This window comes from Macrosteles quadrilineatus, unplaced genomic scaffold, assembly GCF_028750875.1.
Source record: "Macrosteles quadrilineatus isolate MER2022 unplaced genomic scaffold, UCM_ALF_1.0 Scaffold_8__2_contigs__length_117827958, whole genome shotgun sequence".
Taxonomy (NCBI): Eukaryota; Metazoa; Arthropoda; class Insecta; order Hemiptera; family Cicadellidae; genus Macrosteles; species Macrosteles quadrilineatus.
The window spans coordinates 1896411-2015018 of record NW_026542601.1 but is presented as its reverse complement, the minus strand read 5'-3'; the positions used below and the strand labels follow the sequence as shown (position 1 = coordinate 2015018).

General features: G+C 35.2%; 6 protein-coding genes across 6 annotated transcripts in view; 4 read left to right on the top strand and 2 right to left on the bottom strand.

Annotated features, from left to right (window-relative positions):
* The window catches only part of LOC129000032 (zinc finger protein 271-like), a 9042-nt gene extending 863 nt beyond the window's left edge, over positions 1 to 8179 (bottom strand). The window contains exons 1-3 of the mRNA XM_054426879.1: positions 8078 to 8179; positions 7175 to 7267; positions 1438 to 1540 (exon numbers count right to left, since the gene is read on the bottom strand). Coding sequence (XP_054282854.1) covers positions 1438 to 1540; positions 7175 to 7267; positions 8078 to 8179 — 298 coding nt within the window. The remainder of the gene's footprint in view (positions 1 to 1437; positions 1541 to 7174; positions 7268 to 8077) is intronic.
* An 11040-nt stretch (positions 8180 to 19219) lies between these two features.
* On the top strand, positions 19220 to 22907 carry LOC129001238 (zinc finger protein 93-like). Its single transcript, XM_054428468.1, has 2 exons — positions 19220 to 19348; positions 21399 to 22907. Exon 2 carries the CDS (start codon positions 21555 to 21557, stop codon positions 22431 to 22433), a length of 879 nt encoding a protein of 292 aa, XP_054284443.1. The 5' UTR covers positions 19220 to 19348; positions 21399 to 21554; the 3' UTR covers positions 22434 to 22907.
* Positions 22908 to 32086: 9179 nt separating this feature from the next.
* LOC129000811 (poly [ADP-ribose] polymerase-like) lies at positions 32087 to 66740 on the top strand. The gene is made up of 22 exons (XM_054427832.1): positions 32087 to 32319; positions 36675 to 36813; positions 37657 to 37829; positions 38636 to 38685; positions 39305 to 39460; positions 40780 to 40890; positions 44504 to 44591; positions 45462 to 45679; positions 46177 to 46266; positions 47021 to 47184; positions 47920 to 48065; positions 49215 to 49269; positions 50001 to 50211; positions 58000 to 58198; positions 58779 to 58907; positions 59696 to 59902; positions 60463 to 60540; positions 61350 to 61508; positions 61879 to 61998; positions 63042 to 63202; positions 64272 to 64451; positions 66000 to 66740. The coding sequence occupies exons 1-22, from the start codon at positions 32206 to 32208 to the stop codon at positions 66070 to 66072; spliced, it is 3021 nt and encodes a 1006-aa protein (XP_054283807.1). The 5' UTR covers positions 32087 to 32205; the 3' UTR covers positions 66073 to 66740.
* Positions 66741 to 67152: 412 nt separating this feature from the next.
* Positions 67153 to 82162, bottom strand: LOC128999511 (CDP-diacylglycerol--inositol 3-phosphatidyltransferase-like). Its single transcript, XM_054426074.1, has 4 exons — positions 82003 to 82162; positions 78076 to 78152; positions 69877 to 70160; positions 67153 to 69620 (listed from the first exon to the last, which is right to left on the bottom strand). Exons 3-4 carry the CDS (start codon positions 70137 to 70139, stop codon positions 69242 to 69244), a joined length of 642 nt encoding a protein of 213 aa, XP_054282049.1. The 5' UTR covers positions 70140 to 70160; positions 78076 to 78152; positions 82003 to 82162; the 3' UTR covers positions 67153 to 69241.
* A 5398-nt stretch (positions 82163 to 87560) lies between these two features.
* LOC128999510 (protein 60A-like) lies at positions 87561 to 99554 on the top strand. Its single transcript, XM_054426073.1, has 6 exons — positions 87561 to 88178; positions 89145 to 89325; positions 94667 to 94818; positions 95474 to 95659; positions 97239 to 97315; positions 98439 to 99554. The coding sequence occupies exons 1-6, from the start codon at positions 87791 to 87793 to the stop codon at positions 98697 to 98699; spliced, it is 1245 nt and encodes a 414-aa protein (XP_054282048.1). The 5' UTR covers positions 87561 to 87790; the 3' UTR covers positions 98700 to 99554.
* Positions 99555 to 104652: 5098 nt separating this feature from the next.
* Positions 104653 to 111578, top strand: LOC129001230 (probable 28S ribosomal protein S25, mitochondrial). The gene is made up of 4 exons (XM_054428456.1): positions 104653 to 104864; positions 109792 to 109898; positions 110102 to 110189; positions 111331 to 111578. The coding sequence occupies exons 1-4, from the start codon at positions 104728 to 104730 to the stop codon at positions 111515 to 111517; spliced, it is 519 nt and encodes a 172-aa protein (XP_054284431.1). The 5' UTR covers positions 104653 to 104727; the 3' UTR covers positions 111518 to 111578.
* The last annotated feature ends 7030 nt before the right edge of the window (positions 111579 to 118608 follow it).

Here is a 118608-nt window from a genome sequence, read left to right as displayed (position 1 = left end):
CATACAATGACTGCTCTCAAATAACAAGGGATACATTAGATATATCGAGTCAAATTACAACATACTGGACAGACATTTAAATTAATCTGCAAATGAGTTAAAAACTATTTTATATCTTTAAACAGTGGCTTTCTACTACAATATTCTAATATAAATAAAAAGTAATTTTTTTACTTCTTTTTTATTTAAATAGGATAAATGATTGATCTTTCACCCTGATTTCTAAAAGTTAATTGAATTATACTAGCATAAAATCCGTCATCTCCATAATAATAGTAAGTACGATTATTTATTTTGCAGTTGATCACTTTTTGTGTCACTTGAGTGTTAGCAATCAAGTTGCTTGAAAAGCGAACCCCTTCAAATGCAACATTCAATTCCTGCTCTTGTGTAACTTTTACACATATGAAAATAAATGTTCAAATATATGGAATTGGAGAAACATCCGTGATTATTCCATTTCACAACTACTTCAATAGTTACTGACTTATTTCTAAATTACTATTTGGCAGTTTATTTGGTCCTAAAGGCAAAAATTATACAAGCAAAGTTGCAGGATAAAAGCTAGTAACAGTAGAAGTCTAATTATCCAAATCAATTAGGACCATACCATTTAAAAAAAAATCTGATACTTAATTGAATTTTTACGGAAATTTACAGTGTTATATTGAAAATAGAACAAGTTGAGCCAAGCTTGAATTGTTATTGCGATTACAGAACGTGAATACAAAAATTTTGCAAAAAATTCACGCTTTCCCCATGATTGCGGAGGACAATTATGATTTTACGTAACCGCCAAGGATGATAATGATGACTACAATCGTTATTTGTAACGTTATTTGACTATAACGTTATTTATTTGTACGTTATTTATTGCTATTTATTCGGTTTGTCATCTATTGTATTGTTGTGAGTGATATATTACACTAATAGTTATAATTTCTTCAGCAAGAGAAACTTTTACAATATTTATTATTTATCATGCATGTCAAGATTTTGTTGTTAGAATATTAATGCTACAATGTATCTGGGTTTATCCTGTTTTGCAGCATTGTAATAAAACAAATAAATAAACTACAAGACAGCGGAAGATGCGCCTGATTTTGCCACGATCATGAAAAACTATGATTATGGTTCTGTGACTACAGGTGACGATACTAATGTCTAAATGACCGTGGAATGTATTTAACGTTTTTGCTGTGATCATGGAAAATGATGATAATGTTTCCGTGACCGCAGGAGACGATGATTATGTCCACAAAACTGCAGGAGAGGTTTTTTTTTAATTTTCCGTCATCACGGCTTCTGGCTTCTCTAATAACAATTCTCATTAATTGTGGTGTTAGGTTTTTGTAATTCTTTCTGTAAGGGATACGGATATTCGGATAGTTGGATTTCTATTTTCTACTGTACATAATAAACATGAATTATTATTACTTGTTGCATTTGGGTCAGTGTGTTGTGAAACCTCTTCAGTAGACAATGCTTCGTCTACTACTTCAGAACCAAACGTAGATGAATTCTCATCAATCTCTATAAGCTGTAATAAATGAAAGAAATTAGTCATCTGATTTAATAAAATACCCTGTGTACCGCAATGTGATTATAGCTGTTTATTAGTTTATTCTTATTCTTTGTTTAAAGAGGTTAGCAGTTTTTTTTAATCTTGCATGTGCCAATCCTGCAAGACTCAGGCCTGGGCGAGAGATGAGCCGATACAGTACAAGAGTGGCGGATACCAGAACTGTGGCGGATACCAGGACAGTAGCGGATACTAGGACAGTGGCGGATACCAGGACAGTAGCGAATACCAGGACAGTGGCGGATACCAGGACAGTAGCGGATACTAGGACAGTGGCGGATACCAGGACAGTAGCGAATACCAGGACAGTGGCGGATACCAGGACAGTAGCGAATACCAGGACAGTAGCGGATACCAGGACAGTAGCGAATACCAGGACAGTGGCGGATACCAGGACAGTGGCGAATACCAGGACAGTGGCAGATACCAGGACAGTAGCGGATACTAGGACAGTGGCGGATACCAGGACAGTGGCGAATACCAGGACAGTGGCGGATACCAGGACAGTAGCGGATACTAGGACAGTGGCGGATACCAGGACAGTAGCGAATACCAGGACAGTAGCGAATACCAGGACAGTGGCGGCAGGACACAAACCACATTTTGTAGTCCGTCACTCTACTGACTCCCAATAAATACTCCGTCACATTATGGATTTGATTTTAATATGAAACTAAACATTGACTAACATAAACTAAGTAATTCTACATTTTCTGAGATGTTATCGAAGCAATAAACGTGTATAATAATCTAACGTTCAACACATTCAAGTACCATTGAGATTTTTGTCCTTGCCATTGATTCTTAAACATTTTCTATGAAAGTCTGAGGATACTAAAACATTTGTGGCAATACCACAACAAATGTGGCTCTAGAAGCCATTATCAGTTATATCGGGTATAACTGCACTATCTTTCAAGATCTTTCTCATGTTTGTTGAAGTGCAAGGATGTAGAATCTGTTAAAGGAGGATCTGTTTGACACTCCTTGGCTATGCTGAAGCCTTGACATTCAAATGCAATGCACAAAACAAACAATAATGTTTAGATTTTCTTCCTTCAAAGAAGGCCATTTGTATTTGGTTGTAGGCCTAGTATCTGACTATCTGAGGTTAGTAGCTAGGAGGCCAACTGAGTTGTCTTTCCAACCAAAGGATAGACGCCCTTTTTATTTCTTTAATAAAACATGGTTTGGTAATAAGAAAATTCATTAACTTTAAGGAAAAAGGTAAAATAATAAAAAAAGTCCATTTGTAACAATTTTATTTAAAAAATGTGTATCTATTCAAACAAATATTAAACTAAAACCATGTCAATAACATTGCTATATTCACTTAACTCTAAAAAAATGTACATGTTAAAATGCAAAGCTATTTACAGGTTAAAATTGACAAAATTATAGTAATTTAATGTCTGTATACTGTATATTTTGAAATAAAACAAGTATAATTTCTCTGTACATGTACATAGTAACAATAAGCATTATTGATCTCGAACCACAAATTGTACTATTAAATAAAATTTGAAACAGTAGAACTTCATTCCAAACACCAATCCACACCATTATACAGGTTACCGGATAAGCAGAAAAAATAACAAATTTGGCCACAAAATTTGAGTTTACAACAGTTTTTTTTTTCAGTTTGGTGTATTTCAAATTATTGAATCCATCATGCAGCAAGTCTATAGTGTTAAGTATATATTGCCATTATCTTGAAAAATCCAACTTATTGCATCTTTACTATTCTGGTACTCGTTGATCTCAATAATTAGACTTCTACTGTACATTGAAGATTGACAAGTTGATTGTTTTCAAAAATACAACTCTATGCAATAAAACAGCAGACAATACACAACAAACGTAAGACACCTTTTAGACGTACATTAGATACATTTTCTCATCACAGAAAACAAATTAAACTTTAGAGCTTCTTAAAATTACAATCATAAGATGAAAATGTATAATGTCCATTTAGCTAATAAACAAAATTAGATACTTTAAACTTTTACACGATTTTGGCCAACCGCATTAACACATTTACCAGGTAGAAATATAGCTTGCATCAATACATGTATGATAAAGATTGTACAATAGTGATTGATAATTATGTTAAAGCTTAAAAATAGGTAACTAATGCATATTAGCCTGTTCAACTCCATGATAATCCCTGTAGTTTTTTTATGCCTAATTTATTTGTAAATCGATTGAACGATTGATTTGTAAATGTTTTCCCTTGTTTCATGAAAACAAAATTCAATTTTTCTCAATCTTTTAGTGGACAAACTTGCAGTAAAGATAAATACAAAATAGCAAAACTTTTGAGGTGCAACTCAAAAATAATCCACAAATTCTGTCAACTTCCTCCCAAACCCATATTTTATTCTAAGTGGACTCCTCACATTAAGATTAATTTTGAGCAACAGGTATACTGTGCTAATTAAAAAACATTGCCGTTGACTTTGTGCACAGGTATTCCAGGTAAAGGAATTTGTAAACTTCGTAGAGAAGATCCATATGCTTCCGCATTTAAGTTCATTTTACTCCAAAACCTCATTTCCTCATTCAGTACCTCCATTCTTTTCAAATGTTCAGCTTTCATGAAAGCCATTTTGGCATTGTGCAATTCTTGTTCAAGGGAAACGGCCTTTTTAGGTAGTTTCCCCTCTAAATAATCAATGTCCTTCACTACTCTCTTTTCCAACACAGGACCAGCCTCCCTCGGTGCAGTCAACACTTTGGTAAGTGAAGAAGTTGGAACAGGATTGATGATTACATTAGGAATAACTGGAGCGGAGTTTGTTTCAACTACAACAAAACCACAGATTCAATATTCCTAAATTGATGAATAACTTTTGAAACTAGACTCATGCATCAACTGTTCTACAAAAAACTTAAGATAACCATCATAGTTAGATGTTAGGAACATTTTAAGTAAAATTTTAAAGCTACAACTTTGGGTTTAAAGAAAATATAATTTAAAGCATGTGGAAAAACTTAACATCCAAAAGTTGTCGTCAGAGCCGGCCTTGGGTGCAAACATTCAGAGCGGGCCCCTTACTACCAAAAAAGTAGTATCCTAACAATACTAACTAAAAAAATCTCAATGTATAATATTAGTATTCAAACATATAAACTTAACCCCCCTCACCCAATCCATCATGCCTTTCAATCTTGGTATTTTGCACTAGGAGCGCCCCCCCCCCCCCCCAAAAGGTTTGGGGCTATGTGCAGACACACCTTTCACACGAGCCTAAGGCCAGCTCTGGTTATTGTCACAGTTCCTACAATCCCCACATAAAATTGTCTTTGCAATTACTTAAATAAATATGAGGGCTATTCAGAAAGTAATGAGTGTTCCGTCTGACGCCTCGTACTTTTAAGTACAGACGTGTTTGCCTGTGTATGTTCCTCTGTGTTACAGTGGAAATGTTATTACACTGCCAATTGCTGCAATATTCAAGTTAAAAAACATGCTGGGATTCAAGATCCTCTTAGCTGTAAAGTTCTAAAATTTGACATCCAAAATTCTTTTTGCATGACGATTGCAAACCTCACAAGGAAAATGCACACAAGATCTCCTTAATTTATTCTAATGGAAGATTTCCCCTCGACCACCTTTCAGTCCAGACTTTGCTCCAAGTAGCTTTTACTTGTTTCCCAAAATGAAGACTTAGTGATACACGGCTTAATGTCAATGAGCTTCAATCTCCGATTGGATGTCAATGAGCAGTTGAGATCACAGATGGCAAAATTCTTCAAGGGAATTTAAAAGCTCGCCCACCACTATTATAAGTGCCTCCAATTGTTTGGTAACTAAATAGACAAGTATTTTAGTTGCTCATTCTAATGTACATCGTAAAATTGTGCTTTTGATTCCGAAATCTTGCTTACTGTCTGAATAGCCCCTGTATATTAAAGATGCCTCAGTGAAGACTGGAATTTGAGTAAATGAATGTAATAGAAAGGGTTGGGCAATTTTGTTTTACAATTTTACTGAAATTACAACAAAAATCATTGAATTAAAATAATTAAAAATTGCATTACTATAGTCTGCAAGTCAGGATTAAAACCCCTGATTTTTATATTATTGAAGTAAATAGAGAGTAGTTTTAATCACTTAGCCAATATTATGTAGGTATTAAAGAAATGTACACAAAATATGATGTATCACAACATAATAAAAATTAGTTAGATTATCCTGCAAACTCCTCAGTAGAGGCTTATAAATCTTTTCCCTGGGAGCAGTGTTTCAATTTAATTTTGCTTATGCATTGCATAGCTTTGGTTCACTTTTTTTATTTACCAAGCTATTTAGAGTAATTAATTGTTAAGCTTTTTTATTATGTTTGAATTATTTAGCATATTAAAAATACTTAATATAATGCAAAAACTCGTACCTTTTCTAACAGGATTGTATATTGTTTCACTGTTGTCTTTAGGAATGCTCTTTAACGGCATCTGGTCTTTCAAAAGTTCCAACATTTTATTTTCATGTTCAAGTGTAAATGGTTCACTTTTGAATTTACAACGCCTTTGTGCGGCTCTTTTATTTTTCCACATGCTTTTGATTCTCTTCCATGCACCTTTTAATTGATCTACGTTCCTTTTGATGATATCTTCATCGGAATTGAATTCCATCACAATCTTTCTCCAACACTCCTTCTTCATAGTTTCACTTTTTTTATCATGCTGTTTCCTCTCAATAACTGGGAACTTTAAAACAAGTCTTTTCAATCTGTCGAGCTCCATTTTAGAAAAATTCACTCTCCTCTTCGTTCTGTTGTTAGTTTCTTGTGGTTTATAATAAAAATTGTCTTCAGGGAATTCTGTTATCGGAAATTCTATTGATTGTCCTGGCAACTTGGAAACACAAAATTATGATTCACTTACACACACCAACAAATCACACACACAAAAAGACAATAGTAACAACAAATCACCCATTAATTTGATATTTTTTTAACCATAAAAATACAGGCAGTTTATAAAGATGCTTGCAAGTTTAAAAAAAAACCTTAACCATCAACATAGCTGTTCAATATACCGTAGTGTGTTTCAGAATACTGTAGTCCCAATTTAGATACAGGATAAATTTGATGAATGTAATTTTCTTATAAAGAGCTTTTGGTGATTGGTTTGTTATTGGGACAGTGCCGTAACTTGTGGACGACTTCGGAAAGGTCACTGGAGAAACTGTAAGAGAACTGTAAATAGTAGAAAATTGAGTTAAGTCACTTTGTAGCTAGTATTTGTAGGCCTACATAATTGTGGTGTAAAGAAACCATCATGTTTTTAATAGAAATTTATTTAAATTGTAACATTTGTAAGGAATATTTTTATTCAGTCTTTAATTGTAATAAGTAGTGTAAATAGGTTAAATAAATTTAGTTAACTGTTTTAGTATCGTGATGCTTATTTGCAGAACCAATAATAAACTAGACTAAAACGTCACAATACACACATTTTTAGCCATGCAAAATACCACTTACAATTAAGCATTATTAAATTCAGTACATAATTAATTGTCTTTAAATATAGGCAATTCTAATCACCAATAAGACATCCAGAACAGCTATTCTAAAATTTACTTACAGGATTTATTAAACTATCCTGCGAAGATTCACAGATAACATCCTGTTTTTCTTCTTCATTATAAACATCTTCTATATGCTCTTCAACAGTTTCCTACAAAATTAAATCTTTGAAAATAGTACGATAAGTATTAATTTGTCAAGAGTTACACTAGGCCTACACAAAAAATAGATAATTTCCGTACAGCTGTAATTTATAAAAATCCAATCCATCAAAAAAAATATTTTTCCTACCTTAAACATCATCTTAAAAACATTTTTCTCTCACAAAGGCGACCACAATATATAAGGACAATCATTTTTTCATCACAAAAAAATGTTTAACACATTCACTACCAGGTGATACAAGAAAGAGGAGTGTACTGCAACGTGTTAACCAAGAAAGTTTGACAAATGTTGACGACGCCATACAGGATTTGCTGCCGCTGACGCCCTCCTCTGGCAGCGCCCCATCGGACGTGGTCCTTGCGTCGGCCCTGACGATAACCTAAATTCTTATCTTAAAGAAGAACTGGTAATATTGGAATAAATATAAATTTGAAATAAAATCTTCACCAATATTTTCAAAACTTGTAATTTCATATAAATAAATTAAATTAATATTTTGAAAATATTGGTGAAGTTTTTATTTCAAATTTATAAGCTAAATTCTATTAAACTTTTACTATCTTTTGTTAATGAAACATAGCCATCTCAAATATCACACAAATTTCCATAATAAATTATAAGACAAAATAAAAGCGTACTAATTTGTTAATCTGTTTCCTACTTGTATGAAATGAAACCCCTAAGGAAATAGAAAGTTAGGGCTTATGTACAGGGGTTCTGTTAAGATAAAATGTGAGCAAATGTTTAAAAAATATGTGGTCTTACCAAAATATAGTACATTTTATAATATTATTACCTTTTTGATACTCTCTTCCACATTTATAAAGGCAAATTTACTAGACACTGCCTCACCACTGGCAACTTTATCATCATTTGAAGGATCTTCAAGTTGTGACATTCCTAAAAATAACACATTTTAATTCTATCTTTCCACTCATAAACCATACAAAAAATGTTAAGCGTTATTCTAGAGGATATTACTAACATTAGTTTTTTGTGTCAAGGAGTGAAAATGTAGATTTGGTTAGGTACCGATGAAAACCGTAATCTTACCAATGAATACATTACCATCGTAACTCCTGTAAAACTCTGTTTTAACATGGACTGGTCAGTGTGATATAGCCTATACTGTATTTATTTTAGAATAAACTTTTGACTAATGTGTACAGAACTACAGACCACACCTGTTGTTCAATTGTGACGAAATTTTGTGGGCCTATGTTTTTTTGTCATAATCTATATATGGTATCTTCAGGAGTTTTTTATTTATTTTTTTTTTTAATTTAGATTTTAAATGGTGGTTTTCCAATAATCATCTATAAAATAACCGAAAAATCGGATTAAAAACCGCTTGAACGATTTTGTTTACAATTTAGTATTTTAGGTCATTTTCACTCAACAAAATGGTACCAACCCCATTAGGCCTACCTACAGCTCTATTAATAGCGAATTTTGTGATTTTCACAAAAACACCTTTCAAAATCTTTTGGAACAGAATAGTCAGGCTAAATATAGTCCAAGTGTGATATGATGATGATTGCTGGTTTTGATCCAAGCAAGATCTTTTCCAGATCCAGATACCATTTCTCATTGGGCTACATGAATTAACTTATTGATGCTATCTAACAAAAAGATCAACGTTTGATAGTAAGACCTCAGGGTTTGGACCGTTCTGTTTCCAAAAACGTAAAAAATGCCATTGGGGAGAAAATACATAAAATGATAATTAGACCCTACGTAGGTAATAAACTCATTGTTGTTACTTGCCCCTGAACTGGGGCCCTATTTTTGAAATGGTTGACAGTTGAGTCAATCATCAGCACTCAACTCAACCAACAACAGGATTTGGTATTTTTGAAACCCAACAGTTGGGAAGCGAGTTGGGAATCACTAGTTGAGTGACTCGTTTTGGAAATGTAGGGCATACGACCGCACGAAATTCAGATGACGTCATTTTGAACCAATCACAATGCAGAGTTCTTGCGATCTTCGATTTAACCTCTTCTTACTCTAAAATCTGACAGCTAATCTCAATCTACCATATTTCGAGACACTGAGGTAAACTGTCAACTCCGTTCTTGAGAGATTGAGGTTATGTCTTGCTTAATCTTAGAGATTGCAAAAGTACCTTAACTTATATAAACTTAAGTATTAAAAATAAAATTTATTATGGATGTTTGTTTCAGGGTGTAGCTAATTATAAGTTTAGGCATATCCTAAATACATTATTATTTGCTTTCTTCGTCTCTATTTCGGAACACATCACCTTATTTTAGTTTCCTTCAACGGTTTGTTTTATTTTTTGCTTTTTTAGGTTTTGTTATTTTTAATTGTGTTTTTATTTAGGTTAAAGCGGCTATTTGCCATTGAACTGAAAGCATATCGTAACTTAAATTAATTTGATCCCTTTATTAGGTGAATGGTATTGAAACAAACTATGATATTGTTTCTCTCTACCACAATCTTTATTACCTTAAATCATAGGTCTAATAACAATAATAGATGAGTGAACGAAGTGAACGAATCTATGTATCGTGTATAGCGGAGTCGGAGAAAAGTTGTCCGCTGGAGTATGTGTGTGTGTGTGTGTGTGTGTTCGCACCTAAAACTCAAGAACCGTTGCACTTATAGCGTTCAAATTTTGCACAAATAGTTATGACACCAGTGTAAAGACACCATTAAAATTCTAGACGATTCCACTCAGTAGTAATAATAAAATACTTAAAAAACATTTTTAAATTTGTCCCATAAGAATAACATTAGGAGCTACCTTCTTCTTCTTTTTATTTGTTTACGTTTTGCGACCAACAATTTTGTTGTCTACTTAAGACAGAGAGAACGACTTTTACTCTAAGCTCTTTCATTCATGGAGTAAACAGTTTGGCGTCTATGAATATATATCATTATAATTTCACAGCTTTCAGAATAATGTTATTTAAGCTAATTAAATTTCACAACTTTCAGAATAATAAATTGAACTTAACAATATTATTCGGCAGTTATATACCGTTTATTTTCAGTATTAAAATTCACCTTCAAATTAAAAGTATATAGGTATGTATGTATTTAGAACAAAGCAGCTTTTTACATTTTAATGTTGGCATTGAATATTAAATATTCAAAGATGTTGGTATATTTTTATACTAAAATGCTATGCGAAGGGGGGGAAAGGTCCCCGACGTAGAGAGTGGTAAAGGAAGCGGAAAGGTGAGCAGTGAAAAGAAAGGAGTACGGAAACCCTTTATGACTGTTAAATTAACGTATCTGTAATACTTAAATGCTATGGAAAAATAGAGAAACAGGTCTACGATGTACGAAGTAGTGAAGGTAATAGTGAAGGAAGTAGTCAATGCGAGCGCTGCGGAGTGTGGGGGGCCTTTATGACAGTTGGAATAATGTATCTGCAATTCTAAAAATGCTATGGGAAGGGAGAGAAACAGGTCCACGATGTAGGAAGTGGTGAAGGAAGTAGTCAATGTGAGCAGTCCGGAGTGTGGGAAGCCTTTGTGACAATTAGAATAATGTATCTGCAATTCTAAAAATGCTATGAGAAGGGAGGGAAACAGGTCCACGACACTTAGGAAGAAGTCCGGAGTGTAGAAACCCTTTGTGGCAGCTAGATTAATATACCTGCAATTAGGGATGGACGGGATTGAATTTTTAGTTCGGGACGGGACGGGACGGGATTTTTATTTCCTTCCCGATTTTCGGGACGGGACGGGACGGGATTTTTTTCTGTGCATAAAAAGAAAGTACTGTATTGCAGTTACCAAAAAAGACATACGAAATCAATTTTTACCATTTGTGGCACTGATCTATAAAAACCAAAAAATGGGTAACAATTTACAGGTACCTATAGAAACTTGTGACTCGCGGGTCACGGGGTGATCGTCTGTATGACTCACGGTCACGGCGCGATCGTCGGTATGACTCAGCGGGCACCGGGTTATCGTCGGTATGACTCCACGGTCACGGCGCGATCGTCAGTATGACTCAGCGGGCACCGGGTTATCGTCGGTATGACTCCACGGTCACAGCGTGATCGTCGTCATGACTCGCGGTCACGGCGCGATCGTCGGTATGACTCGCGGTCACGGCGCGATCGTCAGCATGACTCGCGGTCACGGCGCAATCGTCAGCATGACTCGCGGTCACGGCGCGATCGTCGTCATGACTCGTGGTCACGGCGCGATCGTCGTCATGACTCGCGGTCACGGGGTTATCGTCGGTATGACTCCACGGTCACGGCGCGATCGTCGTCATGACTCGCGGTTACGGCGCGATCGTCGTCATGACTCGCGGTCACGGGGTTATCGTCGGTATGACTCCACGGTCACGGCGCGATCGTCGTCATGACTCGCGGTCACGGCGCAATCGTCGGTATGACTCGCGGTCACGGCACGATCGTCGGTATGACTTGCGGTCACGGCGCGTACGTCGGTATGACTCCGCGGACACGGCATGATCGTCGATATGACTCGCGATCGCGGCTCGATCGTCAGCATGACTCTACCATCACGGCATGATCGTCAGTATGACTCCGCGGTCACGGCGCGATCGTCGGTATGACTTGCGGTCACGGCGCGATCGTTGGTATGACTCCGCGGTCACGGCATGATTGTCGGTATGACTCGCGATCACGGCTCGATCGTGAGCCGATCGCATGATCGTCGGTAGGACTCCGCGGTTAAGGCGCGATCGTCTGTATGACTCGCGGTCATGGCGCGATCGTCGGTAGGACGCCGCGGTCACGTCGTGATCGTCTGTATGACTCGCCATCACGGCATGATCGTCGGTATAACTCGCCATCACGGCATGATCGTCAGTATGACTCCGCGGTAACGGCGCGATCGTTGGTAGGACTCCGCGGTCACGGCGCGATCGTCGGTATGACTCGTGGTCACAGCGCGATTGTCGGTAGGACTTCGCGGTCACGGCGCGATCGTCGGTATGACTCGTGGTCACGGCGTCATCGTCGGTATGACTCGCGGTCACAGCGCGATTGTCGGTAGGACTTCGCGGTCACGGCGCGATCGTCGTTATGACTCCGCGGTCACGGCGTGACTGTCGGTATGTTTCCGCGGTCACAGCCCGATCGTCGTTATGACTCGCGGTCACGGTGCGATCGTCGGTCCAATAATCGCGGCCACGGCGCGATCGTCGTTATGACTCCGCGGTCACGGCGTAATCGTCAAAATGACTTCGTCTCCTGCGTTCGCGGACCGGACCTATCGTTCGCAATAACGGCGTTATCGGCACTCGCGAAGCGGAAAAATCGCCGACGATCGGACCAAATCCCGTCCCGAAAAATTCCCGAGTCAAATGTAATCCCGTCCCGATAATCGGGAATATTTTTTTCCCGAAAAATTCCCGAAATTTCGGGACCCGTCCATCCCTACCTGCAATACTAAAATGCTATAGGAAGGGAAGGAAACAGGTCCACGACGTAGGAAGTGGTAATGGAAGTAGTCGAGGCGAGCATTCTGGAGTGTAGAAATCCTTTGTGACAGTTAGATTAGTGTAACTGCAATTCTTAAATGCTATGGGAAGGGAGGGAAACAGGTCCACGACGTAGGAAGTGGTAATGGAAGCAGTCGAGGCGAGCATTCTGGAGTGTAGAAACCCTTTGTGACAGTTAGCTTAATGTAACTGCAATATTAAAATGCTGTAGGAAGGGAGGGAAACAGGTCCACGACGTAGGAAGCGGTGATGGAAGTAGTTGAGGCGAGCAGTCCGGAGTGTAGAAACCCTTTGTGACAGTTAGATTAGTGTAACTGCAATTCTAAAATGCTTTGGGAAGGGAGGGAAACAGGTCCATGACGTAGGAAGTGGTAATGGAAGTAGTCCAGGCGAGCAGTCCGGGGTGTAGAAACCCTTTGTGACAGATAGATTAATATACCTGCAATACTAAAATGCTATAGGAAGGGAGGGAAACAGGTCCACGATGTAGGAAGTGGTGAAGGAAGTAGTCAATGTGAGCAGTCCGGAGTGTGGGAAGCCTTTGTGACAATTAGAATAATGTATCTGCAATTCTAAAAATGCTATGAGAAGGGAGGGAAACAGGTCCACGACACTTAGGAAGAAGTCCGGAGCGTAGAAACCCTTTGTGGCAGCTAGATTAATATACCTGCAATACTAAAATGCTATAGGAAGGGAAGGAAACAGGTCCACGACGTAGGAAGTGGTAATGGAAGTAGTCGAGGCGAGCATTCTGGAGTGTAGAAATCCTTTGTGACAGTTAGATTAGTGTAACTGCAATTCTTAAATGCTATGGGAAGGGAGGGAAACAGGTCCACGACGTAGGAAGTGGTAATGGAAGCAGTCGAGGCGAGCATTCTGGAGTGTAGAAACCCTTTGTGACAGTTAGCTTAATGTAACTGCAATATTAAAATGCTGTAGGAAGGGAGGGAAACAGGTCCACGACGTAGGAAGCGGTGATGGAAGTAGTTGAGGCGAGCAGTCCGGAGTGTAGAAACCCTTTGTGACAGTTAGATTAGTGTAACTGCAATTCTAAAATGCTTTGGGAAGGGAGGGAAACAGGTCCATGACGTAGGAAGTGGTAATGGAAGTAGTCCAGGCGAGCAGTCCGGGGTGTAGAAACCCTTTGTGACAGATAGATTAATATACCTGCAATACTAAAATGCTATAGGAAGGGAGGGAAACAGGTCCACGACGTAGGAAGTGGTAATGGAAGTAGTCGAGGCGAGCATTCTGGAGTGTAGAAACCCTTTGTGACAGTTAGATTAGTGTAACTGCAATTCTAAAATGCTATGGGAAGGGAGGGAAACAGGTCCACGACGTAGGAAGCGGTGATGGAAGTAGTTGAGGCGAGCAGTCCGGAGTGTAGAAACCCTTTGTGACAGTTAGATTAGTGTAACTGCAATTCTAAAATGCTATGGGAAGGGAGGGAAACAGGTCCACGACGTAGGAATTGGTGATGGAAGTAGTCTAGGCGAGCAGTCCGGAGTGTAGAAACCCTTTGTGACAGTTAGATTAATATACCTTCAATACTAAAATGCTATAGGAAGGGAGGGAAACAGGTCCACGACGTAGGAAGCGGTGAAGGATGTAGTCAAGGTGAGTAGTCCGGAGTGTGGGAACACTTTGTGAAAGTTAAATTAATCTATTTGAAATTCTAAAATGCTATAGGAAGGGAGGGAAACAGGCCCACGACGTAGGAAGCGGTGAAGGATGTAGTCAAGGTGAACAGTCCGGAGTGTGGGAACCCTTTGTGAAAGTTAAATTAATATATTTGAAATTCTAAAATGCTATAGGAAGGGAGGGAAACAGGTCTACGACGTAGGAAGTGGTGAAGGAAGTAGTCGAGGCGAGCATTCCGGAGTGTAGAAACCCTTTGTGATAATTAGAATAATTTACAGTATCGAGCATGAGGCGAGCAGTGCGGAGTGTGGGAACCGTTGGTGGCAGTTAGATAAATGCATCTGCAATTCTAAGAATGCTATGGGAAGGGAGGGAAACAGGTCCACGACGTAGGAAGTGGTAAGGGAGTAGTCGAGGCGAGGAGTCCGGAGTGTGGGAACCCTTTGTGACAGTTAGATTAATGTATCTGCAATAATAAAATGCTATGAGAAGAGAGGGAAACAGGTCCACGACGTAGGAAGTGGTGAAGGAAGTAGTCAAGGTGAACAGTCTAGAGTGTGGGAACTCTTTGTGACAGTTAGATTAATGTATCTGCAATAATAAAATGCTATGAGAAGAGAGGGAAACAGGAAATACATTACGTATATTACCAATGACTTTGGTTAATTAATTGACTAGAAGTTAGGATTGTTGTTGACTGAGATTTGGTTTTTTTTAACAGGTTGGCAGCCTCTTTTAACCTTGCATTTGCCCGTCCACATAGACTAAGCGCCCGTGCGTGGATCGTTTACAGCAAAGCAAGGGGTGAGCCGGTACGGTACAAAGGTGAACTGTACTGATAAAATTTAGTGGCAGTGACCAGGATCCGAACCCACGACATTGCTGCCTTGGGCCCGAAGTTCGCGTGACGCTACCGACTGAGCCACCGACTCACCATTATTTGCCCCGACTCATGGGTTGATTTGCCCATACAAATAACATTATTGTGTTCACCAGTGACACCGGTAAGTATGCTAGGTGTGGGTGGACTCTTTCATTATTGCGCTCATGTTCACTCATCCCGTTACGCGCAGAATAAGCGTACTACTAGTTATCTTATAATAAGTTCAATTAGTATGCCTAGTCTATTTCAAACATACCAACAAGGATAAAACCCTTGATTAAATAGTCTAGTATTGACACAATAAATAAAATTAAAATGCAATTATTCTACAGAAAACAATCGCATAAAGTATTGGGTGCCAATACATTGACAACAAATAGCCTACATAACCTCTAAATCGCAATTAAAAAATTAAAGCAATAACAATATGGTGTCGACTTAAAAAGAGCAATTTTTTAGCAAAAGAGGAAGAAGAAAGTGCAGTCAACCGTCCACTCAACAGCTCAGTAGGAGGTGAGTAGTTTTGGTTGGATAAGTCGACTGTCAATCGTTTCAAAAATATGAAACGGTTGGAAGTAGAATGACTCGACACTCAACTCAACAGTCAACCATTTCAAAAATAGGGCCCCAGGTGAGACAAATATAAAATAATAGGTAGTGGTTTATTTATTCCTAGTGGAGGATTACTTCAAAGCCCAGTTAGTTTTTTAATATTTTTTTTTATGCCGCCTGACACTCAAGTTAATTATTAATAATTATATGTTGAAGTATTTTTTATTTGTGAGTTTTATGATATTTGTATCATTAATGACGCGACCTATCCAGAAATGGTCAACGGTCAAGAGGATGGTAATTATGGTAATTATTTACCTTTACTTTGTCCCAGTTCCAAAATAAGTTAGGCCTAGTCGTAGGCTATAATCTACAACCATGGTTTCAACGCTAGTTGCGCTATGGTCGCGTACGTTAGCAAGTCCAGAAATATCTTGTCGTTGTCGGTCGCCTGGACGTTGTCATATTCACACAAACACGGACATAAACACACACAAGTACATTGTTACAATAGATTAAAATAAAAGGTTCTCGTGGACGGAACACAGGCATAACATAGGTGTTCTTCAGCCTGCTCACGTGACGGTACTAATAAATAATTTACTGTTTGTCACAGGCCTGTGTTCAGTCCACGAGAACCTATTATTTAAATCTATTGTAACAATGTACATGTGTTTATATGAATATGATGATGTCCGGAAGCGACTGACGACAACAAGATATTTCTCGACTCGCTAACTACATGACCATGACACAACTAACTTAGTGCCGAAACCATGGTTGTAGATAATACAACTATTTTGGAACTGGGACGAAAGTAAATAAACCACTATTATTTTATATACTTAAGTAAGGTTGAACTGAAATAGGCAACATAAGTAAGTTAAGAATAAAATTACTAAAAGAGCTCAAATTAAGTTTTGGAAATGTATTAAGGCCTAAGTTAAATTATTACCAAATTAGAGATTTCATATTAGATCATTTTACTTTGAACTTCGCTAACGTTGAAGTTTGGCTAAGGATTAGTGAATTGGTTATAGACTATTGACCTGAAACTAAATTAAAATAAGAGCATATTGGGTTGTTTACCTGGGCTCGATGAAAGAATAACTTACCAACAAAAACAGTACCTATTATTTTAATAGGGGATAAACAAGTTTTGTAAGTAGGCCTAACACAAACACAGTACTGTATTGTTGTTTAATTTCATGTTTACCACCAGCAGAAGAACGACACTGATGACAGACAGGCTCAACCTCAACTCAACAACTCAACCAACAAAACAAAACAACCAACAAGTTCTCTGCCACTGCCAGTGCCATCTGTAAACGTCGACGACCGACGTAGACATTAGAATAGAAAATAATTTCAAAACAATAACATGACAGAGCCATTGACTATAGAAAACAGCCCATCGATTTTGTCCATGTGTGCTGAATAACGACTTTGGATGTTAAAAGGTTGGGTAGATTTTTCATCCAATTCTCATTGACTTTGAATCGTGTAAGTATAGACAACTCACATGGTGGAAGGAAATCCTTGCACCATGGACATCTCATACTATTAAAAAATAATTTTAAATCCGTACGGTATCTTCGTTTGGTACAATTTTACGCCGTGTCTCACGGCCACCTTTAACTACAGGTTGCGGCCTGGGAGAATTGGCAACGTCGCAAGTGGTGTTGTTAAGTGACAGACGTCCCATAAGATAACATGGCAGACAGGTGACATCAGCTCATTAATTAGCACTTTATTGATTTAAATTTAAATTTTTGAACATAAAATTATGAAAATATTGAAAAAATTAAACATACAGAATTTAAAACAGAAACAATATGAATTAAAAATATATATCTGTACATTTTAAGCGGTGTCAATATAGTCATAGTCCAGTAACCAATTTCTCGTAAATACAAAGAAGAGTGTCTAGAGTCTATAGGTTGCTTTCACATTATCAACACTAATGCAGGTTTTCTGACTGTGCAGCTAGATGAATGTGTCTCAACGTCACAATAGACATGAACCAAGGCAATAGTGTGTTAGTCGTACAGGAGTGCTGCCCCACAGTTATTCAATAACTCAATTATAAATCATTTATTAAACAAAAATAACAATTACAAAAATTGCATGTCATGTCAATCTTAACAACTAAAATTAAAAATAGACAATGCTGCCTCAATAAAACCATACCAATGATAACTTACTCCTTTAAAACTAAACAAACTAAATAATGAATTTTATGAATTATAAGCTCAGTGACCAACCTCTTTTTACACTAATCAGTTTTTGTCATCCGATAAAACCTGCACCTTTTACGTCTAAACACAAATTATCTGTACGGGTATGGCAAAAATTGTATTGTGTGAAAGGAGCGTTAATCATCGGGGTTTTTAATGGCTCAAGTAAAATGATCACAAACATGAAATTATAATGTGTTTTAAATAATAAAATATTAAAACACGTGCAATGAGTTTTACGCCACACTACACTATTTTGACGAACTTTCCACGCAAGGATTTAGTCCAGAAAACAGCTGTTTGCCGCCAGCTTATTCAAATGGGGTTTCATTGCGTACTACTGTTCTGCAATGAGTTTTACCGGACACCAATCAGCTGATTATACTTGTATTTGCGTGGCAATGAGTGGTTATAAACAAAAACATAACCTCTCTTGGAGGTTATGACTAGTGATTTTTAGTCCTTTAGTTGGTGGAAATATATAAGGATTTGTACGGATTAAGTAGTATGGCGTAATAGTATATTACGTTACTAGTCCTGAAAATAAGTGTTTACCGGACGAGTGTGGTCGTTCCCGTGCGAGACGAAGTCGAGTACGGGATTACCATACGAGTCCGGTACACACATTTTGGACGAGTTACGTACGATAGTTTACGCCATACTACTAAATCCGTACAAATCCTTATATATTTCCACCAACTAAAGGACTAAAAATCACTAGTCATAACCTCTAAGAGAGGTTATGTTTTTGTTTATAACCACTCACTGCCACCTAAATACAGTATAATCAGCTGATTGGTGTCCGGCAAAACTCATTGCAGCACAGTAGTACGCAATGAAACCCCATTTGAATAAGCTGGCGGCAAACAGCTGTTTTCTGGACTAAATCCTTGCGTGGGAAGTTCGTCAAAATAATGTAGTGTGGCGTAAACTATCGTACGTAACTCGTCCAAAATGTGTGTACCGGACTCGTATGGTAATCCCGTACTCGACTTCGTCTCGCACGGGAACGACCACACTCGTCCGGTAAACACTTATTTTCAGGACTAGTAACGTAATATACTATTTATATACATCGCTGATACATTTCCGATGTCAATGTTAGCATTTTTGTTTTCAGACGTTGTTAACTTGGACTTTTACCGATGAGTTGATTAGTGCCTGCCTGATAGCGCTCTGCTCTATGGCTGTCTGGCAAACAACAAAACAGCTGAAATTGTTATCATTTTAGACTAGGTGTTTGGTGTTTGTATTTACTTAATACTTAATGTTCGATGGTAAAGTAAACATCAAGGTAGGAAATTTTACCTTAATATTGCTGAATGTGTGTAAAGTAAGCTTTCTTTTTTTGAATTCATTGGTACGGACATATTTTGTTATTTCCTAAACATTAATTGTGCCCTTTTTAAAAAAAGGTTTAGGTTGAATTGCCAAGGTTTAATGCACAGGTTATTTTGAGAAACGATTTTGGGTACTTTTTAAAAGATCTCCAACTTCAAACTCCCTTTAGTGCAAAGTAAGTTAGTAGTGTGTGTTAAACGAGGACCGTTCAGGGTATAAACCAGTAAGCTAGTCTAAAGCTGATTCAGTCCAAGAAATAATCTTAATCATCCATCTATATATCCCAAAATCATTTCAATAGCCTAGGCCTATTTAAAACTAGATCCCTGTTAGTCATTATAGCCAGTAGCAATAAATAAAATACATAGGCTTAGCCTTATCCAACTAAATTAATTGTACCTTTAACTTAACTCGATAATCCAACTAAATTAATTGTACCTTAAACTTAACTCGATAATCCAACTAAATTAATTGTACCTTAAACTTAACTCGATAATCCAACTAAATTAATTGTACCTTTAACTTAACTCGATGTAGACCAACCCTATGGGCCTCAACAGAAGCTTAGGATCTACAAACATATTCAACCACAACGAACAAATCTAAATTTTGCTTTACCTTTGACTTTCCAATGTAAAATATTCTAGGATAACTTTAGGATAACGTATTCAAATTCAAGAATTAAGATATAAAATGGGTGTCCTGAGAATCTAAAATGTCTATTTTGCACATTTAAGTTAACTTAGTCAGGAAATAACTTAGGTAAGTTAGTCAATATACCTACACACATTTATTTTTCCCGAATGAAAACATTTTCAAACGAATTATTTAATTTCAAATCCTTTCTCGAAATTTGTTATTTTTACCAATAACTTGACCTGCTGTATGCCATGTAGGCCATTTTCGTTTGGATAAAACCTTTAGTTTTGGATTCATCTAGGTAACTTAAAACCTTAATTTATTGATGTTTCTAGACCGTTCTATCAAAAAATGGAGCTGACTTGGAGTAAGACAAATAGAACTAACACAGTAGGTCTAAATTGGAACCAAACCTAACCTGCCAGCTATAATTTCAAATTAAAAATCGAAATATTCTTTATTTGTAGTTTCATTAAGAAAATAAATTTCCCTAAACCGGTTGTGTCACTTCAACGGTAATTGTAACTAGGCCCTAACCTAATCCGGACAGTAGACTACCTATTACATAGGCATCCAGCTAAATACTGCTACGACTAGCCTACCGGTCCTATTTGTCCGGCGACGCTGTGGCAAGTCTTTAAAAAGCAGAGAAGAGTACCGGTACTAAAGAAGTGTGTAGGACTATTAAAAAAGCCGGCAATAGTGAAACAAAATGAAAAAAACTAATTTAGCTATGTAATCACAAAAAGATTCTTTTCATTAGAACGTAAACATATAGGTACAATTATTACCAGCTGTTAACAGAAATAGCTTGAACCTATGTAAATAAAAAGGTAAACATTGGAACTTTAATGGGGCAGAGCCGAGGGGACTTTTTAACATGTTAGATCTTAATGACATATACTCAATGAGATCTTTCCAATGAGCGCTAAACTAATAAAATCAGTTGAGAAACCACAGAGGGTTTCTGCCGATATATCATGCTTGCCAATTTTAAATATAGATTGGGCCTCATTAGACATTTGCGTTACCATTGATTTTAGTCAGTAGCTGTTGACAAAAAGCTAAGCGTAACTCACCATCTTTTGATTTTAGAGCTTGAACAATCTGAAGCTTTTAAGGATGAAATTGCAGGCTATATTAAGACATTCACTACCGAGGTATTAAAAGACCCATTTAATTCATTCTTCAGATTACAATTTTGCCTCATATTAATTTTTGCCTCATATTGTTTTATTGTGCCATATAATAGTTTCTATTTTATTGATTACAGTAGGCCTACTAAATCGCTTATTAATATTATTGATCCAATATACTCATTGTCTTTTGCGTTACCTGTCTAATACAATGTACTTTGCTTTCAGATCATACCAAAAGCAACATAATGTCAAACAAAGAGAAGAAAATCAAAGAATGAAAACTGCTGAAAAATCAAATGTTAACCGACCTAGGAAAATAAACTAAAAATTGTTGCCAAATAGTATATACTGAAAAGTTAGACCTACTGACGAACGTCTCAAATGGAATCTAGTCAACAGAGTGAGATAACGAAGAGGCCATTTCAATGTACTGTGTGCGAAAAGCAGTTCACCCAAAGCAAAGAATTGACTTCTCACTTTCTAATCCATACAGGAGAAAAAAACTACCAATGTAACGTTTGCAACAAGTCATTCACATCTGGGTTGAAACTGCAAAAGCATTCGGTGGTTCATTCGGGCAGACGGTTGTTTGAATGCGTTCTTTGTAAAAAATCATTTTGCTTCAGCGCAGTTTTGAAAACACACCTTTTGACTCATTTACCTCCGGACAAGAGGCCTTTCCGTTGCGACGTCTGCGGCAAGCAGCTGTCAACTCAGGCGAGCTTGAAGACTCACTCTTTCATTCACACCGGGGAGCGCCCATACAAGTGTGACCATTGCGACCAAGGCTTCACAACCAAGCAAGGATTGATCAGTCACATTGTTACTCACAGCCAGCGGCTGCCATTTGAATGCTCAGTGTGCAATAAAGGCTACAGTACAAGCGATGGGTTGAAGATTCACTCAGTGCTGCACACAAAGAAGAAACCGTACAAATGTGCGACCTGCGCAAAACTGTTTAGTACGGCCGCTAGCCTAAAGAGACACATCTTGGTGATTCACGCTGGCGAACGCCCGTTCAAGTGTACGCTGTGTGAGAAAACGTTTATGCAGAGCGGGGATTTGAAAAATCACCTATTGGGCCACCGAGGGGAAAAACCTCACGCTTGTGGTGTTTGCGGTAAAGCCTTCATTAAAGTCGGTAACCTCAACGCCCACATGATGATTCACAGTAGCAAACGACCGTACCCATGTACTGCATGTCCCAAGTCCTTCTGTCGAAAAGAGTATCTGGAAAGGCATATGTTGAAGAAACATTGAAACTGACTCTGAAACTGACTGGAGTGCCATAACGGTAAGTACAGTAAGCCTACTATACAATGGTAGTAGTCTGTGAGCTGAATAGTTTGTGTTTAAGCCGCGTTTACACTAAGCAACTTGTTTTATAAACTTGACCTTGTGTTTATACAACTTTAATTGTACTACAAGTTGTATGTGCCAAAAAGAATTATCAAACATGTTTAACAATAGCTTGCTCGAAAACCTTCAGTCACCTTGATGCTTCAAGTGACGAGGATCTGTTCTTGGCAGCTGCTGCTTGTGTTGGGATTGCCTGTGGTAGAAGGAAAAGAGCAAAGCATTTGTGTACGTCCTTCATTGCAGGCTAGGATTAAGTACAGTGGCAGTGAAATGTCAAAGATTTTGAATGAGATGATAAATATTTTTGTTGGCTGGGGAATTGCAAAACATTATCATTGTAATCTCATCATCATGTCAGCTTCTTACGCATCCATATATGTTTTTATCCTGTATCTTGTTGCATGTACGTAATTTCTCATGTATTTTTTGTAAACTGGTAATTCCGTTGAAATAAATAAATTGAGGACTAGTTTTACATTTTTTTAAGAATGACAAGTGCAGAGTAGGCCTACTTGATTTTGCTGGTAGGAGAAAGAATCAAGAAGAAAAACACATCGTTGAGGGACGCAATTCCAGTATTTCTTCCGCTCCTCTGCCCGACTTGCACTTCCGATTGAATTGGCTTATCAACTTTCTCATTTACTTTTCACACTTGCAGGCTGAAATTTCAAACATATTATCCTATTCAGCCCAAGCGTCATGTTGTTTGTTTCTACATTTATAATCATCCAACGGTGCATCCCACAGAATGTTTCTGTCTCTATACTGTCCTATGAGCTGAAACATGTCAGCCAGGCACCACTCCATTGCTGACCTGCTATCAACCATCGTCACGTGTTGCCTAGGCTACTGCAGGAAGCGAACTAACTGATCTAGACTACTAGTATAGACTAGAGCCCATAAACCTTGAATGGGACAACAAAAGTTTATAAAACACAAATTTCCTTTGATCTTTTCGACACGGGTCAGGAACGCTACAACTTGTTGTAAAACACAGTTTTTTGTTGTAGCCTACAACACGTTTGTTGTACAACTTGTTTAATATTTTTCATTGCATTTTTAAACATGGTCAAACCAATTACTATAATTTGGTTGTACAACAGAAGTTTATTAAACAAGTTGCACAGTGTAAACGCGGCTTTACTATCAGCCTAAGATGCTGTGGACTTCCTAAACTCGGCATGAAGGTTTTATGAAATTCTTATTTATTAGCAATTATTTTAAGTCAAGCTACGGCAGACTAAAAATATTATCTGTTTCAGTGCTGAAACGAATGGTTGCTCATTAGTTTATCTTCGGGCGTTCACAAACTTTTTTTGTGTTCCTAAGGCGTTGAATAGAAAGTGAAGCCTTTGTATCACTTATGTAGTCACTTGAGTGTGGACTCAAAAGTCTTTTGATGTTAAATTAATGACTAATATCATGGAAGGTGACACATATAATGTGTAGTGGATCAGCAATCAACAGATATTAGTTTCCGACTAACTATTGTGACTGGTGAAAAAATCACATGTTTTAGGAAGGTTACTTTGGTATATAAGATTCTTACTTGTAATAATTATGATGTCACTTACTGTAACATCGTTCTAGATAGCTGTGACTGTGAGTTAAAAATGTGTTTTTTCTGTCTTGGGATTTTATTGATGTTCATAAATCAGTTTTCATTTTGTAGTCTACTCGAGAAATTTAGGAATCCTTTGGTTGAGTAGTTTCATTAACAAAATACAGTTCCCCTTAATAGTAGTGTTTAAAAACAATACATTAGTGAATTTCAATTTCTTTGTTATGTTTATCAACAATGATTAAGGTTAGGCTATATACAGCTCGTGACACCTAAGCTGGTACTTGACCAATCGCTACTAGTATCTAGTTCAAAAACATCATATGCAGGTTGCGTCAACTCTGTCCTGGCGACCCTCCTGAAGGCGCTCAGTACGTGAAACACGGGGAGTCAACCCCATGAGTGGGCAGAAAGTTTGCAGACCGGTCTTTTCCTTACTTCTACCCACACCCCTCCTACACTACCCACGCTAGGCCAAGTGCCAGCTTATTTGTCATGAGCTTTACAAAAATGGAGATGAGTTAGTAGACTACTAGATGCTTGGGTTTACTAAAGAAGGTCGGGTTACTGTAAATTGTGGTGTAAATGGTTAGCTATTAACTGCAAATTGTTAATTTGGATGCCCTAAAAAAACCAGTCATTGATTTTAGTACAAAAAAATATCATGAAGTGTTAGTTATCATAGCATTAATTAATTAGGTACTTTAACAGGCATCTTAGTTGCATATCACTAAGGAAAATGTGGTACAACAAGTTGCAATGAAATACTGTTACTGACAAACTTTGTAAAACACTTAGTAATAAACGTGTGCCATCTGATCGACCAGTTTCAATTTTATTTTCTGCACCATTGTAAGATTTAACTTGTTAAGTCTTGAATTTGGGATTGCTCAAAAAATTATTTTGTGGTAAAATATGGCGACTTATCACTAGCTTTTTTAATTGGTCGCATCTTTCGGTCCATGTGTAAAATGATAGATTGTTTAAAAGTATGCTATCTCTGTCAAATATTACATTGGCTTTTAATATTACTAAATGTGAATCAAGATTAGGATGGTTGTACCATGGTGGAACGTTAGTATGTCCCACGTAATGGCCTGAGGCACTGGTAAATGAAAAGTAGAGAAGACCGTACTCAAACTAGCCATATATTTAGTATATGGGGTTAGTATGGCGTATATATATGAGGATAGTGTTTGGGGTTTATAGCCTATATATTAAGCAACAAAAAAAATCTTTAGCACCTTTGTTGAATTTTGTGGTTATTAAAAAATCCAAAAGTTACCGGTTTAGGTTTGTTAGTCCAGAGACTATATAGTCTAGTGAAATTTGTGTTTTATATGCTATTGCTGTGATTTAAGGTGTATTGTCTTAGCTGTTGTCATAATCTTGACATCCTTTGCCTAAGGAGTTTCCTGAAAAATATGAAGTGTATCCTATATTTTAGTTTTATAAACAAAAAATTCATCACGTTTGCATAATTATGTGATAACTGTATGGAATTATTCCATGCTTAGGTTTAATTTTTTCTAAACAACGCATAATGCTGACTTTATCTAACTGCTTATACATCACTCAATTTAATTACTTAAGTTACCAGTTAGTTTTTGCTAGAGTTCAAACACGAAACACATGTGAGTTGATCATCACATGAACTGATATTGCCAACTAAAGAAGTTACCCTATAAAGAATGTGACATTATCAAGCCTAGACTTATAATTTTGCTCAACTTAAGTACCGGTATATAACTTTTAAAATAAATAATTAATAAATCATTTTAAGTACTTATTTCTTTCAAAAGGCAATGTTTGTAAGTTTATGTACTTTTGTATGCATCCAACAAATTGTTTTAAACTTAATATGGAAATGGGAAAAAACTTTTTTTGTCAAATTGAGTAACAAAAATGTTTAAATGAGTAAAACCATTAAAACACTAAACATATTGGCTATTTTACGTTTTAACCTCTTTCGTTACCCTTTTGTGTATTTATGTGGTCTAATAGAGTTATTGTTTGTCCAGTTGATGGATTGGAATAGTTATATTCCCATTAATAATTATGTCACTTGGTTTTAGAAACACTTTTAGGAATAGGTGACATTTAATAGACAAATAATTTTATGATTTTTATTTAGTTAGTATTATTTCTTGTTTGTTTTAGGGTTTTCACAATTTTGTAAAGGCAAGTCATAGATTTTAAAAGTGTATCTGCTGGCTAAAGAATTTGAAATGTGTAACCATAAAAAAATTAATTCATAAAACAGAAGTTTTTTAGATCAAAGCTTTCCCAGTAAATTTTACATATTTATTTAAATCCTATGAAGACTTTTTTATATTTAATTTTGTTTTCAAATAACAACGTTTATTTCAGCCTAATGACGTTGTTCATTGACAGTGGCGTAACTATGGTGGGGATGAGGGGAATAGAACCCGGGAGGCCCCCCAAGAACCCTAAAATGATTTGTATGGGTAAACTAATTTTAACTGCAGGCATGCACGGCAAGCACTAAGCAGATGTCTGACTTCTGTTAGGTTAAGACTTCTAAAATATTAAATGAGCCGAGCCATGTCATTCTGAAATGCATTTTGATGTTATTTCGTAAAATGTTGCGTATGTGTATTAATATCCAGTATGGTGTCAGGGCTGTCGGGAGGGGAGTCTAAAACTTGGAAAAACTGTAGTAAGTTGCGAATACGCAGTCGGTCAGTACAAGACAAACACGTGTGTTTACCGATAGTGGTACTTCTTAATCAAGAAACACTATCTTCTGTCTTTCTGAATCCGACCGGCCAGAGACAGCCTCAATTGGGTTGATTTTTTTAAGTTTTTTTAAATGTGATTACACATTTGAAATGCCTGAAAACGCGAGTTTGGATTTTTAATTTTTTCAAATTTTCCGGAACCCCCTCTTTACTGAGGGGTATTGGTCTTGCATACCCACAAACCCCCCGCATGAGTTCAGACTTTGAGCTCATCCATCCCCCCCCAAAAGCCATGTTCTAGTTACGCCACTGTTCATTGATGTACTGTATACAGTGGTATACCTCATTCACAAAATATATCCCCTCCACTTGATCCTACCTTCAAAACAATAGCTCAACAGCTGAGGTTTGCCAAAAGTCAGTGGTGGGGAACTTCCCCCCCAAACCGCCTTAATATTGTGAACGGACTTTAACATTAATGAATTAACCTGTTATAAGAATTGATGTACTGTACACACAACTAGAATCGAGCTATGCTAATATGTGTGTGAGAGATTGGCAAAATTGTTTGGTATGATTTTGACTTGCCTACATTTTATGGTGTGACTTGCCATGCACTAATTTTATGAAAATATATTTTTTTGTACGGCTGATGATAATTATTTGATGCTGTATAACATGTTGACATTTTAATAATTTTGTTTTTGATTTGTAGCATTAATGGAAATTACTTGTAGGAATCTGTCATGTAAAGTTTTAATTATAGCCAGTCCAAGACTCAAATCAAGTTAAACTTTTGATGTTTTTTACATTTGATGTAACTATGGTTGTGATTTTGGGGGAATTTTGAAGAAATGTTTAGTGTTAAATGTTATGTGTTTGGTAAACTTTGATTAATTTTGTCTTTTGGCCTTCTCATTAAAATGTAATGGAAAAATGTGTTTTTTTTTAATTTCACTATGAATTTCCTACGTTTCCATAGTTTGAAAATCGGCTCTTTCAATGATTGCTCAAGAAATACAGAACAGTGTTAATTCAGTTTTCTTATTAGTATATCAAATTAGATTGTCCAGGCTTTCTTGCTTTTTGCCATTGTAATATTTACGCCAACCCAAATTCAAATAGTAGCCTAAATTTTAAATTTCAACCACCTAGTAATTGTGATTTCAACCACCTAGTAATTGTGATTTCAACCAAGTAAGTAAATGTTTGTAGCACATGTTTCCTTAATTTTTTTTTTTTTTTTTTAACAAGTATTTATTTACAATCTATTCAACACGAGAATAATAAGTAAATTCAATAACCATTTTAACATGGGTAAGTTACACTCCATCAAGTGCACTAACATACAAAAACTTTTAAAAAGTTTAACTAAAGACGATTTGGAAGGTCTATTGGATTAACTCTTTTGAGCCTATATGTAGCTTCACTATTGTCGAGGAGGTTAACAGCCAGGAAATTTGGATGGGTTTCTAATTTTCTTTGGTATTTTTCACTTCGTTTCTTTATTTCTTCTTTAACATAGGGTAATTTCGTATCTTGATGAATTACTTTATTTGTGACAAACCTAGGTGCTTGTAAAATTGTTCTCAGTGTTTTCGATTGAAACCTTTGAACTATTTCTATGTTTGAGTTGGAAGTGGTTCCCCAGAGTTGGATACCGTAGGTCCAAATAGGTTTCAATATAATTTTGTATAAAAGTAATTTATTTTCAACAGATAATTTTGAATTTCGACCAATGAGCCAATTTAGTTTGTTTGTTTTTAAATTTAAATGAAGTCGTTTGTTCCAAATGTGTGAATGCCATGTAAGCCGTCTGTCGAGATGCATACCAAGGTACTTAACTTCGTTGGATTGTGGAAGCATGACATTATTCAATGTTACTGGGGGACAAGTTCTTGTAGACATAGTAAATGTAACTTGAACGGATTTTGTTTCATTTACTTTAATTTTCCAATTCTGTAGCCACTGAGACAAATCGTCTAATGCAGCCTGAAGGTTTGATGATGCCAGAATAGGATCCTGATTTGATGATAAAAAAGTGTTCATGTTCATGAGGTATCCAGATAAAATCCCTCCGGTGACATAAACTTTTTATCAAAGATTTTGCTTGGAATGCGATTACTTCTTAACAACATCTTTTGTTAGAACTTGAGGCATTTATAATTTTATTTTAAGAACAGGCCTATTTTTTATTAATTAGTAAACCTTCGTTAGATTTTTATCTTATATCTTTTTTATATTATCAGCAAGTTTGGTTAGGTTATGACAGTTTAATTTTATAATTAAAAAATTATAAAATTCCTTCATTCGATTTGTATTTTATCTTTTTTATATTATCAGCAAGTTTGGTTGGTTAGTTTAGGTTTTGACAGTTTATTGTTATAATTTAAAATTAATTTTATAATTTTTCTTAAGTCGGTGAGGGGCTCTCCCACAATCCCCCACTCCTTCGCAGAAGAGGTTCTCATCGGTTTCTGACTAGGACCCTGAGACGCTAGTCCTTGCGGGGGAGGGGGGGGGTGGTTTGGTTCTCCAGAGAAATTCTTGTCAAATATGTTATTCATAAAGGATGACATGGAAACTTTAAAAGCCACTGGGGCAGAGCCCAAGGGACTATTTCAAAGATGTAAGGTCAGTTTGCAAATCTGCAAATCTACACCTAGACTAACATTTTGGTATATAATATGTGGGGGTTTATCTTAAAACAAAAAAGCCTTATTGTTTACAAAGTTTCATGTAGCTATTAATAATATTGAAGATGTGTTTATGGAAATGGAATAATAAAATGAAAAAAAAACATACTGTTTGGTAATTAATTGGATATGATCAAGAACAATTTATGCAGTTTTAAGGGCAGCCAGTATGTGTCTGAGATGAACTAGAAAGAAATGGTGGTCAGCGAGGGAATTTTAAGATGGAGCTGGAATTCCAAATTTTTTTAGTGTAAACATTATTTCTTGAATCCTGATTGTACTTTACTCTTTTTTTTGTAAAATTCCCATTGTAAATAGAAGATAGGTACCTTTAAGCGGCACAGTAAAAGATAATAATCATGATAGCAAAGCCAGGGAAACCACCCCAACAAGCAAGTTCATAATAACCAATTAGTTGTAGGGTTCCTCTCTTCTCTTTAAAAAAAAAATATTCGAATTTTCTGGTTTAAAGTTAGAATATAACAATATAACTACAGTAGTGGGCGTTTACTGAAGTAAGATTAACCATTACAATAATAATATAACTAATGCAATGGCAATGAGAAATAATATATCCTCTTGGGCTATAATACTTCTCTGTCTGGTGCCCGTTGGGCCAACATAGCCAACTTCATCACTCGTGATGACGTCCATCAGCAAAACTCCGTCAGCTTGATTTACCCAGGGTGCGCCTATATAGGACCCACGCCAGTTACAGTGTGTCGTAAATATATGTTTTGTTTAGAGTTTAGTTAACCATTTGAAGTGACAATGTCAATCCCACTTTGTGGGTGAAAGACGAAGATGGAAGAATTTAGGTAAACCTTGGTTGAAATAATCTGATATTATTTAATCCCTTTCATCCATTGAAACCTATGCTTACTAGTTTTTATAGTTACTAAATCCTAGAGGAGAAACATAGAAATGGGTTGCTTTCAAGGCACTACCACAAAAAACCAAGGTGGTGGGTTGACGTGAAGGTACTTACCTACCCATCTATGAGCCACCACACATCTATCTGCGGTGGCGGGTTGTCAAGCCACGGTCACCTTTAACTCCAGGCCGCGGCCTTCGATGTGGCAACATCGCAAGTAGGGTTGTAACAGCTGTTTTGTTTAGAGGCGGCTAATGGTAATTTGTGTATTTTTTAAGAATACAAAAGCTTATTTACTGAGCTATGAAAAGTATTGACTAATTTAATGTACAAAAATAGATTTTCAATTCAAACATTGTTTTGGTTTTCAATTCTATATATTTTATTTCCAATCTTTAAAAAATTTAGGTTCATAAATGTAAATGAATAATACACGAGTTGAGTGTCACCTGTCTATGTAATCCTATGGGACGGCTAGCGCTAGACAACACCACTTGCAACGTTGCCAAATCTACCAGGCCGCAACCTGGAGTTAAAGGTGGCCGTGATACGCCACGGCCGCCTTTAACTACAGGCTGCGGCCTTCGAACTGGCAACGTTGCAAGTGGTGTTGTAATAGCTGTTTTTGTTTGGAAGTAGCTAATGGTATTTGTGTATTTACGAAAGCTGAAAGCTTGTTTACTGGACGATGAAAGAGACTGTACAGATATAGATTTTTCCATTCATATTGTGTCGGTTTTCAATTCTGTATGTTTTATTTTCAATATTTTAATAAATTTATGTTAAAAATTTAAATTTAAATCAATAAAGTGCAAATTAATGAACTGATGTCACCCGTCTGCCATGTTATCTTATGGGACGTATGTCACTGAACAACACCACTTGCAACGTTGCCAATTCTACCAGGCCGCGGCCTGTAGTTAAAGGCGGCCGTGGGTACGCTCCATGTACGATGCCGTCCACCCACCACCACATACACTGGCCGTCAACCCGTTTGATTATTTTCTGTACAATTACATGTTGTTGTAACGGGAGGTCGTGCACGATCACGTCTAGGTGCCTCCCCGACCAGAAGCCACCACGTCAACCTGCCTCCACAAATTTCTTCTTTTTGGTGGCGGGTAGACGTGGTGGCACCTTGATGCGCTCCCATAGAAAAGCAAACTGGGGCCCATTTCATAATAAAGTACAAACTAATATTATTAGTAAATCAGCTGATTGCCCAATGCAAATCTAATGGAAATAACAAGTTACAAGTTAACTTGTAAGGCAGCGACCTTCAGATTTGAAGGCGAGCACTATAACCACTCGGCTGAATCTAACTTCATAATTAACTGTTGAATTAGGGTGACACACAATATATTGAGCTAGGCTGATTTGTTTCTCTAACTTGTAGTTTATTATGAAATGGGCCCCTGGTCTTCTCTCAGAAAAGCAAACTGGCCTTCTCTCAGAGAGGAACGCCCACAAGTTCAATTCTCAAATATTATTCTAAGCTTTTTCTCAGAGACGTAGAAAAATATTTTTTACAGTTGGTCAGTTGGTGTCCCTTTTTCGGCGCCGAGCTTGCAAGTCGCTCGCGCCAACAAACAAATCTAACCTGCATTGCATACATAGGCTACATAGTTAGAGCAGTGTTTTCATTCCATCCATCCTACACTACAAATACAAAAATACAATAATAGTTAAGGTTAGAGTACAGCAGTTGAGTTACTGAGTTAGAGAGGTTATTTGGCAGACCGGTTCAGTATTAACTAATCTTAAATTTAGACTTAATTGTAGCATTGTGGTGGCTGCGAAGTTTTAGAGGCCCATAGATTTGTTTTAGTCTTAACAAGAAATGAGTGGTCATCTACCCTACAGAGCTGAATATGCCAAAAGCGATCGCAGCTCTTGTCAAGGATGCAAACAAAAAATTGCCAAAGAGACGCTGAGATTAGCTGTTGTTGTTCAGGTAGGATAACTGGCTCAAGCCCATCACTAGTCTTGTTCTTCCGTCTTAAACTGTAGACAAAAACTTAATCATTAAGATAAACGTAGAATTCTTTTGTGTCTTAATTTTCAGGTGTAGGCTAGCCTGAGGCATTAGTTTAGGTGTATTGTATGGTCTCGTAACTATCTAATGTCGATCTTTTTGTTGGATAGACCTAGCATCTATTAGGCTAGCTAAGCTAATTTACTTTATTGCCCAATGACAAATGGCATCTGATTAAGTTTGTGGAAACTCGCTTGGAATCTAAAGCAGGAAACCCACTGGTCCGACACGACACTTTCCGACACCTTCCGACAAAATTACTTTGTATGACTTTAACTTAAATGGACTATGACCCACACTAGTCTGACACGACACCTCCCGATCCGACACGTTCCGACAACATTGCTCTCTGGGGCATTGTTGTCGGATGTCGGATCTGATATTTCTCCACTCTGCGTGCACCATACCTAGATTAGTTACTGTCTAGCTTTGTGTGTGACATGAGTATTAATGGAACGTTTGATCGAAGCGGTTTGGGAACATCCCTTTCTTTAGACAGTAGCCTATGTTATAAAAGCTGCCAGAACATATTCTGATGTTTTCAGTGATAGGTATGTTGCAAGTTCTGTGAATTTGAGTGTTGATTAGTCCAACTATTATTAAAAAATATTATGTGAATAAAGAACCATCGGATGGACAGATTACAACGTACAACGGATGGACGTCTTTTTCTACTCTAGCAGCCAGAAAAATTACCAAAAAGCCTGAAATATCTAATTTCTCGTCGGTTCGTCGCACCAATGGGTTATTGCCTTAAAAAGTGCGGAAGGCATCGGAAAGTGGCGGAGACTTGTTGGAAGGTGTCTTGACGGAGAGTGTCGGACTAGTGGGTTTACTGCTTAAGCAGCGACCTTCAGATTTGAAGGCGAGCACTATAACCACTCGGCTGAATAACTAACTTCATAATTAACTGTTGAATTAGGGTGACACACAATATATTGAGCTAGGCTGATTTGTTTCTCTAATACATGGTAGGCATAGGCCTAACTTTCATATTTGTATTCTGACTGAATCTCTCTTATCAGTGTTTGTGTGAGCCTATTAGAAACAGTTAAATTTTAAGTTAAAACATTGAGAATTATGAACATTAAATATAGAATTTCAAACAGGCTTGAAATAAGTTAAGTTAAGACTATTTCTTACTGTGTAATAAAGACATGCCTGTGGCGAAATTGAAACCCTTGCACATGCCCTTGGCTTCTGTCCTTTTGGTGAACTAAGAAACACAAGGCACCACAAAATAAGTATTAAGTTATAGCAAACACCTTCCGAAAAAGATATAATACATGGGAAGTGCATGAAGAAGTTGAAGTACATTGTCTTTCTTCTGACGGAAGCACTAGAAGAGTAGATTTTTTATTGATTGAAAGACCAACAAACCATGGGATGACTCTCGATCCAACAATTAGATATGAAATCAACCTAATGAAGTGAATGAGGAAAAGAAAAAAGAAATATGAATCAACCTTTGTTTTCTGTGTCATTGGCAACCTTATTTTATAAGGCAGACGGGTTTATTTTTATAAATAAATCCTTTCTCTCTGAGATCTTTAAAATTTGTAGTCAAATTTAATAGGCCTAGATTAACATTTAATTTACTCAGGCAATTTTTTGGGGAGAGGTGGGAAAATGCATTTACCCACACAGATTGCTAAGTTAGGCTACTGTAGTCTGTAAGCGTGGGTCTCCAACAGGTTTAACCTTCCAACTGGCAGCACGACTATAACTTAATAGTTGCGGTAGGTAGTTTTTGTAGTGGCAGTGGCTATTATAGTTGTATTTTTTAAGGCTTTGGTTAACTCTAAATAGCCCTATTAAGCTTAAATTGTCAAAAACAATTGTAAAATTGAACAATTTGTATACCGTTTGAAAGATTGATTCTAAACTTGCATTTTGTTACATAAGTTATATCCACTTCAAGTTATCTCTCAAATGTATCACTGTAATTGAGCACTAAAGTGAAAGAAGATTTAGAGCAATGTCGGTTGTACCATGTACGGGTCACAAAACTGCCAAACACGGCATGTTTAAAAAAATCATATCAAGGGATTTTTTTTTTTCTTCATAGAAAAAGGGGGTACCGCTGCAATAAGGAAGAAATTTCCAATATTATAGTGCAAAAATCATTTCAATATAATTACATACGAGCTGTTGGCCCGTCCTACGTACGGGATTGAGTAGTCAACAAAAACTGAAATTATATTAATATTTCCATTTCTATTCCAAGCAAAGTTCAAGCAGTTAACCATTTCCTGAAAACAAAAAGCTGCCAAGATGAACTAAAACATGTACACATTTTCCTATTCTTTCCTCAAAAAGTCGAACAGAAAAATAGTTTGCATAATTTTTCCTTTGAATACTCGGGGACAGAGCCTTGATTTGTATACATCAGTGGTTATAGAATCTTGAATCTTACTTATTTTCTATATTCAATGCCAACATCACAGAATAATAAACTAACCTTTTAGTTTGAAAGACAACTTTTATATTCAACCAGCTGTTAGTTAAAACAAATTATATTGCACTAAAACAAACTAAAAATTTTAAAGATTGTTCTAAAAAATTAATTAGAACATCTATCATTAAACCATGAATATTTAAATAGTCTGTCACCCTCTTACCCATAAAATGGACGTACAATGAGCATAGCATTACACATAGTATTAATAAGTCAACATGTAATTATTATCCAAATGCTGAATTTGTGACACAAAAGCTGAATGTTTACAGCTGTTATGTTAAGCAAATTATTTTATGCCAAAATCTAGTTTAGAATCTTAGCGTCGGCTGCTAGACTTTAAAAAAATTAAAACTTAATTTTTAAAAAACTGGGACCCTAAACTAAAATTATGGCTTCGACATTCCCTAGTTCACAAAATTATCTGTCTTTCAACACAAAAATCATGAAAATCCGTCGAGTGGTTGATTCAGAATCTTGAAATAAAAAAACAATGTTTCGTTTTAATATTATAGATGATCTCACAACAACAAAAACAAATCAATCAATTTTTACATTTTCGTGAAGTAGCGGGGTGACTATAATAGTCACAGTCGTAAAGCACATTCACTAAAATAACAGGTGCCTCTAAAGGAAATTTTTTATTTTGATATCTTACTTTATTGTTTTTTTTTTTTTTTTTTTTTTTTTTTTTTTTTTTTTTACCTCCTGAATCCAAATAACGTATACCATTACTTTTCATAGCAAATGAATAGGCCTATTACTGAAGGTATTACTGTTTAAATATACAACTTTTGAATAAACAAGGTAGCAAGGATGACATTTACAAGAGAAATGATCTGAGACTAATTGCATGTAGCCTAACTTAGATCTTATTTAGGCATGTCAGGGTGGTGGGTTGAGCTTCATGCGGATATTAAGAGGGTTCCCTACCCCCATTGAAAAACGTCAGAAAACCGCTTCGCGCGGTATCATATAGCGATTCTAGTTTTAACATTTAAATTGTGAACCAAACACCATTTTGTACATAAAGAGTGGTTCTACTAAGTTTGCTTTTTAAAAAATGTCTATGCTTACGCAATCAAGGGCAACGACTTGTCAAAGTTAGTGAACTTTAACTGTAAACTTTGAAACGAGATGTTGGTTTGTACCTAAAGACTGTTTTTGTACAATTAAAACCCTGGAAAAACACTTTAAAATACTATTTAAAAAATGCTTGCACTTTTGAAATACTGTAGTGTTTATTATTTTACGGATCTGCAGTGTCTCCCTTGCTACCTGTGCTTTCGGTCACTTTGGTTGGAACAGGCCTGTTTTTAAATGTTTCAATGTCTCTTTTTGTAATATTGTTCGTGCCATATTGTGTTTAGCCTACCCTTCAACGATGTCTACAACTGATCAACACTACAAGTATCTACCAGAAGCTGACGATGGTGTTTTAACACCGAAACATGTCCTAATTTGAGAAAGATTTTTTGAGCTGTGACGGGATTACATAAGTAATTTAGTCTTTACTTTATGTCAAACAGCTCAGGGGCTACAAACATAAATTTTAATTGAATATTACGTGACACGAGAAGTGACATCCATCATCCGCAATCTATCTTTCGTTTTGTAATGAACAGTTCTGCAGTACAGATAGTCCTCAATAAGCCTAGAAAAATACGCTGGTACGGAAGCTGTTCCTCAACGTGTCATCATATAGAACCATCTCGCCGAGCTAAAGGCAAATTCTTGACATTTAGCCTACTACGGGCATTGATAATAAGTAAAGTATAAACATTATTATTTTTATTATCTGTGTTTGATTGTCTAGTCACCATCATTTGACGGAGTGATCCCTAAGTGGTACCACCAGATATGCTTCTTCGCCAAGCAACGACCCAAAGCGGTTGGCGACATAGAACATTTCGAGGCGCTGAAATGGGATGATCAAGAAAAAATTCGTGAGAAAGGTAATCATTTTTTGAAATAACATTTTTGGACGTAGGCCCTACTTTTAAAGTAGGACTCATGTTGTTAAACTTAAAAAAAAATATTATGGAAATAAAATGGATGATGAGTTAGATTTGCTCTTGACAGTTTAAATGTTTGAACCATCGAAGGTTTCAATGCATAGAAAATTCTGAAGTAAAGACATTCTTAGCAAGTAAAAGGGATGGCAGATGTATTAATAATTTCCCTATTCTGGTGCATTTGCATTTATTGGTCCCGTAAAGTTCTCTTAACCTATTAGGAAGCGGCATGACTCACTCTCAAAAATCTTATAGAGGTGCTACAGTGTAAAATATTTAAAATTTCAAATACTCCATGGTTTTAGCTTTCTAGCCTTTAACTTAGTGTTCAAAATATAGTTAAAAATATTGTCTTCATTAAATGTGCAACATGCATCAAAACACTACCTGTAAATTGTTTGTTTTTAAGCTCTACAAATTGGTTTGGAAAAAACATATTATGTTTAGTGAGGGGTCTCCCATAAAACTCCTTTCCCACGGTTCTATCATGCTTGTTCGCAAACTATTTTGGTTGAAAGTGTTCATTTGATGGAGGTTCTACTGTAGTTGATAACCTAAAATATTATGGTGATCTCGATATTTTCTAAACAATTCCAAATGAAAATATTTTGGCGTATTGTTGCCGGCAATAAGAGACAGCAAATCCTCATGTCTACAGCATTACCCAAACATTTATTAAAAATCGTCCAAGAGATGTTATAGTAATGAGGATTTGTTTAAATACTGAGATAACTTCAGTTAACTTACTTAACTTTTAACAATCTAATATTTGGTTCTATTTAGTTACTGCCATTGCAAATGGAGCGGGAGCAGCTGAAAATGGACAAACAAAAGGGAAGAAGGGGAAGAAACGTGCAGGCGGGGCAGAAGGTGGAGCTGCTAAAAAGATGTTCCTATGTGATATCTCAAAAAGCAGCAGAGCCACTTGCCGCGGATGTCACGAGATCATTATGAAGGTATTTATAACAACAAACAGATTGTTTATGTAGCACAACTGTATGCTTCTGAAAATTTCTTAGTTTTTAATATGCTTAACGAATACCACCATCCACCATTCCTTGATGCTTGAAGTTCACTATTTCCCACTATTACACAAGATTTTCTTACTGAATGGTTAAGTTGATTACTGATGTTCCAAAAAGTTACCCTTCTCTCTCAATATCACATTCTACCTCAAATGGTTAACACTAGGGTTATTTATGAACTTTCTTCAAATACTTTTGTTGTGTTTAGATCTTGATTTTAAACTTGTAAAAATTACCTTGTGAGCTCAAGAAAAAGAAGATACCCTAGTTGAGACAAATTTTAAACAATTCACATGGATGCCCTTCCAAACACATTAAACCTATATCATAGGAAAAAAAAATCTTGCTAACAATTATCAAAATAAAATTGTATTATAACAAGAGGTGAGCCAACCTGAGATTTTTGATCATGCCAAGCTCTAGGTCATTTTGTGACCTCCTACAATGTCAATCCTCTTCCACGGTCGCTACGAAATCCGAAATATAGCTCAGCGGTAACGGAATTCATCATTGCCACCTAATTTTTCAATCGCGTGACCTTTGCGGACGTTTCAGGTATCGGTATTGCCTTTCACAATTGATTTTCGATGCCAATTCCAATGTCAAAGAATTGGTGGTATCGAGAATCGACACATCCTTACTAACTCTTATGTTGTACTGCTATATCAATTATATTTCTCACTTGTCAGTCTCCTAGAATATTGTGCTTGTAACTAAAAATCTTAAATGTTTAATAGGGCGAATTGAGAGCAGCTAAGATGGACTATGATAGTGACGATGGCAGAAGGTAAAATGCACCACCTAACTAAATATTAGGACTGATGTAAGTTACTTTGACTGAAATAATAGGACTAGGCCTACACATTCAGAGACTTATCTAACCTCACCAAACTTTCATACATTCTCTTAAGAAATTATCCATGTATCTTTAATGAAGTTCATACAAAACTTGCATTGATGAATTGCCGCAACAAAAAATTAATTAAAACTCAAATATGAGTGAAGGACGAATGTAGAATCATGTGCCATGATCCGTGTAGCTATGTTACTGACTAGGATCAGCTGTTTCATTAGCCAGGGTCATTTATTTAAAGCCGATAATGAGGAACAGCTGGGTCCAGTTTTGAACAGCCTTTAAAAAAGCTAATGACTTTTCTCAGGATTCTACTAAAGGGATGGGTAAACCTCTATCAACTATGCCGACTCGAAGTAAAAAGCTTATGAAAAATTAGAAACATTGACAATATTGGATGTAGGATATTGACTAGCTACAAAAAATAAGTATTTTAATCTTATAGTGTACACAAATAGGTTGGTTGTTAAAAATATAATCTAAAAAAAAAACGGTTATTATAAAACATTTTTCCTTAAACGTAGATTGTTGTAATGGTTTTAATTTATCTCAGGTACGGAGGAGTCCCGTTGTGGCATCATCTGGATTGTTTTGTGAAGCTGCGTCAGGACTTGGGCTTTTTCATGTCGGCCGATCAGCTCGATGGATTTACATCTTTGAAGGATGAAGACAAAGCCAAGTTTAAGGAGGTGTTGCCAGCAATCAAGGCGTGAGTGGTGCAAAAGAAGATTTATTTACAATTACTGTAGTGTGTTGCTTCAAAATTAGTAGTATTGTAAGGTGTAAGGTGTTAAAATATGTGGTTCCTTTCTCTGTCCATGTCTAAAAGATTTATTTCCAACTAAAAAAATTATTTGTAGTTACTTCATTCATATATATATTTTGTCGTTGGACGCTAGGCACGAGAGCAAGATTGTTTTTCACATTACTTCCGGCTTGACCTAGGGGTGTCGGCATTATCACTTGGATAAAATCCATTTTGGTAATTTGGCGGGATTTAAACCCTGGGACATGTGGGACCGAAGTCCCGCTCTCCACCACTAGACCAGCTTGCTCCCCTTTTCATGTATATGAGAACTCATGCTATTAAAATACTCCCTAAATAATTTTGTGGTCTAAATGCTTACACATGTATCATTTTACATATATGGAAGCTGCATACATGGTACATACATATATGGTACATATTTGGTAGATGGAAGCTGCTTGGTAAGATATTGAATATTAAATTTGTACTGTTCATTCCATTGCACTTTACACTGTAAGTTGGTTTATTTTAGGGATGGACGAGATTGAATTTTTAGTTTGAGACGAGACGAGACGAGATTTTTTATTTCTCATAAAATTTCGAGACGGGATTTCCCTTCTCATACACAACGGGAAATGCACGTTCAAAATTGTTACCTGATTTTGTAACATTGTTAGATGACTGTTTAAATACAACAATAATGATAATAGGCAAGAATATTTACAATCTTTTATTAAAAAACATCAGCATAACATTTTTTTATTAATCACGCCTAACTTATTAAAAATGCCTACGATTAAGAAACATAGTGATATCAGTTAGGATAGAGTTCAACTTATCCTAAAATAAAATAAATCATAAAATAAAAGCAATATTAATTTTTATAAAATAGTTACTTGTTTTGACTTTTTATAGTAATAAAACATTCCTCACACTGCTTACACTTAACAAAACTTCTCAAATGTTATTAAAGTAATATTATTAAAATAATTAAAGTAATATTTACATTTATAGAATTAATTAAATAAGAACGCCTTCGCAAAGGAAACGCAACTACAACACGCTCCTGTATTGCGGGTATTGCATTGACTTTCTGCAGGCGTTTTTATTTTTTTATTTATTTATTTTTTTTTTAATTCTCGTCTCGATAAAAATCTCGGTCAAAAAGAAATCTCGTCTCATGTAACGAGATTTAAAATTTCCCGAAAATTTCCCGAAATTTTGAGACTTGACCATCCCTAGTTTATTTACCGATATAACTTTTTTCTCTGTTTATCTAGGAAGCCGAGTGATTCTGTTGATGGACCTCCTGCCCCAAAAAAAACCAAGGCAGAACCTGTAAATGAAGAAGAGAAGAAGGAACTGAAGAAACAAACAGACATACTTTATAAGTAAGAAAATGTGTTTGCCTTGTCTTTGTCTTTTTTTTAATTGCCATGTTGTCATTAGTACCTTGCAGAAATTATTGTCTGGATAAATTATTGAAGTGTTGAGTTATACTGGCTCTATAGACTTGCACAAAATCGCCAGCGTATTTCTTTTCTTTAGTCGTTTTCCGACAAGTGCCTCGTTAAAACATAGGGTTCGCAGAACCGTTGTGAAAATCTCTCACATTTGTGGTGACATATTTCATCGTCACTCGCGACAAGGTGAAATCAGGAAAATTACATTTAGACCCGATTCAAATATAACACTTTCCAGATGATCAGGTTTTTCGATCATTCCACCTGAAGGTAAAATGTAGAATGTTCTCAGTAAAATGGATCCAATGTAAATAGTAATACAACTCACTGTTTTCAGACATCTATTGTAAATAATATTTTTTGTAGTAGGGTAGAAAGTACTTTTAACAATGAGAATTCTTTATTGAAACTTCAGAGATCAGTTCATGATATGTTTATGCATATGAACATTCAAGGCTTAAATCCAGGTAAAGTGGCTGATTTAAATATGTTTCTATCACAGTTTGGACGTAAAATTAAGATTTTTGCACTAAATGAGCATTGGATCAATGAGGACTCATTTAATATTTTTAACACCTTTGATAATTTTAATTTGGGAAATGTGTTTATAAGAAAAAATAATAAAAAAAGAGGAGGTTCTTGTATATTAGTGCATAAAGAATTTAACTTTAAAACAAGAGCAGACCTGGAAGTATTAAATGAGGATTTCATTTTTGAAGGTTCATTTGTTGAAATTGTGGAAATGAATTTACTAGTGGTATCAATTTATACAGTTCCAGAATATAACATAAGAAAGCTTTTCCTCACTAAACTAGAACTTTTAATGAATCAATTAAAAAATGAAAACAAAACTAAATCTATCATACTGGCCTCTGATTTCAATATAGATATTCTCAAAAGTAACAACTTAATTTCAAAATTCTATGATATTATTGAATGTAATGGATTTAATCTAAACTTCAATGAACCAACAAGAATATCAGGTAACTCTCGCACTTGCATTGATAACATTGCGACTCAAACAAAACTCAAGGTTATCTGTAAATATAATATTGGTCTTTGTGTATCTGACCATAATGCACTGTTTATAAATCTACCTAACAAATTGATAAATGACAACAACAAAAAGGTTTTTTATAAAAGAACTTTTAGTGAAAATGCTATGAACGAATATGTAAAAACTTTTGAAATTGACAAAAGTCAATTATGTTTGGATAATTGTAATGTTAATGATAGTTACAACCATTTTTTGAGTTATTTTATAGGGCAGTTGAATCATTATTTCCCACTAAAGGCTGTAAAAAAGAAATCTAAGATAAAAACTGTTATATTGGATTGGGTAACAACAGGTATCAAGGTTTCTAGCAAAAGAAAGCGTGAGTTGCATTGGCAAGCCAAAACCAGTACAGACCCAATTTTTCTTAACTATGTAAAGTCTTATAAAAAGATATTTCGTAAAGTTGTAAACAGTTCTAAAAAAAGGTCTAACAGCAAATATATAAATAATGCATTAAATAAACCAAAAGCTATGTGGAAAGTTGTAAATAACGAATTAGGCATTAGAAAAGAGGATAGTTGTGGCAATCATATTTCATTAAAAGTCTCTAATAATGAATTAATTGAAGACCAAAATGTTGTTGCCAAAACTTTTAATTCTTTTTTTTTAAATGTTGTTAATAGCTTAAACTTGCCAAATCCTATTGTAAAGGGTGTCCATCCAAATATGAAAATATCTGTGGATATAAAGGGGTGTTCACTGTACAACTTTGAACCAACCAACAAAAATGAAATTTTAAAAATAATATTTTCTTTGAAAAATAAGACATCGGTGGGTTGGGATGAAGTTCCCATTTCACTCATCAAAGCAGTAGCAAATAAAATTGCTGAACCCCTCTCAGATATAATTAATAAATGTTTTGAATGTGGTATTTTCCCGGAAAAATTGAAATACTCTCATATTACTCCGATATACAAAAAAGGGGCTAGAACCGATATAAATAACTACCGCCCAATATCTGTTTTAAGTAATTTTTCAAAGATATTTGAAAAAGTTATCAATTTCCGGCTAGTAAACTATTTTAACAGCAATGATTTGTTTTATGAAAAACAGTTTGGGTTTAGAAAGACATTCAGCACCAACAGTGCACTGATTGAATTTATCAATGATGTTACAGGGGCTTTGGACAGGTCTGAAACTACTGCTGGTGTTTTCTGTGACCTGTCTAAGGCCTTTGACTGTGTGGATCATTCAATTTTGCTTTCTAAATTAAAAGACTACGGTATAAAGGGTAAAAGTTTTTCTTTATTAGACTCTTATTTACAGAACAGAAAGTATAGAACAATAGTGACCAAAAACGGTGTGAAACATATGTCAAACTGGAATTTATCTAATTATGGTGTACCTCAAGGGTCAATATTGGGCCCTCTGTTTTTCCTGATCTTTATTAATGACCTTCCAAAAGCTATTGGCAGAGATTTAATCTTATTTGCTGATGATACAACAGCAATCATAAGAGAGGATTCAGTAAATAACTTAATTGTATCAATAGAAAACACTTTGGATTGTATGAAAAATTGGTTTACAGATAATGGTTTAAAGCTGAATATTGACAAAACTCATATAATTAAATTTTCTTTAAAAAACAATGTAATTCTTGATAAAATTCCAAATTTAGTAGAATCTCATAGATTTTTGGGTGTATTGCTTGATACTCATATTAATTGGAAGATTCACATAGATAAGATGAAAGGCAAACTAAGATCTATTTCTTTTGCTTTCTTTCACCTGATAAACTGTGTACCTCAGGATACATGTATCACAGTTTACTATGGATACGTTGAATCCATCTTGAGGTATGGAATCATACTGTGGGGAGTGTCAACAGAAGTCAAATCCCTACTAATTTTACAGAAAAAAATTATTAGAATCTTAACCAAATCAAGAAGGAGAAAATCATGTAAAAACCTGTTTAAAAATCTTAGAATTCACACCATTTTTGGATTATACATAAATGAAATTCTAAATTGGATACATAACACTAAGGAAAATTTGTCAGATGCAGTCAAATTTACACATAATTATAATACAAGGAATAAATATAATTTCAGATTACCACATCACAAATTGACCACTTTTAGGAACAGCCCTCAATATATGGGACTTAGATTGTACAATGAATTACCCCTGTATCTTAAAAATTTAAATGCCTTTCAATTCAAAGATAAAATAAAAGATAAAATAATTGAGAAAGCGTACTATTCACTTGACGAATTTTTGGAGAACCCTATAATGTAGATAAAAATTCTCTGATATCCTACATGAGTTTATTTTAATTATTTTAACTATTAATTTTACTATATAATACATCACTATGACGAAACACCTGTTCTTATGTATGAAATGTACTTTATAAAGAACGTATTGTGTAAATAAAAAAAAAAAAATAAAAAAAAAAAATAAAAAAAATAAAATGTTGAATTCTGTATTAAACACAAATAACCGCACCAGTTTGTCTCCAATTAATGATTCTTTGGTATCTAGATACACCAAGTTCTTGAAGTCCTTAACGAGATCAGAACTTGTTGCGATAATGAACCATAATGATGAGGAACCAGAGGATCAGCATACGGTGAGTTTTTTTATTTATTTATTTTTTCAATAAGAGGTTGGCAGCCTCTTTTAACCTTGCATTTGCCCGTCGACATAGTCTAAAGATTTGTGCATGGAACGTATCCAGCAAAGCAAGGGGTGAGCCGGTACAGTACGAAGGCGAACTGTACTAATAAAATGTTTGCGGCAGAGACCAGGATAGGAAATACTTACATATCTAAGTCTGAAAAAAAATTTTTACATAAAAACAGCTAAGTAAATAAAAGATGTTTTGTTTAGCATAGGTTATGTATAAAATAAAAACTACATTAAGTACCTGGAGGTATACAGATATGGAAATTGCACTCTGCTAAGTTAGGTTTATCTTTTGCCTTGGTGAAGCCTTATCATCTTCTCTTGTACTTCCACAGTTTTCCTTCCTCTATTATCTTCCATACCCTATCACCCCTTTCTGATTAACATCCCTCATCACCTCATCTTTCCACCCTCTACTAGGATTTATTGAAAGTAAATACATATTGTGAGAATTTAAGGCCAATATTAACAATTGATATCCTTCTTAACAACAGATTAGCACTTGGATAGCATTGTTACCTAGTTGGCTTTTCAAGTTTGAAATTCTTTTTTATCACAAAAATGTCAAATAATTGCCACTACCAGGATATAGGCTAGGATGAAATTTGTTTTTAGCAAATCGCTACAAATTCTCACATCTAAGCAAAAATATTATTCTTTAAGCATTAAAAAAAAAATTTCAGTAATATTACATGTTTGAAATATTATAGCCTGCAAAACAAAGGAAGCATTTTTTTAGTTGTGAATAGCTGAATGCTAACAATGCTACCGCAGCTTAAACCCTGGTCTCTACTATGTTACTTTGCCTATTTAGAACATTGAGAGAATAGCAGACGCGATGGCGTTTGGCTGGCCAGTTGAGTGTGAAAAGTGCAAGAACGGCCCTCAGATTTACCGCATGGCTGACGGAGGCTATAGATGCAAGGGTAATCTCACAGCGTGGGTGGCTTGTGACAACGTTACTACTGAGCCAAAGAGAAAACCCTTCGAGATCCCTTCCAACAATCAGCTGGCGGAAAAATTTGCTGAATTGTAAGTATGATGAGCGGACATGGATTTTACAAAAATGTTTGACATCAGAATGTAGTAAGGGTTAAGCGACCAAACAAAGCGCTAACATGAAAAGATTATTATGGGGCTGCAAAAACCTCCTATAGTTTCTTTCATGTTGAAACACTTTTAATTTTGAATAAAAATTGCTTGCTCATTGTTTTATTTTGCCTTTCCCAAATATCTGTTGTTTAGGGGTATACATATGGTAAAAATGCCTTTTTTTTCTCCTTGTTTATGTGAACTTGTATATCTTTATTATTTTTTCTCTATAGCTTTTCGTGATAGATTTCGTCATAATCTGTCAGAGAATATTTAGGTGTTTATTTACTTTATTTGGCAGTAATAAGATCATGGAATTGTCGTCCCTCAAATATTTGAATGGGTTGATATTAATTGTAATGTTAAAATAAAATAACTTACAAGATGTGATATTGTTAAGTGATTACTCTTTAGATTGAAAGTATTAATCTTTTTAGGAGATACAAGCCAAAATTAAGAAAACGAATCATCAGAGTTGAGGAACGTACTGTGAATGTGAATTTTGGTCCGTCTACTTCTGAGCAAGGGTAAGTTGATAATATATATTACTGAAAATATTGCAGTGTTCAAAATCATAATGGTGTTGTTAACTTTATTTGTGTGTATCTGACACAGTTACATGTTTATGCAGATTTACTTTCTTTAAATCAAGTCAAATCTTTATTGATCATGAAATAAAATATTTTCCAGAATTATGATTATCTCCATAAATCAACTCAAAACTATGACTAGGCCTACAGAAAATATTACATAAACATTCTATATAATACATGTAACAAGGGTAATTAAATTTTAAATAGGTACCTAATCAGTTTTAAGCAATCACACTTAGCAAGGAACTTATTTTGTTACTAAGTTAACTTACTTACTGGAGTGGCCGCTGGTACCTTGTCCGCTCTGACGTGGCCACTGGTGGCGCACAAATAAAATTTCAGTCAAAAGTAAATTTGTGTACAAATTACCATAGACTTTCAAAAAACACAAAAGTGTGTTCATAGGTATAATTAGATAGAATTAATTATTTATAATCTTGTACACTACTTGCACAGATTCAGTAACACAATAAGATAATAATTATGCTAATTAAACCACGTACCACCCATGGTACACGTCAACCTGTCATACCGTTGAAAACAAGTACATTCCATGAACTTAAAAAAGACTGAAAGCAGTAACAAATTACTTTAGTTCAATTTTTAATATTTAAAAAAGATTTTAAATTCAGGTAATTGTTTGTAAATTATTCATGTCTACCTATAAACAAATTCTATTTTTCTCCAGACCCAAAATCAAAAGTGACCGCATCTTGCCGCTGAAAAACATGGAGTTTGTCATAATTGGAAAGTCACTCAAAAGAGACGAGTTGAAGAAGGAAATCACTAAACTTGGAGGAAAAGTGGTGACCAAAGTACATAGCAAGTTGGCTGCAGTCATATCGACTCAAGGTGTGTAGCTTTTAGTCTGTTCCTATTGATACTAAGTATAAATGGTTGTAAGTAAACTGTTTTACTAGACATTTTTCTGTGTGTTGATTTAACCATTATTTTCAAAGTTCTGTATGGTATTTTTCCAATATTTGCTCATTGTTATGAACGTCTCCTATAATCTTGATGGTGTTGTTTAACATCTCTCACAATCACACCAAAATTGTATATCTATGATCGGATAATCTTCATTGGTGCTTTTTGTGATTACGTTAATATGAAGCCACTCCCATACCTCCACGATCTGACCCGACTTGAGCCGATCTAAAAATCTTGACCTAGTAGCTTTTGTTTGTTAACACATTAGTGTTTTTGTAACACATTTCTGTATTCCTTGATTATTGCTGTTATTCAAAAATGCTAGTTTCAACTCAACTGAGTTAGATTTTTTCTAACCAGAATTTAGTATGAGAATTGAACTTCCTCCTGTCTAAAGCTAGTCTAAACCCTCTTCCAAGACCTAGGAAATAGTGCCTGTTGACAAAATTTACCGACATATAGTTCCAAGTTCTGGGTTCATACAGATCATTAAAAGAAAAAAAACTCTAAAGCCACTGTGTAAAATGAATAAATACAATGTATGGTTGAGAGAATTAGACCTATAGGGATTCATTGTTTTGTCAAACTGTTTATTTTGTGTAGGTAGTGTGATTGTTTTGTTCCAAACTCCAATTTACAACTGTTGCAAATTTACAGAGGAAGTAGAAAAGAAGAACAAACGAATGGAGGAAGTGGAAGAAGCCAATATTCAGGTGGTTCCGGAATCATTCATCCAAGAGTCTTTAAAAGGTGGAGCAATCGAGAATATATCCAGATTGAACATGGCCAGTTGGGGGTCTGACGTGAGTATAAATTCAATTTGTAACGTTTTTGTACATTTAATAGATGTTTGTTCTACAAAGGTGTGATTGCATTCGACCAATCCGAAGTAAATTATCATTACAGTAGAACTCCAATCCGAACTCCAATCCGAACTCCAACTACTCAAATGGCTGATTATCCGAATTGTTTACAGAAATAATTTTAAAATTTATAACCACAAAAATTAGAGTTGTTATTAAAAAAGGCAGAAGCTATGATCGCGTTCCAAATCCTGTCTCACGATCATGTTGTCACCATTATTGTCTTCCGCGGTTACGGAAATATCGTCATCGTGTTTTGCGATGGCAGCAAACTGATAAACATATCCCATGGTCGTGTTTGTGGATCATCCTCTCCCGCGGTCACGGAAACATCATCATCGTTTTTCGCCCTCGCGGTAAAATTATATATATATCCCATGGTCATGTGGACACCATCATTGTTTCCCCGCAGTCACGAAAAATAATAATCATTCAAATTCGAATATATTTATTTATTTATCTTGGCCTCGCCTTGTTTACAAAACTTGTCGGCGGGGTCCAAATTGATACACAAAAATTAACAAACAAAGTTTATATTTTTTCTTTTTCTTTTTAACAAAAAAATGTTTATAGCCCTACTAATTCCATGGCAGTTTGTGGCAGGTACCTGTCTATACAGAATATTGGCAGCACGTTTTGCGATCGCAATAGTAAAAGCTCGGCAGGATTGGCCTATTTTCTTTAAAAGACTCTAAATTTCAGTAATAATCCAATCATGCGAATTTTTGACCATCCAAATGGGGACCGGTCCCAAATAATTTGGATAATTGGGGTTCTTCTTTTTTTCTCATAAAAAATACATTATTTTACCGTTCAATTTATTCATCAATTAAATTCCTTTGCAATTATTTTATTTTTTTAATATACAAAAAGTAAAAATGTTACAATTTTTTCATGAACTAAAATTTATTTTTGTTATTTTATGTTTTTTCCCTTCTGTATTATCATAATTCAAATAAAACTTGTTCCATTTGCAAAGTAATAATAGTGTAGTGTAACTATATCACATTATTTGTAGTAAGTAGCCTATACAGGAGTAACAGAAAGTATATTTTCAACACATGTTTAAATTAACAATATTTTTTTTAGGCCAAAAAGCGCTTGGAGGGAATTGAAAGTCTTAAATCAAAAAGTATTTCCAAAAGTAAGTACTTCATTCTTATGTTTACTGGTAGAGAACGATTTATTTTTAAATATTGTAGGTCTGGATTTTTCTCTTTAATTTATGCATCTCGTTTGAGTGTTTTCAGCTTCGTTTGAATTTTTGTTTTGTTTTTGTTTTGGACCAATTGATAAAAAAGGGCAGTTTAGCCAGATTCCAATAAATCAGACACAATCCAAATGAAAAAAGAGTGACGTATACCCAAACTTCCACTTAATATCCTTGCATGTTTAACTTAACAAAGGCAGACTAAGGCTATATCTGACATGTACTGCAAATTAGGAGCCAAGTTTGGAATCACAAAAACATCTAAAACTAGACGAGTCCTTCATATATGGAATTAAGACCCTTAATCCTTAACTAGTCTAGTAGCATGCCCAAAGCTGTGCACCTTCACCAAAAAGTATAATAACAACATTGTAATTTAGCTTAAGGAAGAAGGAAGAAACTATGAGTAAATAAAGTAAGGAAGAAAGTATCCGCCCTTACTTTCCTTACTGAACATGGTGGTAGCTCAGTGGCAACATCTGAGGACGTAACTGATTCAATGAGCTAATGAGCGTAATTGTTGGCTAAAGTTTCAAGAGATTCAAGATTTTGTTTTGGGATCAGATATTTCTTTATTCGATTATCACTAGTGGTCATGCAGCAAGAGTCTGGACCTATTTACCGTACATTTTTTATATTTATGAAGGGTTTTGTTTGCTACGTAGGTGCGTTCTCCAAAAGCAACAAGTCATCGAAGGTGACTCTGAAGGTAAAAGGAGGATCCGCTGTTGACCCAGAGTCTGGTATGGAGGATGTGGCCCACGTATACAACAATGGCAAAGACATCTACTCGGCTGTACTCAGTCTGACTGACATGCAAAGTGGTGTCAACAAATATTACAGAATTCAAGTGCTCGAGTCTGACAAAAAGACCAAGTGAGTGGTAACCTGTAGATATTTATAGGGATACACTGTGGATGTGATGCTCCCTGGTGTGGATTAACGTCCGCACTAGTGAGTACTACGACTCTCCGCAGTACTACCCCGATAACTAGACCAATTCTTAAATTACAAGGAAAAAATGTGGTTCGGATTCCACTATAAACTGTAGGTCCCTTAGTTGCCATTAGCTGTATGGGCTATTAATTAACAGCTGTGTCTAAGGAACATGTCGGCCTTAGTCACTAACTCTACAAGATCGCGCCACTCATCCTACACTCATCTTTCACTCATATTTGTGTTAAAATACGCACATAGTGGCGTCCCCATCTTAAATAATTGATAAATTGAAATTGACCTTTGTCTATCGGTCTTACCTAACCAAACCTAACCTAACCTGTAGACCCTTGTCTATCGGTCTAACCTAACCAAACCTAACCTAACCTGTAGACCTTTGCCTATCGGTCTAACCTAACCTGTAGACCCTTGTCTATCGGTCTAACCTAACCAAACCTAACCTAACCTGTAGACCTTTGTCTATCGGTCTAACCTAACCAAACCTGTAGACCTTTGTCTATCGGTCTAACCTAACCAAACCTAACCTAACCTGTTGACCTTTGTCTATCGGTCTAACCTAACCTAACCCGTAGACCCTTGTCTATCGGTGACTCAATAAACAGGATACAACTTTAACATGCGAATGGAATGATTAGATCTATCCATAGTACAACAGTGAAGCATCGATATTCACAACTGATTGCTAGCCATATAACCATATAATTTGATTTTAGCCCTAAAGTATTACAATTGAGACTGGGTAAGTGCACATAAGTACTGTACTGTAATAAAAATAAACTCTTGTTGAATAAATGTACTGTTAAAGGATTTAAATTTTATAAATAAAATAAAAAGAATTCTAAACGATTTGATCCATACACATACTAAACCACCACTTAAAATTCTTTAACTGTAGCTGAATGTGGGTGACAAAAGAAATTAAATCAAAATGGCAGGAGAGTAACTCGTAGGAAAAAAAATTAAAACATCAACACCACTGTGCTGTGTGCTTATTATTTATACTGAGTAATGATATGGTATGTTTCAGTACATGTCAGAAATGTGATCTTTTGTGTAAATGATATGTTTCACCACGGTTCAAATATCCACACTAAGCCTAATGGGAGTGTTGCACGACGTCCAAGTGCCACGACGTCCAATAATATTTTTCCAGTGCCACGACGTCCAAAACATAATTTTTGAGTTGTTGCACGACGTCCAAGTGCCACGACGTCCAAAAGTACAGTAACTGCCAAAAATATAGTCTTTCTACAAGCTTTGGACATCGTGGCACTTGGACGTTGTGAAACAGCGCACTGTAGAATTGTAAAGAAGTATCATTTGCACCACGTCCAAAGCCTCTGCCAGTTGCACGACGTCCAAGTGCCACGACGTCCAATCAATATTTCACTGTTGCACGACGTCCAAGTGCCACGACGTCCAAAGTGCCTGCACACTGTGAACACTGTTTGCCGACCTCAGTGCATACAGTTCGCATTGCAATTATTGAAGGCAACTAGTCCTAGTCAACTGTTTGAAAGTTGTCAACCGCTTCGTCTTCGATTAATGTTTAAATTATTCAATATTCAATGGTTCTAATTGAACTAATTATTGCGTTAGCTTAAATTTTTTTTATGTAAAATAAATACTATGTCACTGTAAAATGTAATGATGCAGTATTTCTGTTGTTATGATTGCATAATTGATTTCTACAAAATAGAGCTATGTCATAGAAACGAAATAAATAAATGACTACACTATTCACTATATTGTATGATTAATACAATAAATTAATCACTAGCCCAAAAGTAAATATGGTTGGTTTAATGTGAGTAGTGGTAGAATTCTAAGTACTGTAGTAGAATAGAATTGTCATACTATATCAATTGGTAGCAAATTTACTCGTAAGATAAAATGTATGCACAGTTTTATAACAGCTGTAAGACTTCCCATTTAAGTACCGGTATCATTGAAATTGTATAACTTCCATTGAACAGAAATGAGATAAGTAGATATTGATACACAGATATATGAATTTTCATACACTTATAATATGATGAATTCAAAAAAGTTTTATCCGTAAAATGTGCTAAATATTATGTAAACTATCAACTTTTTAAGCTTTAATGATGTTACTACAATGGTTAAAAATGTTTCCTGTGAAACAGTGGGAATAATTCGTTTTAAAAGAAATCATTCATCATGGATATAGGAAATAATTAAGATTCTATAATCATTGCCCTATCAACCTAGGCCCTTTTCCTGAGTGTTATGAGGTTTATGTTTTGATTTATTTTTGTGTAAACCGTAATATAATCCCCCTACCACAGCAAATCTGTAGACTGAATTTCCATTTGCCTGATTATATAATTTCACTAAAATATGTTAGAAAATTACCCTATTTTCCATATTTATTTATATTTTCCTATTTTTCCTATTTGTCGGTTTGAAACTATTGTGATAGCTTTTTGTTTACAGTGCAAACCATGGATGTATGGATGGACGGATGGATGTTTGTGACAAGCAAACGCGAAAAATACTAAACCGACAAGGTTGAAATTTGGTATGATGATAGATGACATCCCCGATTAAAATATTCTTACATCAAAAATTCTTTCAGTCTCCGCCCCGGTGGCTCTGGCTCTGGACTTTCTCTAGTTAACCTTATGAGAATTCATTTTAAAGAAATTAAAGAATATTGTCAGCCGTTTCAACTGTACAAGTTGGTTCTATGATATTAAAACAGCATTAAAAGTTATAAGGCTTGCCAAACAGGGTGCAGCACTATTATGTTGTTCGTTTGCATTAACGACCACAGCTAATTTGAACCAACTAGCAAAAAAAAGTTGTGGTACACAATGAGAACTTTTTTTTTTCCATGGTCTAGGTGCAGTGGTAGAACATCAGGACTTTGGTAGATGTGTGCTACTCAATAGGATCCCGTAAAATTAAAAGACCAGTTTTTTTTTTTTTTTATCGTGTCCTCTCCCATAACTGCAATAAGCATTTATACTTATATGTCAACCCCGTACGAAGGACGGGTACTCTGCTAGTAACACAATAATACAAATACAGTATACTAATACAATAATACTGTAGGTTTCCGTAGTCTGTGGCCATAGGTTCATCTGAACTGTCAATCAATTCTGAGAAATTCACAGTTGTAAATTCTTACTAGTCTTTTTCTAAGTTCACGTCGCACTCGCAATTGGTTCGCATGTTTTATCTAGGAAAGCAGGTATGCCCTAAGTCATAGCATTTGTAGGTTAAGTATAATAATAACAAACATGCTTATCGTAGGTTTGTAGGCATACTTGTTCAAGAATATGTCGTGGTAGGTTTTGTTTATAAATTTTATTTTTTAATTCTTGTCTAATGACGATATTGATTTGTATTAGTGCGAAAATGTTAATTTATTTGTCAAGGGCATGAGCGGCCCTCTGGTCTATGTACGTTACATGAAGCACAACATGAAAAAGAATAAATTAAAGGAAGGTAAAAAACGGATTAGTTGCTGAAGGTCTAAATCTCGGAAGGTCTAATCAGACCTTCGACACACATTTTGCAGTTTGTACTTGATGCTGAGGATCACATGAATCCTGTACAAAATTTAAAAAATGTTTCATTCAAACTACAAGTTTATTACTTTTCCGAGAACCAGCCTTTATCAGGACTTCCGCTCCCACGCTAGTTGGCAACATCAACTGTGCAATATGAAAACAATAAATCTTGAGTAAATATATTGTAATGTTAAATGTTGAGGTTGTGGTGTTCCTTCGTAAACACATTCAATTATAATCTTGGAATATGTAAATTTATTGTTATACGTTAACTTTATTGATATTCGATTCACTACAGTACTATTAAACCTATAACATTTTCAATTCATGTGCGTTGTATTTTAGAGTTGGGGAAACAAAAGAACCCTGTGTACAACTTATTTATATGATACTAGCTGTGTGCCCGTTCTACGCACGGGGATCTTAAAGTAGTCAGTTGAAACTTTCTTATATTAAGAAAAGCAGTTGGTTTGCATATTTTCAGATATGCTGGCAAAACTATTATATATAAACCTTTGCAAATACAGTATCTATTCTGACAGTTTCAAGCCAAAACAAATGCTTCGCAATTAAATGTCACCCGGATCGTGTTGGTCCATATGTTAAATCCAATGATTAAACTAAAAAAAGCTTTATAGGCCTAGATCTATGAGGCATAGCCCTATAGGCCTATAGTTGAAAGTTACTTCCCACAATGGTTAAAGGTATTTATTTAAAGTACTACCTCAACCTCACCATTTAACACTTTATTCGGGTTGACATTTTCATTATCAAGGTGCTCTTGTCCTTTTCGTGACACTGAGAAATAAGTACATAAATGCGTTACCAACAGACATACACACAAAAATACAGAACTTAATTAGGGAATTTGCTACGTTTTAAGCATAACAAAGTACATATAAAATTAGAATTTGAAATCTTTGTCAATGTCATCAAATTTTATCATAACAATTTATATTTGCTTGGACCGAAGATGACGCGAAATGCTGACGAAATGACGGATTACTTTATAAAATGAAGTACTATAGACAATTTAGATTGGTAATTTAACCTATAATAAAAATTACCAAAATAGGCCATGAACTATTGATACATAAACAACGTAAATCGTAAACAATTCATAATGGTTTGCTAAAAAAACGTTTTACTTAGATGAGTTATCATTTTCTTAGCATAAACTAACATTTTGGAATCCAGACAGAAAAAGCAAAACTTATACAGTTAAGACATCAATTAAATTGAATAAGGCTGTAATACCACTGTATAAATAAGGTGCAACACCAACGATAACTAATTTGTAAATTACAGTGATGTGTTGGTACGTAAAAATGATTCTTGCTGCTACCAACGGTTCTAAGGGAAAAAACCAGTACCAAAAACCAACGTTTACAGTTAAGAATTACGTCCGACAAATAAAATGCGTTAATCAAGTCCCAAGGTTATTGATTTCTTGGTTTTGGATTTTTTTCGTGAAAAGTTATCGGCAATCAAAATTATTTCCCATTAATTGCTTTATTCGTAAACAACTTTTAATGTAAACTTATTGGTGTCAGTTTGAAAAAAAAACAACTGTTTGTTATTTATTAGATTACGCAGGCCTATTCTCTAAACAATGATTGGTATATCTTTTAACATTAGAATGAAATGTGACCAATGCTGTGACCAATCGCGCAATGCTGGGTTTTTGGACGTTTGTAATTTTATTTCTTAAGTAGGGAGGCCGTGTATTCTAGGGAAAAGTACCGGTATCAAGGATCGTCGTCGAAAAGGTTGTTATGAATAATTGGGTAGGCGTAAGTACCCAAGAGATGGGCTATGGGCCTATTGGCTGTATCGTCCAGCGATTGCATCATACGGTGAATAGGAACAGAAAGTAAAACATTGGAAAAGCGAGTTTAGCATCATCCATAAACCGTAAACCTCTGTTACAATCACCCACTGTAGTTGTGATTTTTTGCTTTACACTTTACACAACCACCATTGAAGCGCCGTCAATGAGTTAGTAAGCTATTGGCGACGATCATTAATAAATTCAAGTTTCCCAGCCCTATACAACACTGATTCAAGGTTATCAAAACTCAAGAACAATTTTATACACAAAGAATCTCTGGTTCCTAACCTGGATGATGTTATTAAATTTCATTTACGGTTACACTATATTATTCCACTTGCGATTAATTAAATCCGTTATGTAAGACAACGATTTTAATCTCACTTGGATGGGCTTTGCCTTGAAAACGTGATCGAAAATGGTTGTGGTATTTGTAAACATATCAGTGACAGCGAGAAAAAATATCTTGATCCGAACAGCTGTTCGTTATTTCATAGATCATTATGTGATAAAAATTGGAAGAAAACTTGACAAAAATCGCACAAAACTGCATTTTTGAACGTCCGTAATGTTATTTACTAATTATTGAGGCCATATTTTAATGGCTAAAGACACTCTCGCCAATCCAGTGAATACATTAAAATGACTTGGATCTTGATAGGTACTCTCGTTTTCCTGGAGAAGATTGTGTAAAATGCCATCTTGAGTGTTACAGAAAGACAGAAAGACAGACAGACGGACAGAAATTTAGATGAGACTTGTTTCGGCTTCTTTGAGTATAAAACGTAAAAATAACCTACAAATGAATGATTATGAGCAATGTACAGACAAAACTCTAATTTTATTTATATAGATTCTCATTGGTTGCAATTTAATAAGTGGTGTAGCAAAACACAAACACAAAATTTATTGAAATGAAATTAAGTCAATGTTAAGTGAATACTATTAATAAACATATTTACGACATAAAGACATTTAATTGAAGCCTAAAAAACCGTTCGAAAAGGCATTCTATTCTTTATACTAGTAAAAATTAAAATGAGGGGATAAAAAATAGTTTTCAAAGATCATGTTGATCAATGTACCTATCAATGTATCTAGTCTTGAAAAAATAAGTAGGCTATTTAAAAGCAGACTCCAAACATAATGAAGTTGATCGGTTGTTAACAAAATGTCATCATTTTTCAAACCATGTAAACCTTATAGTTTTCCAACTGTTGCCTTGTTTATTTTTTTATTTTTATGTTTTTTTTTTACTTTATCATGTTTTAATTAATGGTTCAAATATTCATAGTATATATATTTCTGAACAAGAACATATACCCATGTATATATAACTAATAAACGTTCCATAAGCATTTTACACGAGAGAACACTATTCGGCAAGTAGCCGGTCATCATGAAGGAGCTTGGACGTCGTGCAACAGCGCTGAGCTATATTGGACGTCGTGCAACATTCAAATATTTATTGGACGTCGTGGCACTTGGACGTCGTGCAACTGGCAGCGACTTTGGACGTCGTGCAACACTCCCGCAAATGTTACTTTTTTACAATTATATAGTGCACTGTTTCACGACGTCCAAGTGCCACGACGTCCAAAGCTTGTAGAAAGACTATATTTTTGGCAGTTACTGTACTTTTGGACGTCGTGGCACTTGGACGTCGTGCAACAACTCAAAAATTATGTTTTGGACGTCGTGGCACTGAATAAATATTATTGGACGTCGTGGCACTTGGACGTCGTGCAATGCATCCAGCCTAATTTATTACACAATCTGATATTTCTTAATCTAATAGTTTTACTGTGAAAAAAATTAAAATTTTAATGTCAGCAATTGGAAAAAAATATACTTGTCAATTGTCAAAACAAATAATGAAACCATGTTGGGGTGTTTATGGGTTCAAACGTGTCTAACATTTATTTATTTATTTCCTCTCAACGGTTACACCATTTTACAGCAAATACATGATATGTTAACATGTTGTTTCTAATAGGCCACAAAATATTAAAGCAACAGTAACTACTCTAACAATAAATAACAAATAATATAACAATAACAAAAGCATAAAGAAATTTGTACGTAGTAACAATAATAAATATCAACAATTTTGACTAGATACAAGTTAGTTTAAGTGCTTGACGTTACAATCACAGGTGATATTGACAAACAATGAAGAAATAAAAAAAATAAATTGTAGGACACTTGATTATATATTAAGCCTGACTACATTGAGAAACAAGAAATAGTTAATGACATATAGCAGGGATACAAAATTGTAGTATACTGCAAAAAGTCAACTTAAAGTAAGCTCATCTTGTTTCTGTTTCTGCCCAGGTATTGGGTATTCCGAGCATGGGGTCGTATCGGTACAAGTATCGGAGGAACAAAACTCGATACGATGGGCTCACTTCAGGAAGCAATCAATATGTTTAAGGAAAAATTTGAAGACAGTACTGGCAATCGGTGGGAGAACCGGCACAACTTCGTCAAAGTGCCCCATAAAATGGTGCCGATGGATATCGACTTGGGCACAGTAAGTAGATATAATAATTTTGATCTGATGGAGAAGCCCAAGATATTATGAACTTTGTTATAAGTCATTAGTAGGTAAATGTTGTATTTTTAACACTCTTCAATGTATTGTACTTTTAAACTCTTTCTATTAATAAAGAGTATTTTATTTTATTTCTGCGGTACAGAAACATATCAGTATATCAGTATGGGACATTATTTTGTGCCTCTGTTTGTGGTAATCGGTAAAATTGGTATGCTATGCACATGCGATTGATTTTCTCGTTTTCTTCTCAGGGTTGTATTTTAAACATTATTTGTAAATGTTTATAAACTGAACTAACTGTAAAGATGGATAGCCAAATGGTTTATGTTACCTGGCTTCGTCAAGTGATCATTTTTCAGTAGTGTACTACTATAGTTTCAGACTTCAAAGTCCATCTTCAGGTAAAACAAAAACATCGATGGAATCATCTAAGCAACTAGATAGTAGTTTCACTGTTTTACTTGTGAAAAATGATCTATCTTAAAAATATGTAAGTGTTTTTAACAATGGTCACTAATCACTTGAATGTTTTGGAATACAATCAATATATTTTCAGGATGAAAGTGACAGTGTTAGACTGAACACAGAGAGTTCCATTGAATCCAAACTTCCAAAACCAGTTCAAGACTTGATTTCGATGATTTTCAACGTTGATACAATGAAGAAAGTTATGCTGGAGTTTGAGGTATGTTTGTGTGTAATGTAATAACAGTTTTATAATGGAATTGCCTCTGAATCGTCTGAATTAACTAATAACTAAGTTTAGATTACCTTGTTCCTGTCCTTGGTAGTTTTCAACTACAACTTTTTCGTGCTGCCAAAAATGGAGCTCATATTCAGGTCCGAATGTCTTGTTAATGATGTGGAATTCATCAGGAAATTAAAATAAAACAGAAAATACATTAATTGATTCACACACAAGACAATACATTTAAGGTGGAAGTTTGGTCAGGTAAGTCAAAATTACATTCCAGTGGCACCGCGTCTCATGCTCAATCAGCGTTTGGTCGTCCGGTTTTTTAAATGTATTGTCTCGTTTAGAATGCTGTACATTGGTCATTTATTTTCTAAACTGATAGTTGGTATTTGAAGACAAGGTATAGAGCGAAAATCAAGAGAAAATGTGTTCAATAACATGCCAAACTGGGTTTTGTTTTGAACATTAATTTTGATTTACAATTTGTTTGGATTTTAATAGTCAAATACATTCTTAAATACATAGTTTAATCTTGATTGGTGCTTTTATTTTTTTCCTGTAGGAGCAAACCTTAGTACATGTCAAACACTTTGTTATTTAAATAGGAAATACATCTGACTGGATGAAGGAAATATTTGATTAAAAATGTTATTTTATAAAAGAAACTCTCTTAGTCGGCAAGTTTGCTGGGATCGGAGTATTCATTTTAAATGTGGGTTGGTTTTTACTTTTTGTGAGGATAAACTTTTGTACTACTCGTCCTGTTTATCCCGCAGTTGGATCTGGAAAAGATGCCGCTAGGTAAGATCAGCAAACGGCAGATACAGCAAGCGTACACGGTGTTGTCTGAGCTACAGCGCGCTCTACAGAATGAAGACAACAAGTTGATCATCACAGATGGCACCAACAGGTTCTATACACTGGTGCCACACGACTTCGGCATCAAACAACCCCCGCCACTGGACAATCTGGAGATCATCAAGGTGAGGGAATCATCACGTAACAGGTGACATTGTCATTTCTTAGATAACAAGCTTATAAATTTAAACAGTCACTTTAAAATAATGTATACAACTACTCTTCTATTGTATAGTATTTTGTTTTACTAAGAATATTTTGAATTATTTCTTAGACTTTGCAATACAATTCAGCTTATAACGTAAATAACCACAACTATAAACCATCTTGACCATTAATTTAGACCAACTGGTTCCCAATAGAAGTACAAAAATAAATATGTAAACCCAAAACCTTTGTGTTTACCTTATGGAGAATGGGTTTGCAGGTAAACTGCCTTTCACCATGGACTTGCATGTCTAAAGCCTGTTAAGTAGGTACCATTATGGTATAAGTCATTAAATCAAACCCGACCACAGTGGTTATATAATACAGTTTCAAACCAGCAATATCAGGCTTACCACTGAGTTACCGTGTGATGGCAGTAATATGTATGTGTGTATAAAACAAAAAAAAATGTTACCTTGTTTCATAGTTGCAGCAAACCTCACTACTATTTAATTTCATTTAATGTTTTGTATTTCAGAATAAAATGGAAATGCTTGAAAGTTTGCTGGAAATGGAGGTTGCCTATAGCATGCTCAAGAGCGATCCTGATAAAAAGGTGAGTTTTTGTGTATCAACACAATACTAAGCTTTGCTTGACATATATTGTTGAATTAGGATGTTTGAAGTTATTTGTGAGGATATCATGTATTAATTGTGAAAACCCCCAATTCGTCATTTAGTTTGAGCCTTAAAATTTTTCAACGGTAAATTAAAGGACTTTGCAAACATGAGGGCAAAGTTTGAGCTGTATAAGTTACAAAGCATTATGGTGTATCTTGATCTCAGGTAGTTATTTCAAATCTTTTATACAGGTTAATCTTTATTTAATCTTGTTGGTTAAACTACAAAGATCATGAATATTAATTTTAATTTTTCTTGATAAAGAAAGAGAAATGTCCAAAATATAACTGATTTGTCGATTTGTATTTTAGTAGTTGTGTTTGGACTGTTTTTTATCACACAATATGCAAGTTTATGTTTACCCAGTTGCCAACCAGATTTCATATTGACACAGCTCTGTATTATTAGCTGTGTAGCTGAGTTGGTACTGAGCTCACCTAACAATCAAGAAGTTTGGCAAAACTGCCTTTTGAAATACACACCATACTGCACCGAGTATAATGCATTCACTTTTTCCCTATCCTGGTGTTACACTCGTTCGATCATTGTTTCAGTTTGAGAACAAACTGATCTACTTTGGTCCGCAAGGTTCCCGGTTCAAATCCTCTCAATCATCAATGGACTTTACCTAAATAATAATGCTGTGACCCTTAATGCCCGTGACCTTTCAGGCCTAGCTTGAAGTAATAAGAAATTGGTTCTGGGATAGAGTCTAGGATGTAAAGTTGCACTGTTTGGTTGTAGGAGGAGGGAGAACATCACCCGATAGACCTGCACTACCACAAGCTGAAGGCAGATATAGAGCCGCTGCCGAGAGACTCGGAAGAGTTTGTCATCCTGGAGAAATATGTAAAGAACACGCACGCAGCGACCCACACTCAGTATAGCCTAGTGATTGAGGAGGTGAGGATACATTGGTAGATGGCTTACTTAGTATGAGAATATTAGTTTTGAATGTATACCTGTTTGGCTGTATATTGGCAGTAATAGAAAATGTTTTCCCCAAGATAGGAAAAAGGTGGAAACACGTTACAATGGAGGAAAGACTGCAATTATAGATCGTTTATAAGGACAAATTGGTTCAAATCAGCGGTTGGTAAATGTAGGTAAAAGTACTGTTTGCCAATGTCGGGCAACAAAATTGTTTGTATCGTAGAACCTGAGGACCCAATCAGGAGACAGGTCTCATCATACCGACTATAACTTTACAACCTAATTGTCTGTTTGTTTTTTGAGTATTTCACAAGTTTTAAGTTTTTATGATTTGTTTCAGATTTTCAAAGTAAAAAGGCATGTTGAGGAAAGACGGTTTAAACCGTTCAAAAAGTTGCCGAACAGAAAACTATTGTGGCATGGATCCAGACTGACCAACTTTGCTGGGATACTTTCACAGGTAAGATGTGACATTTTCCTCTCTGCCATTACAGTACAGTATCTATATTGTATATGGTTCAGTACATTTCGTAATAACAAGATGGAAATCCAATATGCTTTCCCCAAACTTTCTACCTACCTTTTAAAGTATCATTCCAAAATCAAAGTCACACTAAAATATTGTTTTTAAATGTTACCCTTACAGCCACAAATTTGTTTTTCCACACTATTTTTATTTTAAACTAATTTTTCTAGTAAATTTTAATTTGTTATTTAGATTAGTAACGGCCAAGCCCTACTTTGAGGGCATATATAATATTTTTGTAATGTTTTTTGTTTCATAATGGCGGCCATTCATAATTTGTTAACTTACATGAAACAACATTGATTGATACTTAGTAACTTAAAATTAGTTTTCTACCTTGTTTATGATCCGATTTTTTACATTTGATATCATTAGAATTGTTATTAATCGGCTAAATGAAACATTGCCACGGTAGTTTATTACCTGTTTTTATGTTAATTTTTTTTACATTTTAAATTGCCGCTATTTTCAAAATAAAAATATTTTTAAAAACATATCTTTATCTCTAAATAGGTCTTTGCATTATTAGTCTATTAATCTATGTACCAAATATCAATTTCCTACACAAAGCCAATACAAATTTTGTTTTGCGAGAAAGACAAAATGGCGGCTGTTCGGGTGATTTGAGTTTTGGAAAATTTTCATTTATTTTTTTATTTAGCCTTTGGTCCAGGAGTGTACTTTAACAGTTTGGGTACACCCTGTTTATTTATTCATTTTAACTTACTCTCTATTTTCTTCGATATTTTTCAGAGTTAAAAATTATGAATATCTCCCATTGGCCACAGAAACATCATCTTATGCTATCGCAGGAACTCCTTGATTATCTAATTAGATCTTAGCAGAAGTTAGCAACGTGTCTTTAAATGTCTCTTACTCTTCCAGACTATGTATTTTGTCAAAGTATGGTGTGTGTTTTTTCTTTAGGTGACACTTCAGTAATGGTGTCATTTATGCCTTGCTGTATCATGTTGTAGGGTCTGCGCATTGCCCCGCCGGAGGCTCCGAGCACTGGATACATGTTCGGCAAAGGTATCTACTTCGCTGATATGGTGTCCAAGAGTGCCAACTACTGTATGACCAGTCCCGTCAACAACACAGGGTTGATGCTGCTGTGTGAGGTGGCGCTGGGAAATATGTAAGTGTTCAGTGTATCCTTCCCAAACCATTCACAAGCTTCACAGCGGTCCAGTTAGAAGCTTGTTGGGCTATGCCTGTGTGAACTTAAGCTATTGAAACAAATTTATAGGTACATATTTTCTACACCTGCATAAGACTGTATAGGAACATAAGTATAAGTAACAAACCTAGAACTTTTAAACTTTTTTAAAGCTTTTATCACAGTCTTTAGCTACAAGTATATATAATGGAAAAACTGTTATTAAGACGGTGTAAAATCTCTAATTCGTGTGGAATGACAATTAAGTAAATGAAATATGGTACCTATTATCCTGTGTGAGCCAGGTTCGATCTGGGATTTACCTATGAAATTCGAAATTGCGTCTAAAATGGCTTTAACAACATACAAACTTTGGAAGCCTGTAACTGAAAAACTACTGGAGCTAGAACAACGGTTAGAATTGTTTTTTAGTCGGGTTTTAGAGTATTAAGCGATGCTGTCACTGCCTCCTTTATTTATTGTATCCAAGTTGCTCAATTTATTTGTAACTGTAGTGTATTAATTTAAATATAAAATGAATTGTATATTTATAACTCAGATTCAGATAGTTACAAGTATTAAATTTGCTAGCTCGATCCATGTACCGTTAGGATATCGTACGATGTGACGTCATATGGCCTGATCGAATAAACTAACCCCATTGGTTGTTTCCATCACACCACCTTCCGTTCCCACTGCTACCTCGTACACCTGACACTCCCTGTACCTACAGTCATCGTCCTACCCCACCGACTGCCGCACGCCAATGCGGTTTTTTCTTAAATGTAAAAGTGTTTATTATTTTGAGCACCTGATCCTTCGTTCGCATCCAGGTTCGGATGCGACAGTAACCTCTATGTCTCTATCATAATTTATAGGTACAATAAGTTGCTGTAGCTATTCCTTTGGTTAAGTATAAGGTCATAGAAGATCTAGACTTTCAATTTATCGAAATATTGCCTTGTAAAGTTAAATGTTTTGTCATAAAAATGGGTTTTACTGTTACGTGATAAAGGCATACAAGTTATCAAACTCAATGCGTTTGCAGGTACGAGAGAACCCACGCTGAATACATAGAGAACTTACCGTCCGGCAAACACAGCTGTAAGGGAGTGGGTGCGACATGTCCAGACCCGTCGGAAAAAACCGAACTGGACGGAGCAGAGGTCCCCCATGGAAAACCTACTCAGCAAGCAACACACAAGGAAACATCACTGTTGTACAACGAGTATCCTTCCATCACACTTGTTGCTTTTTATTTCACTTTCTGTGGTTGGTTAGTTAAGATTTTTTAAGGAATATAGTTAAACTACCTGAGAAAATTAAGAATCTAGTGGATGGATACACAATAATAGAAAACATGAACAAAAGCATAGAAATGATATTTCATCCTGAAGTAGGGTTTCTTTAGACAGGTTGAAGAGACAGTTTTGAAAGAGTCAATTTTTCATCAACCTACTATCTGAAGAAACCCTACATTAGGATAAAATACCAGTGCAATTCTTTGTGCTCTATTAGTGTGAATCTACAAATAGATCAACAATTTAACAGCAGGTTTACCTCACAGTACCTATAGCTTTGACAATATCCATTGCACTTCCATGTCTAATGACAATAAAGTATTCTTATTCAGAAAGATAACACAACTCTATGGACAAAGAGGGGAAGTTTATTGACTTACTTCCTCGTGTTTAAGCGCTAGAGGTTGACGGCGTCATCTTCTTGCTTGTAGTAGGAGTATAACAGCAAATTTTTATGCCTTTGAGTTTGTATTTTCACAGGACTAAGATTTAAATGTAATCTAGGTTTAGAAGTATGCCTTTTATTAGCAAATTTCCCAAATAGGGAAAAAGCTATTATCGTAGGTCTTATGGTAAGCCTGATCGGACCATTTACGGGTTTTATTTACCCCCCGGGGATTCATGGAGTAAAAATGGGTTTTTCTTGTTTTTGACCTTCAAAAAAAAATTCCCAATTTCTCACTAGACCATTTTGAAGGGCTTAAAAAAATTAGTGTATTGAAGTGTTTTTGTTTGGTTATTGGTTACGGAGAAAATTTTAAAAAGTTTAAAATTTTAAATTTTCATATTATTCTTATGGGGAATAATTAAACTGTTGTAGTTTGCTTGTTTATGGATATATTTTGATCAAACTTGGCAAATCTATTTATTTTATACTAAGCTATTCATGTTTTGTTAAAAAAACACATTTTGTTACCCTCCTTGTAATAGTGTAATGACTGTTAAACCTAATGATTATTGAAATAGATTTAATTGAAAATCAAATCAGGCAAATGGAAATTCGCTTAGTCTGCAGGTTTGCTGCGGCGGGGGTATATTAATTTTTTAATATTGCAGGCATGAAATATAGTTGCACAATAACAATTGAAGGAAAGTCGATAAACCAATGTGAATTTTGTGACTGGTAAATTTTACGACAAGCTCCAATTAAGTAAAATATTCTACGCCTTTTTCAACCCTAACAAACTATTGGCATCAGCTGATCACTAAGAATGCTGATAACTGAAACTTCAGTTAGTTTGTTCCTGCTCGAGGCCATCATGTTTTGTACTGAATAAATAAATAAACGTATCATGTCTGATAGTCCAAAACAAGCAGCATATTAATGTCTTCCAACAGAAACTGCTAACAGGTGTTATACATTTATTTGCTAACGGATCCCATTTATTTGTATAAATTGCATTTTTCGGGGCTAGTTGTTTTTTTTAAACTATTTCATGATGTTTTAATCGTTACTTCCTTAACCAGTTCCCCAGGTATATTGTTTACGACATTGGACAGGTAAAGGCGAGATACTTGTTTAGGATGAAGTTTGACTACAAGTTTTGAAGCGCTGAATGAGTTCTGCGGTTTCAATCCCAGTTGGAGTTCCTGAAATGCAGTTCACTGAAAGTTGGGAAATTGTGTATTTTATACGAACATCTTTTTATAATGAATGAAGGAGCAACAATCCAGTGTGACACCTACCATTTTTTTGTGTATATTCAGTGTTACATTTGCAGTAAGCTGGTAAAAAATTTTCATTTTTGACTACTATTTTTCTTAGGTTATTATATTTATACTTGATGCTACAACACGTGTTACCTTCAAGTGCTGAAAACCAATAATCTTGCATTATCCAGATGCACCATAATCTTTGCAAACAATAAGAATTGTTTTTTGTAATAAGTTAAATACATTGGATTCATTTTTTGTGTGATTTCAAAGGTGTTCTTTCTTAAATTTTGGAGACATTCCAATGATTTTTCTCATTATTAATTCTTATTTGTTTACATTTTGGTCTAGTTTCTCACAGATTTGTTTTATTAAGGTAATTACTGCATTTAACCTATTGTGTTAGTTTTTTCTGTGTGTGTAATTTTGTGGATTTTCTAGATATCCTTTTGTTAAGTTATTTTGTTATTTGTTCGTTCTACCGGTTTCAGTGCATACCATTAATCACTTTTTTGTACCTGAAATTGTACATTGCTATACTCAGGAAATATACTTTTGAAAATGATATTGATTTACTTACTTTTAGATACAATAATTACTTATCTTTACAAAATAATTTTGTAAGTTTTATTTTCATATAGCATTTTTAATTGTTATAGTTGATTTCTCAGTCTTTGATGGCATACCTTCAATCAGTCGATTTTCGAGCCGAGCCTGGCCTTAAAGCTTGAGAGATCGAGCAAAAATTCAGAAAATCAAGCTTGAGTCGAGCTTTTACAATTCTGATCCTAAAACACATCTGCAAAGTTTGCGCAATCAAAAAATTCAAGCGCAGATGGCGTAGGTAACGTTATTTTGTAATCGCAGGATGATGTGTAAACAATCGTAGGAGATGTCCAGGATTTTGTTGCCGATAAGCAGTAGAATATAAAAAGGTTGTCATGGGGAAAAGTTTGACTGAAAATAAAAAAAAACTTTGGTTTCACACTTAAATATTTATTTGACACTGGAAGAGATCCCTATAAAGGCTTTTGTAACACAATTAACACTCTTTGGAATTAATATCTACTGGAATTGTGACATTCTGGAGGTCCAATTGGACTAAACTACACTATCAGTATCACAAATATATTTCTATCACTGGTGGAAACTATTTGTTGATTGTTATTGTACTTATTAAGATACTGGTATTAACTTTGGATATAGATTTACCACTAAAACGTAAACATTCATTGTCGTTCGTAATCCGGCCAGCAAGATAAGAACAAATCCCATTCCAAGTAAACTTTTAATCAAATTTAATCCAATGTCAATGATCGGAAATATATTTTCTAAAAACTTCTGAGATTTCGGTACCTGCAAAAATCTGAGAAACACTCATGGACCAAAATGATTTTGGTTAGTTGCAATCAATCAAAATCTTGTATTAATCTATTTCAGTTTTTATCTCAGAACCATGATGTCTTTAGAATAATTTATTTTCCACCAGTGTTTGATCCTTAGATAAAATATAACACTAAATAAACATGGTAACTCAAGCAGTAGAAAAATACAACTAAAGACACAACAACCTGTAAAAAATACCACAGGAATGATAGTGACAATAATATAGAAATAACATTTAAAACAACTAAGTACAGTTACAAGAAGAATGATTCAGTGTAACATCGAGTTATGGTTACTCTTATTTTCACGATGAAGTGCATACTTGGATTAAACTTTATATGAGTATGGTTAACACTTAAATACTTTTAACACTAAGACGAAAACAAACACTAATTTTCTGCTACACCTTGACAATTCACAAAGAGCTCCATAATTACCCTAAAAACATTGTAGCTAATGTTACTTTTGCACGAATGGAGAATAGGCAAAGCTCCACAAATGTGATTTTTTCACAGTTTGTTTTTTCATTTTTTTCCTTGTATATAAATGAACAAACAAAAAAATAAAGGAAAAAGGGAGAATTTGTATTATGGATATAGAGTCTCAGTCTAGTTTATCCACAGTATTGAACTTTGAATTGCTATACAACTTGAGGGGGGACAAAAATATATTTCCACAACAATCCTGCAATAGCGGCTGTTTTCAATACTGTAAAAGTAGTGTAAATATACTAAAATAGTATATTTCATCACTCAGGGCCTAAAGTGGCTCTTTTTCTATCACTCTTAAAGTACTCCCTTTCCAATTATTTGTAACAAAAATAATTCCTGATCATAAGAATTTCTCTTTTTTAAAAGTATCTAACATTTTTTACTGTTTTATAATATTTAGATTTTGTTTTTATTTTAACATATTTTTAAAGACTTTGTTCTAACTTAATGACACACCTCATTATTTAAATCTATTGTTGAGTATGGTGTATAGTTTTTCATTAATTTATTTGGAACAATTTGAAAGATCAACTTACATAATCATAGCAGCCTAATAATTAAACAAATATTTTTCACTAGAAAATTAAGAATTTATTTGCATAGACAGTTTTAACTTGCTAAATAAAAACTATGTTGTAGATGTAATCTATACTTCAGAACATTCAACAATATCAGTACGGTACTGTACTATACTACATAATTTGCCATTTATGATACAACAGATTTATAGGCAATAAAAGTATAAATTAAACAACATTATAATAATAATTTAAAACATAAACTATCTTCATCATAATATGAATATAAATTACTCATTAAAAGTATCAAAAGAAGTTTTACAAGGGTAGAAAAACTGATAAAAACTAAATGCTCTCTTTGGTCCATGAATAACGTAATAAAGAATGTATATTTAAGAAGCTTTGGTCTAAGAATGGCACAACAAAAGGTAATGTGAATTCAAGAACAGATTTAAATTTTGTTGTTCCATACTTTGACAGTTCTGTTATATAATGTAGAAGTACCATTTTATTTACAGCCACTTGGTGACTCATTGATAAATCAAAATTAGCATGTACTCTCTCAGGAACTCTACAAAACTACTAGAATGGAACGGCCTCAAACCATTGTAATCTGCGATCCCCAAACACGCATCCCAAAACCCAAAGCCAGGTTTGTAATTGAATCCTTTACTTCTTCCTGTTCTCTCTTTCCTGAACGTCCATAGAGCCAATGTTGCAGCACGCAACGTAGCCGTGCACAAGTGAGATGGCCGTCTTTACCGCCATCACAGGAGCGGACGCGTAACAAATCAGACGGAACAACCCGATCCCAGCGATAACTGGGCCTTCCGCAAAATGCATTGCGTAAAGGGAGGCAAAAAATGCTTCGTTTCCGAGACACATGAAGAACAGAACAGGTCGGCTGGTGTAGTATATCTTCATAATGGGGTTGGCACCAAGGTCGATGAGTTTGTGACTGGTCTTGCCTTGCAGAAGGGATGAGTGAAGGTAGATCCAGTGACAGGCGACGTCGATGGTCATGGACAACTGGAACCAAAACATGTACCTGGGGAAGGAGCGAGAATATCAGTACATGATACAGAGGAAGATGCTACTTGACCTTTTAGATACAATAAAGCTAACACTCTTTAATAGAAAGAGACTCGAGTTTTTAACTTTAACTGTAATTTCTCTCTAAGCTTGCTGATTTCTATCTTCTTATAAAAATAATCTTTAAGCAAGAGGTGTATTTAAAAAAAAAGCAAATACCCTTTAAAAGAAAGGTTGCATTTTATAGGACAGCTACCAACGCAACATCTCACCTCGGATAAAAGTTGCTCAGCGTCACCAACAGACACATGGTGCCACAGCGATCAGTCAATTGATCCAAGATGGCGCCAAATTTGGTGGCTTGGTCGAGGTAACGGGCAGCATGTCCGTCAAGAGCATCCAACAGCCCAGAGATAACATAGCAGACTACGGCGACCGACCAATCGGTGGCCATATAGTAGAACGAAATGATTGCCAATATTACTCTGGCGTAGCCGATCAGGTTTGGCACAAAGAGGAAAATGTTCTCAGCCATCTTGATACCAGTCGAGGATTACTGCAAGAGGAAAAGTTCTCTGTCACTGTTAAGGGAATTTATACCATTCTCACAAGGACGGTCAAGCGTAGTAATTTAATGATTTTCCAAAATGCTTATTATTAAGTCACTGAATTTCTTTTTTCTGTATTCCAGCAGAAGTGTCAATTTGTAATTAACATGAGGATTGGAAACTTTAAATTTTATCCTTTTATATTGTTTATAATCCTTGTAGCATGACCGTGACAATATTACAGGTTTTTAGGTTATTACATGAAATTATTATTGCTTTTGGGGGATACACAACTTTTACTTAAATACTACTAGCAGCTTTGCAAATTCCGAATTAGATTTTGATCCATAATAGCAGCAACTAAGAAGGATCAATACTAAGATTATTTTTATGTAAATCCTATACGTTATGTATCATATCTTAGATACTTATTTTAAGTGTTTTCAAACTTTTGGATGGATCCCCTTGCTCATCATAAGTTTTCTTGGAACTGAGTGTTAAGCTCTGCAACCCTTTGGAACTACAAGAACCATTCTGTAATTTAATTGGGCAAATTTTATAGTTCTTTTCCTTCATTTTTGATGGAAAACGCTGATTGTTTGAAAACAAGTTTTTGGTGGAAACGCAACAAGTAAGGATAGGTCAAAAGTTGTAGCACAATGCCTGATTCGAGGTGCAGCTTACAAATAATCCACTCCGCTGACTTTACCTAAGATGTCAACAGTTTATTTATTAACCTGCACTGTCTCCTGGCCAGGGGCATTAGACTGCTCTGCCATTGGTCAGACCAAACTATTTATAGCACTATACAATACTGGCCAAAGCCCAAGTATTGTGGTTGTAATCTTAACTTCTAGGGTGCAGCACATGTAATAGATAGTCTGTTAGAGCAAGATTGGTTAGCTAAATCTTTCAACCAGTAATTACCTCTTGGAGCGTGGAGCTTATTTTGTAAGTCAGTAATTATTAAAGTTGTGTTTGGTTTTGTTCATAGTTGGAAGTTAAAAACTGGACCCTACTAGGTATTATTGGAAACTTGGTCAAGGAATCAACTGGGTTTGACTATTGGATACTGAAGTAGACATCCCATCTGTATGGACCAACTATCGCAATTTTTTAAATTAGAATTTAACATAGTTGTGTGAGCCAGTCACAGAATGTGCTCGTGTCAAAATTATATTTTCTACCTTATTTTGTGTTGCTGAAATAGTTTACAACGGTTGCTTTAGCTCATTTTGACTATGGTAGGAAAAAAGTTTGCTTTTTCAACAGAAATTACTAATTTAGAGCACAAACTGCACAAACTGTTGGTGGCTTACATTAACTACGCTGATTTTGATTAAAAAACTGACAACTTCAACATGGGGATGGAATGTCTAGTTTCATCAATAGTCAAAAGGTTTTAGCAACTAACAATGTTACACTAAGATCTAGATCAATTTGTAAAATCCTTTATTCATGTTGACCCAAAACATAAAAATTAATTGTAAATTTAATTGTGAATCTGTGATGACTTTCGGAAATAATACATCCTTATTATTTCATTGTAAGTATTAAGTCCACAATAATTCAATGGCAGGGATTTTGACACAAGCCTTAATAAGTAAAATTCAAATATAAGGTAGCCTTACTGCTCTACATTCAGATTCTATTTTTGTATTGTCATTTTAGGACATCAATTCATTTTTTATTTTAACAATAGGTACAGAAAAGTTCTCAAATATGAGGACCTGACACAAAATACCTTGATTCCAAGGGCTTTGATTGGTTCTGAGGATAGAAATATTGTTTACGACAACCCACTCTGAATAACACTCACATCATTCTAGTTAGTTGCTCTATTGAACTACGCTCTTTTTATGACAAGGAGATGAAATAAACAAACCAGAAAAACATTTTTGTATCAATTTATTCAAACAAACTAAAAGAACAAATACAATCTTTGGGAATGTAATGGTTATATGGTAGGGTGAGGGCACCAGTGAATGATCTTTAAGCTCGAGTTTACACTTGTATCCGAAGTGAGAAAGTAGGCAATTAAGCTACAATGTACAGAATAGTTTCAACGTATTCTTAGATTCTCCTGTAATTCCTAATTATATAACTTGAAAAATTGTGCCGAAAATACAGTTTATCACACATAAATCTTTGGTGAATCGTCAGCAAATGACCGCATGTTATTTAAATTGTTGCCTCCCACCTTTTCACCCCATGTGTTCCAATGACCAATTGATCAGATAATTATTGGTTTTTAACCTTAACACGTTTACTATGAATTACATAAATAATATATTGCAGTTTCCATCAATAATCAAATAAAATCAATAATCAATAATTATAATCAATAATAATGATAATCAATAATAATAATCAGTAATAATAATCAATAATCAGTAATAATCAATAATCGTGGCAAATGAATACAACCAACCTTGTTTGTATAAGACACAATAGTGGAAATCTTGAAAAACTGGTTGGAACACTTAATTTTGTTTGTATTAGCTTACTAAAGTATGATTAAAACTTTCTTTTTGAACCAGGAACATGTTGGATTCCAAGTGGGCACCAAAGTTTCTATTCAATTTTTTATACAAAACAGTAATTCACTGGTGCACTCACCCTATAGTTCTTTTTGTAAAGTACCTGTGTTTTATACAGTATTTACAAATAGAAAATTTAAGAACCTTATGAGGCAGGGATCTAGTAGTTTTAAAAATCCATAACAGTTTGAGCATTATTGATTCTTATATTTAGTTTTAATATACGATGCGAGCTAATAAAAGTTGAAAGTTCCAAAACAAGATTGTTTATGTAATATATTTACATAACATTAATTATTAATATATTATTATTAATTATGTTTTTACATAACATTAATTATTAATTAATTATTAATATATTATTATTATTAATATATTATTATTTATATATTTGTATATATGTTTATGTAATATATTTTTTGCCTACACGGTAAGCAGTTGATGTCTGGTCTAGTTGTGGCAAAGAAGGTCATTTAAAATAAAACTAAAAAAACTACCCTTTTGAAAATTTTGAAAAATTGCAAAGGCTCTTGAAAATATTATTTTTGTTTATTAATATCTCAGTATATTATTTATTATTGTAGTTCAGAATGATTGACTGTGTTCAATGTAATGCAAGTGCATATAGGCTAATAAAGTTTATTTTGATCTGATTTGAAATTTGTTTGCAAAAGGCACTCAATAAAATCAGTTGGAGCTCAATAAATTTGCTGAGTACTCTTACGATGCTTTTTTTCACAAATAAAACAATATAATAATATAATATATATATATTTATATACTCGTATAATAATATATAAAAAGAATATAACATTTCTTTAGTAGGTTCTCAAGCCTCTACAAAGCTACCATAGATCATGTATATTTGTTGCTGGTAGTGTGGTGATGTAAAAGGTATTGTGAATGATTTGTCAAGGAAGGTTGTTAAGGAAGGTAATAACATTCCTCGTCTTACCTTTTGTGGGAACTATAATGCTCGCACCGTTAACACTTAATTCTTAACACTTGTAGCTTAAAAAACAAACAATGACTAAATATAAATAATCCAAAATCTACCAGTCTTAAGATGGGTACTCTGAGATAGTGTGCTGTACTATCCAGACAAATAAAGAAAATTGATTGTTTTCCAAACAAAACACTTCTCCGCTGAAAATAGCATATTCACTAGAGCATAAATCCATTGATTTTCATTCCAATGGATGAAAATCCATATTTTTTTTTTGTCCATGTAAGGTTTTTAACTGCTAAATTTATCCCATATGTAGTCTTTGAAAGGTAAAAGGGCAATGCATTGTTCGGCCTCGGAGACAAGTTTGAACCATATTAAACTGTGCAATTGGCGGAAGTGTCCCATCATTCTATTTATTACTCACAACAAAATATTAACCTGTTTCTTTAGTGTACTTTAAATGTGCCTGAGTACATTATAGCTTTTTAAAACATGTCCTCAGTGAAATTTTGTTTTTTTGAAACAACATTACAATCAGTTTGGTCTCTGCAGAAGGATTTTTTTACCTCAAAGTGGAAATAAGTTTTATAACTTTTTACTTGGAAAACATTAATTTGTTTGTAAAATTGCTACTAGAATGTTAAAACATGTTTTGGTCATACCGCACAACATACAGCCAATTTTACTACATGTGTCGTAGGGTTAAATTTTTTTTTTTTTTACATTAAAAATCGGGTGTCTTAAACTTTGATTGTAATTTCCTAGTAAAATCTAAACAGAAAACAGAAATTTTAATGATTCAGTTGATAATTTGCTACAAGTGGGGTTTTCTCTATAATATAGAACCTTGCCTGATTGGAAAAAAGATCTTTGATGTCAAGGCCGGTGTTTGAAATTTGAAATGTAACTTATCACGAAAATTCCCCAGGAGGAGGAATGGCCATAGTTCTAAGGAATTGTAAAGCTTGCCTAGCAGCATTTACAGAAGCTTCTTCTTCATTTCTTCCTCTGCCAATAAAATTCCACAGGCCCAAAGGGATTTCTACTTTTACATTACAAAAAACTAAAGTGTGATCTTCGACGATTTCAATATTCTCAAATTGATCAACACATTCATCAATTTTACTTCCAACAAATGAGGAGTTAGTTGGCTTTTCATCTTCTTTTGGGTCTGATGAGAGGAATTCAGGTAATACATTGATAATGCTGTCACTTTCACTTCCTTTTTCTCTTGCCTCAATTTCCTTCAATTCTTTATACGAGTCGGGAAAATCATCTTCAAACAACAATTCAGACAGCTCTTCCAAAGCAGACCCAATCTTATCTGGAGAGATAGAAGTCCTTGTTACAACTCCTTCCAGGGCATCAACAACTTCCTCCAGAAATGTCATTGGGTCCTCCATCAACTTGTAAAACTCCTCTGGTTTATCAGGCAGACTCACAAAAATGGAGGGAAGTTGGACCTCGTCTTTTCGCACGTGAAAAATATTATGAAGATGTTTCACCTCGTACGACCAGTCATGAATGAAATTCCCGTTTTTAATCTTTTCTTGATCCCTCACTATTTCTTCTGCAGGCTCCTCATTTTCCTGGGCGGGTATAAAACGTTCTTTTAGAAGTTTCTCCATCTTGGCGATCATTTTCTGAGCCACTAAATGTTTAGCTTGCTTCTTTGTGCGAGCAACAGCGACTTCAGAGAACTTGCCCAAAGTGCATTTCATCGCAAAGATTCTCGCATGAGGCGGACCTTCTTCTGAGGCTAGACTGTAATTGGCGATGGGAATCTTGTTGAGGACACAGATTTCATCCAACTTGCCAACAAAGTTCATCTTTATCGAACCAGTATACGGTGAGGCTATATCTACATCTTCCTTGTGATTTCTATCGACAAAGTCCATACCATTCATCTCAAATTCTCTATTCCCCAGCAGCCTATTTAACAACGTCGCAGCAGCATCATGTTTTGCCTCTTTTTTTGTCTTCCCGTCACCAATGGCTATCATATTCATTGCTGACACTTTGAACTTGTAAAGAGGGTCTTTAGTTCCTGTGCCATTGTAAATGAGTTCGTAGTGTGGAGTCATTCCCTTTTTATGTAGCAATTCCTGCAGGATTGAGACAGGGGTTTTGCTTCCCATCGCCAGCTTGCCATCCTCTCTGTTGAACACAGCCATCTTCAGCTGAAACACGGTACGCTGCAGTCACTACTCTGCTACACTACACTGCAGTAGCTGGTGTTGTGTGAGTAACTCACCTACCACAGCCATCACCAAATATTATCAATATGCTTTATCATACATAATTTTATGAATATTTTATTCCCAAATACAGAGGTAAAATGTCATTATCTATGGAAAACCTTCATGGGTTGTCCAGATGAAGTAGAGTGAAAGACAAAGAAGCATGAGAGCCTGTCATATTTGTTTATTTATTTAACTCGACTGATATTATGTACACCAACAGTGGAGAAGTAAACAGCGCTAGACATGGAGTGTCTAGAATAATGTAATAAAATTCCATTACTATAGTATGAAACTTAGTTTTAAGAGACCAAAAGAGATTATCATCATAGTGAAAGTCATACAAACTACAAAAGTTAAAAATTCAACAGGGTTAATATTGTGAAAGATTTTCAACTGCCAAAACCTGAGTAAGTTTGAGGGGTGTGACACACATTTCGCACTCAATGTCTTGACAGGAGTATCAGTTGATTTTAAAGTATGAGTAAAGGGGTTTTTTGCAGAAGATCCCCATCACTTTCTTAACATCAACACGAGTGTGTCATTTAACATTCAACTATTCAGGACGATGAAAGCATCATTGACGTATCTAGTATAGAAAATGGTTAATGATGACAATCAATGAAACAATAAAATCATTTTCTACACTAGATACGTTGATGATGCTTTCGTTGTCCTAAATGGCCAAAACAGACAACCTCAAATAGTATTAAATTCAAAATCGACCACGAAACCAACAGCTCTATACATTTCCTGGACGTAACAGTAACAAAAAACAATACCAGTACAGTAGAAATAGGAATATACAGAAAACCAACCCAAACCGATCTTGTGATTCCTGCTAACTCAAACCACCCTTACAACAAAAAAAATAGCAGCTTTCAGATCTCTAGTGTATAGATTACTAAACGACAACCTGAGCCAAGCAGAATACTGCAAAGAAAAACAAATAATAAAATTGATAGCCATCAACAATGGGTACGATCCTCAAATTATTGAAAACATGATTAATGAAATACTAAAGAAAATAAACACAATAATCAAGAACCATGGCAATCATAAGGTAAACCAAAAAATTAATCGTTTTTTCTTGAAACTGGGAGCACATAAACACATAACACATAAACACTTTCCATCATAATCAGTATAAAACAAGTTTTCCCAACGTTTCAGGATCAGGAATCTGATTTAATCCTAAGGTGAGATAATAGACCCAACTAAAACATAACATAATAAATAAACAAACCTAGCTAAAGAAGGAAAATCACATAGAATGTTGTGAAAACTTTATTTAATACTAATTGTGATGGAAAATGTCACCAATAATCCATCAAACACCTCGACCCCTCCTTCACCAACAATGAACTTCAAACAAAGTAGTTTTTGATTTTCATTACGGTAATAATAACACAATTAATGGATGACACACCCAATCACCAAAGCTAGTGAAACGAGCCATAACAATTACACAAACACAAGTATGTAGCAGTAGTATTCCAGAGCAAGGCGTTTGAGTGAACTGCTTTTTCATTTGCAGGATGAGATTTTTTTACTTCCGTAAAAATCTATTCACATTTGATTTCATATCTACAAATGGACTGGAAGCATGCAAAGTGCTTTTATCAATGGATAAGCTATCAATACTGTTCTTGAAACTGGGTCCACCAAAACTTCTGGACAAACTATTTTGTGGACATGACGCCTTTTCTTTAATAAAAACTGTTAACAAACCAGTAGCCTATTTCCCATTCCCTTGTTAAGGTTGTTACAGTAACCAGTTAACATTACCGTAAACTGAGCTAAGCCTCCCACTGAGTGCTGCTGTTAATTACTGACTTATGTATTCACTGACTATTTGAAATTAGCTAGACTGAAAAAAACAACCTAGGTACCTACTTCAAACAAAAGAATATTTTAAAAACATAAATCAACAAAGTATTGGGGATGATACCTAATACTTTCATGCATTTAACTGAAATGGTGACCATACAAAGGTAGGTATTTTATTAATATGTTAGTGTAGAAAATATTTCTGTGTGCACTGATTCATGTAAATAACAAATTAACTATTCAACTCCAATGTCTATCATCATTACTTTTTTCTGTTATTCTTGATGCATTTTTATAGTTGTGAGGTGAAAGGGATTTCAAGGAGTACGGCCTAGTTGTATGTAAATGCTCGATGAAGACTTACCTAATTACTGAGTGGCTTCAAAGGTGTGACGACTTATTCAAACCTTCATATTTACGTTTCACCACAATTTAAACAATCTGTAACAAATTACACAAAACACATAAAGTATATTAACAATCACTTATTTCTACAATGTCATGGAGGTATCAGTGATTGATTAAGCTTTTTACGAAATTGCTTGATGAGCTTGGACACAATTCTGACATATTGTGTTGGTTAGAACAGAAGCTAATACAATACAAGATTTAATTTTAAAATAAGTGATTTTTGGTCCAGCCAGCTAAACCTTAATTTTGTTTTGTATTTAGCAAGTTAAAGCCAGTAAATAGCTTAATAGTAAGTACTTTGTACGCTGACCCCAAAAAGCGCATGTTTTGTCAAAAACCCCTTAACTTAAGTGACAAAATTGAAATCAAAGTCTCTGTTGTTCACCTTAGAGCACAATTGAGTTGTGCCAATGAAGGTTTAGACAGGTCCAATTTGTTACAGCAACTTCTACCGGTACTTGAAGGGTAGGAAGGCAATGAGAAGATTAAACAGCTGTTGATATAGGTTTCACAACAATTCAACATGTGTTATAGAAAACTAAAACTAGGATCGCTGCATTGTGCACCATCAGTTAGAAAAACACTTTAAATGTAGGGAGAAAAACTCGTTGGAACATGTTAAATCAATATGAAATAGCCTATCAGCTGTTTTTTCTCCTTCCTCAAACAAGTTGTCTTTTTTAAAAGTTGGATTTCTATCAAACTTAAATATTAACTCTGTTCCAGTCAACTCTTCCTTTTCATTTGTAAACAGTCAGTTGCATTCTTTTTCATGTTTTATGGGCTAATAATAAATTAAAATCCCGACTAATTCCTGAGCTACATCTCACCCCAAGTTACTGTGGGTAGGCCTCAAGGGAGCACTGATGTTACCCAACGTTAAAAACGTTTTAGTATAAATATAGTCAATAAAATTAACAACTATACTGTAACTTAAATTTGTTTTTATTGGAGAATTTCTAGAGAATATTAACAAATTTCCCATAGAACCTGTAGGGAATATTAGCAAATTTCCCATTATAGGAAATAAGCTAATTAATGTAGTATTCATGGAAAGACCTAGGCCTGGTATCAATTTACTTTTACGTTCGATCAAAACTCTTAGACAAAAATTGCATCAGTGTATGACGTCAAAACACTTAACTTATGGTATTACAAAAAAAGATCATTTCATAAGGACAACTTACTTTGTCAAAGCTTTTAGAAAAAATTGCAATTAGTGTTTGAAATAAAAACGCCTATTGTCTAGTGAAAAAAATCATCTGTTAGGAGTCATTTTGTCAAAGCTCTTTTTCTTGATAAAAAATGTTCCTGGACAAACGCACCATTAGGTCTTTCCACTAAATGTTGTTCCCTGTCCTCCCTTTCAACTCTAGCAAACAATCTCGCAGTTCGTTCTTCTTCATACATTTTATAATCTCTAAATAAGGTCAAACACAAGGGCGCACAAGGAACTAGGCTCCAGGAAACCCGTTACATCACAAGGAGCACACGGAAGTTACTTCCAGTAGTGACTAAAAAGCCATCCCAAGGTCGACTGACAACTGGGAAAGGAGTAAGAGTAGACAAAACCAATTCTGCAAAAGAGGTGCGTGTGGTAAATCAAGCGACAGCCCTGCCGAACATATACTATGGCTTTTATAACAAAAAAAGTACCTACCCAGAGGTAACTTCCGTGATGCACCCGATGGAAGGTTAAGAACTTGTATTTACTATTTATTATTATTATTATTTATTGGATATTGTATTTTTTTAACTTGTCTACCGAAATTAGGTTATGTTAAGGTCTTTTAGTTTTTAGGCTTTAAGGTCTTTTAGTTTGATTGTGTTTGTAAATGTGACATAAGTCAGTCTATGTCTATAGGCTACAGTAGACTCCTTCTTATCCGGACTCCTCGGGACCGAGGCCAGTCCGGATGACGGTTTTTCTGGTTAAGCCGACATCCCAAAATACTCGTTAAAATGGATCGTTTACGGTGATATTTGACTTCAATTTAGGAGAGCATTGTATATAAGACATGTGATCACTGGTCTCAAATCTTTCCCACGAGAACAGTTGTTTCACTACCGCCCACTTCCTGCCGATCTAGTCCGATTAAACCAATGTGCTGATAAAAATTGTCCGGTTAAAGAGATGTCATTTTCGTCAAGTGTAATCCGGTTAAAAGGCGTCGGGATAAGAGGGAGTCTACTGTAGTGAAAAACTTAAAGGCCAAATAACATTTTTTTCTTTGCCTACATTGATGGGGAGTTTGCAAGTACTGGATTCACTAGGCCCAGCCTACTTAAATGAAAAGCTCAAAAGTTTAATGCTGTCATGGTAAATAAGGAAGATAGGTTTGCTCTTGATACAGATAACTTATATAGGCCTACCACAAACCAGCCTTAGTAGGCAACAAATTGCATTCATAGTTTTTCAAAGTTTTGAATAAAACTACAGTAGACTCCCTCTTATCCGGACTCCTCGGGACCAAGGTCAGTCCGGATAACGATTTTTCCGGTTAACCCTCCCAGTGTTACTTGACGAAAATTCGACAAGCAGCACACTTTGTGTAGTGTTACTTGTCGATTTTTCGACACGCAGACATCGTTTACGGCGAAGGCTCTATGACTGACTGAATCGGATTGAACTGGATCGAGTTAGGTATCATTCTTTCCGTTATATTCTAAGCTTTCTCCAGAGGTCTGTCTCTAAGCGCTATTCATTTTAGTTCCGAAAATATTGTAGTAGACAGCTGACGTGCGTGTATTTGTAAACAGCTAGGTTCCCCCGGACCGATGACTGATGTGTTTTATTACGTTTATCATTGTTTTAGTGTTAAAAATCAAAAGTAGTGATATACGTGGTGCATTATAAGAAGATTTAAGTGGTTTTGAAGTGCTGGTTGATGATCCTGAAGAAGTAGGTAGTGATATTGATGTACATTATCAGCCAGATTCCTAGCTATGGTTAGGCTATGCATTCTTAGCTAAACGCTATGTACTGAAATCAGTTTTTTGCCCATAACTTATTTATTTGCAAATATACTTCCTTATTTTATTATATATTTGTAATCCTCATAAAATTTAGAACAAAGTGGCTATTTTCAAATATTTATAGGCCTATAATTTATACAATTTCATTGAGCGCGAACTTATTTTTTTTTTTTTAATTTTCAAAATTATATTTTTTTTACCTAAATTTTTTTTTTTTTTAAATGTTCCTCATGTTTTATATGTAATATTGAAGCCCATGATTTTCCAAACAAAATGGTATATAGAACATTAGAATTAACATTGTTTTAAGCTTCTCAGATCCGTTTTAATAAAACCTTGCAAATGCGCCAAAAATAGGTGGACATTAAGGCCTAAACTATGGACACTTGGAGGGTTAAACCGACGTCCCCGAAAACTAGTTAAAACGGACCGTTTAAATGCATAGGCCTACTGTAGAAAGGATTTGACTTAAATTTAGGAGAGCATTGTATTTAGACACGTGATCACTGGTCTCAAATCTTTCTCACAAGAGCAGTCGTTTCAGTACTGTACCACCCACTTCCTGCCGATCTAGTCCGGTTAAACCGATGTGCTGATAAAAATTGTCCGGTTAAAGAGATGCCATTTCTGACGAGTGTAGTCCGGTTAAGAGGTGTCCGGATAAGAGGGAGTCTACTGTATTCAGCTTGGGTCTAAAGTTACCCTTTTAGGCAGAGGCCCTAGCCTGTTTGGGAATAATGATTTTTATGAACAAGTACTTAGGCCTTAGTGATGGTAGTCTTTGGTAAAAGTGAATGATTGGAGAAGTCGAGCTAGATTGGACCAAATATAATTAAGTTACCCTAATATAAAAGGCCTAAGTCATATACAAACTAGGCTAAGTCACTGTTACAGTTCATCTTACCTTAGTTTTCTCATAAACTCTACATCCACCCTAATATTATTTTATCTTTCAAATTACAGCAACGTCTGGAGAAAAAGGCAAAAGAAACGGTTGATTCAATGATTCTGTTCTGTTCTGACTGACTAACTTAATAATCTTATCTTTGACTCGACTGCTTCACTGCTTCTGCTGCCGTTGCCGTACGACGGTGCTGCGGTGACCGGTGAGGGTGAGGAAGTTCGGTTTGATAACGACTGTTCTGTCGTTCTCGTTCTGCCTTCTGTCTGAGTCTGACTGACAGCATTTGACTTGACAGTCTGTCTCAGTCTGTCTGAAGTCTGGCGCACTGAGCTTGAGCTATAATCAATGGTCTGACGTCTGTCTCTGAACTGAACTGAACTCTGAACTTCTCTCCTCAGTTAGTTGACCCATAGCTGGCGAGCCTTTCAAGACCGGAAAATGCCGCGCTTCTGCGCATGCGCTAGTAACTGGTGGCGTAGCAGCAGCTATTTCAGAAAGTCACGGTCACTAACCACTAACTAGCGTCGTTGTCGTAATATTTATCTTGACTGCACTGCAACTGCAACTAGTTCCTCATAATTATTATTCATATAGTTTATTATTCTTTATGTTATGATCGAGTTATGTCTGAGTTGAAGTTGGGGTTAATGTTATTGATAGATTTTTATTGCTGCTGTGTTGCGGAGGTCATTTATTATCGATGATGTGCTCCTTCTTCAATGCGAAGATTCTGAGAAATACGAGTAATATGGAAGACATCAATAACACTGGAGTACTTTGTAGTTTATGTGGAAAATTTTATTTTTAGTTTATGGACGAGAGAAGTACAGAAGGATTCCAATTAATAAGCCAGCTATGTTCAACAAGGCAAAGCCAATAAAATAATTTGTTTTATTCACTAGCGCTTTTGAATGGAAAACTTGTTTCTGAAAGCGCTAGTGAATAAAATAAATTATTATGTATTAGCGTTGTTGAACATTTACCCAGACAGCACACTTTATCCCAGGGACATCCCATAGTAGTCCCATATGTCCTGAGAATGTCTCGGGATATGTGCGCTATCCTCAGGATATCCCGCAAAATCCCGGGACGAGTACGAAATCCACAGGATATCCTACAATATACCGTAATGTCCCGGGATTTGTAAGTTAACCTCAGGATATCCTGTAAAGTCCCGGGATATGTACGAATGCCATAGGATATCCCAGAATGTCCCATGACATCCCGGGACATGTACAAAATCCACTGGATATCCTGTAATGTCCCGTAATGTCCCGGTAACAAACTGAAGAAAAAAAATACTACCACTGATGAAATGTACAGTATATCTAAATTTAAATGTTCAACAAGGCCAATATTTAATAATTTGTTTTTTTCACTAGTGCTTTTAGAAACTTGGTTTCCATCTTCAGGCTGTGTTTACACCCAGACAGCACACTTTATCCCAGGGACATCCCATAGTATTCCCCTATGTCCTGAGAATGTCTCGGGATATGTACGCTATCCTCAGGATATCCCGCAAAATCCCGGGACGAGTACGAAATCCACAGGATATCCTACAATATACCGTAATGTCCCGGGATTTGTAAGTTAACCTCAGGATATCCTGTAAAGTCCCGGGATATGTACGAATGCCATAGGATATCCCAGAATGTCCCATTACATCCCGGGACATGTACAAAATCCACTGGATATCCTGTAATGTCCCGTAATGTCCAGGTAACAAACTGAAGAAAAAAACTACTACCACTGATGAAATGTATATCTAAATTTAAATGTTCACCAAGGCCTATATATAATAATTTGTTTTATTCACTAGCGCTTTCAGAAACTAGGTTTCCATCTTCAGGCTGTGTTTACACTAGTTCAAAAAGTAAATATTTACTTAATAAATTAATTTTAAACCAAGTTAAAACAGATGATTTAAAGGATATTGGAAAAATAAAAATAATATTAGAAAAATTAATCTTTTCAATTTTAGATATATTACAGTGTTGTTCTTGATGTAATTATTTTCAGTAATTCCGAGTTTATAATTGAGCCGTCTTCATGCACTATTTAACAAATAATTTTGGTCTGTTTTTTTTTCTAAAAATAAGATTCCCACGCATTAAGATGTTGAGGTTTTATAATTTATTTTAAAAGTTTAAGGTTTCCCAGATTGAAAATATGTCTTGTTAATACTATGGCTAGCAAGGGTTGACTTTACTTTACTGACATATTACTACCACTGAGTTCAGGAAAACTAGAGTTCTATCATAGTTGTGTGAAATGTGAATTTAATTCTAACTTTAAATTAATAAAACAACAAAAAACTAATTTTAATCATATAACAATCAATTATTACATGCTAATCTAATGGTGATTAAATAATCTATATTCAAATACCAGTATCCTCTCCAACTACCAGAAGAACAATTCAACTACTTGAGGCCTAAACAGACAGAATCATATATAGCCTATACTGTAGTATCAAAAATATTTTAAGTATTGCGACCATTGCAACTGTCGGCTACTCTTTAACCACTTGAAAACACCCATAATCAACAAGCGCAAATAGCTCAGGAGGTAAGGTAAGAGGCTCACAAGGCGAAGGTACCAGGTTCGAAACCCGTCTGGGCCAAAAACTTTTTTCTCGTTTCTTTCTTAAAAATTTGTGTTTATTAACTATTTAATCAATTTACTAAACTTATAATTAAGCTTTTCATACTAAATCTATATTATTTTGTGTTTTTTATGTTCAGGCCCAGACCACACTTTATCCCAGGGACATCCCATAGTAGTCCCATATGTCCTGAGAATGTCCTGAGGACTACCCTGGGATGACCTCGGATGTCCCACGGATATGCGTGTGAGCTTATCCGTAGGACATCCCCGGGCGGGGACATTAGGCATTCCTGTGGATATCCTGTGATATCCCAAGTTGACCATAGGACCACTATGGGATATCTTGTATATCCTGTCGCAATATCCGTGGGATGTCCTGAGGAGAAAGTGTGCTGTCTGGGCACTAGTACAAAAAGTAAATATTTAATTAATAAATTAATTTTAAACAAAGTTAAAACAGATGATTTAAAGGATATTGGAAAAATAAAAAATAATATTAGAAAAATTAATCTTTTGAATTTTGGATATGTTACAGTGTTGTTCTTGATGTAATTATTTTCAGTAATTCCGAATTTATAATTGGGCCGTCTTCATTATTTAACAAATAATTTTGGTCTGTTTTTTTCTAAAAATAAGATTCCCACGCATTAAGATGTTGAGGTTTTATAATTTATTTTAAAAGTTTAAGGTTTCCCAGATTGAAAATATGTCTTGTTAATACTATGGCTAGCAAGGGTTGACTTTACTTTACTGACATATTACTACCACTGAGTTCAGGAAAACTAGAGTTCTATCATAGTTGTGTGGAATGTGAATTTAATTCTAACTTTAAATTAATAAAACAACGAAAAACTAATTTTAATCATATAACAATCAATTATTACAGTGCTAATCTAATGGTGATTAAATAATCTATATTCAAATACCAGTATCCTCTCCAACTACCAGAAAAACAATTCAACTACTTGAGGCCTAAACAGATTAACAGAATCATATACTGTATATAGCCTATACTGTAGTATCAAAAATATTTTAAGTATTGCGACCATTGCAACTGTCGGCTACTCTTTAACCACTTGAAAACACCCTTATCAACAAGCGCAGATAGCTCAGGAGGTAAGGTAAGAGGCTCACAAGGCGAAGGTACCAGGTTCGAAACCCGTCTGGGCCAAAAACTTTTTTCTCGTTTTTTTCTTCAAAATTTGTGTTTATTAACTATTTAATCAATTTACTAAACTTATAATTAAGCTTTTCATACTAAATCTATATTATTTTGTGTTTTTTATGTTCAGGCCCAGACCACACTTTATCCCAGGGACATCCCATAGTAGTCCCATATGTCCTGAGAATGTCCTGAGGACTACCCTGGGATGACCTCGGATGTCCCACGGATATGCGTGTGAGCTTATCCATCCCCGGGCGGGGACATTAGGCATTCCTGTGGATATCCTGTGATATCCCAAGTTGCCCATAGGACCACTATGGGATATCTTGCATATCCTGTCGCAATATCCGTGGGATGTCCTGAGGAGAAAGTGTGCTGTCTGGGTACATTTTGTTATACATTTCATATTTCATTGTAAGCAAGATGCCAATAATTCTCAAAAAGCTTAGACCATTAAAAATGAAATGAGAATTGGGATCTTCTCTTTTGGAAAACATGTTTGGGTACAATTGAAGATAGATGAATAGATGATAACGGTAACGTAGCCCACCCAAGTTACTTAAAATTTATTTTATAAAATAAAGGAGGTGCCAGAGGTTACAGTAAGTAAAGTAACACATACATAAACATAATCTGTAAAATTCTTCATTCAGTTACAGTAATTAAATGGTTTGGAGTTAAGCGCGGGAGAACCGTTCCAGTTTCAAGTAGATTGTTGCAAGAGTTGCAGTGAAGATACTAGTGTGATTTTCTGAAACAGCTGCAGCTGCTACAAGTGCTACGAATAACGCTTACTTGCGCATGCGCAGACGCGCGGCATTTTCCGGTCTTGAAAGGCTCGCCATAGCTGGGTCCAGTTTACGCAAGGCTCACGGGACGCATCAGTCGTCAGTATCAGTCTTGGTAAATACCATTAGCTTCTTAAAAAAAAACAGCTGTTACAACCCAACCCTACTTGCGACGTTGCCACTTCGAAGGCCGCGGCCTATGGGTTACGACAGTTTAATTTTATAATACAAAATTATAAAATTCATTTTATAATTAAGTATACTTATGACGTCAAGGATCTACGGACCATCAATAAAGGTCGATTCACACACATCAGTTACGGCACGTCACAGTGAAGTCACTTCAGGCACGTCACAGTTAACAAAAATATTCTTTGATGGATTTTCTATTGCGCTATCTACACTCATCGGTTGCAGTCCCGTCAGTCACTCTGCTGGCATCCGTCAGTCAATTTCAGATTTCTTTCCAACGATACTTTTTGATTGTTCGGACGCCTGACGGAACTGTTTGAGGTTAGAAAATAGTGTTATTGTTATTTAAATGGTTGCGTTTGTATTTTGAGTACTGTTTGTAACAATCAACAAGATGGACAATGATAATTTAATAGAATATAGTTTTTAAATTTAAAATTTTTGACTGTAAATTACTGTAAATATTAGAGACGGAAGACTGACTGAAACCAACTGACGGACAATTGACTGAGAAATTGCGGATACAACTGTGACTGGACTGTAACTGGACTGTAACGGAACTGTGACTGGACTGATGTGTGTGAATCGACCTTGTGGATGCATCCCGTGAGCCTGTCCGGAATGCGATCCACGGACCCAGTCGATTTAAAAGTGTTACAGTGAGTACAGTACAGTGTTACTGTACCGGTAAAATTTCTTCCTTGCCTGTCTAGTCTATTATGTTCAGACTGACTGGGTCCGGACTGGGACTGGAAGAAGATGGAAAATAAAAAAATAAACAAGTTTAGTTTGTTTGTGATGCTTTGCTTACTGCTTGTGCTTGTCTGGTTAGTGGTTACGTAGTTAGTTACAGTTTATTTATCTTGCCTCGGGCACAGCATAAACAAAACGCCTAGTTTGAAGTTGCAATTTGTGATCAACATTACAAGAAGAGTAGGCATAGTGATCTAAAAATCAAGAAGGTGTTACTCAGCTACGAAACTAATCTTAAAATTTTAATTTTTATCGTAAATAAGTGGTTGCAACAGGTTGTTACATGTTCGACAACATCATGCTGCGAGTTATTGTTTTTCAACTATGCTTTCATTATCTTTTACTATTATGTAGCTGTAGAAAGTCAGGATTGTACATAGACAATGGAGTTGATCAGACTATTGTCCAACGATTTATGACTAAACAAGAAAAAAGAGAAGTGGAGCATGAAATCCTTAACCTCTTAGGTTTAGAAAATAGACCAAGGCCAGTTGCAAATTCAAAAACTTTAGGAAGTTCTGCACCAAAATTTCTTCTTGATGTCTACAAGTCTGTACTAGAAAACTCAGGCAGTTCGCTTAGCAGAACAACTAGGAGTGAATTCTTTCTTAGTGGGAGAGATTTACATGCAATTGACGAGAGTGATGTGATTATGACATTTACAAGCAACAGTAAGTTACAAATTTGAATTTTTTTAAATTCAAGCTTAACTTGGGCAATATAACTTAACTTCGGCCTAGCCTGGTCTCATATTTATTTTTGAAATATCATATGGGGTACAGTTTCTTAACTGGGCTACATACCGGTAACAGTTTAATTTTATAATTTATGTACTTAACTTAGTAACATCAACCGAAACCCTGGGTCTGTTGGACCCCATTTGAAAACAATGAACCCCGCTTAGAAACGCTCAAAACAAAACCATGGGCATGCGAGACCCCGTTTTTTTTTTTAAATACACTAATGCTGGGCTTCTGAGACGGGCATGTTATGAACAGACAACAAGCTCATGACACCCACCAAAATGAACAAACAATAGGTATATCCAACGGGTAGAGGAGGAAAAGGGGGGAAGGTATTGGGTGAATGGAATCCCCCAAGTAAACATTGTTGACAACATGCGTTTGTGAAAATTACCGTGGGCCTGTCAGACCCGGGGTTTCGGTAAAAGTTCTAATATCAATAGGACTAAGTTTTACATTGAATTTAAAATAAAATATCAATAAACTTAGGTAAATATACCTATAAAAAAATCATCAATTAGGTAATAATGAATGTTCCCTTTAACAGGAAAGTAAGTTACGTTACCTATAACAAAAACATTTAACTTAAGTTGAACAGAACTGATCATAACTCAATTTTTTTATGCTTAGGCCTGCATTGTGAAAATTTCTTTTGAAGCGATAGGTGTAGGTATATCGAATTGAATTATAATCGCTAGCTTCAATATTTAAACTGATAAGTTAGTATGATGCAGGTTCTCTGCAGAACTTTATCCCAATTTTGTTGTTTAAAAAAAAATGAGGAATTACAGTAGGACTTACAAGGAATCAAATTAGCCTAACTTAAATAATAGTAAACTAACTTTGTATAACTTAGTACAATCGCATCTAAATCTAGGCTATCTTCTTCCCCAGATAAACATGTCAGCAGTGTCAGGCATGAGCGAGGTAAGCGACTGTGGTTCGATGTTTCTGAGATTCCTATTGGAGAAACTGTGGTTGATGCCGAGTTAAGGCTGTATCAAAACTCAAACTACTCTATGGACCCCGGAGAGAACTTCACAATCACTATCTATCAACTTCTTATGGAGGATGGGTGAGCTAATAATCTACAATTACTTAAAATCTATCTTTGCCTTAAATAGCTAGAGCTGTATCATGCTCAAGTACAGTACGTTAGCCTACATATCCTTTTCAGCACTTTGTTATAATAGACCTGACACTATTATTCTTAACTTTATTACCAGTTTACTGTAGAATTGTACCTCACTGTTTGCTAACCAGTGTTCAGAAACACTCAAAATGTCAATATCCTCATCTACAAAGTATAATCACAGAGTCAAATTTATTTCGCAAGCATTGGACATTTAAATGTCCTATTGTCAACTTTACATCAGAGGTACTGGACCTTAAGTCAATTTCATTATCAGATAGGATTTATCTACGTCTTGTATAGCCTAGGTCTACAAACACTTACCGATTGCATCTTCCTTGCCTCGTGTTTTGGGGTTACCTCTCTAAAAAAGCATTCGAGTCAATGGTAGGCCTACCTTGCTGTCTCTCCTGCCGGTGTCTGGTTGGTATGTATTTCCTCACTTAAATTCCCTCAGGCCAAAACTCGGGAGTTAGGACTTTATCCAGCGAACTTTCGTCAATTCCCACTTTGAAAGACTTGTAGGTTGGATGCTATTTTGGATTTCACTTTTCTTCATGAAGTTAAGCACGTTATCTGTTGTTGTTAAGGGTAGGAGTCGGGAGACAAACAGCCATTCGTACTTTCCCGCAGTTTTTAAGCAAGAACATTTACTATTTTTCCCAATCACTTCTACAACACTATTTTTATTGCGATGTATGTCACTCTTGGAGACTCTACCAACTGAAACACGGGTGTTAGCTGATTTTAGAATATTGGAATACAGATTGGAAGTGCTACCGCTTTTTCCCAAATGGTTTATTTCTTTCGGTAGGTACACTTTTCTTTGATTGTAAATTAGCCTATTTAATTTAGTTGGTAATTTAAAAGCCACACTAAAATATACAGTAGGGAATTTCATTGTAATAAGTGCATTTCATTGACCCCCTGACCATTGATCAACATTTAAGTTAGGCCTATGTTTAAACACATTTTTTTTTAAATTAGGCTAGTTTATTTATTTTTACACTTAAAACAAAAAAATCTCAACTCTCATTGAAACTTGATACTTTGATACTTGATACTTGAGCACTGCATCGGTGACCGACAATGTCGGAATAGATTGCGTCAAACTTATAACTAAAAAAGAATAGGTAATAAAACTTATGATGGCAGCGGGTTGCCAAAAAGTGGTGTGTCCTCTAGCTCAGTCAACGAATAGAGAGGTCTGCGCACCAAATAGTCCTTCAGTTTGTCTCTAAAAGCTTTCACGTCTAACTCACGCACTTCAGATGGGAGTGTGTTGTAGAGCTTGCTGGTATAGTAAGGGTAGCCCTTTTGGGTCAGGCAAGACGGCATCTTGGCAGGTCAAGTAAATGGGCATGCCGTGTCTGGTATGAGTGTTGGTCCTCACGTCGAACAAGTGTTGCTGAGTTTTCCTTAAGTAATACCAGGCTATTGAGGATGTATTGACTGTAGACGGTCAGAATCTTTAAATCCCTAAAGATAGGCCTACAGTGGTCACGGTATCCGGCGGACGTTATCACCCTCAGAGCCATCTTCTGAAGGAGCAAGATGTCATGTGCTGCAGCTGTATGACCCCAGAGTGCAATGCCATAGCTCACGTGGCTTTGAAAAAAGAGCATGGTATACCGTCACTAAGTAAGGCTTAGATATTACCAATGTCAGTTTCCTCAGAAGAAATACTACTCTAGCAAGCTTAACACATACCTGGCTAATGTGTTGTTTCCAACTTAACTTGAGTCAATCCAGAATCCCAAGAGTTTGACGGCTTCCTCGCCCAAGTAGTTTGGCTTGAGTGTGCATAGCAGTGTTTGTGTTTTGTCGTCGTTTATTTTGAGTAGATTCTGGCTGAACCACTCCTTTGCATAAAACAGAAGGCATTCTGCGTCAGCACTAGCTGGTTTAGATCACTGGCCTCTGGTGACCAGTGTGGTGTCGTCTGCAAAAAGCAATGTTTTGTTGTTTAATGCCAGATCATTAATGACGATAGTGAAGAGGAGGGGGCCAAGAACCGAGCCTTGGGAACTCCATGTCTCAAAAGCTTCACCCCAGAAGTCGCACCACCGAGAGAGACAACCTGCTTTCTACCTTCTAGATAGGAGATGATGGTTTGCAGGACCACGCCAGTTACCCCATACTTCTTAAGCTTAGAGATAATAATTTTATGCGATACTACATCGAACGCTTTACTCAGGTCACACATATTTAGCAGAACTGAGTCCTTAGCTTCAAAGCGTCTGCAATCTGTTCGACCAAGCTAGAGAGGGCCGTTGTGGTAGATCGTCCTTTCCGAAAGCCATGTTGAGCATCTGCAAGTAGGTGATTAGATTCAAAGTACTTTATTAATTGTATCTTCATTACAGACTCTATGACTTTAGAGAGGGCAGGCAGTATGGCAATAGGCCTGTAGTTGGACAGCAGTGAGGGGTCACCTTTCTTGAATACTGGGATGGCTCGTGCAGTCTTGAGCGCGTCATGGAAGCAGCCGCTTCTCAGGCAGAGGGTTTACAACAGTCGTGAGTGGGTCCACGATGGTGTGGATGACAGCCTTCAAAACAGAGCAGGAGACACCGAAAACATCCTGGCTATTGAGTTTTGAAACCTTTAACTAGTTTAATAATGAAACTAGGGCTCACCTGATTCCAATGATTTAGGCTGCAAAATGATGATACATCCAGTAGAGAGTCCGCTGGGTCAGTCTGCAAAATAGGTAAATCAGCCACAACTTTGTCAGCTATTTCTGAGAAAAAATTGTTAAAATCATCAGGGGAACCTGCTGTTACGGTTTTAGGTTTAGGAGACCTGTGAGAATTTATAATGTCCCATGCTGCTTTACAAGTGTTGGACGCCTCTTTTATCTTTAACACATTAGAACCTTTTTTTGCTTCGTTTACTTTACAACGATAGAGTCTTTTGGTTTGAAGATATAAAGCATGGAGTCTTTCTTTCCGTTCAGGGACAGTAGACGTCTTATAAAAATCATGAAGAATACATATGTAAGAACGTAGTTTGACCAGTTCCTGGGTATACCAGGATTTATCGGTATGAGTTTTGTTACTGGAACGGGGCTTGGCCTTCATGACTTTGAGAGGGAAGATTTGGTTGAAATTGTCCATGAAATTATCAAAAAAGATGTTAAAAGCTACCTCAGGCTCAGGACAATTATCTGCATTTGGGATGGCCCTAAAAGCATGTAGCAATTTGTGACACAATAGAGGCATATCATTATCATTTATAGATCTTTTAGCAGCAACATACTTTGCATACCAAGCAGGTTTATTTGAGCAGGGGCTTACCTTGTTAGAGTTTATTGTAACCAGAACTGCACTGTGGTCAGCCACAACGGGTTCCCTTATGTACACTTCCCAGTCCCAGGAGTCAACGTTGGTAGCAATGGAATCGAGGCACGCTTGCTCACGAGTTGGTTGTCTGGTGGTGAAATATAGTCCATAGCTACGAAGCAGGTTAGAGAAGAGTTCCTCGTCTCTGGAGTGACACTCGAGGTGAATATTAAAATCTCCACATAGGACTATTTTCTGGGGTTTGAGAGCATTTAGCAGATAATTAAGGCAGGAGTCAAGCAGATCAAGGAAAATATCCACTTTGCCATCTGGAGATCTGTACACAGATAACACAACAACCGAGAAGTCTGACAACAGGATGGCGGTAACCTCAAATTGGAGTTCAACACAAAATCTCAAAGTGTCTATTTGTTTAAAATTTATATTACAGGTGCTATAAATAGCAACACCACCATGAAGTCTTTCACTTCTACAAAAGATATTTGCAAGTTTGAGGTTAGCTAGGTTAGAGTAATAACATTCCTCACCATTTGCCAGCCAGTGCTCTGATATACAAAGAATATCGCATTTAGCTTCTTCAGCGAAGATAGACACAAGTTCACTTTTGTTCCTCAAACACTGAACATTTAAAGCACAAATAGTAATGTCTTTGCGCTTTGGATCTGTGTGGACAATATTTTCATCTGTAGGCTTTGGATTTGATGGTGGGTTGTCTTTTCTTACTACGTAGGAGGTTTGTTTGTCACTCGTCGGAATAAAAAACGCTTGAGTAGGGTGTTCTTAGGCCAAACAGCAGGGTTCATCAACTCATCCTTTCGGTCGAAGTCGACTGAGAGACGGAAACTTGCATTTGTTCCTCTGGTTTCCAACTTTTCTGTTGTCACTTCAATGTTTTGGAATGTGTTTTTAACAAAGTCACTAACAGCTTCAGTTGTCGTGTCACCTTTTAGTCGCCCTACAAAAATCCAGGCTTTCTTCTGACCAGCAGTTATTAATCCATTTTCATCAGAAGTTCCGATGACGACATTGGAATTTGTTTTTGTTTTCTTCTTGGTTTCAGTGTTGCCAACACTTCGTCTAACGGGAGATTTGTTGACACCGTTTTTCAGATCCGTAGGTCTTCGTGTATTTCCATTGGTTATTTTTACAGCTGAAGCATAACTTCTGTTCCTACTTTTTGCTTTCACCCATGGTCCTGCCACGTCATTTGTTGAAGTTTTGGGCTGAGATAGGGTTGATTTAGGGAGACCCGCCATTTCACTTTCGTTAATATCGATTTCAGCATTCGATATTTTGGCGTTCGATATATCATTCATCGAATCAATGGTCACATCGAGTGATTCGATAGGGAAATCGGTTTCGTGAACCAGTTTTTCCTGTTCAGTTTCGTTAGCCTTAACCTCCAATAATTTAATAAAATTAATGTTAAGTAAATCATATTTATTGGTTAATTTCTCCAACTTGTTAGTCAATGTTTTGTTCGAATCCTTAATCCCATCAATTTGCCCAACAAGATTTCCTACCAGCTGGTGTAGTGCAGTGTAAACCATTGTGTAAAGCTTAAGAAAACTAAAAATTGTGTATAGCCTATGATGGAAGCGTTGTTGGAGGATTAATGGTTACGCAGAGAATTAAAAACAAAACCATTTAGAATTCCTATTGTTCATGGAGAAAAAAAAACTTGTAATTTGCTTGTTTTGGTGGTATTTTGATTAAATTTTGCAAATTGATTTATTTCGTCCTATAGGCCTACCATTAGCAGTTGATCAAAAATACTCTTTCCTTCCCCCGTTGCAGCAAACTTAAGTAGGTACTTGTTAAATCTAATGCTATTGAAATAGGGAATAGCTTGTTAATGGAAATGTTTTAGTAAAAATCTAATGAGACAAATTGAAATTCGCTCAATCTGCAGGTTTGCTACAGTGGGGGTATTATTCAGTAAAAAAATGTTCAGAATCTGAAAATGTTCAATGTTACAGAGAGAAGGAGCTGGAGTTTATCGATGCTGTGAATACAAGTCGCAACCATGATGGGTGGCTCATATTCAACATGACCGGGCCCTTGACCTCCTGGGTGGCCTTCCCCCGGACCAATCGGGGCCTCTACCTGTCTGTTCAGCCACAAGGTGCCGGTGAGTGGTTTCAATCTTAACCCTCTGCAGACAGAAATAATTTTAATTTCTTGCCCTTTTACATTAGTACTCCAAATGACCAACCAAGTCTACAGAATCTTTCACCTCTCCGGGAAGGGTTTATTTCTTGATTAACTCATTACATCGGTTTGAGCCAATTGTACTTAGATTGGAGTTTTATCTCAAAAATTACAAAAATCAAAAGTAAAACAATTTGCAGTTATTTAACAAATTTTCAAACTTATTGAGGCCTACTATTTACTTAAGTACAAAACATCATCACATGAATAGTTTGTGATTTTTTCCAAATTTTTAATCATTTATTTTTGTTGTTGTTGTTGATGTGAAGTATAAGAACATTATGGCTATGGTAGATGTGTAATATTATAGTATGCTGTAAATTTAAAGAAGCAAATTTTACCAATCTGTGTCCTCCCCCATTGCAAACGCAAAGCTTGAGTATAACTGCAATAAGCATTTTAAACTTATATGCCAACCCCGTACGAAGGACGAGTACTCTGCTAGTACATCATAAATACAAAATTGATCTGCTGTTAACTTTAGATAGGTTTTTACAGACAGAAAAACATTAGGCCTATCTGTGTTCTCATGTAGAACAGTTTCTCGTTGTCTAAATGCAAACTTTGTTTTTAAGTTCACGAAATGAGACCTGAAGACATCGGTGTGGTTTCTGCTAGTTTGGAAGGAGAGGAAGAAAAACAACCGTTCATGGTAGCGTTCATGAAAGCAACTAGTCAAAAACGTGCTCGCAGAACCAGAGAGATTCGTCGAAGAAAGAAAGCAGAAAACTCTGAATCTCCTTATTCACGCAACCCCTTGGGTGTGTTGATTTATTTTTATTTATCTTAATCTCTTTACAGTAGGTAGTTGGTTAATACTGGTAATACTGTTCAATGAAATAATGACCATACATACTGTAGTTCAATTTCTCAGATTTCATTGTGGTGGAGTCTCTCAATCACTATACTGGATGCAATACAGTGTCAGGTTAATTTATCAGATCTCATTGTGGCATAGCCTCTAAGATTTTTTTTTTTTATTTTATTTTATTAATAGGTTATATTACCCTAGGTGTATCTCCGATTGGATTTATTAAAGTAGGTAATTTATTGACTGTATTTATCAGATTTGTTAAGACCATTGTAGAGTACCAGTCACATTCTGTGCCCTTTTGATCTTAACAATGCCGGCTTACTTAAGATAACTGTGGGAATCCTTGAATACTAAGTAATCGTTTGATCTCCCTGTTGAAACTTATACGAGGGCTATCCAGAAACTGACGGACATTTTGGCCTGGTGTGGCATTGGGCGGGGCTAGGATTGCCATCTTGAGCCATCAGAGTGTTCCTACACTCAGTCTGCAACAGCTGTGGTAGCTAGAGCATCGTGTCTTCTGTACGCAGTGGAGTTTCGAAATGAGCGCTGCAATTGTAAATCCCGCCAGTTGTGAAGTGCGTGGTGTGATAAGGTTTTTGTTGGCAAAGAATTACAAACTAATTGAAATTTATTGCCAGATTTGTGATGTGTAATATGGCCAAGGAATAATGAGTGAAAGCCAGGTGAGGCAGTGGTGCATTGATTTTAAAAATGACCGAATCAATGTACCTCATGACGAGGATCACAGCAGTAGGCCTAGTCTTGTTACTTATGAATTGGTGGCAAAAATCGATGATAAAATCCATGAAATTTGTCGTTTTACGATCATGGAACCATCAAAACATTTTCCTCAAATTTCACAAGAGTTTACTCACTAGTGTGGACGTGAATCCACACCAGGGAGTATCACATCCTCAAAGTGCATGCCTATAAATATCCACAGTTCTTGACCTCCAAGTAGCTGGATACAGGATGATGCCATGGTCCCAGGTTGAACTCACAGGCGGCAGATTTATTTGAAGAGGGCATTGAAAAGCTTGTACCACGCTATGATAAATGCCTTTATTTAAATGGGGGTTATGTAGCAAAAAAGGCTTAAAGGTTAGCTTCAAAATGTATATAATAAAAATGTTTACAATTTTGTATATGTTCAAAACGTCTGCTACTTTCTGGTTAGCCCTCGTACATAAAAAACTGTTTCTGTTTTGCAAAAAATCATTGGGTTTAAGTTATGAATACATTTTTTTTATTTGTTTTTTACTCAAACTAAGAGTGTTACCAAATAAAAATACATCTAAACTTAATTAGATAAAGAAAATAAAAACATATAACAAGATACAATTAAATCAATGAATGATCCCTGACCAATGAGTTGAATGTCGTGTATTGCCTCGAGAATTAATTTTCACTAAAAAAAAGAAAAGTTATTTGTTAGACTACTTACAAACGTTTAAATGTAATTCATCATCATGAGATATGTACATAAAGTTCTACTGAATGATTTAAATTTTATAAAATTTCAGATCCATCACCTTTCTGGTCTACTAGAAGTTGCCAGATTCAAACGCTTTATGTCAGCTTTCGGGACTTAGGATGGCAGGTAAAGTATTGCAAAAATTCTTTATTCCATCAGTAAACGTTACGATCACTTGGTCCTTTTCACATTTAACTTGTACAACAAACAGAGATCACACAAACAGTTTAATTTTCTAAATTAAAATTATGTAAAAACCTTACTCCATTACCTTTAAGTACCATTAGTCAATAAGTACTAAGCATCCCTCAAATTCACCAGCCAAAACCATATGCCTGATGTTTTATGTGAGGTAATAATTATTGCAATTTCCAAAACTTATTTGTTGTTTCATGTTGATTGTGACCTTCACCATTGGATTGGTGTTTATGTGTTCCTTGTGCCAAAATAGACTCTTCTCTATTCAAGCTAACCTTCTCTCCCAAAAAATATTTTTTCCTACAGTCACCCGACAAAGTGGGCTTCCCTGCACAGAAAGCTGCATTTACTTACTTAACCACACACTTTTAACTTTTTCGCACACCAGTATTCCAACCAAACAACACCAAACATTGTGCTTTTACTATGCACGTAGTCCGTGTATGCTTGGAAATATGTTGGCAACACTTTAAGAAACTACGGCTACAATCAGCTGGAACAGCGTTTCCCATTTCGTTCAATGTTTGCATTTAACCTAACCTAAAAACGTGTTGTACAGTGTTTGAAAGACTAATTATTTATATGATTTAGTACCGCCTCTTTCAGAGGCGAAATATTAAGTATTATTATGTGTGTGATTTTATGTGTTCTTTGACTTGTCTGCAACCTTTCATCAGGTGAGTTAGCTGTGTCCTCTCCATCCTATATATTTATTTAATCCAAGCTAAATGCTTTTTCCTAAAAACATAACCTTATATGATTTATAGTAACTGTAGGAATAATGTAATGTGTAACACGAGTGCAAACAGCCTTTACTGCACTCGAGAAACTTTCCATGCTCTCGTGTGCAAAGTGCCACTTCACCCACTAGTTACACAAATAACTATTGACTGAATTTGTAAATTTGATTCATTGTACTTATTACAATTTAAGATCTCTCTGAGCAATGTATTACTTACTTATCACGTTTTGATTTTTGACAATTTATCAACTTACTCAATTTGTTAGTTGATTCACTACATTTGAACTGATCTTCAATAACGGTTTGCAGGACTGGATAATTGCTCCGGATGGATACGGTGCATTTTACTGCAGTGGGGAATGTAACTTCCCACTAAACGCCCACATGAACGCTACTAACCACGCGATCGTCCAGACGTTAGTACACCTCATGTATCCCTACGATGTACCCAAGCCGTACTGTGCACCCACCAAGCTGACTCCAATATCCGTCTTATACTTCCTTGATGATTCAAATGTCATATTGAAAAAGTACAAGAACATGGTGGTGAAGAGCTGCGGTTGTCATTGAGCTGGTTCCTAAGTCTTCAGGTATTATGTAGAATCAAAAAGTATTTTTGACTGTGTTTTAGAATATAGATATTGTTGCATTTATGTCCACTGTAGGTATATTTAGTATTTTTATACTGTTATCTTGTAGTATTTGAACTGTTTTCAAGGCCGCCTGCAGTGAAGAGGGTGGGGGGTTAGAGAGGACAACATTTAGAAATTCATTAACTTCTGTACAGTTATAGACAGCACATTGCATCCAAAATAAATCCTTGTAGGCTATGACTTGTGATCATTAAGGTAATAAACCAATGAAAAAAAGAGTTTAACTAAACAGGAACACCAATATAAAATATCAGGTGTTGTAAGAAATATTGCCTGTGTCTATTACAGGCTACATAGAAACACAGCATAAAAAACAAAAAGAAGAACTTTTGGAAAAAAACATTATTGCGTTTGATTAGCCTAGGAAAAGTGACCAGTATTAAGTTTTCATGTCAATAAATATTTTTAAATAGAGCTCAAATAGTTTTCCTCCTACATCATGTATCATTAAAAATATGTTTTCGTCATACTGTCCCGGAAAGCAGCCGTTTTTAGTTCTTTAAATTGTCAGCAAATTTGTCGTTTTCGGGTAACTTTAAATAGGGAACAGAAAAAATGTATGGTAAATTTTTGGTTTGCTAACCTCAACATTTTATCTGTGCATTATCAAAACGCTGTTAACCAAACGATATTTAAAGCTATGTGTGTAAACAACAGAAATGTAAATATTAATAATGACTTCGTATAACTTGAAATTATGTGGTATAATTTTGTAACGATTAGAAGGTTATTTCCACAGTATGATGAAAATAGTTGTTCATCACAAGGAGGGAAAATGTCTTTTTGGTAGCTTACTTAATCATATTTCTATTGCGCACCAAAAAGAGCCACTTCATCTCCTAATGATGAAAACTACTATTCTTTTCATTTTTACTTTAGTATCAATTCTGTTTGTTATTCGATTCGTTAACAACTGTAGCGTTAAATAAGTATATTTTTTAATGTATAATTGAGTGTTATAGTAAGCTTAAAAATATGTTTTTTAGTGTTTTAGATTAAAACGGCTTCTTCTCCTCACAACCAGATATCGGTTTACGCCCCACCCCCTGAAATAATTCTCTGCAGGCGCCCTTGCCGGTTTTAGATTGTTCAAACCTTACTGAAACTTTGTTATTTCTCTCATGATAAAATATAAACAAGTTACCACTGGTGTAGAATGCAAAAATATAGTTATAAAACTAGGACTTGTATGGAATCTCTTATATACATTTAGAATCTCAATTCTAATATGCTAATTAATTGTATGATGTGATCAAACAAGAAGGATTAAGACCAGTTTTACTTTGTCAGATCTAAATAAAACCAAGCATCATAATTTAATACTCATTGCTTGCATATTCTTTGTGTTTTATGATATTTTACTTAATGTTGATACATTACATGTTATATTGTAACTAGGCTTAACTTTTATTTAAATATATTTTTTTATAGTTATTATATAATATTGACGTGGCTGTTAAAATATAAAACTTATTACTTAAGTTATATATTACTAAGTTATATAACTTTTATTTCCATGTAGTTGATAGCTATTTTAGAAAAAAACTTTATGGTTGAATTTTGTTTAATTTGGAAGGTTAGTGCTGTTCGTTTTACTGAGTTATTTATTTACTATATAGCAGAAACACCAAAATTTGAGGTAAATATAAGAAAAATGCATTAAATAATTACTGTTTTGTGAAACATAAAGACTAAGACAAAAAAATTACAATGAGGGCTGTGTCCCCTTATTTTTTTGTCTTCGTATAACCTGCATAAGCCTGTATAAGCCGCATAAGCCTGTATAAGACCCTCGCTAGGGTCTGGGTCTAGAAGGAGTTTAACAGGTGTGACTCTAGTTGTAGTTAGCACCGGAACCTCCTCTACATCCGCCACGTTTTCCCGCAAATCGAGCACTGGAAACGTAAAAAAGTATTCATTGTAAGCTTGATCTTTTGTACTCGATGATTTAAATAATTTGGAATTTTTTGGGTGCATATTGTAAGTTATTTTACTGCTTGCTGAAAATTCTTCCAAATATGACACTATCTAAAGCAATATCTATTCAGGGTGTCTACTGGTCACGGAAGTCACCAAAAAATGTATATCTGGATGGGCACAGTGGGCGTACTAGCTGGGAGGTTTCAGCTCCCCCAACCTTGTTCTGTCTCTTTATATTCAAATTTGTTAGTTAATGTTAATATCATTTAACAAAATTAGTTATGATTATCTTGACACAATATAGATCAAAGATCGTCAGTTTAAATCACTTGTCAGTTTTAAAAGATAAATTTATGTTTAAGGATTTATTATATGTTTAGATACTGGCAGGCTATATTATATTCGTTGTGCATTCCAAGGTCACCTATTTTTATTTAATTTGGTCATCAAAAGTCTCCGATTTTACTTTAAGTGAACTCGTAGAAACCCTGCTGTTTCAACCATGTTAGTCTGCTATAATAATCTTGGGGGTTTAATTAACATCACATTACAAAGTACCTTGTCTCTCCTTAAGAATTACTTGGGGAATGATATACTGAAAGACTGTTTGAAGTGTCATATTATCTTGCCATGTTGACATAATCTCAGAAGTATTTTATAGTGCCTTACAATGTATTCCTTATGAATTATGACATATAGCTTTGCACTGTGAATAATGTCTAGAAATAATGTATTACTGTACTAACATTTACACTTTTATGTGTATAGCCTTAATTTTATATGCATGACAAACAATAAAGATTTGAATTTAAAAAAATCCTGTTTAGTATTCTTTTTCCAGAAAAAATGAGTAGGATACCTATTTTTTTATGAACTTGCCAAAAAGTAAAGTGTGTGTTGTAGAGTAAAATAGATTATAATGCTTGCCCAGTAATGAGAAGGTCTCCGGCTCAATCCTGAGAAAAGACAGTAAATTCTTGGTGGTACAAAACTGGGCTAAGCTATTCATGATTATTGGAGGTTTTAGTTTAAATCCACACAACTGATCTTCGTCAGTAACAAAGTTCATCTAACTCCATACTACACTCACCTTGTACTCATGTTTAGTTTAAAATACACACCCATGTGTGTGTTGCTATGTAAAAGAATTTATTGATGCTGGTTTGTAGCGAATTTCCCTATAAGGAAATAGCTATTAACGTAGGTGGTCCGAGACCAATATACTTTTTCATTTTGATGTCCTTAAAACGCTAATAGTTTTTTTATACAAATTTTTATATAAGTATATATTGATTTATATAGAGTAGAGTAGGGGAATTGGGATCCATGTTTTAATTTTTTTTCAATTATTTGTTTATTGTAAGAAAAAATCTAAATATGAGCATGCACACGGTTTCAACTGTAATTTGTCTTCTTATCACATTGTTTGTAATTTTTTAAATTAAATTTTGCTATGAAAAAAATTCAATTTGGGTCCCAATTACCCCATTGAAGACCCAAATTGCACCTAATATTAATTTGTAGGGGTAATTGGGTTCTAAAAATGAAAACATAATAAACATTATGCAACATACTTTTATTGAAAAACAATTTTTTGGACTATACAACAGTTTAAACTTTTTTCCAAAAGATTACACTTTTTTAAAATAAAATAGGAGAAATTAACCAGTACAGATAACAGCCAGAAAATATAGATTTAAACTGTTAAATAAAAAAACTACAAGTATATTTTATGTCAAAATTTTTTCTGGTCATACAAAAACTTTCTGAAATTTCGCTTTTTCGGCCAAAAGAATTTCAAATAAATGGTAATTATCAGTTCAAAAATAAGTTAATAGGCCAATTATGGGCTTACATCACTCTTTTAGGCCCTTGTCTCTTATCAAGTAGTTGTAAAATAAATGTATAACTTTTCTGTACATCTGTAATTCCAATCCGATGTAACCACGCGATGAGACTGGTATTGGGGTAGTTGGGACCTATTACTATTAATCCCATGCTGGGGTAATTGGGACCTATTTCAAGATTATGTTATTGCACATAATACATGATAATCACCACTGCAGCCACATATAATTATTAATTTTAATGAAGAAAAATAGTGAAAATCATATAAAACACACACAAAAAAATTTCCCATTTCCCCACACCAGGTTAACGGGACCCGTAAATTTTTTTTTTAATTAGTTTTTTAACTTTTTTTATTTTTAAAACCATCACAAACTATTGCTTAAACCTTAAATGTGTCGAAAAATACATTTTGGCATGGCTATTAATTAATATAATATATATAAAATAACTCGAAATACTATCATGCTAAAGTTTTGCCATATGTTTAACAATCGGAAAAAAACATGGCTTAGTTTTTTGTTTTTTTTATACATAAAACACAAGATTAAAATTATCCAACCGTTTGTGATGTATTCCCTTTAGAATGCCTAAACTTTAATGTATTTAATAAAAACACAAGATTAAAATTATCCAACAGTTTTTGATGTAACCCCTTAAGAATGCCTAAACTTTAATGTATTTACAGTTTTGTTAAAAAAAAGTTAACAAAAAAAATAGCTCTCAATAACCCCCGGGTCCCAATACCCCCACGCTACCCTCTAAGTTATATATACCGTGAACGCGATAACTTGAGTAATTTTTGTCCGATTTTGATAAAATTTGCCTTGAAGGTGTAATGTGCGATAAACTTATTGAATTCGCAAACCAGCATGATCAGACCATGGGAACGGGGATTTAATAGGGTAAAAATTGGGTTTTCTCCATTTTGACCCTTAAAACATAAAATTTCCTAATTTCTCTTTTAACCAATTTAAAGAGCATAAAAAACAAATAATTTAGTATATTGGAGTGTTTTTGCACGGTTATTGGCTACACGGGGACTATTCAAATAATTGTAAATTTAAAATTCCCATGTTATTCTTATGGCTAATAAGTTAACTGTTGTTGTTTGCTTGTTTATGGATATATTTTGATCAAACTTGGCAAATTAATTTATTTTGTACCAAAGCTTTATATATTTTGCTAAAAACACACTACAACCCTCCCAGTAGCAGCATACCTAGATACTTGTTGAACATTATAACGTTATTTAAATAGATTTTATTGAAAATCCAATCAGCTATATTGAATGAAAATTCGCTTAGCCTGCAGGTATGCTGCAGTGGGGTGTTTTATTATGAAAAGTATTTATAGGAATTTTTTGTAAGGAATACAGTTTGTAGCTTACCTGAGAAAAATAAGAGTACATCAGGGGCTAATAGATGCACAATAAAAGATCACAAAAAATAACACTAATACTTTGTTCTTGAAATGTGAATAAAACTCATTTGTAAAATGACCTAAAGCATAGATAAAACATAGTCCCTCAGGGAACATGTTTTATCTATGCCTAAAGGTAGGTTTTAATTTACTCCGAAGTCAAGTTCAAATTAAATTTTAATATTTTGAAGCAGGCTATGCCTATATAATTCTAATTTAGGTACCATTTTTTTTCTATCTTAAGTGTATTCAGTCTAATTTCTGAATACTAAAATTCGTGACAAAATTTGAAGTGTGCCCAAGTTTGAGGAACATCACATCTTAGTGAATAAAATAAACGGCCAATTGAATAATCAGTGGTAAAAGTACGAATAGCATGACTGAATGGTTCCAGTTCCAAGAAAAATTGAAAGAAAATAAAACAAATATTGGAATCCCAATGCCGAAGTTAATCTAATCAAGTCAATTTCAATATAATTTAATTAGTTTTACCATAGATAAAACATACTCCTTGAGGAGTATGATTTATATAGATAAAACATACTCCCCAAGGACGATGTTTTATCTAGTTATAGTTTTACTACAGGAAGGCTGCATTGTTTTAACCGAGCAAAGCCGGCCATTTTTTGCAAAATATAAAAAAAAGAAAAAAAGGATTTGGATTATAAAGTTTTGTTAGGTTAGGTTATGTTTACGAGAGTTCTGTTGTTGATAACTGATAAGTTGTTGAGGTTGAGTAATTAAACTAACTAAACATGCCGTTTATGAAAGGTATTGAACCGATTCGGTACACATTAAAGTATTTAGAGGCTGGCAAAGTACTATTTAAAGATTCCTTACAAATATTTTGCATTAATTACAATACAAAAGGAGATCATCATGACGGTGCCAGGTTAGTTTTGTTAACATCTAAAATAGCTTTTCTACAAGTTGTTAGGCCTAATTCCCTTAGGCTAGTCGTAGTTCCGGATGGGAACTGCACTGCAAAAATTTAGCGTAGTGTATTATTTCCTCTTAAAAACGTTTGTGATTGCTGCACAAAGTTGTTCTCATAATTGCACAGTATGTTCTCATAATTGCACAGTATGTTCTCATAATTGCACAGTAGGCTAACTTAATAGGGTACAGTTTCTTAACTGGGCTATGGTAATATCGATTAAAACTATCGATACGATTAGTAAACTTTCAAGCGATTTTTTACCATCAGCAAGTTTGGTTGGTTAGGTTAGGTTATGATAGTTTAATTTTATAATAGACTAGCTGTAACCCGCGGGCTTTGTCCCGTTTAACTTCTTAATTTTCAAGATTATCTCGTTCGCATGGCTCAATCACGTCCTGGTTGAAGTTTGTTCGCTACGCTCACTCACCTTTAGGTTGGAGCTCGTTCGCTACGCTCACTCACCTTTAGGTTGGAGCTCGTTCGCTACGCTCACTCACCTTTAGGTTGGAGCTCGTTCGCTGCGCTCACTTGCCTTCAGGTTAGCTCGTTCGCTACGCTAACTCGCCTCCAGGTTGAAGTTTGTTCGCTACGCTCACTCACCTTTTGGTTGCAAATTAGCTGTTGTCATAAATGTAAAAGAAATAATAGTGCTGCACCCTGTTGGTAATCCTTGTAACTTTAATGCTATTGAACATCATAGAACAGAACCATTTAATTGAAACAGCTGTTAAGATTCAATAATTCCATTTCTCATAAGGTTAACATGGGAAACTCCAGAGCCACTGGGGCGGAGCCCGAAAGGATTTTTGAAATAAGAATATGCCTATATGTTAATCGGGAATGTGAGCTATCATCATGCCAAATTTCAGCCCAATCCGACCAGTATTTTTCGAGTTTACTTTTCCCATACACACCATACACATATACAGCAACCACCTCTTTTTTATAACAGTATAGATAGCCAATAGGCCTATTTAAAAATATTGATTATTATACAATATTTTCAATTAGATAAGTTAGTTTCAATCAATATCAGCGTAGCCCAGTTAAGAAACTGTACCCCTTGTGGGTTTTATTTATTTGGGTACAGTTTCTTAACTGGGCTATGCTAGGCCCTAATATCGATTGAAACTATCGATTCGATTAGTAAACCTTCATGCGATTTTTTCACCATTAGCAACTTTGGTTGCTTAGGTTAGGTTATGATAGTTTAATTTTATAATAGATATATTTAAAAATATTGATTATTAATCAATATTTTCAATTCGATAGTTTCAATCGATATTAGGATAGCCCAGTTAAGAAACTGTACCCATTTATTTATCAACAAACAGTAATACACAAATACGAAAATGCTACAAATATGATGGCAGCAGAAACAATATCCAATGAAGTTACACAGTGTAAATTGATTCTTACAAATTTGCATTAATAATAATTTAACAACCTAAAATTACTATTACAGTAGACCCCTTCTTAACGGATCTCGCAATCGTAATCGGATTAGCCTATCCGCCCTCGATCGTATAATATAATGCTATTTTTGTACCATAAACTAGAAGTATCTTATCGCTGGAGTAAACAAACAATGCAACTTGTAGGGAGGGCAGTGGAGGGGGCTAACGACTACAAAGGTCAAGATAGTTTTTGTGACTCAAGCCTCCAGTGATAGGCTATAAATAAACATCCTGTCCCGTAACAAAATGGTTGCTAGTTTCTTTAATTTCGACAAAAAATTTTCCATAGTATTATGATAGATTTGGAAAGCATCGTTTATTACATTAGGTACTAAGGTTATTAAAATAATAATTTTTATTGACTATTGCCTACAACTATAATTTATTCCTCTGAAAATATTTGACGTAGCTGTGTTTTTTTCTAACTTTTCTATCACTATTAATACGAAAAAAGGAGATGAGTGAACTAGGGTTGTTGCGATATCAGCAATCTATCGATTAGTGATGTGCGTATCGATACAGATATCGATACAAGGACCGCAAAATATCCATATTTTGTATCGATACGTGGGAGTGTATCGATATGCCCGTATCGATACACCTATAGCCAATATCGTATCGAATATCGTATTGTTTATTTATTAATATAAATCTTATTTTTAAGGTAAGAAATGTGTTTTCTCATCTTCCTCCCCTCAAAAGTAGTAGTAGAAATTTGATATTTTACCCTACCATCCTCAAAAACACTGATAAAATATGTATTTTTCCAGCTATGTTTTGCAAATAACCTCAAAACTAGGGCCACCATTAACCCTTTCAGTGCTAGGCCAATAATTCATATTTTTTAAGACTTTTTTGTTTGCCTTTTAATTCCATTACAGTCCACTCTTTGTAATTCAAACTCTTGATAATTCAAAACTTTTGATAATTCAAAATGAAGGCTCAGTCCCTAGAGAATCTCTCAATATTTCAAATTTTTACCATGCATTTTGATACACTCGGTATTTCAAAGTCCAAATAGAGGGCAGGTCAATTTGTAACACGCAGTAATTCGAAGTTTCGTCGGAAAAACACTCTATAATTCGAAGTAACTCAGTAATTCGAAGTTTCGTCGGTTAACACTCTATAATTCGAAGTCATGCTGTAATTCGAAGTTTCGTCGAAAAAACTCTCTATAAATCAAAGTCACGCAGTAATTCGAAGTTTAGTCGGCAAAACACTCTATAATTCAAAGTGATCTCTTCCTGTTAGGAAACTATACAGTACAGTACATCGTTCCCATGGTAGGCTAGTGTTGGAAGTTTTGATGTTTGTTTAGTTAGAGCAGTAGTTGAGTTAGTTCGCTGACTTGTTTTTCTAAGTTGACAATCCGATCTCTAGATTGCGCGATATCTGCTTGAGCACAAACGTAGTTGTCGACAGCTGATAGTGTATCTATTGGCGAAATATATAGCGCTAAATAACAGATTTCTTTGCAACCACAGTAACTGAAAAATAAGCCGTTGATTGTTTAAAAGTGTACTAAAATACGGTATGATGTTTGATTTTAACGTGCTGTACCTTTGTATGTATTAAACAAATGAACTCTCTGTAATTTGAATGGTTCATTTTTCTCCCGATAAATCGAACTCTTGATAATTCAAAACTCTTGATAATTCAAATTTATATGCTTGGCCCACCAATTTTGAATTATCAAGAGTCTACTGTACCTGTTGTTGAATTTTAACTGTCATGTTGTCACTATCAATCAATCAATCAAATATTCTTTATTCAAGTTTAGACAATATGTCTTAAATAGCGTCATTAAACTAACATAAAGAAAAAATTATAAACTAAATAATAAAAAGTATTTCATTACAAAGGATCTATACAGTAAAACTAAAACTATTTTATTAATTAGGCTAATTTTGAATAATAACACAATAAGAAAATATATAAGAAAGATAAATCCGTGTATTTGTAATAAACATTAAATAAAACTTAGTTTTTGTTGTAATTTTTCTGGGTTTCCTATAAATTTTTATGTTCTGATAGCATTATTTGAAACCAAAATCTCATAAAATCAAAAGACATATAGTTTACAATGTAATATTGAATTTAACCTTGATTTAGTTGGACGAGGTTATCGTAATATAGCCATTTTAGGGAAACTAATGTTTTGCAGCCAAAGTCTCAGGAACACATTTATGATCACTTTTGTGTTTAAACTAAAAGATTTCATCTAAATAGTCCGTGACTAACTGGTGCTGCTACCTAGTAACGCATTGAACAACCATCTGTAGCGCTATCTGTTCGCAATCGGTGGCGACAGCTTAAATACCGGTTTTTGACTCCCCAGTCTTCAAGCACAGATAGCCGAGAAGACCAGGGCGTGTGTCACTTGGCCAGTGGCATTCGTCTGCTCGGGTTCGAATCCCGTCCTGTGTGGCAAATAATTGGTGACCTGTGTGTTTGTAGCGATATACTACAACCACTGGGGCATAGTGAGGTGTTCATAATCCTTGGTTTAGACATACACCTCGAAATCCTCGGATTGGGCGAATCTTTTAGCTAAGTGGTTGTTAGTGTATCCTATGAACATGCAGGTCACCAATGGCCGTTTTGCTATTTTTTTTTAAATAACCTTCCTTTCTATATCCCTTAGAGACTTTTTTTTGCTATTTTTTTTTTTAATAACCTTCCTCTCTATATCCCTTAGAGATTTTTTAAAACAACGATATATCGTTTCATAGCACTGAAAGGGTTAATGGAATTGGGGTCACTCATTATCCATATTGTGTAAGTGGCATACCCACCATCATTATAAGTACCTTTTGGTTCAATTAATTATCCCTGTGTAAAAACAAGGAAAACAATAAGAAAATGTTTTCCAATTTAGAGGTTTTACCGGAATTTGAAGGTTAAATGTATGTGGTTTGATACAAATAAAAAGACACAGAAAGGAAACGGCTTTTCTGAGGTAAGATTACATGCACTAACCCTCTTTACAAGCTTATAAGTAACATAGTATTTGTCTATGCAGCTTGTATATTTGAGATATTTAAATTTTTTTTAAATTTTATAAACAATACGATACGATATTTGATCCGATACGGGTAAAAATCGATACATGAGGATACGATACGATACACCACGTTCCGAAACGTATCGATACTGCGTATCGATACATTGACCCGTATCGCCCATCACTACTATCGATATTAGATATCGATAACAATTCCAGCCTCTAATATCGATATCACGATAATATCGGATCCAAATATCAATATCTTCAATATTGAATATCGATATTACTTTGGAGGTATCTACTTTTTAATGGTCTATCTAACTCATCAAATAGCCATGGTGCTAATAGAAATTGATTAATTTGATATGATTTGGGCCTTTTGTCATTTGTGTTAAAATTTGTATGGCATTTTCAGGAAATTTGTGTTTTGGTATCTGCCTCAACTACAGTACAAGAACCAAAGTGTTCAGATCCTCACTCTTAGAAACCTGACTCCTTCACCCTTCATCACTTGCTATTTTGGTATGTAAATTAAGTATTTTCATTAGACTAGTCACATGGAATACTTATCAGTATTCTGTCTGTTCACCACATAAAAAGTTAAAAACACTCTTTTTCACCTTATGCCGCCTGACATATCATAAAATTCAGAAAATTAAGGTGAGACACATAACTTAAGGGCCTCTTTCATATGCTTTTTAATATTCCTCGATAATTTGTTTCAGATAATAATGAAAGCATGCTGATTGATGTGGATGGTAAGAAAAAAGAAGATATTTTAGCACATGTCTTAAAAGTGCTGGGAAAACCAGAGTAAGTTTTGTAATTGGCAACATTACATTACATGTTTCATATTTTAAGTATGATATGATATACAGTGTGTCCCGGAACTCTCTACCAATAAGATGGAATTTAAGATGGATTATCAGTTTACCGCGATCGCATGCAAATACAGCAACCATTTTTATTTCCAATTTTTGGCGCCCCCTAATAAAGCCAATTGCCTCGCGCCCTAGGCACGTGCCTATTCGGTAAATCGGCCCTGCTTTACTTCTGATTAGGCATACTTCTACACATTACCCATCTTTTTCGTGTGCATGTTCTCCAGAAGTTTTATATTTATAAAAATTAGGGGGTTATAAAATGTAAACAATATAAAAATAGGCAAATGGTTTCAATCAATTCAAAATCCGCAGAACTTTTTATTACTAGCTTACTAATAATGGACAGATTGAATAAAACCCCACAGTTATGTGTGTTAAAAGTTGGTTCTCAATACCTTTTTATAATGGCTTTGCCTTAGCTTACCTTCTTGGCCACTCACACCTAAGAAAGTTTTTGGCCTCGCCAACAAGATGCCTCCGCTGCTGCCGGTCTGCCGCTAGGTCGAGAGTTGCCCCCATTCTGTGTAGATCCTTCTGGATTTGGTCTTTCCACCGGCTTCGGTCTTCATATCGGGCTAGTAGTGCCTCTTGGTCGTCCATTGCTGATCTTCTTCAGTATACTTTCCTTCTTTCTACATGGCCTGCCTTTCTCAGTCACCTACTCCTTAACTATGGCTACGATGTCCGGTTCTTTGTACAGTTCTCAGTATTTTCTTATTCGCCATGTACCTTCTTCATTTATAGGCCAAAAAATCTTCCTAAACATTTTAATTTGGTGTTTTTAGATAGTTTTTTCTAACTCATTTTGTATTAGCTCCAGAACATTTGGTTATTGCTATCAGTCTTTCTCCTATTTCTATTCCTCTTTTGTTATTCAAGTTAATTGAGACTCCTAGGTAGGCCTATTTAAATTCGAGTACTCTTTCAAAAGTATACTTGCTGACTCCCAGAGCTTCAACTCTCTCAATTTGGGTCCTTCTGGCGATCAGGTATTGCTTATTACAATAATAAAATATTTGACTCTAGGGACATGATTTTTGCTCTTACAATAATAACATATTTTATTTCAGGGAAGTTCTGAAAGCAGAAGCTCAAGCGAGAGAAAAGAAGGACAATCCTGCCAACTTTGGCTATATGTGTGAAAAAGCCTGCATTTGTGAAGTTCCAGGACAAATTCCCTGTCCGGGAGCTGTTCCTCTTCCCTTCCACATGAGGGGGAAATACATACGCAAGATGAGGGAGGAAGGGACCCTTTAAGTTAATATGTTTTGTAGTTAGTTGTCTGTAATTTTGTAAATAAATGTATTGTTTAAGCAAAGGCGAAATCATTTCCTCCTGAAACTTCTAGCTGTAGTGTGGGAAAAAAGGAGTGCCGTAATTCTGGTTATAAGAGGTGCTAAAGGGCTTGCCTTCAAATATGAAGGTTGCTGGTTTGTACCTAAGTAAAAACCTAGTTGATCTTGCCGCTTCCCTACAGCAGGATGTTCAATTTTAATGTCAGGCTAATAGGAGTAAGTAATGTTAGTTAGCTAAAAATGTTTATTATTTGGATAAGATATGTTTATAGGTACTAAATAAAAGAGGAAAATAAGGTTTAAAACACATTTTATCAAACATTCCACATATTTACATTTTTACAACATTATTGTACCATCCATAGTACAGATCAGTGAACTTTTTTAAGTAGGCCTAATTCAAAGTTTTAAAATTAGATTCTGTTTCTCTTGGATGGCATTTGAATACAATATAACTATGATTAAATGACAATCTATAAACTAAATTGAATACTTTGGGACAGGGCATCGCAGCTATTGAGCATACAATAAAAAAGTACAGCTGTATCTTACCATAGACAAAAAGAATAAATATAGACCGTCAGCTGTGCTGCGGTTGGCATAAGTTTTGGCGCCCACCGCTAGGTTTGCCGTGTAGTTACGGCGCACACCACTGCAGCGTCTGCTGGTCGCATATGGCTCCTGCAGCGGTGAGAGCCGTAACTACACGGCAAACCCTAGCGGTGGGCGCCGTAACCTTCCTTTGACAGTCTATATTTATTCTATTTGTCTATAATCTTACATTTACACTGTATCCATCACTATATACATTTATAGCCGCGTTTACACCAAAGTCTTCCACTAGTTTTCCCTTAGTTGCTTTTTCTACAAAATACAGTAACTTTTTCAGTCTTCCACTATTAGATAGACAAGTCTTGCACAAAATTTTAGTTTACTGTGGAGTGTCGGTAAGATCAAAGTTAGAAAGTTGACTTCTAAAAGTGGAAGACATGTTGCGGCACGCTTTGTGTAAGCAACTTGTTGAAAACAAGTGGAGAATTGTCGCCCCTTCACACACCCTGGTCGCGATGTCGGTTGTTTCCAGTTGTTGCTTCAAGTTAGAGAAGTGCAGCTTTTAGTTTTCCAAAAAAATCTCCCAATAGTTGCTCTAATTTTTTAGTTGTAAACACGCCTTAAGATTTGGATATGCAGGAGCGAGACGTAGGAATTGGCTAACTCAGGAACTCGCTAACTCGGTCGTGTGTCGGAACTGGCTAACTCTGGAACTGGCTAACCGTCTCAGTAAGGAATTGGCTAACTCCGGAACCCGCTAACTCGATTTTGTCTCGCGGCGGAATTCGCTAACTCTGGAAGTCGCTAACCCGGCCGCGCCCACTGCACGGAGCGTTGCCAACCTTGTACGACAAAATAATCGTACACTGCCGTATTTCAAAATGTCAGTGTCAATGAAGATACAGTAAATGTTATAGTTTTTTGTTATCAATTCCACTTTTAACAGATAACTAGCCCAAAGTAATTCAAAGACAATTGAAAAATCACGAAAAAGTGTTTATTTATTTAACTGTACAATGACCAGTTAAATGTTTATGATTTAGATCTTAAAAAGAAATGCCATCAGTACAAAAGAAAATAATAGACTATGAAAAATATTGAAAATTCAGTTTAATTGGTACTAAATAATTAGACCCCTACGAAATTAAGCTAAAATACACGCAAGTTCTCAAACACGGGAAACAGATTTAATCGTAATGTCGTAATAAACCGAAACCATTAATTAATACAGTCATCAACTATCGTAACTTTCATAACTAATTCATAGATTTAAAATCAAATGTTCGTCGTTGAACCGTCCAACTTACGTGTACAAATATGATGACATAGACTAAGTTTTTATCTAGGCCTAATAGTTTGAACCAAAGCATTGTAGGTCTACTAGTAAATAGTTGCCTAATTCTAAAATGTGTTGAATTTTTTAGCAATAATATTACATGTTTTAAAACCGTTTTTAGATTGTACACCTAAGCACCACTAGTAAAAAATAGGAGAAGATATAATATTGATATAATAAAACGTGACAGGGTTATTTTAATTCACGATTCTTAATAAACGAATTGACTGATTTTCCTGATTTGAGTGTTGGGTTTCCTTTATATTGCTTTCACAAACTATATAAACTATACCAAGCCATTGCTCGGTTCACCATTCACCGGTACTGAGCTACACAATAGACAATAGCTTTGTTTTTGGATAAGATCAAGTAATTTTAGCTATGGCCACCATTCATAAGAATTGTAACAAACAAGAACGCCTGGGTGCATTTAGAACAAGCCTGGAGAAAAACTCTAGACTTTTAGAAAATAGGTCTACTGAAAGACGTAAAATTAATATTAATTCAACAAAATTAAGAGGATGACCCGGGTTCTACACGATAATAGCCTATGATAAAAGAAATTTGCAAGTTGTATTTATGCATAGACTCATTTTTAATGCAATCCATGAATATATTTTAAGCCTACCACTTTATAATGTATTGATGAATATTTATTTAAATTCAATAGCTCTATTTAAAAATACATTACCACTACAATGTAATTCTGTAATGACGTTTAACGTGTAAATTTAATTATGATTTATGATTCAAGGTTACAAGCCCAGTATATAAAATGCGAACTCAATAATTTTATTTGCAGAAGTTCACAAAATGGTATTTATTCGAATAAAAGATACAAATGGCGGACTACGAAAATAGATATTTCATAACATGTATAATAGATCCAAATTAAATGTGCATTTTTATCTTTTTGCATACCAAAAAGCTACTATTTAAGTAAGAGACCCACATATAACACATACTCCCTTATATTAGTACACTAGCAGAGTACCCGTCCTTCGTACGGGGTTGGCATATAAGTGTAAAATGTTTATTGCAGACATACTCAAACTTTGTGTTTGCAATGGGGGACGACACAGTTTGATAAAATTTGGTTCTTGAAGTTTACTGTATGCTATAGTATAACACATTTACCATAGCCATAATGCTCTACTACTGCACCTAAACAACAACACAAATGATCAAACCTTTGCACAATATCACAAATGATTCATTAAATGGTCATATAAGCCTAAAAATAACTTTAAACAATATCCTACTTTGATAGTTCTCATTGCGTATTACAGCTTTTGTTGCTGCTTAGTTCAATTAGGTATTGTCAAAAATTCAAACAAAAAATGGCCTAATCGTGTTGTACCCTGTTGGTAAACCTTATAACGTTTTAATGCTATTGCATATCATAGAACCAACTTGTTTAGTTGAAACAGCTGACTAAATCCTTTAATTCCTTTTAAATGTGAACTAGGTGAAACCCGTCGAAATCGACGGTTACTTTCAAGGCTTCTAAATCATCTAACTGCGATAAATTGGGTGAAATATAAATATTTTGAGCATTTAGCATTGTTTAAAGAGTAATAAGTGTAAAAACAATCATGATTTTAATTGCGTTAGTTGACACATTTAGTTGATCATTCAATGAATAAAATATTCCCCATACGTAGGCCTACTTCATCGGAGTTATTATTAGTATGTGTGCCGATTTTAAATTCAAAGATTTAAAATCCGCGCCAGGCAATGGACAAGTCAGTCCAACATGACGTAACGCGGAGGAATACTACACTCGAACCGTGTCGCGTGCAAACGTCTCGTCGTCACTCGTGGCTCAGTAATCGCGTAGTCAACATGTGAAGTCGCGTTTTGTCGCTGGTGTAGGACGAATTTATTAATATCTCAATTCGTAGCTCGGAAATTAGCGTTCGGGCGGAAATTGTACGTGCATCAAACGATCGCAATTGTCAAAATTTCGCCGAATTGCATTTGGGGGTGTGTTTTATTAGTATTAAGTCGAGAAAGTTGAGATGCCGGATTGATTGTTCGCGTTCGTGATGAAAATTCGTACATGCATCATATCGATAGCAAATGTCAGTTTCTAGCGAATCGCGGGTCGTCGTGACGGTATTTTCAATTGAATCATTAAACGCCAGCTCGAAAAACCAAGAATTAATAAGTCCTACACCAGAAAAAACCGTGTCGTGATATTCCGCTCGGTCAGACAAAAAGTCAAAATTACCACGAGTCAGTTTTTAAATGTTCGGTACGCGTGAATCTTCGTCGGAATGAATGTTAATGTGTCGACATGTGTACGTAAGTAAATGTTTGTGTTATTTGTGTTTTAGTATTAAAATAGTCTTGCCAATCTGCCACATTTTTTCACATGTACCACTCGTTTTACAAGTTATGAATCATGTTTTGTTTGGTCTGAGATTTTCATGTTTCATTTGGTCTACTTAGAGCACATGGTCACGATTCAGGATAAAATGTTTTATTAAATTTGGTCATGTCATACAAAGAATTTAAGTTATAATAGTGAACCTAGTCAAATGAAAATTATTTATTAAATTGAATTGAGATGGTATATTAATTTAAAGAGCAATGTTTATCTGTGATATTATTATTTTTGTATTCTATGTAAAGTCAGATTCTATCATCATCAGTATTATTATTTAAAACGTTTGTATTTCATGTGTAGAATAATTTTTGAACAGTATTACATTTTTTAATAGTGAGAGTTTGATTGTGTAACGTAAATGGGGGTAACAGAGTGCTCGGTCGAAGGCTAGGGTTGATAAAGGGTCATAAGGATAGACTCCCATTAAATTCATAAATATTAAATACTAAATAAAAATTATCAAATAATCGACTCAGCAGTCGATTGGCCCCGTTGCACTGATCAGCAAGGAGTGATGTAGATCACAAACCTACATAATAGTCCCTGTTTGATTAAATTGCAGGGTGTCCACAGAAATTTTGTCATCAATTTCCCTGACTTTCCATGACTATTCATGACCATTAACCATTGATTTCCATGACTCACGAACTTAACTCAAAAATTATAATATACCGTACACACATAAATAATACTGCCTAGACAAGTTATTTCGCAGAAAATATTGAAATATGTATTAACAGATAACAATGGAGTACAATAGGTACAACAATGAACTAATACAAACTCAAAACCCATAAACTAAGACAACAGTATAAATTGAAATTGTCGTACATTTGTGAAAAATTCGGAAAAATGCTACAATAGTCGCGGTTACGGCCGACTATAGCATTGAAAGGTCCCCTGAAATCCCTCCATCATTGGGGATTTCCATGACTTTCCATGACTTTTTGCCTATTTCCATGACTTTCAATGACCATAATTTTTTTCCATGACTTTCCATGACTATCCCTGACTTTCCAGAATGTGGACACCCTGAATTGTAAACTGGCCAGTTTGATAATTACGAACATCTTTGGGGAGTCTGGTGATCCAAAACAAATAAATAAAATCATCAAGGCTAGGTTTTCCCGAGACTTTGCAGTTAAAAAAAAAAAATGAACAAACCGCCAATTTGAACATTCAATCTTACAATCAACTCTCTCACTCTCTCTTTCAAAATATTGTTAAATTGTGTACAAAAAAGGTCATCACATTGTATAAATTTTATTAATTATTGTATCACAGCTCATTTGCAATTATCATCTCATTATACAGTATTTTTACAAATCACCATTTTTTCATTATCCTGTGTTTCAGCTGTTAGTATCATTAGTATAAAACTGGTAAAGTAAAAAGGTAAATGGCTTAACTGGAAGAGGTATACAAAGTATTCACAATGGGTGTTGATGATCACATTTTGTAAATATATTTTGACAGTGCAATTTTTATAAGCTCAGTTCATAATATTTAATATTAAATTGGTGAATTCATGAGCAATCGGCTTAACCGAATCCAGTATATATAAACATCTTGAAGTCATACTTTTGATAAATATTTCCTGAACAAACAGTTTCACAAATATTTTCAATCAATATTTCAATATTATTATTTGCAATTTTATAGTTTTACAGAGTATCAATTCATATCACAATCTTTCATCAGAACAGCACATTTTAATTCATGGAGTGTTCAAATAGACACGTCTATTAGTTTTAAGAAGTGTTAGAATTAAGCTGAAGAGGGTGTGAAGGAGGACAACATATCAGACCTCTCACGGTCCATAAATCGGACTTCTGGGATATTTAATTACAGGGCCCACATTTAACATCTTTATTTCCACTGCGCAGCTCTGTGATTGTAATGTCCTCAGTAGTTCAATTTAATATAAATTAAATTCATTAAAACCCCACCAGGGGGCAACTTTTTGTTATACTCACACCTGTATGGAATAGCCAAATTGCATTACATAAAGGTGTGAGGTGATTTTGCTTGATGGAATGATCAATTAAGTAAAGAGTATATTTTGAATATAAGTGAAGAATTTTCTTTTTTTTCTTTACATATGTTATATGGTATCTCTTCCTTTGGAAGAACCTTTAAATAGTATTAAAATGAACTCGGAAAAGAGAAACAAAATTTAACTCCCATAAGAAATACATGGGGAGCAAATTTCGTTTACGTAGAAATCACGTGGAATTATAGATACATTGATGCCGATGCTTGATGGCAAATCTGTACGTGCATACCTTCAATTCGAGACCTCAATCATGAAAATCGGTCGGGTAGAAGAGCCAAACGAACTCGGCAAAGAAACCCCAAATTTAACTCCCATAAGAAATACATGGGGAACAAATTTCGTTTACGTATAATCCGCGTGGGATTATAGATACATTTATGCCGATGCTTGATGGCAAATCTGTGCGTGCATAACTTCAATTTGAGACCTCAATCATGAGAATCGGTCGGGTAGAAGAGCCAATCGAACTCGGCAAAGATAAACCAAATTTAACTCCCATAAGAATAACATGGGGAGCAAATTTCTTTTACTTATAAGCCGAGTAGGATTATAGATCAATATATCCCGATGCTTGATGGCAAATCTGTGCGTGCATACCTTCAATTTGAGACCTCAATCATGAAAATCGGTCAGGTAGAAGAGCCAATCGAACTCGGCAAAGATAAACCAAATTTAACACCCATAAGAATAACATGGGGAGCAAATTTCTTTTACGTA

Excerpts from the sequence above, each read along its gene's own strand:
- LOC129001238 (XM_054428468.1), top strand. The coding sequence starts at position 21,555 with ATGGAATCTAGTCAACAGAGTGAGATAACGAAGAGGCCATTTCAATGT.
- LOC129000811 (XM_054427832.1), top strand. The coding sequence starts at position 32,206 with ATGAGTGGTCATCTACCCTACAGAGCTGAATATGCCAAAAGCGATCGC. Across the intron at positions 39,461-40,779 it reads GTGTTGCCAGCAATCAAGGC|GAAGCCGAGTGATTCTGTTG; the intron begins GTGAGTGGTGCA and ends CTGTTTATCTAG. Across the intron at positions 49,270-50,000 it reads ATCAAAAAGTATTTCCAAAA|GTGCGTTCTCCAAAAGCAAC; the intron begins GTAAGTACTTCA and ends TTTGCTACGTAG.
- LOC128999511 (XM_054426074.1), bottom strand. The coding sequence starts at position 70,139 with ATGGCTGAGAACATTTTCCTCTTTGTGCCAAACCTGATCGGCTACGCC. Across the intron at positions 69,621-69,876 it reads CTGAGCAACTTTTATCCGAG|GTACATGTTTTGGTTCCAGT; the intron begins GTGAGATGTTGC and ends CTCCTTCCCCAG.
- LOC128999510 (XM_054426073.1), top strand. The coding sequence starts at position 87,791 with ATGTTCGACAACATCATGCTGCGAGTTATTGTTTTTCAACTATGCTTT. Across the intron at positions 94,819-95,473 it reads TGTTCAGCCACAAGGTGCCG|TTCACGAAATGAGACCTGAA; the intron begins GTGAGTGGTTTC and ends TTTGTTTTTAAG. Across the intron at positions 95,660-97,238 it reads TTATTCACGCAACCCCTTGG|ATCCATCACCTTTCTGGTCT; the intron begins GTGTGTTGATTT and ends ATAAAATTTCAG.
- LOC129001230 (XM_054428456.1), top strand. The coding sequence starts at position 104,728 with ATGCCGTTTATGAAAGGTATTGAACCGATTCGGTACACATTAAAGTAT. Across the intron at positions 104,865-109,791 it reads GATCATCATGACGGTGCCAG|GAAATTTGTGTTTTGGTATC; the intron begins GTTAGTTTTGTT and ends TGGCATTTTCAG. Across the intron at positions 109,899-110,101 it reads CTTCATCACTTGCTATTTTG|ATAATAATGAAAGCATGCTG; the intron begins GTATGTAAATTA and ends AATTTGTTTCAG.